Source organism: Mangifera indica, chromosome 6, assembly GCF_011075055.1.
Source record: "Mangifera indica cultivar Alphonso chromosome 6, CATAS_Mindica_2.1, whole genome shotgun sequence".
NCBI lineage: Eukaryota > Viridiplantae > Streptophyta > Magnoliopsida > Sapindales > Anacardiaceae > Mangifera > Mangifera indica.
Window position 1 is genome coordinate 16,939,472 of NC_058142.1, and position 144,179 is coordinate 17,083,650.

The window sequence follows — 144,179 nt, forward strand, 5'->3', positions numbered from 1 at the left end:
TCAATTTTGAGTTGAATCAAGATTCAATTCGGCTTGAGATTGCTCGTTTACCGATTTAATGATATTGTTCATCCTGTGAATAAGATTATTCATCATGCTAGCAATACTCTAAACCTAACAGAGCGAAAATTAAATGGTGTTTAACCTACCTTAACATCACATCAATGCATCAATTCCAAGCTGAAATATGAGGTGCTTGATCTCAGTTAGCTCAATCGAATAGCAATCCAAGCCTAAATTGGCTTCAATCATGTTCACCCAGAATATCACAAATTCATGTTGACTGCCTGCAACTTCATGTAACATTTACCCAGAAAAATGTAACAACAAATTTACATAAGCTACTCTATCAAAGACAAATTCAATCTTGGGACCAATGAGTTAAGGAACCACCATGCTTATACTCCATCACTCTGATTGCCCATACTGTTATCCATCAAAAGTATTAGTATACCCTTATATCATGGAGATTGTTAAAAAATGTGACTCATTCAAAGATTACTTATCACTTAAAGATCTTAAAACAATAGAACAGGCATTTCATGATCGAGGATTGGATATTTCAAACAATGTAATATAGAACAAGATCGTTTGAAGCTAGGAACAAGTGTTTCAAATGTCATAATAGATTATAACAAGAACGTTCCACCAAATTATTATAGGTCATACCAAAAGGTCCATAGTCTTTCTTTAATGAAATAAGTCATTCCAATAATCATTCCAAGCATGTATATAGCATTCGAATTGTAGGAACCAGAAGAGGAAGACAAACAGGGCAATTCACTTACAATAACCATGATTAAATAGTAGAAAGGGTTCCAGAGAAGGAACGACTATTCTAATCAGGGTTGGAGAATTTTAGTTGAGGCATTGTTGTATTTTGGGTTACTTAGGTTACCAATTGTATAAGGAAAACCCTAATATGTATAATGTGCATATCTTTTACAGATTTCCTTCAGAATAAAAACATGAATGGCTGCTATGTTGACGTAGGCATATCGCCAAACTATGTAAATTTGTATGTCTTATGTGATTACTTTCTGGTTTTGATTTTCTCTTTGCTTACTGTGCAATTCAATTCAATATTTTGCAAAACAACAAGGTTCATCCTCTAAGATAAGAATATCCGAGATGCTTATAATGGGTTGTGGATCCTCTTTATAGAAGGAATAAAGAAATAATGTTATTCTTATTTTAGAATAACAATAAAAAATATTTGTACAGATTTTTTATACATAATTTTGATACACAAATAATATATCATCATTTAATTTAATAATTTTGAATTTAAGAGAAAGTAACATCAAGTCACATGATGACACATTCTCTGAATATTTTATTTGTATACAAAAAATGTATACATATAGCATTACTCTGTATAATAATTTATGATACAGACAACTACTTTTGGTATAGATAATAAAATAATAATTTTCGTGATAAAATAAAAACTACTTTTGTTACTCTGGATTCCGATATTTCATTCTAAAATTCCAAATAGACAACTTAGTAGCACAGAATTTTAATTCATGTCATGAATATAGATTATTGGCATAATGTCATAATACTTTCTTCCTTAAGAATTTTCGTACATCTATACAGAGGCAATATTAATTGGACGGTGTATAGATTATGTTATCTAGAGGTGGGAGATAAGATAATTTCAATTATATATCCAGTGAACTTTGAACTCGTCATTCCCAATTACCATGAGACTATTGAACGCAAGGAGGATTTGAGTAAATTGCCAAAAAACCAAATGGACAGAGGTCCAAGTTGGTGAGTTCGTTATGTCTTGCCATATAAGTGGCGACGTGGAAATTTTGATGTTTGAACAAGGTTCCCGATGGAAGAGTGGGATTATTGTCAATAAGATCATCATCCACCCAGAGTATCGGCCTCTCAAGTGAGGAGGAGGAGAATCAACAATGAAACGTTTGTGAAACTAAAAGTTTCTACATACTAAATAAGATATCTCATGTTGTACTTGTAGCTTCTCATCATAAGTTCTATTGTAATAAATAAAATTGTGGGAGCTTACATATGCTATAATAAATCAAATCAATAATATGAGATTGCTGCACAAAATGTCCAGCATTCTATTTTCTCCATTCTACTTTGAAATGTCCAAACATAGGAAGGTTCAAGCTCAATTCGAATCCATAATAGCTAATTTGAGTCAACCAGAGATATTGTCAAAAGGGTTGCTGATGGGAGGAATATTGTCATCACCAAAATGAATAGTATCATCAGTAAAATGAATAGGATTACAAAGGGTATAAAAAATATCATCGAAGACGAATTTGAGTTGATTTATTGAGCTGAATTTCCAGCCCAAATTCAACTCACATTAAGTTGAACAATCCTAATCTAAGCTAACTTGAAAACACATCATCCATTATCATTTTCATATATTTGATGTAGGTTTGTTTCATCCCTTACCGTGATAAATTTGAAGAAGCAATTCTCACAAACAATGTTTATGTGCATTCAGTTTTGAACATCTAAATAGGTATTTGGATGATGTGTCATTCTATAAATGAGTATTATTTTATTCTTAATTTAAAATTATCTAAATAGATTGACAACATATTATTTGGAGATCCAATCAGATACTTAAAATTGAACGCACATGGCTTTTTTTTAATTTTGGACAGGTAATCATACTTAGCTAACATGTATTGTTGTGTCCATATGTAGCGCTACAAGTCCAAAATGTTTACATGCCTAGCCAGACAGATGGCTTAAAGCCTCTATGTGACTACAAATGCCTTCCAAAACAAAACTGGATCCCGCTAGTAGGGTTACGAGTATGGTAGATTGACAACCAATCAAATATTCTTTTCTCGAGAAATCAAATTTAAATTAAATATTTTTTTTGGGTAAAAAATATACTTTCTATAATAATAGTCACGAAAATTTGTGAATGATTCTTTTTATAGGCAACCTAGTTGATGTATTTTCAAGAATCTAATTCATCCATTATGATAAAAGGTTGTTGAAGCTAGTCATTAACATCAAGAGTATACCAGAGTAATCAGTTGATGTGAAGATTCAACCAGTTAACTTTGGAGGTTGTTGGGTTAAGTTGTCTCATGTCCTTTGGAAAAGTGGCGAGGTGTTAGTACATAAGTGTAAGAATAATGAACCTTAGTCTTGATTTATACATGCTCCAGTATAAATTTAGCACAAATCTTTGTTTATGTAGTGTTCATGCCAAAAGTCTATATAAACTTCTCATCATGTAAATGGAGTGTGCAATGGATAGAATAGTAGAGATTTGCAGTAAAGCGTGTGCAACCTGCACACAAAAAAGTTGTGAACTATTATGGCCATGCTATCGGCATATTCATTTTTTTATTTCCTGACTCTTGTCCTTCCAGTGCACTGATTGTTGTGCTTGCTTGTGTGAACAGTCACTCCACTATATTTCTACAACTGTTTTTTGTTCTCGGTATATGTTGTCACTGTACTTTATCCTTGGTTATTTTGTTGTTTCTCTTGAATTTTTTGTTTGTTTTGTTGTCTTTGCTTTGATTTCTTTGTAATTACTTTCCTGCTTATTCTCTGTATTTTGGCTTATCGTTTTTCTTTGTATTCCTCTTACTGATGTGCTCACATTCTACCTTGGGCGCAAATTCTCACAATTTTTTTGGCATTACTTTCTTGCTTGATGCCTGTCTTCTGGTTTTCTGTTTTTCTTTTGTTATTCACACTGCAATTATAGGTGTTGATTTTTCTTATTGTCTATACTATACTCAATTTTTTTTTGTCCAGGTTTTTCTTTCTGTTGCACTGACAAGCTATCTTTTGTACAGGTTCTCCCTTCCTTTGTTCCTTCTGACCTTTCATTTATCATAATCTTTTTTTTCTCAAGTGTCTCCCAGGCTTTATATTATGCGTTTCTTTGGTGTCTGGTGTTGTTAATGTTCTTTTTTCTCATTGTCTATCTCATTGCCCACTGGTGAGAGTGCTTATTGTTACTTTGTTTTGTTATGCTTAATTTTGTTTGCTGACTTAATGTCCCTTCTCAAAGTCTCCTCTCTAGTTGTTTAACCTTTTTTTTTTTTTTTTTTTGGAGTGTTGCATGTTTTTTTTGCCCTCACATTCCTCTCAGTTTCTTTTATATGGCCTAGAACTCAGAGTCTCAACTACTACGTGCTCCAGTTAAAATTTATCAGGAATCTTTCTTTTGGAAACATGATATCCATGCATATATTCAAGGTATAAATGTTTTTGTCCACTCAAGAATAGTAATTGTTCTTTCTTGATAAGTAAATATTTTATATTATTACATATATAATAATGATTGATCAACAATAGTACTATATACAATAATTATTCTGCACCACTCTGATGGTTCATATTGTTGTTCTTCAAAAGTGTTAGTATACCCATGTATCATGGAGATCGTTAAAAATGTTCGCTGAGTTGTATTTCCTATGTAGGAATGATTGTGTAGCATGAGTTGTATTCCTTGTATAGGAATAATTAGTTGTATTTTGTATAGGAATAATTAGCTACCATATAGGTAGTTTAACTACCACACTAAGATAAAACTTTTTTCTTGATTTAGTTAGCGTCTTTTATATACAGTGTAATGCTTGTGTAAAGAATATATGATTGAAAATTGTTCCAGAACTTCCTATGTGCCTTCAAAAAATGTAACTCATACTCTGAGATTTCTTATTACTTAAAGATCCTAAAACAATATAGAATAGGTATTCCATATTCAAGGAACAAACATTCTAGATGATATATAATACAAAATAAGATCGTTTGAAATTAGAAAAAGGTGTTTTAGGCACTGTAACATATTAGAACAAGAACATTATGTAAAATTAGCGTAGGTCATATCAAAAGGTTTATGGTCTTTCTTTAACAAAATAAGTCATTTCATTGATTGTTCCAAGAGTGTTTATAACATCTAAATTGTGGGAAACAAAACAAGAAGACAAACGGGACAATTCACTTACAATGACCTAGATTAAAGAGCAAAAAAGGTGTTCCATCGAAGGAACGACTATTCAGTTTTATTGAACCCAATCCTACACTTTTATTGAATTATTCAGTTTTACTAAACCAAAATATAATTAATGTTAACACATATAAGAAAATTTTCCTTTTTATCCTCCTCCGAAACAAATTATTATTTTCAAATTCTGATTCAAAGAAAGGCATTCAAGTCAGTCAATATACAGAAAAAAAATAACCTTAGTCTTGATTTATATACACATGCTCCAGAGTAAATTTTAGTACAAATCTGTATTTACGTAACATGATATCAATGCATATATTCAAGATTTTTTCTCTTTTATCCTGGAGAATATTATTTATTATTTTACAATAAGTAAATATTTTACAAAGCAATTATAGGTGCTGATTTTTCTTATTGTCTATTCTATACTCAATTTTTTTTGTCCAGGTTTTTCTTTCTGTGGTACTCGCAAGCTATCTTTTGTACAGGTTCTCCCTGCCTTTGTTCCTTGTGACCATTCTTTTATCATAATCTTTTTTTTCTCAAGTGTCTCCCAGGCTTTATATTATGCGTTTCTTTGGTGTCTGGTGTTGTTAATGTTCTTTTTTCTCATTGCCCTCTGGTGAGAGTGCTCATTGTGACTTTGTTTTGTTATGCTTAATTTTGTTTACTGACTTAATGTCCCTTCTCAGAGTCTCCTCTCTAGTTGTTTATGTTGAAGAATAATTTGAAGATTTTTAGGTGCATCTCATGTGACACAAGTTCATGAACATATTTCTAGGTGCATCTCATGTGACACAAGTTCATGAACGCATTTCTAGGTACATCTTATGTGATACAAGTTAAATGTTTGTGCAACTCAAAGTTCAATGTTCATAACATAAGTTCATGTTCATACATAATTCATATACAAGTTCAAGTTCATGTTCGTACACAAATTCAATGTTAGTAGCATAAGTTCAATGTTAAGGTATTAATAACTAATGTACAAGTTTAACGTTAGGTTCATATATTTAGGATTTTAAAATTCATCCTTGTACCTATAAATACTCTAGTTGTTTTGTATTTTGAGTATGAAAGAAAATTATAAGTCTTCCTCTCAAATAATTCTCTCACACAAAACCTTTCCCTTATATAAAGTTAACTCTCCTCTCTAACAGTTTAAACTTTTCTATTTTTTTTTTTTTTGAGTGTTGCAGGTTTTTTTTGTCCCTCACAGTCCTCTCAGTTTCTTTTATATGGCCTGGAACTCACAGTCTCAACAACTACGTGCTCCAGTTTAAATTTTTCAGGAATCTTTCTTTTGGACACATGATATCCATGCATATATTCAAGGTATAAATGTTTTTGTCCCCTCAAGAATAGTAATTATTCTTTCTTGATAAGTAAATTTTTTATATTATTACATATATAATAATGACTGATCAGCAATATTATTATATACAATAATTATTCGTATTGTAAAAATAAATAAAGATGTATGGGACTTTTGTAAAATAATCTATGGAAGAAATCAAGTGTCAGCTCTTGATATATGCTGTATTTTCTCATTCTCCTTTTAAAATCTTAGTTTGCTAGAACTGAAGACTATAAATTCGAGGTACTCGAGCTTAGCTTGTTCAATGGAACAATAATTCAAACCCAAACTGGCTCTGATCATGTTCACCCTGTAAGTGAGATCTTAATATTAGTAAGAACATCACAAATTTATATTGATTGCCTGCAACTTAATATGTTGTTCAAGGGTTAACATTAACACTCAACAACCCAGAAAAAAGTAACAAAAAATTCACGTAAACCACTCTTGTCAGAGATACATTTAATCTTGGGACCTATGGGTTAAGGAACCACCATGCTTATGCTGCACCACTCTGATTGTTCATATTGCTATTCTTCAAAAGTATTAGTATACCCAAGTATCATGGAGATTGTTAAAAATGTTCACTGAGTTGTATTTCCTATATAGGAATGATAGTGTAGCTTGAGTTGTATTCCTTGTGTAGGAATAATTAGTTGTATTTTGTATAGGAATAATTAGCTACCATATAGGTAGTTTAACTACCACACTAAGATAAAAAAATTTTCTTGATTTAGTTAGCGTCTTTTATATAGTGTAATGCTTGTGTAAAGAATATATGAATGAAAATTGTTCCAGAACTTCCTATGTGACTTCAAAAAATGTGACTTATACTCTGAGATTTCTTATCACTTAAAGATCCAGAAACAATACAGAATAGATATTCCATTATCAAGGAATGAACATTCCAGATAATGTATAATATAAAATAAGATCGTTTAAAGTTAGAAACAAGTGTTTTAGGCATCGTAACATATTAAAACAAGAATGTTCTATAAAATTAGCATAGGTCATACCAAAAGGTTTATGGTCTTTTTTTAACAAAATCAGTCATTTTATTAATTGTTCCAAGCATGTTTATAACATCTAAATTGTGGGAAGCAAAACCGGAAACAATGACCAAGATTAAAGAGCAAAAAGGGCATTCCATTGAAGGAACGGCTATTCCTTCAAGACTAGAGAAATTTTGTTGGAGCATTATTATATTTTGGGTTATTAGGTTATCAGTTGTATAAAGGAAATCCTAATATGCTTAATGTAGACTTAGATGCATTACCAAACCACGTAAATTTATGTGTCTTGTGTGATTACTTTCTTGTTTTAACCTAAGGACCTGGGGAATATAGGCCTAGACTCTACTCAAATCCACCCCTACCATCAAACGACGTATCCAATGATTACCAACCAAAGTGACATGATATGTTCACATGGTTCGACAAATCTGTAACATATACACAATTTAAACCTAACCAAATAGAAATGCATGGAGTTTAACTTAACTTTACAATCACATTTACGTGTCGATTCCAAGCTAAAATCCGGGGTGCTTGAGCTCAGCTAATTTAATCGAATAACGATCCAAACCTGAACTCAGGTCAGATCAGGTTCACCCAAAAATAAGATCTTAAAATTAGTAAGAATAGCACAAATTTATGTTGTTCAACCCAGGAAAATGTAACAAAAAACTTCCAGAAGCCACTATTAGAGACAGGTTCCCACCTCAGGACCTATGGGATACGGGCCCACCTCGTTTCCACTGTGCCACTCTGATAATTAACTTTTCTTACAAATAATCAATTTATATAGTAGCATTTTTAACTGTTACAAATTGTTTCATAGTGTTGCGCTTAAAAGGATTAGTATGCGCCTGAAAGCTATTTTCATGCTTGAGGGTATTTTTGCTAGGTAAAAGGAAAAAATAGCACATCAATGCTTACTCCGATGAGTTTTTGCCCTCGAATGGCTTTTTACCGCATCTCATTTATCATAGCGATAAAAAAATGTCCCAACAAACCTGCAACTTCCTCGGCTACCCCAAAGCTGGAAAGCAAAAACAAAAAAATGTTCGGCAAAACTGAAACCAGAGACTGGCGTGGAGATCCCACTTCCTGCAACGTCCATATATAGAATTGTCTATGTACGAATTCAGTCCCCATTCGAAGGCAGGACTTGTCATGCTGGGAGACTCATTAAACTAGCTTCGAAGGTTGCAGGTCAAGGAATAATTAATTTCGTTCACATGGCGCCATCTCACAGAGGTTTATTAGTACTTTCTGAGAACACCAGACATGGTTGAAATATGTGAAATGATTTCATCACCTAACTTCTGAAAGAACATTAAGTTAAATCAATCGCTGAGTTTACCGGATAGTAATTTTCCTCTGACTGTAAGTTCTTACGCAGTGATGTTTTTATGGATGTGGCTGAACTTTTAAATGTGAGCTGGCTGGAGACAAATGTGAAATTCAACAGAACGAAGCTCAATCCAAGGACTTTGCTTGAGGTTGCATTTGTCATAATGTTGAAGGAAGAAGGTCATGCACGGATGGTGAACAAACTAGAAAATATGTGAACTCAATAATCCTGGGACTCTTCCTACCAAATGGAATTAACATAAAGCACAAAGAAAATTTGAAGATGAAGCCAAGAATTCAATGGAAAAAGATCCAGGTTGGCAAGTTTACAACTTCGCCAGAGTAGGCTGGGGAGTTGGAAATCCTAATGTCTAAAATTGAGGATGGGAAATGGAAGAAAGGACTTATCATCAACAGGGTTGTCTTTCGGCGGACATACCAAGTCTGCAAATAATCAAATATTCAACGTTTGCACAAGTAAGTTTCAAATCAATCAATAAATTCATTTGCATGTTTAGAATAAGTTAAAATAATTACTTACCAAAAAAATCAGTAGCATTACTGTAAGAATCATCCAGCACTGTCTCCTAACTAATCTCTAGCTTCTCAATTCTTCTTTAAAAAAAAAAAAAATGAAACCAAAGCTTGTTTCCCAAGTATTCTAGTATGCATGTGGAATCAAAATCCTCCCTAATCTGAGTTCTCCAAAACTTAATGAGCATTTGTGGTTAAAACTTACTTCTTGTCATTAACTTCTTTATAAATCACAATCTTGTATTTTGTTCATGTAAAGCTCGGATCAAGAAGAAATCATAAACCTCATGCCCCTGTGTGTGTGAGAGAGTGAGAGAAAGAGAGAGAGAGGTGAACTTTATCTATTTAAATAACTTCTTGGTTATCATTATAGAATGATGATAAAATTCATGGTTCAGGAAATCCAACCCACTTTTGACTCATATAGGTCTAGAAGACCAGCAAGTTTTTTATTCACGGTTTGGAATGTACAAATGTCCAGCCTGCTTGGTAATTCCTTGGCAATTATCAGCACCATTTATTTAAGAATTTATTTTTAAAAAAAAGAAAGGATAAATAACAATTTAAAGCACAATTTAGAGCACCTGATGGCTGCAAAGAGCCTTCTAATCAAGCTGGCAGAAGAAAAAGGAAATCTTGCACCTTTGAAATGTCTGTGTGGTAATTATCAGCCTTATACCAGAGCGAGAAATCAATTCCCTTAGCCTTCAATTTCTCAGTTGGTGGTGCAATCCTCTGCAAAAGCTGCACATTCATGGAAAGTAAGACGTTTCAGATAACCTCAACATACTTAACGAAATTGCATTCAAACACACTATTGGAAATATATGTTTCCACAACTTCTCACAGACTCTGTTCGTTATTTGTCAAACATTTGACAGTGGAGAAAGAAGCAAATACAGCTCTCAGTTTTGGCTTTTTGTTTCGACTGAATATAATCATATATAACATTTTAAAGTATGTCACTATAGTATAAAGCATAAATCATAGTATTTCAACTTAAGGACGGAGAGTTGTTATGATATGAACCACATTAAAACTAGGGAGACAAAAAGAAAGTAAGTTAATATGATTCTAACAGGAACCTACACAAATCAATCCAAACACTCTAATGATAACAATGTTGACAACAAAAGATGTCAACTCCTCCAAGGTTGTGGCCTTCTAATATCTTAATCAATGTTATTAATTATTGTTATTATTATCCTAACTCTAGAAAATTCATTTTTAGAAAAAAAAAATGACAACAAAATCAAACCTTAGCATGTAGTACACCATTGGATACCAAAACAGATCTATCAAACACACAAAACTTTCCACCATCCATGCAAGCAACTGCCCCGCCAACCTCTTCAACAATCTGCTCACAGGGGAGTAAAAAAAATGCCATTAATAAATTAATCTGAAATCAGAAAACCTTGGTCTCTCAAATAATGATCTTTTGTTGTTTAAGTGGGCATCATATATCTTTAAATAAAATTATGCATACTTATTTTGAGTAGACAAATAGACACACTTTTTATGTAGTTGGTGTTTATGGTTATGAAAAAGTACATACCTAGTGGAAACCATAATTTAAATTTTTCATATAAACTAAATGTATCATATATATATATATACCATAAACACCTCCTAGGATCCGTTTAATAGGAAATGTTTTACAATAGACTACTAACAAACTGTTATGTGGTTTAAGATTTCATACTAGCATTGGTGACTTCTTCGTCTTTTACAATGCCAAAATGATAATGAATAATGCTCTCAATCGAGGAAGAGGATAGTGCCTTAGTATCCATACAAGGCACAAGCAAAAGGGAAGTAAAACGTGCATAACTTAGTTTGCTAGAATAGTTATGCATGAGTGCAAGTGTGTATGAATGGGTGTCAGTATATATGTTTTTCAAAAAGTCCCAAAAGATTGAAAATTCGTCTTCTTTTATAGAAGACAATGAATGGTCATTCACTACAATGCACGATTGTGCATCCAATTCTTACCATATCCCATTGAATAAGTGATTATCTGAATTTTTAGATATGTGATAAGATTGATGGATAAGGTCAAAAAAAGATAATATTCGAACATTCATTCAACAAAGCATGATTGTTCACTTTGTTCTGGAATTTGTGTTTTCCACTATAATTCTACTTGAAACCTACTAAGTTTCTATCAGTTTCAAGTAAAAACCAAAATTGAAAGCCTAACCCTGTCATGCATGTATTGAAGAATAAATGTCTATATGATTAAGACAGAGAATCATTTTGGTTTAGGCATTAGAATCAGAGCTTCTATGATAATGGGAAAAAAAAAAACTTTCATGATTCTGAGAAAATAAAGGGGCTGAAAATTATACAAAATTGAATAATGGTTTAGTTTGGCATTGGTAAATTAATTACAGCTACATATACCAATCTCACCTTCTAGCATTGGCCATGACGTCTCAGCATATATACAAGTTTCCTATAGTGCATAATGGTTGACAAACAATCTCATTTATCCTTAGTTTGGATTAGCAAAGCAAATTAGGATTCTAGTAATTATAGAAAATCATAAGTAAGAGGTACATCATTTAGACAATCTAGTATGTCGTAAATATATATTAGGGTTGCAAGTGTGAACACTCAAACTCATATTACACAAAACCAATTAGCTTATGTTAAGGTCCAATCTCCAACACTTATATACCACTCTCTTATTTTCTATTTATTAGATGTGAGACTTTTAGTCTACAACACCCCCACTCAAGTGCAACCCTATAGACTATTAGACTCCTCGTTTCATTCAGTTGGCTTTTGGTTAGGTGCATTGTCACTTGTGCCTAATAACACTTTAGGTTGCTAGGCTCGTAGTTTGGCTCATGTTTTGATACTATATCAAAAATATATATTGGGCTTATAAGTGTTAAAATTGAAACTTATATTACATAAAACCAATTGGCTTATATTAAGGTTTAATCTCCAACACTTATATACCACTCTCTTATATTCTATTTATTAGATATGAGACTTTAGTCTTCAACATAGTCGAGACATGTAAGATAACGTAAATAAACAAAACATAATGCAATTCAATTCGCAAGATCTTTGCTCATGTTATAAGATATTGAATTAGAGATAGAGTTTATAGCAATATATGATTAAGTCATATCACTTGATCCATTAAGCTCTTGAAATCTATTTGTCCATTTAATTTAATCAACAAAACATAATTCAATTTAATTCACAAGATTTTTGATCATGTTATAAAAATACTTGTTTAAGTCATATCACTTGAATCCATAAGCTCTTGAAATTTGTCTGGATTGCAATGATCGATATTCCTCTCTTGATATATGATTGTTTCCAAACAATAAAATTGTTGTGTTCAGGTTTTAAAGATAAAGACTTAGCCAATATAGAAGATTATTGGATCATCCCACAAAAAGGTTTAATAACTCAAAAGTTCACGCTAAATTGTCTATCCAAATCCTAACTTCTACACGCTTCAGTTTAGATTTATCAGGAATCTTTCTTTTATAACATGATATCCATGCATATATTCAAGATAGATGTTTTTATCCTCTCAAGAACATTAATTATTCTTTTTTTGTAAGTAAATATTTTATATTAGATCATTGATAATGATGATCAGTAATATTATTATATATAAAAACGATTCATATTGTAAAAATAAATAAAAATGTATGAGACTTTTGTAAAATAATCTACGAAAGAAATCAAGTGTCTTATATGCTATACTTTCTCATTCTCCTTTTAAAATCTTAGCTTGTCAAAATTGTAGTGTAACACCCCTCCCCAGAAGTACTACCCACCGAAGGAGAAATGTTACGAATTAATATTAGTAGCGTCTATTTTTTTTTAAATACTTTAAAATAAACGCATCATTAAAAGTGTTTAGGAAATATTCTAAGAAAACTGAAAATCTGGAAGCAAACAAAAGATGTATATACTCATATGAAAACTCATCTGAAAGCATCTGAAATCAGAAAGTAATCATATGCAACTGTACCATAATCTTAAAAGTCAAAAGTCGACAAGAACATGCCATTGTATGCATGTAATATAAACCAGAGATAACCTGCTCCAGCCAGATCTACCTACGCTGACCTGACCTTGCCTCGTAGCTACCTCGATCACCTGTACCTGTAATCAGGAAAGTAAAGGAAGTGAGTGATAAGAACACTCAGTAAGGGGAAAGAATCAAATAAACTATCTCCTTTCCTATTCTGTCTCACTCTCGGGACTCAACCTCACATGATAACCTCTATAAGAGATTGAAGGGGTATTATAGTTCATTCTTTACTATTTGGGTCATGCTTTGTCCCATATGGTGTCTATTTGATACTTTTTAGAAGCTAACTATAGGTATTTGGCACTTTTCTAAGCTCGAGCTCTTTTCCTTTCTCTCACTACACCAATTGTGATTTGAATTATGCTCTACTACGAGCATACTCTACTGCGAGCAGACCCTACTATGGGTATATGTCCTACTACGGACGTGCCCTACTACGGGCGGTGTAATGTAAAGTGCCCTCTCATAGTTTATAGCATGCATGCGGGTCGTATATCTTACTAATTTTGCTTCCATTTAAATTTATTCATAACTCACTAGACATTACTCTTGGAACGACCCCTAAATCTTGAGCCCCAAATTCTTTTTCTTGCTTTTCTTTCTTTTTCTTTTCTTCTTTTCTTTTCTTTCCTTTCCTTCCCTTTCTTTCTTTCTTTCTTTCTTCCCTAAATTACGAAATACTGTTCACAGAACAGTCATTTAGCAGGGCAGCCTTCGTTTTCATACAATTTAATAGCCCAAACGGTTTCTAATTCATACAAGCTATATATCTTTGAATCCTCATTGAAAAGAGGATTCAAAGATATTTCCAACGAGCTATAATAGCACTCATATTTCAATAGATAAGGCAGTCAAAACGTGAGCTAAACTCAGTAATAAAATTATGAAATACTGTTCACAGAACAGACATTTAGTAGGGCAGCCTTCTTTTCATACAATTTAACAGCCTAAACAGTTTCTAATTCATACAAGCTATATATCATTGGAAAGAGGATTCAAAGAGCTTTCCAACAAGATATACTAGCACTCATAATTCATCAGATAAGGCAGCCAAAACATGGGACGAACTCAGTGGCAAAAACTATAAATATCATACAACTTTCTGCTCTGAACAAAATAACACACATAGACATCTCAGATGACAAAACAACATTCCTCAACTTCAAAATCATCATTATAACATAGATCCAAGGAACCAAAAGCCTAAAACATGCAACATATCAATAATGATTCCCCTTACCTTGTTTCAAGTCAAATCTTTGCAAATTGGCTTCCTTCTCTTTGTTTTGCTTCCTTTATCACCAAGACCACTTTAAATTAATACCAAAACACACTAACATATTCACATAACATGCATATAAACATAGATAAAAGGGAAAAGAAGGAGATTTTTGGTTACCAAAGCCTTCAAGTGCAATTTTTTTAATTTCATATATATATTTATATAAACACACCCATACATAACATAACTTCTTTATAAATCACAATCTTGTATTTTGTTCATGTAAAGCTCGGATCAAGAAGAAATCATAAACCTCATGCCCCTGTGTGTGTGAGAGAGTGAGAGAAAGAGAGAGAGAGGTGAACTTTATCTATTTAAATAACTTCTTGGTTATCATTATAGAATGATGATAAAATTCATGGTTCAGGAAATCCAACCCACTTTTGACTCATATAGGTCTAGAAGACCAGCAAGTTTTTTATTCACGGTTTGGAATGTACAAATGTCCAGCCTGCTTGGTAATTCCTTGGCAATTATCAGCACCATTTATTTAAGAATTTATTTTTAAAAAAAAGAAAGGATAAATAACAATTTAAAGCACAATTTAGAGCACCTGATGGCTGCAAAGAGCCTTCTAATCAAGCTGGCAGAAGAAAAAGGAAATCTTGCACCTTTGAAATGTCTGTGTGGTAATTATCAGCCTTATACCAGAGCGAGAAATCAATTCCCTTAGCCTTCAATTTCTCAGTTGGTGGTGCAATCCTCTGCAAAAGCTGCACATTCATGGAAAGTAAGACGTTTCAGATAACCTCAACATACTTAACGAAATTGCATTCAAACACACTATTGGAAATATATGTTTCCACAACTTCTCACAGACTCTGTTCGTTATTTGTCAAACATTTGACAGTGGAGAAAGAAGCAAATACAGCTCTCAGTTTTGGCTTTTTGTTTCGACTGAATATAATCATATATAACATTTTAAAGTATGTCACTATAGTATAAAGCATAAATCATAGTATTTCAACTTAAGGACGGAGAGTTGTTATGATATGAACCACATTAAAACTAGGGAGACAAAAAGAAAGTAAGTCATATGATTCTGACAGGAACCTACACAAATCAATCCAAACACTCTAATGATAACAATGTTGACAACAAAAGATGTCAACTCCTCCAAGGTTGTGGCCTTCTAATATCTTAATCAATGTTATTAATTATAGTTATTATTATCCTAACTCTAAAAAATTCATTTTTAGAAAAAAAAAAATGACAACAAAATCAAACCTTAGCATGTAGTACACCATTGGATACCAAAACAGATCTATCAAACGCATAAAACTTTCCACCATCCATGCAAGCAACTGCCCCGCCAACCTCTTCAACAATCTGCTTACAGGGGAGTAAAAAAAATGCCATTAATAAATTAATCTGAAATCAGAAAACCTTGGTCTCTCAAATAATGATCTTTTGTTGTTTAAGTGGGCATCATATATCTTTAAATAAAATTATGCGTACTTATTTTGAGTAGACAAATAGACACACTTTTTATGTAGTTGGTGTTTATGGTTATGAAAAAGTACATACCTAGTGGAAACCATAATTTAAATTTTTCATATAAACTAAATGTACCATATATATATATATATATATACCATAAACACCTCCTAGGATCCGTTTAATAGGAAATGTTTTACAATAGACTACTAACAAACTGTTAGGTGGTTTAAGATTTCATACTAGCATTGGTGACTTCTTCGTCTTTTACAATGCCAAAATGATAATGAATAATGCTCTCAATCGAGGAAGAGGATAGTGCCTTAGTATCCATACGAGGCACAAGCAAAAGGGAAGTAAAACGTGCATAACTTAGTCTGCTAGAATAGTTATGCATGAGTGCAAGTGTGTATGAATGGGTGTCAGTATATATGTTTTTCAAAAAGTCCCAAAAGATTGAAAATTCGTCTTCTTTTATAGAAGACAATGAATGGTCATTCACTACAATGCACGATTGTGCATCCAATTCTTATCATATCCCATTGAATAAGTGATTATCTGAATTTTTAGATATGTGATAAGATTGATGGATAAGGTCAAAAAAAGATAATATCCGAACATTCATTCAACAAAGCATGATTGTTCACCTTGTTCTGGAATTTGTGTTTTCCACTATAATTCTACTTGAAACCTACTAAGTTTCTATCAGTTTCAAGTAAAAACCAAAATTGAAAGCCTAACCCTGTCATGCATGTATTGAAGAATAAATGTCTATATGATTAAGACAGAGAATCACTTTGGTTTAGGCATTAGAATCAAAGCTTCTATGATAATGGGAAAAAAAAAAAAACTTTCATGATTCTGAGAAAATAAAGGGGCTGAAAATTATACAAAATCGAATAATGGTTTAGTTTGGCATTGGTAAATTAATTACAGCTACATATACCAATCTCACCTTCTAGCATTGGCCATGATGTCTCAGCATATATACAAGTTTCCTATAGTGCATAGTGGTTGATAAACAATCTCATTTATCCTTAGTTTGGATTAGCAAAGCAAATTAGGATTCTAGTAATTATAGAAAATCATAAGTAAGAGGTACAACATTTAGACAATCTAGTCTGTCGTAAATATATATTAGGGTTGCAAGTGTGAACATTCAAACTCATATTACATAAAACCAATTAGCTTTTGTTAAGGTCCAATCTCCAACACTTATATACCACTATCTTATTTTCTATTTATTAGATGTGAGACTTTTAGTCTCCAACACCCCCACTCAAGGGCAACCCTATAGACTATTAGACTCCTCGTTTCGCTCAGTTGGTTTTTGGTTAGGTGCATTGTCACTTGTGCCTAATAACACTTTAGGTTGCTAGGCTCGTAGTTTGTCTCATGTTTTGATACTATGTCAAAAATATATATTGGGCTTACAAGTGTGAAAATTGAAACTCATATTACATAAAACCAATTGGCTTATGTTAAGGTTTAATCTCCAATACTTATATACCACTCTCTTATATTCTATTTATTAGATATGAGACTTTTAGTCTCCAACATAGTCGAGACATGTAAGATAACAAAAATAAACAAAACATAATGCAATTCAATTTGCATGATCTTTGCTCATGGTATAAGATATTGAATTAGAGATAGAGTTTATAGAAATATATGATTAAGTCATATCACTTGATCCATTAAGCTCTTGAAATCTATTTGTACATTTAATTTAATCAACAAAACATAATTCAATTTAATTCACAAGATTTTTGATCATGTTATAAAAATACTTGTTTAAGTCATATCACTTGAATCCATAAGCTCTTGAAATTTGCCTGGATTGCAATGATCGGTATTCCTCTCTTGATATATGATTGTTTCCAAACAATAAAATTGTTGTGTTCAAGTTTTAAAGATAAAGACTTAGCCAATATAGAAGATTATTGGATCATCCCACAAAAAGGTTTAATAACTCAAAAGTTCACGCTAAATTGTCTATCCAAATCCTAACTTCTACACGCTTCAATTTAAATTTATCAGGAATCTTTCTTTTATAACATGATATCCATGCATATATTCAAGATAGATGTTTTTATCCTCTCAAGAACATTAATTATTCTTTTTTGTAAGTAAATATTTTATATTAGATCATTGATAATGATGATCAGCAATATTATTATATATAAAAAAGATTCATATTGTAAAAATAAATAAAAATGTATGAGACTTTTGTAAAATAATCTATGAAAGAAATCAAGTGTCTTATATGCTATACTTTCTCATTCTCCTTTTAAAATCTTAGCTTGTCAAAATTGTAGTGTAACACCCCTCCCCAAAAGTACTACCTACCGAAGGAGAAATGTTACGAATTAATATTCGTAGCGTCTATTTTTTTTTTAAATACTTTAAAATAAACGCATCATTAAAAGTGTTTAGGAAATATTCCAAGAAAACTGAAAATCTAGAAGCAAACAAAAGATGTATATACTCATATGAAAACTCATCTGAAAGCATATGAAATCAGAGAGTAATCATATGCAACTGTACCATAATCTCAAAAGTCAAAAGTCGACAAGAACATGCCATTGTATGCATGTAATATAAACCAGAGATAACCTGCTCCAGTCGGATCTACCTACGCTGACCTAACCCTGCCTCGCAGCTACCTCGATCACCTGTACCTATAATCAGGAAAGTAAAGGAAGTGAGTGATAAGAACACTCAGTAAGGGGAAAGAATCAAATAAACTATCTCCTTTCCTGTTCTGTCTCACTCTCGGGACTCAACCTCACATCATAACCTCTATAAGAGATTGAAGGGGTATTATAGTTCATTCTTTACTATTTGGGTCATACTTTGTCCCATCTGGTGTCTATTTGATACTTTCTAGAAGCTAACTATAGGGATTTGACACTTTTCTAAGCTCGAGCTCTTTTCCTTTCTCTCATTACACCAATTGTGATCTGAATTATGCTCTACTACGAGCATGCTCTACTGCGAGCGGACCCTATTGTGGGTCTATGTCCTACTACGGACGTGCCCTACTACGGGCGATGTAGTGTAAAGTGCCCCCTCATTATTTTGCTTACTAATTTACTCTTGGGACGACCCCTAAATCTTGAGCCCTAAATTCTTTTTCTTGCTTTTCTTTCTTTTTCTTTTCTTCTTTTCTTTCCTTTCCTTTCCTTTCCTTTCCTTTCTTTCTTTCTTTCTTTCTTGCCCAAAATTACGAAACACTGTTCACAGAACAGTCATTTAGCAGGGCAGCCTTCGTTTTCATACAATTTAATAGCCTAAACGGTTTCTAATTCATACAAGCTATATATCATTGCAAAGAGGATTCAAAGAGATTTCGAACAAGATATAATAGCACTCATAATGCATCAGATAAGGAAGCCAAAACATGGGACGAACTCAGTGGCAAAAACTGTAAATATCTCGCAACTTTCTGCTCTGAACAAAATAACACACATAGACATCCCATATGGCAAAACAACATTCCTCAACTTCAAAATCATCATTTATAACATAGATCCAAGGAACCAAAAGCCTAAAACATGCAACATATCAATAATGATTCCCCTTACCTTGTTTCAAGCCAAATCTTTGCAAATTGGCGTCTTTCTCTTTGTTTTGCTTCCTTTACCACCAAGACCACTTTAAATCAATACCAAAACACACTAACATATTCACATAACATGCATATAAATATAGATAAAAGGGAAAGAAGGAGATCTTTGGTTACCAAAGCTTCCAAGTGCTTCCTTTTCTTTTTTTTTCCTTATTTATCTTCCAAAAGCCTTCCAAATTACTTACTTTCCTTCAAAAACACAGCAAAGAAGGAAGAAGCTGCCTCCTCTGGAAGAAATGGGAAAATGATGGAGAAAGCCAAAAGGTAAAGTTTTCTTTTTATTTCTTTTCTTGACTTTTCTTTCCACCAAACATATATATTGACTTTCCTTTCTTTCTTTTTTTTTATTTCATATATATATTTATATAAACACACCCATACATAACATATATATATATATATATATATATATATATATTTAAAAACAATGGGAAATATCTCAAGACAGGGTTAAAAGACGTAATTACCCCTGGAATATAACTAAGGGTATTACATGTAGAGTCTGAATTTTATATTTCATCAATCTGACTAAATATATATTATCCCATTATGAGTCAATCTTGAGTTGGATCAAGAACCAACTTAGCTGGAGAATGACTTATTTACCTATTTAATGATATTGTTCATCCTACCAATAATATTGTTCACCATGTTGGCAAAACTTTGATAATAATATTGTTCATCATGTTAGCAAAACTTTGATAACACTATACACTAGCTTGAATGAGTCAATCTTGAGTTAGAGGTCTAACTTAGGTTGATACCGGCTTGTTTATCCATCCTAAGCTTGTTGCGTACCACAGATGGAGTTTTTGGGAGATTGATAATAATATAAAGTATAAGTTACCCTCTAAAGAGAAATAATATTTGATGCAGCTTGGCATAACCTACCTATATATGAGGATGAAAGAGAAATCTACTATAGTAACGTTCATAATACATACTTTAAATCTAACAGAGTGGAAATTACATGGTGTTTAACCTACCTCTACATCACATCGATGCGCTAATTAATCCAAGCTGAAATGTGAGGTGCTTGATCTTAAACTAGTTCAATCAAATAACAATCCAAACTTGAACAAATGTAAAGTAAAATTCAAAGAAGCCATCCTGTCAAGGACAAGTTTCTATCGTGGGACCTTTGGCGCCTCCACTGCACCTCTTTAATTGTTAATACTATTATTCTTCAAAAGTAATAGAATACCCATTTAAGGTGGAGATTGTTAAAAGTGTAAATCATATATTCTAAGATTACATAATCACCTAAAGATCCCAAAACAATAGAAGAAACATTGCATGATGAAGGAGCGAAAATTCCATATCATGTAATACAGAATGAGATCATTTAAGGCTAAAAAATGGATGTTTCAAGTGTCATAATAGATCAAGACAAGAACATTCCACAAAATTATCGTAGGTCATATCAGAAGGTCTGTAGTCGTTCTTTAACAAAACAAGTTATTTCAATTATCAATCCAAGCGTGTCTATAACATCTAAATTGTAGGAAGCTGAACCGGAAGACAAATAGGTTAATTCACTAGGAAAATGACCAAGATTAAAGAGTAGAAAGGGTGATCCATCGAAGGAATGATTGTTCTTTTGGGGCTGAAGAATTTTAGTTGGGACATTATTGTATTTTGGGTTACTTAAGTTACCAGTTATTTAAGGAAAACCTTAATATATAATGTGCATATTTTTTTACATATTTCCTTCATAATAAAAATAAGAATAGCTGTTTCGTATATGTAGGCATATTGTCAAACTACGTAAATTTATGTCTTGGGTGAGTACTTTATTGTTTTGATTTTCTCTTTGCTTGTTGTGCAATTCAATTCAATATCTTTGCTAAAACAAAAAAAAAAGAAGGGAAAAAACAATATTTATCCCCTGATATAAGAGCATTCGAGATGCTTATAATGGACTGTGAATCCCTTTTTCGAAAGGAATAAAGAAATAATGTTTGTCTTATTATAGAATAAATTATGATATAGGCAATCACTTTAGGTCTAGACGATAACATAATAGCTTTTGTGATAAAATAAAACTACTTTTGTGACTCTGAAATCAGATATTTCATTCTAAAATTCCAAATAGACATCTCAGTAGCATAAAATTATAATACATATAAAGAATTTGGATTAGTGACATATTGTCATAATACTTTCTTTTCTTCTCTAAGAATTTTCATACATGTGTATGTTGGAAGCTATGGTGAGTTACAAGTATGGATTCTTAACACAGATGAGGAAGAAGGAAAAGGTTAACTTTAAAGCTTTTATTTCTATATTTTCACTTCATATATCCTCACACATAACAACTGATTATAAGCCTTTTTATGTACCTAAACACCAGCTATTAACCATTAAAAAAACGTGCAAAATAGAATTCTAAACAGCAAACATTATTTCTATGCAACCTTTAATAAAATAGCTATAACTTTCTTTAGAAAACTTCAATGAACCTGAAACTTGCGCCATTTAAAACTAGACTTAATAAGCTTTAAATCCATGTTTGGTTCACCAAAAATGACATCCATTTGCCTTCCCAAAATGTCCCTTACATTCACCACACGTTTCTACCCACTGCTGAAGACGAGAAGTCAAGTTTTTTTTTTTTTGAAAAATTCTCAACACCCCCCTGTAAACTTGACTTCTTCACAACTCCAATCATCTGTCTAAGCTGCTGAAATCTATCTTTCTTGAGGGGTTTTGTAAAAATATCGGCTATTTGATCAAAAGTTTTGATATACTCTACCTCAACCTCCTTGTTGGTAATGCAATCCCGAATAAAATGAAACCTTGCATCTATATGCTTGCTTCAATCATGAAACACCGGATTTTTCGCAAGAGCAATGGCCGATTTGTTGTCCCCCATAATTTTAGTTGCTTCTTTTTGAGCAAAATGAAGTTCATCCAACAATCTTCTTAGCCATATCGCATGACATGCACCGACAGTTGTAGCAACATACTCCGATTCACATGTTGAGAGTGTTACAACTGATTGTTTCTTTGAACGCCATGAAATTGCATTTTCTCCAAAGAAAAATATAAACCCGGTAGTACTCTTCTGGTCATCAATATCACCAGCATAATCACTATCACAATATCCTTTTAAGTGAGCCTCATTCGAAGAAGTATAAAAAATGCCATAATCAAGAGTACCTTTTAAATATCGAAGAATTCTCTTTGTAGCTCGCATGTGTTCTTCACTTGGATTCTCCATAAACCAACTCACTAATCCCACGGCAAATAATATATTGGGTCTAGTACATGTCAAGTACCTTAAGCTTCCCATAAGGCTTTGAAATGTGGTTAAATCAATTTTCCTTACTCCATCCTTCTTGGAGAGTTTTACTCTGCACTCCATCGGGGTATTCATGAGATTGTAATCTATCATCATAAACTTTTTATAATCTCTCTTGCATATGCCTCTGGAGAGATAAATATCCCATCACTCCATTGTTTTACTTCTATCCCCAAATAATATAACATAAGCCCTATATCACTCATCTCAAATTCTCGTGCCATCGCCTTCCTAAAATCATCATACACTTGTGGATTATTTCCTGTAAGAATAAGGTCATCCACATAAATGTATACAAACAAAATATCATCTTTCTCTTTTTTAACATAAAGTGCATATTCATGAACGCATCTTGAGAAACCATTCTCATGAAGATAAATTTGTCGAGGTGACTATACCAAGCCCGTGGTGCTTGTTTAAAGCCGTACAATGCCTTCTTCAATCTTAACACCTTATTTTGATGACCTTCAATCGTAAATCCTTTCGGATGTTCCATATATACTTCTTCTTTAAGAACACCATTTAGAAAGGATGACTTCACATCCATTTGATGAATTGTTCATCGGTTTTGGGCATTAAGAGCGACCAATAATCGTATTGTCTCTAAGCGAGCAACAGGAGCGAATACTTCTTCATAATCCATGCCATGCTTTTGTTTATACCCCTTTGCAACTAGTTTGGCCTTATACCTCTCAATTTCTCCTTGCGCATTTTTCTTCAGCTTATAAACCCATTTAACCTCAATTACTTGATGACCACTTAGTAGTGTGACAAACTCCCAAGTGTCATTTTTCTCAATGGAATGAATTTCTTTCTCCATAGCTTGTACCCATTTCTTGTCTTTAATAGCCTTTTCAAAACTCAAAGGTTCATCATTTACAAATAGACAAAAAAGATTCTCACCGTCTATTGTTTCAGTAGCATCATAGAGATCTCTTATGCTTCATATTCTTTGAGGTTATTCGTTTGAGCTTATTGAGGAAAAACTGGGTGTGGAAGAAGTTGAACTTTCACCTTTAGTCTCTTGGTCCTCATTCTCGTCTTCTCCCAAATATGGAAGAAAACTATATGTTTCTTCTTCTTGAACACTCCAATCCCATGAGGCATCTTCCTTAAATTCCACATCTCTACTAATCACAACTTTCCTGGAAACGGGTTCGAAACATTTGTACCCTTTAGAGTTCTCGGCATAGCCAATAAACACCATCTTCTTGCTCCTATCATTAAGTTTTGTCCTTTCTTGTTTGGATACATGAACATAGCCAATATATCCAAAAACTCTTAAGTGTCTCACACTTGGCTTCCATTCACTCCATGCTTCTTGAGGGGTTATTTTCTCCAAACTCCTCGTAGGTGAACAATTTGAGAGATAAACTGTACATGCAACAGCCTTGGCCCAAAACTCCTTAGGCATATTCTTACTTTTTAGCATCGTCCTTGCCATGTTAAGAATTGTCCTATTTTTTCTCTCTGCGACCCCATTTTGTTGTGATGCTCTTGAGACCGTCATACGCTGTCGAATACCATTTTCCTCACAAAAGACCTTGAATTCATTAGAAGTGAACTCTCCACCTCTATCAGTTCTTAGAGCTTTAATTTTGTATCCGTTTTCCTTTTCAACAAGAAGTTTGAATTTTTTGAATATCTCAAAAACTTCACTCTTGTTCTTCAAAAAATAAACCCACGTCTTCCTTGTGTAATCATCGATGAAGAGCACAAAATATGAAATCTTACTAAAAGATTGTGGCTTGATAGGACCACACATATCCGCACGCACAAGTTGTAGAGGCTCGGTTGCTCTCAAAAGTGACGTCTTTGGAAAACTCTTTCTCGCATGTTTTCCGAGTAGATATGCCTCACACAATTGATTTGGATGATTGATTTTGGGAACTCCTTTCACCATATTCTTTTCTCCTAGCATTTTAAGCCCTTCAAAGTTGAAATGCCCGAATCTCATGTGCCAAATCCATGAAGGATCCTTGACACAAGCTTGTAAACACTTCGTTTTCGCCATTTTCACATTTAACATGAACATTCAATTTTTTGTCACGGCAACTTTAGCAACAAGTCTATCATCTAGATTTCGAAGCCACAAATAATTGTTCTCCATCTTCACTTTGTGCCCACTCTCTAAAAGTTGGTCGATGCTCAAAATATTGCTCTTCATTTTTGGGATGTAGTAGACATTATGGGAATTTCATGGTCTCTATCCTTTGTAGCCAAAATCACTGAGCCTTTTCCCTTAATCTCTACCTTTGTATTATCTCCAAAATGAACATTCCCGGTCATTTTTGTATTCAACTCTACAAATTTACTTCTATCTCCTATCATGTGGTTGCTTGTGCCGTTGTTGAGATACCACGTGACATTTTTTTCTACAGAGTCTTCCTTTTGAGAAAGCAAAAGAGTATCACCTTCCACCTCCTTATGCTCGATAAAGTTTGTCTCCTCATCACAACTCTTAGTTTAACATTCCCAAGAATAGTGGCCTTTCTTCCCATATGCATAGCACTCTACTTGGCTTTTATCTTTTCTCCAATTATTATTTCTCCCTCATCCACAACCTCTTTGAGAACTCTTATTTTCACCTTCTTGAAATGAATTTTGCTTGCCTTTTCTTTGACCACGCCTATGGCCTCGTCCACAACCTCGGCTTCTACCACGACCTCGACCTCTTCCTCCTCTGTCATTTCCCTAGGATTAAAAGAAAATTTTGCTTGCAAAACTTGCTCCATTGGTTCTTGTTGGGTCCTCTTCATTCTCTCTTCATGGGCTAACAATGATCCATGTAACTTGTCGATGGTCATGGACTCTATGTCCTTCGATTCTTCAATTGCTACCACCACATGAGTGAATTTCGCATTGAGAGAGCGCAAAATCATCTCTACTACTCTTGCATCTTCCATCTTTTCATTAAGCCGCTTCATTTGATTCACCACCGCCAATACTCGAGTAAAATAATCTGTTATAGACTCATTCTCCTTCATCAAAATCGATTCAAACTCAATCCTTAGACTATAGAGCCCCACCTTCTTCACTCTATCAACTCCGACCACGAAATTCTTTAGAATTTCCCATGCATCCTTGGCTCTTGTCGCATTGGCTATCTTCTCAAACATGTCATCATCTAACCCTTGATGAATAATTGAGAGTGCACTTTGATCTTTCTTCTTTGTTCGCTGCCAAGCTTCTAGTGCAACCACGGTGGCAGTATTCTCATCTGCGGGATCTTCATATCCTTTCTTGACAATGTCACATAATCCATGAGATCCAATTATGGCCTTCATGCGTAGCGCCCATCAATCATAATTTTTTTTGGTTAGTTGTGGGTATCGGAAAGTCATACTAGTTTTGGTTGTCATTTTAACAAATGCTCTGATACGAATTTGTTGGAAGCTATGGTAAGTTACAAGTATGGATTCTTAACACAGACGAGGAAGAAGGAAAGGGTTAACTTCAAAGCTTTTATTTCTATATTTTCACTTCATATATCCTCACACATAACAACTGATTACAAGTCTTTTTATATACCTAAACATCAGCTATTAACCATTAAAAAAACGTGCAGAATAGAATTTTAAACAACAGACGTTATTTCTGCGCAACCTTTAAAAAAATAACTATAACTTTCTTTAGAAAACTTCAATGAACCTGAAACTTGCGTCATTTAAAACTAGACTTAATAAGCTTTAAATCCATATTTGATTCACCAAAAACGACATCCATTTGCCTTCCCAAAACGTCCCTTACATTCACCACACGTTTCTGCCCACTGCTGAAGACGAGAAGTCAAGTTTAATTTTTTTTTTTTTAAAATTCTCAACAGTGTACAGAGGCAATATTGGACGGTGCATAGGTTATGTTATCTGGAGGTAGGAGATAAGAGAATCTCAATTATCCTTTTGAAAAGTAAAGCGAACAGATTCTCATGAAAAAAAAAAAAAGGAAAAATGTAATTAATTTGATCATCTCAGCCTATAAATTCTAGGTCTGCATGGCAAACGAACATCATCAGTAAGATTTACTTGGAATTTTGAAGAGAAAAGTGATCAGGAGATGGCTTCAGCTCAAGTTCAGCTCCCACACAACCTCCATGCCATTCTGAAAGAGGGAGACTCCCAGACTGACGCCTCCTGCGACAATCTGATTGAAAACCTCCAGGCTGGAATCTTCTTGAACCAAAACAAACTGGCAAGTAACATCTTCAATATCATTTATATATATATTTGTACCAATTAATTTCAATGCTAATAATCAAATAATTGATGTTTTTACTGCAGAAGTTTTGGGTTGACAGGCTTTTGTGGGCTAACGCCTTCGACATTCATGCAAGGGGTCTCGCAATCACTTGGGGAGACGATACACGCTACTGGAATTGGACTTCTAAGCCAGACACACAAGGGTATTTATATATCTTATATGTAACTATTGGTTATCTACTTTATTTTAGTTAAAGGAAAATTAATTAATGAAATAAATTATATTTTAGCAGTTGTACATGTGTTCAAGTTGAGGTGGCTGAATTATTGAATGTCTGTTGGCTTGACGTAAGAGGGAAATTCCCTGCCAAAAACCTCACTCCAGGGATGGTTTACCAAGTTTCGTTTGTGTTAATGATGAAGGACGGAGAATATGGATTTGCAAATCATCCAGTGAACTTTAAACTCGCCATTCCCAGTTACCATGAGAATATTGAACGCAAAGAGGATCTGAGTACGTTGCCTAAAAACAAATGGACAAAGGTCCGAGTTGGCGAGTTCATTACATCTTGCAATATGACTGGGAATTTGGAAATCTCAATGTTTGAACACAAATCCCAGTGGAAGAGTGGGATGATTGTCAATAAGATCGAAATCCGCCCAGTGCGTAGGCAGTGCCAGAACTGAGAAGGGGGATAATCAACGATGAGACATTTGCGAGACTAAAAGTTACTAGATATTAAATAATTTAGTTGGCCTATGTCTCATCGTGTCCTTTCTCTTTATGACTTATATTGTAATAAATAAAACTATGAGACTGCACGTTTCCAATAATAATATGTGAGAGATAATAAAATTATTAAGTTTAATAAAATCAAGATAACGCAGCTTCCTAATCGTGGAATTTTTCTCAACTTAGGAAGAACATACAGAAGCCAAAATTTTTATTTTAATAAGCTGCATAATCTTCATTTCCAGTTTACTTGCCTAGATAAATACATGCCTCAAAGCCTCTTTATAAGTGCCTTCAAATACGTGAACCCAACCCTACACTTTTATTGAATTATTGAATTATTCAGTTTTACTAAACTAAAATATAATTAATGTTAACACATATAAGAAAATTTTCCTTTTTATCCTCCTCCGAAACAAATTATTATTTTCAAATTCTGATTCAAAGAAAGACATTCAAGTCAGTCAATATACAGAAAAAAAATAATCTTAGTCTTGATTTATATATACATGCTCCAGAGTAAATTTTAGTACAAATCTGTATTTACGTAACATGATATCAATGCATATATTCAAGATTTTTTCTCTTTTTATCCTGGAGAATATTATTTATTATTTTACAATAAGTAAATATTTTAATTTGCATATATGATAACGATGATCAACAATGTTATTTCCCAAATGAACTGGGACTCTCAGTCTCATCTTCTATGTACATGCTCCAGTTTAAACTTATCAAGAATCTTTCTTTTGGTGACATGATATCAATGCATATATTCAAGATAGATGTTTTTGTCCCCCTCAAGAATAGTAATTATTCTTTCTTGATAAGTAAATATTTTATATTGCATATATAACAATCATGATCAGCAATATTATTATATATAAAAATTGTTCATTTTGTATATAAACAAAAATGTATGGGACTTTTGTAAAATAATCTATGCAATAACCAAGAGCCACTCTTTATATATGCTATACTTTTTCATTCTCCTTTTAAAATCTTAGCTTGTCAAAATTGTAGATTGTAAATTTGCTATTACATTTGATTGAATATATATCATCCCATCAAGTAGGGGAAGATCTGACCCTAGTTGGTGCAGCTCAAACAAGTCAATTTTGATTTGAATCAAGATCCAATTTGGTTTGAGATTGCTCGTTTACCTATTCAATGATATTGTTAATCCTGTGAATAACATTATTTATCATGCTAGCAATACTTTAAACCTAACAGAGCGAAAATTAAATGGTGTTTAACCTACCTTAACATCACATCAATGCATCAATTCCAAGCTGAAATACAAGGTGCTCGATCTCAGCTAGCTCAATCGAATAGCAATCCAAGCCTAAATTGGCTTCAATCATGTTCACCCAGTAACTGAGATCTTAATATTAGTAAGAATATCACAAATTCATGTTGACTGCCTGCAACTTCATATAACATTTACCCTCAAAAACCCAGAAAAATGTAACAAAAATTTTACATAAGCTACTCTATCAAAGACAAATTCAATCTTGGGACCAATGAGTTAAGGAACCACCATGCTTATACTCCATCACTCTAATTGTTCATACTGTTATCCATCAAAAGTATTAGTATACCCTTATATCATGGAGGTTGTTAAAAATGTGACTCATTCAAAGATTACTTATCACTTAAAGATCTTGAAACAATAGAACAGGCATTCCATGATCAAGGATTGGATATTTCAAACAATGTAATATAGAACAAGATCGTTTGAAGCTAGGAACAAGTGTTTCAAATGTCATAATAGATTATAACAAGAACGTTCCACCAAATTATTATAGGTCATACCAAAAGGTCCATAGTCTTTCTAATAATCGTTCAAAGCATGCATATAGCATTCGAATTGTAGGAACCAGAAGAGGAAGAGAAACAGGGCAATTCACTTACAATAACCATGATTAAATAGTAGAAAGGGTTCCAGAGAAGGAACGACTATTCTAATCAGGGTTGGAGAATTTTAGTTGAGGCATTGTTGTATTTTGGGTTACTTAGGTTACCAATTGTATAAGGGAAACCCTAATATGTATAATTTACATAACTTTTACAGATTTCCTTCAGAATAAAAACATGAATGGCTGATATGTGGACGTAGGCATATCGCCAAACTATGTAAATTTGTATGTCTTATGTGATTACTTTCTGGTTTTGATTTTCTCTTTGCTTACTGTGCAATTCAATTCAATATTTTGCAAAACAACAAGGTTCATCCTCTAAGATAAGAATATCCGAGATGCTTACAATGGGTTGTGGATCCTCTTTATAGAAGGAATAAAGAAATAATGTTATTCTTATTTTAGAATAACAATAAAAAATATTTGTACAGACTTTTGATACATAATTTGGATATACAGATAATATATCATCATATAATTTAATGATTTTGAATTTAAGAAAAAGTAACATCAAGTCAAATGATGACACATTCTCTGAATATTTGATTTGTATACAAAAAATGTATACATATAACATTACTCTTTAGAATAATTTATGATACAGACAATTACTTTTGGTATAGATAATAAAATAATAGTTTTCGTGATAAAATAAAAACTACTGTTGTTACTCTGGATTCCGATATTTCATTCTAAAATTCCAAATAGGCAACTCAGTAGCACAGAATTTTAATTCATGTCACGAATATAGATTATTGGCATAATGTCATAATACTTTCTTCCCTAAGAATTTTCGTACATCTATACAGAGGCAATATTAATTGGACGGTGTATAGATTATGTTATCTAGAGGTGGGAGATAAGATAATTTCAATTATATATCCAGTGAACTTTGAACTCGTCGTTCCCAATTGCCATGAGACTATTAAACGCAAGGAGGATTTGAGTAAATTGCCAAAAAAACAAATGGACAGAGGTCCAAGTTGGTGAGTTCGTTACGTCTTGCCATATAAGTGGCGACGTGGAAATCTTCATGTTTGAACAGGGTTCCCAATGGAAGAGTGGGATGATTGTCAATAAGATCATCATCCACCCAGAGTATCGGCCTCTCAAGTGAGAAGGAGGAGAATCAACAATGAAACGTTTGTGAAACTAAAAGTTTCTACATACTAAATAAGATATCTCATGTTGTACTTGTAGCTTCTCATCATAAGTTCTATTGTAATAAATAAAATTGTGGGAGCTTACATATGCTATAATAAATCAAATCAATAATATGAGATTGCTGCACAAAAATTTCCAGCATTCTATTTTCTCCATTCTACTTTGAAATGTCCAAACATAGGCAGGTTCAAGCTCAATTCGAATCCATAATAGCTAATTGGAGTCAGCCAGAGATATTGTCAAAAGGGTTGCTGATGGGAGGAATATTGTCATCACCAAAATGAATAGTATCATCAATAAATTGAATAGGATTACAAAGGGTATAAACAATATCATCGAAGACGAATTTGAGTTGATTTATTGAGCTGAATTTCCAGCCCAAATTCAACTCACATTAAGTTGAACAACCCTAATCTAAGCTAACTTGAATTCTCACAAACAATGTTTATGTGCATTCAGTTTTGAACGTCTAAATAGATATTTTGATGATGTGTCATTCTATAAATGAGTATTATTTTATTCTTAATTTAAAATTACCTAAATAGATTGACAACACATTATTTGGATATTCAATTAGATACTTAAAATTGAACGCACATGGTTTTTTTTTTTTTTTGGGAAAGGTAATCATACTTAGCTAAAATGTATTGTTGTGTCCATATGTAGCGCTACAAGTCCAAAATGTTTACATGCCTAGCCAGACACATGGCTTAAAGCCTCTATGTGACTACAAATGCCTTCCAAAACAAAATTGGATCCCGCTAGTAGGGTTACGAGTATGGTAGATTGACAACCAATCAAATATTTATTCTTTTCTCCAGAAATCAAATTTAAATTAAATATTTTTTTTGGGTAAAAAATATACTTTCTATAATAATAGTCACGAAAATTTGTGAATGATTCTTTTTATAGACAACCTAGTTGATGTATTTTCGAGAATCTAATTCATCCATTATTATAAAAGGATGTTGAAACTAGTCATTAACATCAAGAGTATACCAGAGTAATCAGTTGATGTGAAGATTCAACCAGTTAACTTTGGAGGTTGTTGGGTTAAGCTGTCTCATGTCCTTCGGAAAAGTGGCGAGGTGTTAGTACATAAGTGTAAGAATAATGAACCTTAGTCTTGATTTATACATGCTCCAGTATAAATTTAGCGCGAATCTTTGTTTATGTAGAGTTCATGCCAAAATTCTATATAAACTTCTCATCATGTAAATGGAGTGTGCAATGGATAGAATAGTAGAGATTTGCAGTAAAGCGTGTGCAACCTGCAGACAAAAAAGTTGTGAACTATTATGGCCATGCTTTCGGCATATTCATTTTTTTATTTCCTGACTCTTGTCCTTCTAGTGCACTGATTGTTGTGCTTGCTTGTGTGAACAGTCACTCCACTATATTTCTACAACTGTTTTTTGTTCTCGGTATATGTTGTCACTGTACTGTATCCTTGGTTATTTTGTTGTCTTTGCTTTGATTTCTTTGTAATTACTTTCCTGCTTATTCTCTGTATTTTGGCTTATCGTTTTTCTTTGTATTCCTCTTACTTTTCTCTCTGCAATTGCAGAATCAGTTGTCTTGTTTCGTTCTTTTTTTAAATACTAAATTTTGCTTTTGTTTCTTTTTTTTTGGTGTTCTTACTGATGTGCTCACATTCTACCTTGGGTGCAAATTCTCACAATTTTTTTGGCATTACTTTCTTGCTTGATGCCTGTCTTCTGGTTTTCTGGTTTTCTTTTGTTATTCACACTGCAATTATAGGTGTTGATTTTTCTTATTGTCTATACTATACTATACTCAATTTTTTTTTGTCCAGGTTTTTCTTTCTGTTACACTGACAAGCTATCTTTTGTGCAGGTTCTCCCTTCCTTTGTTCCTTCTGACCTTTCATTTATCATAATCTTTTTTTTCTCAAGTGTCTCCCAGGCTTTATATTATGCGTTTCTTTGGTGTCTGGTGTTATTAATGTTCTTTTTTCTTATTGTCTATCTCATTGCCCTCTGGTGAGAGTGCTTATTGTTACTTTGTTTTGTTATGCTTCATTTTGTTTACTGACTTAATGTCCCTTCTCAAAGTCTCCTCTCTAGTTGTTTAACCTTTTTTTTTTTTTTTTTTTGAGTGTTGCATGCTTTTTTTGCCCTCACATTCCTCTCAGTTTCTTTTATATGGCCTGGAACTCAGAAGTCTCAACTACTACGTGCTCCAGTTTAAATTTATCAGGGATCTTTCTTTTGGAAACATGATATCCATGCATATATTCAAGATATAAATGTTTTTGTCCACTCAAGAATAGTAATTGTTCTTTCTTGATAAGTAAATATTTTATATTATTACATATATAATAATGATTGATCTGCAATATTATTATATACAATAATTATTCGTATTGTAAAAATAAATAAAAATGTATGAGACTTTTGAAAAATAATCTATGGAAGAAATCAAGTGTCACTCTTTATATATGTTATATTTTTTCGTTCTCCTTTTAAAATCTTAGTTTGTCATAGCAGGAGACTACAAATTTGAGGTGCTCGAGCTTAGCTTGCTCAATCGAACAATAATTCGAACCCAAACTAGCTCTGATCATGTTCACCCAATAAGTGAGATCTTAATATTAGTTAGAATATCACAAATTTATGTTGATTGCCTGCAACTTAATATGTTGTTCAAGGGTTAACATTAACACTCAACAACCCAGAAAAAAGTAACAAAAAATTCATGTAAGCCACTCTTATCAGAGATAGATTCAATTTTGGGACCTACGCCTTAAGGAACCACCATGCTTATGCTGCACCACTCTGATTGTTCATATTGTTATTCTTCAAAAGTGTTAGTATACCCATGTATCATGGAGATTGTTAAAAATGTTCACTGAGTTGTATTTCCTGTATAAGAATGATAGTGTAGCATGAGTTGTATAGGAATAATTAGTTGTATTTTGTATAGGAATAATTAGCTACCATGTAGGTAGTTTAATTACCAGACTAAGATAAAAAAAATTTCTTGATTTAGTTAGCCCCTTTTATACATAGTGTAATGCTTGTGTAAAGAATATATGAATGAAAATTGTTCCAGAACTTCCTATGTGCCTTCAAAAAATGTGACTTTAAGATTTCTTATCACTTAAAGATCCTAAAACAATATAGAATAGGTATTCCATAATCAAGGAACAAACATTCCAGATGATGTATAATACAAAATAAGGTCGTTTGAAGTTAGGAACAGGTCTTTTAGGCACTGTAACATATTAGAACAAGAACATTATGTAAAATTAGTATAGGTAATATCAAAAGGTTTATATCGTTATGTAAAATTAGCGTAGTTCATATCAAAAGGTTTATAGTCTTTCTTTAACAAAACGAGTCATTTCATTGATTGTTCCATGCGTGTTTATAGCATCTAAATTGTGGCAAGCAAAACGAGAAGACAAACGGGACAATTCACTTACAATGACCAAGATTAAAGAGCACGAGTGAGTTTACCCACAGAAATTAAATTAAAGGAAAACTGTGATAAACTCAAAACAGATGACAATAAAATTGATGGAGTTGGATTAATAGTTACAGAATCAAGAACAGATAACATTGATCCATCTACTAAAATAACATTAGAAGGGGATGCAAATGACTAAAAGGTTGAAAAGAGATTAGGATTACCTGTCCTATGATCTGTAGCACCAAAATCAATGACCCATTTGGATGAGGAGAAAACAAGACATGTATTTGATTTACCTGACTTAGCACTAGTAGAGATAGGAGTTGATGAAGACTTTAGTGATTTTTGGTACTAACGGAACTTGGCATAATCATTTGCATAAATCATAATAGTCTCTCCAGATGATGAATTGATAGCAATGTTAGCCGTTGCAACATATGCTGACTGGGATTTTGGAGTCCGATTCTACAACTTCCTACAAATGCGCTTTGTATGGTCTGGCTCGTGGCAGTAATAGCACACAATCCCTCCGAACTCATGATTATGATCAATAACTTTGTCACGATTGTTGTTGCTCCCTCCTCTATTTTTATTATATGAACGTCCAGTTTCAGGTGCACCACTTCAACTAATAAGAGCGTTGTTACTCTGAAATGATGGGATGCTTTCCGTACGAAGTACCCTAGTAAATGTGTCATGCAAAGATAAAATTTCAGGACTAACAAGTATTTGAGATTTGGCAGTTTTGAACTCAGATAGAAGACTAGCTAGAAAGCTCACGATGGCCATTTTTATCGTTAGGCTTGCTAAACCTTTATATCAAGACTAAATGGTAACAATATATTAAATTCTTCATAAGTTCTTTTGAAATCCATAAAATGAGATGTGATGGTCCTATCCTATTTTTCTGCATGATAGAAAGTTTTGCACACCTCATATATATGAGAAAGGTTACCTCTTCTAAAATACAAAAAATCTAAATATTCTATTAGTTCTTTAACCAATTCATAATGATTAATTAAACTAACTACCTCACTTTCAATAGAATTCCGAATCTGCAAGAATAATCGAGCATCATCTCTTAGCCATGCTTGTCTAGTACCATCCATAAGAGGAGCTTGCGTGAGATGATCATCTTTCTCAAGGCTTAACAGATATAGTCGAACAGTTTTACTCCACTCTAAATAATTAGACCCATTAAGTTTGTGTTCAGTGATCTTTGACATTACTGGAACCATTTCAGCCATAGTTATCGGTTTAATATCTGTCATAATAACGCTCAAAACAACCGAATAGACTAAATAGCAAGAAACCCTTGCACAAATTGATTTCTACAACAACTAAGACCCGAATACACTGCACAGATGACAAAGAACAGTGAAAAAGAAGCGAAAATCTGGTCAGAAAGAAAGATTTAGTGACGGCAATATTCCGGCAACAGCGACAGCGAACTGCGACGACTGTATGGGGATCTGAATGGTCAACGTCGTCTAAGTCTAATTGTGTCGGCCGTGAGAACCAACGCGCCACAGAATAAGAGATCTAAAGTGTTTATTTTCAAAAGAAACAGTGGCGCGTGTGGGTCACACGCTGAACTTCTGTTGGCTGGATTCTAGAAAACTGGCGATCGACGAAGCATGTTCTTTTTTAGAGTGGCGGTGAGAACTACTGGTCACTCTACAATCGGCGATTGGCGATTCTGGGAAATTGCTCACTGGGGCTAGAAAAAAAAATTTCGAATTTGCACACTAGGGCAAACCGTGCTCTAATACCATGAAGAAACTGAAATTCAGAGTATAAATTTTATTTATGCTTTTACTATTTTAGAGATACGTTTATATATATACATTAGATATTCTAGATTAAGAAAATGAATATTTGATTCCTATAATTGAGATCCTATAATCAGCTTCTACCATAATTAAATTCTTATAATTAAACTCTATATACTAATACACATATTTACAGATTCTGAAGACTCTACAACAGTTATCATCATAGAATGATGATAAAATTCATAGTTAAAGAAATCCAACCCACTTTTGACTCATATAGGTCTAAAAGACCAGCAAGTTTTTTATTCATGGTTTGGAATGTACAAATGTCCAGCCTGCTTGGTAATTTCTTGGCAATTATCAGCACCATTTATTTAAGAATTTATTTAAAAAAAAAAAGGATAAAGAACAATTGAGAGCACCTGATGGCTGCAAAGAGCCTTCTAATCAAGCTGGCAGACGAAAAAAGAAATCTTGCACCTTTCAAATGTCTGTGTGGTAATTATCAGGCTTATACCAGTGCGAGAAATCAATTCATTTAGTCTTCAATTTCTCAGTTGGAGGTGCAATCCTCTCCAAAAGCTGCACATTCATGGAAAGTAAGACGTTTCAGATAACCTCAACATACTTAATGAAATTGCATTCAAACACACAATTGGAAATATATGTTTCCACAACTTCTCACAGACTCTGTTCATTATATGTCAAACATTTGACAGTGGAGAAAAAAGCAAATACAACTCTCAGTTTCAGCTTTTCGTTTCGACTGAACATAATCATATATAACATTTTAAAGTATGTCACTATAGTATAAAGCATAAATCATAGTATTTCAACTTAAGGATGGAGAGTTCTTATGATATGAGCCACATCAAAACGAGGGAGACAAAAAGAAAGTAAGTTAATATGATTCTGACAGGAACCTACACAAATCAATCCAAACACTCCAATGAGAACAATGTTGACAACAAAAGATGTCAACTCCTCCAAGGTTGTAGCCTTCTAATATCTTAATTAATATTATTAATTATTGTTATTATTATCCTAATTCTAAAAAATTCATTTTTAGAAAAAAAAAAAATGACAACAAAATCAAACCTTAGCATGTAGTACACCATTGGATACCAAAACAGATCTATCAAACACACAAAACTTTCCACCATCCATGCGAGTAACTGCCCCGCCAGCCTCTTCAACAATCTGTTTACAGGGGAGTAAAAAAAATGCCATTAATAAATTAAATTGAAATCAGAAAACCTTGGTCTCTCAAAGAATGATCTTTTGTTGTTTAAGTGGGCATCATATATCTTTACAATAAAACTATGCGTACTGTTACAGACCTGGAAGGATGGCCAAACTTTCCAGTTGACTGAAGGTTCCAGCAGCTCCACAGCAGCTCCCCCAGCAAGATTTCCAGAAACAGCCTCCTCCTGCAGTCTCAATGTTCTAGGATTCTCTCCAACAACTCAACACAACAATCTCCCAATCATTTATCCACAGCTAAGCAAAGGAAAAATTAATTGTACTCTGTTGTCATTCTCATTGGCATGTAAATTGATTGTACTGGAAGGATTTCTATTCAATAAAGTTTACTGTTCACTACATATCCATGTTGACAGAAAATTACATTAACTTGCTCAAGCTTCATTATAATGTTCATCAACACAAATACAAGTTCTCCACAAATCCACCAACAAGAACACTAACCGAAATCAAACAATAACAGCAACAGCAAAATAACAGCAACAGTAAAAATAACAGCAACAGCAAAATAACAATAAACTCCAGGAATGCTGGGTTTTGAGAGCCAGCCCTCTCCACTTCTACTCAGCAGCTCAAAATAACATCCATAATCCTCTGCAGCTCTTCCCTGCTTTTTCCTATTTTATGTGCCGCCTCCTAACTGTCTATGGTCCCCACCACTGCAGGCTCTTCTCTGATTTCTGGAAAAGGGCCTTCAATTAATTTCAGCTGCCTAGGTGCTTTGTCCAGACTGCCCTCCTTCATTTGGTCTTCCCTTTTGCTCTCAGCTGGGCCATTATCCATGCTCCCTGGGCTGCCTTCTGTATTAACTCCTTTGGGCCTGCGGTGATAAACCCTTGTAATTAGGTTCCCAACACGTACTTATTTTGAGTAGACAAATAGTACACTTTTTATATGTGTCATCAAATGATTAGTGATATTGAATTAAAAATAAAATAACACCCAATTACATAATGACACACATTAAGTATGTATTCATTTGTGTACTCAAAATAGGTACACATAACATTGCTCATATCTTTATGCACCATGTTCATTATTGTAGTTTTCACTAATGATTCTTCTTCAGGAAAAACATAGCAAATGGCTTGCTGTAAAAAGTAAGCAATCTCTGTGTTGATTGAGGAAAAATACGTAAAAAAGAGAAAGTAAAAAGATTAACTTGATCTTTAAGCATTCATGATTAAGTTAAAAGGAAGAATAACAAGAAAAATTAAATCTAAGGACCTTATGAAGCTCTCATGATCAAATATGATGCTACCAAAGATGAAATGTGGTGCATGAGCAAGTAATAGCCCACTTTCCAAACATGCATAATCAATTTCACAGCAAAAGTACACCACACTTATCTAGCAAAAGCATTAATAAAGATAAAGAAAATTACCAAAACACCTGCAGCCATATCCCATGGCTTTAGACGATATTCCCAATAGCTTCCTACAATCCCAAGAGCTACATGGCACATGTCCACGGCAGCAGCTCCAAGTCTTCTCACACCCTTAATTGAGGAAAAGTGAACAGACAGAAGAAGGGAGCAAATATGAGTTTCTACAACTTAGGCAAAAACAGCATCTGTTTAGGGAGGGGTAGAAAGCAAATAAACACTCAGTACCCGGCTGACATCAGTAAATTCCTTGAATAATTCTATATTAGTTGCCCATGCATCATCATGCTCATATCCAAAGCCAGTCACTAAAAGAGATCGCTCCACCTAGAGGCAAGGAAAAGATAAGTTGTTGAAATTCAAAAAGCTCAACTTCTAAAAATCATAAAACATAAATCAACATACTTTTGACAATTTCTATAACAATACGATAAAACATCTACACATAGATACAACCTCTGTAACCAGTTTTCAAGACTTCAGCCTTGGAAGTCCACATGCCTGTAGATGATGTAGTAAGGCACATGCTCATTGAGTCACAGAACCATGCATCATCCATAGAAAGCATATGAATGAATGTGGCTATTCATTCTCCAACATCACATGATAATGGAAAATGGATAAGTATATACTTATACTAAAGCTATTTGGTGCACATATTACGTGTGAAGATCATGAATTTGCCACTAATTGCTCACCTGATCAGTTTGACTGACGTAAATTTTTTGACCATTACAGAATGATCCTCCACCTGTAATAATGAGATCAAATCCATTCATATATATAAATTTAAATTACACAATGCCGTTAAGAATACTGAACAATGAACATTTTCATACCAGCAGTTGCAGAAAATATACGGGTATTCCAACACATAGGGCCACCCACAAACTCTACCTGAAAACAGAACAAACATTGTCATTTTACCTTCCATATGGCAACTGAAGAAACCATTCACACCTTTTCTTCAATTGGGAAATATTATAATTCACCAAAAGGCTGAAACTAGACCTCTCAATGCTTTAGTACACATTGTCATGTTAGTATACACAGATTTCATCAATTACCCATTGATCTTAAGATCTTAAATGTTCATATATATCATATACAAATCTCATTGTTTTCTTCCTTTGATAGTCTCATCCATAAGATGCCTCAGGTTGAGTACAGTCAAGTCATTTAGAACAACAGAATTGAGCTGCAAATTCAAGATTGTCCTATTTTAACAAAAGGGGTTTCTAAAATGTTACCTTTCATAAATTTCTAGTAAATAATATATAGCATGTCAAGTATAAAATTGCAATACCACAAAATGGAACAATTAATCATCTATGATTGTTCATAGCTGTACTCTGGATCCTGGGCTCTCCTCCCAAAAGTTGCTGCTCTAAAAGCATGTCTTATTTTTCTTAGTAAGAGACTATAATGTTACAATATCCATAAACTGAGATGCCAGGGAATTTTAGCCAAAAAGTTTTAGACAGCTAAACTTGACATTATTAACAAAACCACAAGTTGGATACAAAAGCACACGGATATCATGTCAAAGAGCAATCTGAGGAATCATTACCACAGCAGCAGCAGCAGGATTTCCTTGAACTAGAACTCCAACAGAAACAGCAAAGCTAGGATAACCATGTGCAAAGTTTGTTGTTCCATCTAAACAATAGAAAAGGATTGCCAAGTTAAAGTCAGTTCTATATAGTCCATTTGCAACAAAAGATAACTGTACAAATGCATGATCCAGCAAAAATAATTAATGAGCACATGCACACAATCACTCCAACATTAACAGTTATTAAACAGATCAATTACAAGAAAATTTGCCAAAAAATTACTCATTTTACGTTGATCTGCTAGTATCCAACTTATGTTAGTTATGGAAAATGACTCTTACAGCGAAAACAAATTATCACTATCAAATTTTCTTTTGTAAGAAATAAGTAAAACTAGTATTAAAGCACTTATTCATTACATTAAAATCTTAAGCATTATCAAAATGATGAAAAATAATAAATACACTGATAAGATAGATTTCATATCAATTACTCATGTTGAATCAGGATAACTTGTTCTATTTATATAGCCTGTCTCATGCTATTTTTCAGTAAATAGTTCATTTTAAGGTTGAACACAATGAATTAAATGGTCACATTTAGGTTGATACATGTGTTTGATTATAGCTCTCTTCAAAAGAATTTATACCCATTTGGTTGACCTAAGTCTTTACCCCTAGGGTCAAGCATTGCTGCTAGGGCTGGATTCGAGCCGAGCTGAGCTCGAGCTCGGTTTACATATAACTGAGCTCAAGTTCGAGCTCGAGCTCGTGAAAGTCAAGCTCGAACTCGGCTCGAATTCAGCTCGGCTCTTTTTTCGTTATTAAAACAACATCGTTTTAATACATATTGGTCAAAACGACATCGTTTTGTATCAAAATTTTTAATTAGAAAACTTGACGAATAGCTCGAGCTCAGCCGAGCTCATTTCGGGCTCGCTCGAGCTCGAGCTCGTTTCAGGCTCGTTTGAGCCGAGCTCGAGCGGGCTCGGTTAGAGTCCAGCCCTAATTGTTGCGGTACTTTAGTACTTGCAAAGAAGTAGTAAATTATAACAGCTTTTGTGACCATATAGAAAAATTATGAAATATCATTCTGAAGTTCCAAACAGCATCTCAAATAAAAATTGTATGAAGCTTATGTCACTCGTCCTGTAGAAGAGGTCAATGGTTTTAGAGAGACAAACCTAAAGGATCAATACACCAGAGATAATCAGATGTTGTGTCTCTGATGATTCCACCCTCTTCTCCAAGAATGAGGTGTTCTCCAAAATTCTTTTTCACAACTTCTAATATAGCCGCCTCACTATTTTTATCTGTGCTGCAAGTAATTTATTATAAATAAGGTAAATAATGCCTGAGCTAAGTTCCATATTTTATAAATCCAGAAATGCGATAAAGGCAGAGTAATATAAGTAAATAATTAAACATCTACACTACTAATGGTAGTGAGAAGAAAGAGAGACTCCTACTCGGTCACCAAGTCAGTGAGTCCTTTATATGTAATTTTACGAGGCCTATTCACAGCATCCATCACAACCTGGAAAAAGAAATTGTATAAAGTCACTTTCAACAAACAACTGCCATACACTGAGAATATGATCCAAAAAGATAATGACATAGCTCCATAAGAATGTGTTTTGATAAAGCTAAATTTGTTAAAAAGCAGTATGCATAACAAATTAGCTGCAGCCCTCAATCATACTCGTATCATATAGGGCTAATATTCTCTTTACAAAGAAGCACAAAACATAACTTTTGAAAGATGAATTTCACAAGGGAATTTTTTGTATGCCTAAAAAAAAAAAAAAACATTTCATGAAGAACCTAGTAAACAGAGCATTTTAAAATGTAAATAATGTCTTCTAAAACTCACCAAAATCTATATATATAAAGTGTTTCACTTCAAAGCAGTGAAATATATAGCCTCAATAGACAATGTAAACTAATGACACTAAAATTATAACCTTCTTATCATAAAGACAGACTCTAAACTTCACAATCAAAGTATTAAAGACTTCAAAAACCAAACCACATTACAACTTCCCTATGAAATTTACCAATCAAAAAAGTAAAATCCAAAACACCAACTAGGCATTCATGAAATTGAAGAATGACAAGCAAACAAACCTCAGCACCAGTTTTAGCAGCAGTCTCAACAACTTGAATGAGCTGGCTAGGAGGAATAGGTCCGGTGGATTTAGCACCAATTTTAGGGTAGTCTTTCTGATAAGAAGTCTCAGACAACACAGCCGTTGTAGAAACTTTTCTCCCCAGTTTTGTACTCAAAGTCGAAACTTTTTTATACCCAGATGAGAAATTGTTACTGGGTTTGAGAAATGGGCACTGGTTTGAGTGATTGAGAGGTGGAAATGATTTGAGTATGTAAGAAAATTTCAGAGAAATGTTTGAGAAGGAAATTAGAGACCTACCCATCTCAATTAGAAGCAAATGAAAGAGTCAAATAGTTGATTTTGAGTATGTTTTTGAAGTCTGATCAAGTTTGAGACACAGATTTTTGTGTTCAAAATCTGAAATTTGTTAGCTCGCTACAAGAATCTAGTATGCACTCTGGATGAGTAGTAGCTTCTGTTCTCTTAAAATAAAAATAATAAATAAATGAAATTCGAGAAAAACAAGAAACAATTGTTTTTTGAAAATAAGAAAAACGGTTGAAATGTTTTCAAAAATTGCAGAGTACACTTCACTGCGCATATATTTGTCAAAATAATTCAAAAATCGATCGAATTTAAATAAGAGTCTTTTATTTAAAAAGAAAAAAAAAGTTTTACTTACTCATTTCTTTTACACTAAAGCTCGAGAACATTTTGGCATAAAACTATATTTACAAGAAGCAATGCGGTTGTGATGGATCTAGATTTAGAAACATACATTTTAAATAAAAAATCAAGAGTTTTAGTAACAAAATAGAGGTTACTATAAGGTGAATGGATGCTTCAAGCATTGGAACAAATTAAAACGAGACCATTTCACTAATTATTCATTAGCCATTGAAAAAGCTTTCTAGTTGTTCTATTCTCATTCTGTTGCGGATATAAATATATGTCATTTGCATATTCAATTAGAAAGAGAGGAGCTTAATTAAGTGGCAAAGGTTTTACAATTTCTATACTATTTTCGAGAGCAATAAAATTGTATGTACACACTTTACACTTTAATACATAATTTGTTACATATTGACGTATAATCATATAATTAAATAATTTTTAAATTAAAGATAAAAATTAATATCTAATCACATGATGATATATTATCTGTGTATTCAAATTGTATATGAAAAATATGTAGTTATAATATTATTAGTTCAAAAGAGCTATCAATCTCTTGCATTCTTCTTGAAATTAAACTTTAGTTTAGGGAATTTTTATCATCTTGTTCTTGTGGTTTTTCTCTAATTGGGTTTCTACATAAATTTTTGTTTGCGCTTTCCTTTCTTGTTTTGTGATTTAATTGCTTTCATTATTAAATTTCTTGGATTTCCGCATAAATGTAGCAGCTACAAGCTTTCCATTGAGTGTAGACATGTCCACGGGTTAGGTCAGCCGGTGGCACATCCAAACCCCCTCTAAAAAGGCACGGCCAATGGGGCATGATCAGCATCTTTTTAGGAAAAATTAAAATAATTTAAGATATTAAAAAATAATTAAAATTTTTAAAAAGTAAACATATAATATGGCAAACTACCTACTAAGAACCAAAGGAGGCATGGCCTAATAGACCCTGGGCATGCGTTGGGCCTTGTCATGCCATAGGCCGTCACAGTCTGTAAGATCCGCCCTTTGATGTGCTCTGACCATCTCCACTGCCACCAGGTTAAATCTGAGTTAATTTATTAAAATTAGTGAAATTATTCACAGAATCAACCAAAGTAGCAGATTTACGAGATAATGGGTTGGTATGATCCATATTCTTGACACCGGAAACAGTATCAAGCATATAAACGGAGAAACCAGCAGATAGAGGTCCATCCACTTTCTTAGACTCATTTGAACGAATGCACTCACACAAAGAAGTATCATCACATGATTCGTTGCTGGTATAGGAAGCAAAGAATCCAGAGAATGAATTATAAGAACATTTACAAGTGGAACTAAGTCCTTCCCCATCCGCATGAAAGCTCGACTTTTACTTCAGCATCCTTCCCCCATATATGGAACTTCAGGAGAGGCACTGGTATAAGCCAATGCAGATTCCTCAGATGTTCATCCTCCCAACGTTGTCTCCGGTGAATGATTTGGCTCTTACCAGAACTAAAACATGAAAGACATAAATATGTGTTTCTATCTATGCACAATCACAAATACACAAGATAAAAACCAAAATATTTATAATTGCGAAATATAAAAACTGATCTCCTGCCATTGCTAGATAATTTGTTGCAGAATATACCCTTGGAACATGTTGTCTTCTAGGTGATTTGATTTTTACAGAATATGGTGTATGTATGCTTTTCAAAATCCCTCACCTAGGGAACTTGAAGGTAGCTTAAATACATTTTACCATAAAGTATGAAAAGAACTGAAGCTTTTGTGGATGAATTATGACATGGGAGTTACAAACCATTAAGCATGGGAGTTACAGATCATCAATATTCATAACAGTTTCTTCATTTATTGTATGAAGCAGTTACTAAGAAGAAGAAATTAACAAAACACTTTAATTTCCCAGGTATATACTGTGAAAAGGCAATACCATATGAATTACTAGAGCAGACTAAAAGGGTGGGAGAATTATGGTCACCTATGTAATACAGAAACGGAAAAACGAAAACAAAAACATTGAAATGTATTTTCTCAAAAACATACAAAATAAAAATGTGGAGAAACGTATAAATATGAAAATTGCCACCAGAATTTTCATGAATTAGAGTTTCTATGGGTGTCATATCTATTGTCATACAAATCAATGGCTCTGATACCATTTAGGCATTTTACAATGGTTCAATATGATGTCTATATGGAATTGTATGGACTACAACTGTATTTCTGTAAAACTATAGTAAAATACAGTAATTTTTTAATTACAATAAGATATGCATTTAACCAACTTAGTTTATCAAACCAAATGAACAATATATATCACACTCGATGAAGCCAATTTTTCGAGCATTAACTGACAATTGGAGAAGCTGGAGATAGAGAAGAGATAAGTTTAAATATACTAGAGATAAGAGAAATTTTAAATATCATAAAGAAGAGAAGACGAAATCAGAATTAGAACTCAAAATTGTAAAAGAGAGTGAAATATAAATCAATTTATAATTGATTAAGGAGTAAGAAAACGAAAAATGTGTTTCAAATTTTTTTTATAAATCCAAAATGTTCCGAACTAGTTTCAGGGCGTTTGGGAAGGGTGCACTTATGTGCTTCCTGGACAGTCACTGACACCACACATCTTGGTTCATTTCATGGTGGGAGCATGTAACTAAAATAGCGGCAGCAAACTAACACTTAAGGCTTTGTGCTTCAACAGAGAATCATTGAAATTTTTGTCATGTAGTTCTTTTGAATATATGCTTTCTATAGTGGGGGATTTAGAATCCGAATAATTGATCACTTTTAAAAAGGAGATTCAAGATGCAAAATACTCTGTCATATTAGTTAATCTGTTTATGATCTATAAATAAACTCAAAACAATTATATCCTTGGTGTCTTTAATAAATTAGGCCAGCCTCTCTCCTAGTATAAAAAACTATGATGCCATGGACATGGAGACAATCGATCATTGATAGCGGGGAGAAATAGTTCTGGTCAAGAGATGGCTGCTGCTGAAGAAACTCAGATTTCTCAAACAAAATTGCAGCTTCCAAAAAGCTATGAAGCCATACTTGAAGAAGCAGACTCACAAATTGATAAATCCTCCTCAGACAAGCTCTGTGAACAACTCTACTCCGGACTTTTCTTGAACCAAAAGAAAAAGGTAACTCTCACCCTTCAAACTAGGGAATTCAATATGAGGTAAATTGAGTCTAAGGTCAACTCAACTTCTCAAAACAATAACATATATGTAGTTCAAGCCCATTAGAGTTGGTGCATAGTATTACCATCGGGCCACTAATAAGGTAAACAGTGTCATTAATTAGATAAACAATATCATAAGAACAAAAAAATTGATCTTAAAATGAATTATTGAATTGGAGCTTCAACAAAAAATCGACTCTTTGGAGCAAGACCACTAACTCAATAGCTCTAATTGGATCCACCCCTACCTGAAATTGTGTGAATTCAAGATTATGTCTGGCTATTGGGTTTGATTAAAAAGTTAGTAAACGTAATATTATTTAAATTTTTAAATATGAATATTTTAAAATTTCTAACCCAAATACCAATTGTTAACTTTCCTTTTTGCCAATATTTATGAAAGCAATCAACCAAGATTTAAAATAAGTAATACTATATGTATTAACAAAATTGATATTAAAAGTGTTAATATTGATATATTATAATTATGTGATTAAATAATTTAATTATTTATTTTGCTTTTAATTCACATCCGTCTTGATTCATGCAAAGCCAAAAAAAAAAAAGTAATTGGCAGAAGAAAATGATCATGTACTGGGCTATAATTTGATCTTCATGGTTATTGTTAATCATTCTATATATTATTGTAGAAATTTTGGGTTGACAAGTTGACCCAGAAAATTTTCTTTGTGTTGTTCGCAAAATCTCTCTCATACCTGAAACCAAACTGGATTGTGCAACCTATCTCAACCGCCTCTACCAGCAGGCTTGAGGAGTTCAAATTACAAGAATCACACATATTAATGATCGAGGAGGTTATTCTACAAGAATCAAATAGTTTTGAGGTGAAAGGGAAATTCAACACGTGCAATCTCAGTCCTCTAACATTTTACAAAGTTTCATTTCTGATAAGGATGGAGAAGCAGGCTCAGGGATGGGAAGATCCTGTGAACCTGAGACTCGTCCACCCGGATGGAAGAGAGGAAGAACGTCGAGAGATGTTGCAGGAAAGCTAGAAAATAAATGGATGGATGTTTTAGTTGGTACGTTTACAACGTTCATCGATGTTGGGGAGATGGAGTTTTCTATGTATGAATTCGGTAAAAGGAAGAAGAAAGGACTTGTCACCTTTGTATAGAAGCTTAATTGGCAGCCAGCAAGCAGACCTAATATACTATTTGTTATGAGTGTTCTTTCAAGATTCATGCATTCACCAAAGGAGACTCACTTTGCAGCTGCAAAACGTGTACTTAGGTACATCAAAGGTACCATTGCTCTTGGCAATTTCTTTCCAAAACACCAGGATAGGCTTTGAAATTGGTTGGCTACACTGACAGTGATTAGGGAGGTTGTGTTGATGATTCAAGAAGCACATCAAGGTACTTATTTTCTCTAAGTTCTGGTTTTTTCACTTGGAGCTCAAAGAAGCAGGAGACAACAGCTCAGTCTACTACAAAAGCTGAGTACATTGCTGCTTCCTCGGTTATCAACTAGGCTATCTGGTTGAGGAAGATGTTGAAGAATTTGGAACATGAGCAAGTTAAAGCAACCAGGATTATGTGTGATAACATTTCTGCGGTCTCAATTTCAAAGAATCCAATCTTTCATGGACAAACCAAACATATCAAGATTAAGTTTCACTTTATTAGAGAAGCCCAACAATCAAATGAAGTGGTGCTTGTTTATTGTTCATCTGAAGAACAGCTTGCAAACATTTTTATCAAGCTACTACCTAAAGAAAGGTTTGAAGCTTTAAGACAAAAGATTGGAATTTGTCATCAAAATGCCAAGGAGGAGTGTTAGACAGTTGGCATTTTAATTTCAAGATATTGTTTTTTTCAGTTCCTATTCCCTTCATTTTCTCTCTTGACTTTATCAAGGTTTAGTTGCTACTTTTTCTGAAGTTAGTGGCTAAGTATGGCTTAATCTAAGAAACACAGAAACGCATAGTAGTGTGCATTTCCATGAATCTGAAGCAGCCCAAAACTGGTATGAAACGTTTCGGGGCCGTTTCGGTAATTTTAAATAAAAGGAAAACTCGTTTCTTTAACTGAAACAATTTTCTATGCATACAAGGATTCTAAAAGTGTATCATAAAAAGATTCTGAAAGGATTTTGAAAATAAAGAACAAAAATAGTTTTCAATGCGTAATAGTCTTCTGGGCGTCTTCTCTTCTTTGCTGTCAATCTCCTGGGCGTCTTCTTCTTCTCTGAACAGTGGTTGGAAGAAAGAAAACTCTAAAAAAAGTGTGCATTTTATTGCCCTCCCATGATACAAATTAGTTTATATGTATTTTAATTTAATGCATCCCTATTCCCAAGTCCAGATTTGTTAGCTTTCCAAGATTTGTTAGTTTTCCAAGATTTTTATTTTATTATAAAATATATATTAAATTATTATATATATACTCCATTAGCCTATCTTTTGCTCAAAGATTTTATATATCTCAGTCAATGCATGCTTTCTTCCATATGTGTCAATGTTTGAATTTTAATTTATTATAAAATATATTTTAAAACATTAAATTATTTTATATGCTCTATTCCCCCTAATATATATATATATATATATATATATATATATATATATATATATATTATGTCAATGCAATTTGGTTAATTTTTGCAATATATATATATCATAAATATAATTTATAATTATAATCCATAATTTATTTTATTAGTAATTATTGAATATTTGATTTTATATAATTTAATCGCATAATTAGTCTGTAATTTAGTTATTCTTGTTTGATTTGAATATTACTTATAGATAAAAGTTTTCCTATAATTAAATTGATTTATTTATGTTTTCAATTTGTGATTTTATTTCAATTGTGTAGTAAGCTGCCAAGAAGAATAGTCGGTGATTTATGTGATTTGGTTTATTTTTTTGATAAATTTTAGCAAATTGTTGGTGATACTAAGGTGATACTAAATTTGGGTTAATCATTAATGAATTCTGCTACTAGTAAGGAAAATTTTAATTCTAAAAATAGTAGTAGTAGTGTGGGTTCTGCAAAAAAGAATAATGATGAAGACCAAAATCCATTGTGGAAATATGTCACAAAAATTGAGAAACCGGGAGAGTCAGGGGGTACATGCAAATGGGTTTGTAATTTTTGTCATAAAGAAAGGCAAGGGACTTACACTAGAGCTAAAGCTCACCTATTAAAAATTACAGGGAAAGGAATCGGTGTTTATTTTAATGTGAAATTTAAAGATTTAGTAAAAAAGAGAAAATTAGATGATGAAACTACCAATAAGATTTATAATTCTCAACCTAAGGAAGTGTCATTGTCTAGTAGTACTACTAATGTAAATCAATCATTGTCTTTATCCTTACCGTCACTGAGTGGGTCAACTCTTTTTTCAAAGAAGAGAAAAATTGATGATTCTCCTATTGCTAAATCTTTTGACATACAAACTAGAGCTCAATTAGATGAGAAAATTGCTAGAATGTTTTACACTGGTGGTTTTCCTTTTAATTTTGCTAGGAATCCAAACTATATTAGTGCCTTTTCATTTGCAGCTAATCAATTACTGGGTGGTTATGTGCCTCTTGGGTACAATAAATTAAGAACTATACTACTTCAGCAAGAGAAAACAAATGTGGAAAGGTTATTGGAACCTATTAAAAGCATTTGGATAGAAAAAAGGGTTAGTATTGTTAGTGATGGATGGAGTGACCCACAAAAGAGACCTTTAATTAACTTCATGATTGTTTGTGAATCAGGCCCGATATTTATTAAAACTGTTAATTGTGCAGGTGAAGTTAAAGATAAATATTTTATTGCTAATTTATTGAAAGAGATAATTGATGAGGTTGGTCATCAAAAAGTAGTTCAAGTAATAACTGATAATGCTAAAAATTGTAAAAGTGCTACGGAAATCATTGAAGGTATGTTTTCACATATTTATTGGACTCCATGTGTTGTGCATACTTTGAATCTAGCTTTGAAAAATATATGTGCAGCTAAAAATGTGGAATCTAATCAAGAGACATATGATGAATGTCATTGGATAACTGATGTTTATGATGATGTTATGGTAATTAAAAACTTCATAATGAACCATTCAATGCGATTGGCTATGTTTAATCGATTTAGTCCTTTGAAATTACTTTCAGTTGCAGACACTCATTTTGCCTCTGTTGTTGTTATGCTCAAAAGATTTAAATTAATTAAGGGTGCTCTAGAATTAATGATTGTAAGTGAACAATGGGGACAATATAGAGAAGACGATCAAGGCAAAGCAAGATTTGTTCGTGATAAGGTGTTGGATGAAAATTGATGAGCGAAGGTCAATTACATTCTTGCTTTTATTGCACTGATTTATGATATGATTCGAATGTGTGATACAAATAAGTCATATCTTCATTTGATTTATGAGAATTGAGATTCTATGATTGAAAATGTTAAATCGATTATTTATGAACATAAAGGAAAGTTTTCTACCCAAGATTCTCCTTTATATTCAGTGATCTATAGTATTTTTTATGATCGTTGGGCAAAAAGTAATACTTCACTCCATTGTCTAGCTGATTCATTGAATCCAAGGTAAATATCTAATTGAATTATATATTTCTTTCATACTTATTTATTAAATTGGGTATTAATTTGTTAACTATTTAATATATCTATTATTTGTAAAGGTTTTATAGTGAACAATGGCTTGAAGGAGGTGAAGGTAGAGTGTCTCCTCATACGGATGGGGAAATATCTATTGAGAGGAACAAATGTTTTAAAAAGATCTTTTCTGAAGATGAGCGTGTTAAAACATTGGATGAGTATGCTAACTTCTCCCTCAAAAGTGGACCATTTGAAGATCCTGACTCAATTAGTGCTAGATTTAATACAGACGCGATGAAGTGGTACGCATGTTTTGGTTCGAATGCTCCATTGCTTCAAAAGTTTGCATTCAGAGTACTTGGACAACCTAGTTCCTCCTCTTGTTGTGAAAGAAATTGGAGTACTTATTCTTTCATTCATTCAATTAGAAGGAATAAATTAATTCCAAAATGTGTAAAAGATTTGGTTTTTGTTCATAACAATCTTCGTTTATTGTCAAGGGTTAACTTTAAGTATTATGATGGTAAGGAGAAGATGTGGGGTGTTGGTGGAGATGACTTTGGGAGTATGGAAGATGTGGGAGTTCTTCAATTAGCCAACCTGTCATTAGATGAACCAGAATTAGAGTCTGTTTTTTTCGATGAAGATGCAAATGACATAGTGGATAAGGAGAATGATCAAATAGAGAAAATACAATAAATATTTTACTATATTTTTAATTTTTTTCATTATATTTTATTTGATGACTTTGATATTGACCCTTGGAAATTATTATTTTGATGAAATAATATTGAGTTTGTAGGTTGATTTATTTACATTTTGATAAAATATATTGATTTATATACATGTTTATTTTCCATTTTAAAAAATGAATATATAAGTATTAATTTAATTTATACATACATGTTTCAAGAACTTGAATTTGTAATTTATTTTTTGTATAAAATTATTTTGATATATGTTATTTTAAATTGGTTGGAAAAAATCTATTGTTATATTTTTTTAATTAAAATATAGATTACTGTATTTTTTATAAAAATTTCATATTTATAAAAAAAAACCCTATATTTTTTATATTACATGTTTTCCCACGTTTCCGTTTTAATGTTTCCATTTCTATGCTACCTAAGGCTTAATTAATGGCAACATTTTCTCATCAGTTTTATCCACTATGTTTAGTGGCAAGTCTTTAGGGAAGTTTGTTATTTTCTTTGTATATAAACTCTGCAATCAATGAAATAAAAGAACGCTGGTATTTTCAATCACTTTGTATTCCTGTTTTTCAATTACTACTGCTCTGTTTTTTTCAAAAGTTATGGTGTGTACTTTGGAGGGAATTTTGTGGAGTGGAGTTCAAGGAAGCAGAAGGTAGTATCATTGTCTTCAACTCAGTCAGAATACAGGGCTTTGAGTCAAGTGTCGACTGAGATAGTGTGGCTGGAAAATTTATTGAATGAGTTGGGTGTGATCTATGTAAATATAGCAATTGTTTGGTATGACAATGTAAGCGCAGGTCTGCTTGCATCAAATTCTGTTTTGCATAGCCGAATAAAGCATATAGAACTGAATATTCATTTTGTTAGAAGTCAGGTTGCTGTCAATGTACTTGCAGTGCAATATGTGCCTTCAGAGTTTCAAGCTGCTGATGTGCTTACTAAAGCAATATCTGTATCAAGGTTCCGTGAACTGAGGAAGAGGTTGAATGTACTGAAGTTAGAAAAAGGAAATGAGAAAGGAAAGGAGGTTGCAACAGAAGAAGGGAGAGTTTGAAGTCCTGGTTTTTTATTTTCAGGGAGGAGTATATGAGTTTGAAGTTTGGCATGAGTATGTGATTGCAGAGCTGATAGTTAGAAGAAGGAAGAGTTCAAAGTACTAGTGTTGTGCTGCAGGGAGAAGTATATGAGTTCAAAGTATGGCATGAGTGTGTGATGATTAGAGGTGATTAAAAATGGTCTAAGGTGGTATAATAAAGTCAGCATGCTTAAATCATGACAGAATTCTGAAGAATTTGTCCTGAGGGAGGATGTTAAGCATACTGACTGAATGGAAGCAGGTTACGGCTGAAAGAAAAGGCGATAACAGAAGGAGAGTGACTTAACGGAGTATTAAGTAGAAGTTGACAAAACGGTGCATAGAGAATAAGCAGAGCGACGTCGTTTTTGCAAACAAAAGAATTGAAACAGGAAGAAAGTTCATTTACTCGACTTAAGGGTCTTGTTCATCGTCTGTTTCTGGAGAGTTCTGAGCTTCTTTGATTTCTTTGTGTACTTTTGAGAATTAATACTTTCTTTTCCTCTCTAAGAATTTTCATACATGTGTACAGAGGCAATATTGGACGGTGTACAGGTTATGTTATCTGGAGGTAGGAGATAAGGGAATCTCAATTATCCTATCGAAAAATAAAGCAAACAGATTGATGGCTTCAGCTCAAGTTCAGCTCCCACACAACCTCCATGCCATTCTGAAAGAGGGAGACTCCCAGATTGACGCCTCCTGCGACAATCTGATTGAAAACCTCCAGGCTGGAATCTTCTTGAACCAAAACAAACTGGCAAGTAACATCTTCAATATCATTTTTATATATATTTGTACCAATTAATTTCAATACTAATAATCAAATAATTGATGTTTTTACTGCAGAAGTTTTGGGTTGACAGGCTTTTGTGGGCTAACGCCTTCGATATTCATGCAAGGGGTCTCACAATCACTTGGGGAGACGATACACGCTACTGGAATTGGACTTCTAAGCCAGACACACAAGGGTATTTATATATCTTATATGTAACTATTGGTTATCTACTTTATTTTAGTTAAAGGAAGATTAATTAATGAAATAAATTATATTTTAGCAGTTGTAATTGTGTTCAAGTTGAGGTGGCTGAATTATTGAATGTCTGCTGGCTTGACGTAAGCAAGAAATTCCCCGCCAAAAACCTCACTCCAGGGATGGTTTACCAAGTTTCGTTTGTGTTAATGATGAAGGACGGAGAATGTGGATTTGCAGATCATCCAGTGAACTTTAAACTCGCCATTCCCAGTTACCATGAGACTATTGAACGCAAAGAGGATCTGAGTACGTTGCCTAAAAACAAATGGACAAAGGTCCGAGTTGGCGAGTTCATTACATCTTGCAATATGACTGGGAATTTGGAAATCTCAATGTTTGAACACAATTCCCAGTGGAAGAGTGGGATGATAGTCAATAAGATCGAAATCCGCCCAGTGCGTAGGCAGTGCCAGAACTGAGAAGGGGGATAATCAACGATGAGACATTTGCGAGACTAAAAGTTACTAGATATTAAATAATTTAGTTGGCCGGTGTCTCATCGTGTACTCTCTCTTTATGACTTATATTGTAATAAATAAAACTATGAGACTTCACGTTTCCGATAATAATAAATAAAAGCAATAGTATCAGATTGCTTCATAAAAATGTCAGCGTTCTTTTTCTCCAGTCAACTTTGAAATTTGATTTAAGTTAACTTGAAAATTCATTAATTTAAAGGTGGAGTCAATCCAAGTTGAATCAAATTAAACCTGAAGTTAGTTTGAGTTTGAACTGCAGCCATAATACTCACTTCAAACTCAAGTTTGAGTTCATTCGAGTTACTATATAATATCACCACAAGACGGCCAATAAAGAAAACAATATTGTCAGTAGAGGTGTTCAAAATTTTTCAATAATTGAATTGATTTTGAAATTATAAATAAACCAAAAAATAAGTTTTTTAAAAATTTAATTCGGATACTGATTAAAAGATATAGAAAAACTGATTTTTTAGTTTGGTTACTGATTTGTTTATTTTTTAAATTCGTTTTGTTAAAATATCCTTGTTTGTAGTGTGGATTAATTGTTGAACCCCATATATATATATATATATATCGGAAGAAAGTGGAAGAAAGCCAAGTGTGAAAATATCATTCATGAAGAGGAGAAAGGGGCCCTTGTGCAAAAACAAAAGGAAATGTTGGAAACCAAAAACCGGAAATGAATATTGCAGCTTATTAAAATCAAAATTTTGGCTTATGCTTCCTAAGTTTAGAAAAATTCCCTCTTTTTTCATCATCCACGATTAGGAAGATGCATTATCTTGATTTTATTAAACTTGCAATCGTGTAGACATTTATTCTTAAATACATGCATCACAGGATCAATGTTGTTCCATATAATGACTAATTTTAACGTCCTTTTATCATAAAGGATGAGTCAGATTCTTAATAGACTAAATTAGATTCTCCAATATGCATGAACCAGGTTGTCTTATAGGAGAATCATTCACAAATTTTCTTTAATAATATGCATTACACAAAAAGAAAATTTAAAGAATCAAAGGCTAACAAAACTAGTAGAGTGTTAGAATTTTTAAGAAAAATGCTTGAATTGGAGTCTTTGTTATGCTTGTGAAATTAAAATTAAAGTGATAGTAAAAACAGAATATATATTATTTTCTCTGGTTTTCAATCTACCATACTTGTACCTTTTCTGGTAGGATCCAAATTCTCTCATCTGGAAAACTCATGTTTAAATTTTTTTTATGATTGTTCCTTTTTTTGTTTTTTTTTTCAATTCCCGTACTAGATATCAATGCATATATTTGAGATAGATGCTTTTTGTCCCCTCAAGAATATTAATTATTCTTTCTTGATATGTAAATATTTTATATTACATATATGATAATGATGGTCTGCAATATTATTATATATATAAATTATTCATATTGTAAATAAACAAAAATGAATGGACTCCTGTAAACTAATATATGGAATAATCAAGAGTTTCCCTTTATAAAATCTTAGCTTGTCAAAACGCCAGCCCGTAAAATTGTTATTGCATCTAAGCTAATAGATATCATCCCATCAAGTGGGGGTAGATTTCGTCTAAGCTAATTTAGTTCAAATTTTTTTATTCTCTAATATTGTTCATCTTATTAATCATACTATTTTTACTCCTTTAACATTGGTGTTCACATTGTACATCAATTTGAATAAACTTGAGTTGAATGTTATAGATTCAATTTGAGCTCGAACTAGTCCAGACTCTGTTTCGATCCACCTCTACCATCAAGCAATTTATCCAAAGTAATATGATATTTCACGTGTAATTTGACAAATGTGTAACAATACACACTCTAAACCCAACAGAGTGGAAATTACATATAGAGTTTAACCTAACTTAACCATCATATTAACATATCGATTCTAAGCTGAAATGTGAGGTGCTTAAGCTCAGTTAGTTCAACCAAACAGTGTCCAAGCCTAAACCTAGGTGAGATCATGCCCACCCAAAAAGCTTATCCAACTATTACTATCAAAGCGACATGATATTTCACGTGGTTCGACAAATGAGTAACAATACACACTCTAAACCTATTAAGAGTGATAATTACATGGGTTTAACCTAACTTCACCATCATATCGAGGTAACGATTTTAATCTGAAATGTGAGGTGCTCAAGCTCAGCCAGTTTAATCAAACAACTATCCAAGTCTTAACCAGGTCAGATCACACCCACCCAAGAAGTTCTTAAAATTATATTGTTCAAGGGTTAACATTAACCCTCAACAACCCATAAAATTAAATGTAACAAAAGGATTAACATTAACAACGTAGAAAAATGAACAAAACTATTTGGAAGCCACTCTGTTAGAGCTAGGTTTCGATCGTGGCTCATGGGCCCACCACGCTTCCGCTGCGCCACTCTAATTGTTGCTCTTTGATTTATAAAGTAAATCCATGCAGTAATCCTAAACTATTATTAAATTGTTTAATATTATGATTCTACAAAGTATTAGTATGTGCGCATAAGGTGTTTTCATGCTTGAAGTTTCTCTTTTTTCTTTTGGTAAAAGGAAAAAATAGGATATCAATGCTCACTCCAATGAATTTTCGCCGCCCTCAAATGGCTTTTTACCGCATCTCGTTCATCATAAAAAAGAAGAAATGTGCTTTCGGATGGGAAGTTTCCGGCAAACCTGCAACTCCTCAGGCTACCCCAAAGCTAGAAAGCAAAGCAAAAAAATGTTTGGCAAAACTGAAACTAGAGTCTGGTGTGAAGATGCCAGTCATTGCAGCGTCCACACGGAATTCTCTATGTATGATTACAGTCCCCATTTGAAGGCAGGACTTGTCATCCTAGGAGACTCATTAAACCAGTTTTGAAGGTTGCAGGTGAAGGAATAATTTACTTCACATGGCGCCATCTCAAAGAGGTTTGTAGTGCATTCTGAAAATACCAGATATGGATGAAATATGTCTAAAGATTTCATATCACTCAACTTCTCCAAGAACATTTGTTAAATCAATGGCGGAGTTTACTGGATAGTAATTTATCTTCTGACTGTAAGTTCTTACACAGTAATTTTTTTATGGATGTGGCTGAACTTTCAAATTTAAGATGACTAGAGATAAATGTGAAATTCCACAGGACGAAGCTCACTCCAAGGACTTTGTTCGAAGTTGTGTTTCTCATAATGCCAAAGGAAGAAGGTCACGATGAACGAAGTAAAAAATGTTTAAAATCAACAAAACAGACAATCATGTTAAATATTAAAAAGAAAGAACATGCGTGATTTATCATAATTTATTCAAAATAGGGTTATATCAAACAAAGTCAATTTTATTCTAATATCTTCTCACATCTCATTATAATGAATTTATTTGCCAATATATTTTATATGACTTATACAAAGTAACAATGTGCTCTATATACTAGGATTCTTATTCCTTAAACAACATATACTCGTATTCTTATTCCTTAAACAACACATACTTGTAATCTTATTCCTAAGAAAAATTCTAAAATGACTTGCCATAGGTTAAACACAAACCTATTACGAGCTCTTTAGAGAGACTCTAAATGCATTTATGTAAAATATTATAAAAAAGTGGTCACCAATTCCAATAGAGGCCATGCTCTAGTGAACCTGAGACTCTTACTAGCAAATGGAATCAAGATACAACAAAGAAAATTTGAAGCTGAAGGCTAGAAATCAATGGGAAAAATTGCGGGTTGGCGAGTTTAGAACTTCACCAGAAAAGGTTGGGGAGATGGAAATCTCAATGTTTAAAATTGAGGATGAGAAATGGAAGAAAGGACTTATCATCAACAGGGTTGTTGATCAATAAACTCATTTACATTTTTAGTATAAGTGAAAATAATCAGCAATATTACTGTCAGAATCCTTCATAGTTGTCTGATAACTTAATCTCTAGCTTCCCAGTTCTGCTTAAAAAAAAAAAAAGTAAAATTAAAACCTGAGCTTGTTTCCTAAGTATAATCAAACCTGAGTTCTTCACAAATTTATGAGCATTTGTGGTTAAAATTCATTTCTTGTTAATTTCTTTATAAACCACCAATCACAATATTGTATTTGTCCACGTAAAGTTCGGATCATAACTTGTGTGAGTGTGAGCGTGAGTGTGTGAGAGGCCCAGAGAGAGGTGATCTTTATCTATAGAAGTAACTTCTTGGTTAACATCATAGAATGATGATCAAATTCACAATTCAAGAAATCCAACCTACATTTGACTCATATAGGCCTAAACAAGACCAGCAAATTATTTATTCGTAATTTGGAAAGTACAAATGTCCAGCCTGCTTGGTAATTTCTTGGCAACTATCAGCAACATTTGTTTAAGAATTTATAATTAAAAAAGAAAAAGAAAGATAAATAATATGATTCTAAGGGCCTTCTAATCAAGCTGGCAGAAGAAAAAAGAAATCTTCTGCCTTTCAAATGTCTGTGTGGTAAATATCAGGCTTATACCAGGGTGAGAAATCAATTCCTTTAGCCTTCAATTTATCTGTTGCAGGTACAGTCCTCTCCAAAAGCTGCATATTCATGGCGATTGAGATGTTTCAGATAACCTCGGCGTACTTAACCAGATTGTATCCAAACTCAATTGGAAATATATTTTTTATAACATCTCAGACTCTGTTCACTAATTGTCAAACATTTGACAATTAGTTTTATAACATATATGAAATCTCTTTCCATTGGAAAAGAAATTCACAAAAATAATGCAGTACAGGATGGACCATAAACATATACAAGGGAGACCGGTCCTTGTTTATTTTATTTGAGTTTTATTATAGTATTAATTGTAACGTTAAAACTAGGTATACATATAAAAGATACACAAAGTTTATATCCATTTATTTACTCAAAATTGATCTTCATAGTATTAATTTAATTATAAGCGCTCATCCTTGAAAAAGAAAGGCAAAAGTGTTATTTTCATTGATATATGACATATTCATAAATATGTATAGAGATGTGCAGGCACATCGTCTAAATATGGAGATCTTTATTCAACGTGTATTGAACTCAAAGCCAATAAAGGTTTGTGAATCCACAAAAATTCTCCCACGATTTCTTGTGGCAATTTAAGTAGTGGGAAAATTAACTTCTACCAAACTTCTAATTACACATTTATTCTAATTGCATTATGTATAATGTACTAGGAAAAAATAAAAAAAGCAAATACAACACTTAGTTTTAGCTTTTTGCTTCGACTATAGTATTTTAAAGCAACGACATTTTAAATTACGTCACTATTGTATAGACTATAAAGCATAAATCATAGTATTTCAACTTATGCACGGAGAGTTGTTATGATATGAACCACATCAAAATTAGGGAGAAGAAGGAAAATAAATTAATATGATTCTAAGAGGAACTTATGCAAATCAACCCAAACACTCTATTGTGAACAATGTTGGCAATAAGAGGTGTCTACTCCTCCCAAAATCATAGATCCCTGATATCTTAATTTATAATAGTAATAATTTTTATTATTATTATTAACAAATTCATTTTCAAAAAAAAGAATGACAACCAAATCAATCTTTAGCATGTAATACACCATCGGAAAACAACCAAAAAAAAATGCAATTAATAAATGAAACAGAAATCAGAGAACCTTGGTCTCTCAAAGAATGATCTTTTGTTATTTAAGTGAGTGTCGTATATCTTTATCCATCATGTTTATTATTCTAGTATTTACCAATGATTCTTCTTAACAAAGAACATAGCAAATGGCTTCTTGTAAAATGTGAGCAATCTCTGTTTTGTTTGAAGAAAGATAAGTTAATATAAGAATATAAACTTGATATTTAAGCATATGTGATTAGGTTCACAGGAAGAAGAATAACAACAAGATTTAAATCCACGGACGTAATAGAGCTCTCATGATCAACTATGAAGCTAACAAAAAGATGAACAGTGGTGCATGAGCTAATAATAGTTCACTTTCCAAGCATGCATTATCAATTTCACGGCAAAAGTACGCCACACTTATCTAGCAAAAGCATTGATAAAGATAAAGAAAATTTCTAAAACACCAGCAGCCATATCCAATGGCTTTAGACGATATTCTCAGTAGCTTTCTACAATCCCAAGAGCTACATGCCACATTTCCACGGCAGCAGCACCAAGTCCTCTCACACCCTAAATTGAGGAAAAAGTGAACAGAAGAGAGAAGAGAGCAGATATGAGTTCCTACTAAGGGTGGATTCGAGTCAAACCTATTCAAGCTCAACATTGAACTCGGCTCAAACGAGCCTAAAACGAGCCAAGAATTAATGAGCTTAAGTCCAAGCCCGAGCCCGAGTCTAAGCTTTAAGCCAAGCAGCTTGGCTCAGCTCACGAGCCATGTCTTTCTCATGCTCAAGCGGTGTCATTTTTAATTAAATGAAAAGAAAATGAAAATTTGTGGCTTTTTTCACTTATTTTAGTCGCATTTCTCTCCAAGTATCTGGTTTCCAGTTCTAGATTACAGCCCTCAATCTTCAGTTCTGGCCTCTCTTCTCCGTCGACAAGGATTTCTCATGGTGGAACGGTTCGTCAGTTCAAGTGTAATCACATGCCAATAGAAGATTTTGGCGTTGGAATGGAACACTTGTGTCTTTTATTTGTCTAGCGGGCAGGAATTCAATGGCAACAAGTTTGGTGAAGACGACAACAACGATGACACAAGAACATTTTAGGATAGTGTTTTTCCATTTTTTTACTTTGAATTTGTTAATTTTTGCTTAAATTTATTGAACCCTAACTTTAGAATTAGGGTTTTTGAATTTGGGGTTTTATCATACTTGCTTTTTTGTGTTGTTGTCTTACTATTGTGGATTCGTTTTATATGTTTGCATTTTAAAATTGGTTTGTTTCAGTTTTTTTTTGTTGGAGATGTGCTTAGTTTTTCCAGTTATTAGATTTGTTTTATCTTGTATCTTCCCTATGCAAAGCAACTGCTTAAAGTAAGACATTATTTATTACGGTTAACTAGGATAGAGTTAAGGCCATGAAAGTATACATCCAAATGTGTACTTGATACTTCGTAATATAAAGTTTCAAATGTTACAACATGAATGTCGTATAAATAATACTAGTGTGTTGGATAAAAAATGTTTTTTATGTCCGAATACTTTAAGTAGTAAAAGAAGAAAATTTTTAAGTGTGAGAGTATAAATTCAAGACTCATTAATAAAATATTAACATCAAATTTTTAACTTATATGTTGTTGTAAGATGATAATTGAAAGGAGATTCATTTACTCAGTGTATTGGTTCAATTCTAAATAATAATTTGATTCAAATAAAGTTATTTTGGTTTAAAAAAAACTATTTTACTTGTTAAAATAATTAAGGAGACTAGTGTTATGATTCTCTGAATTTTTATCGAAATGGTAAAATTTTGGTACTTTGTATGATATGGGAAATGGAATCTCAATGACCAAGAAGCAACACTACAAACAACTACTCTCGTGCTTCAAAACAACAATAATGTAGATGAGGCTGTGGGGTATTTTATTCAATCATTCAAATTTTATATCATATAAAAAAACCCAGAAATATATATATATATATATATATATATATATATATATATATATATATATATATATATATATATATATATGAAAACCACATTGGAAATCGAATAGAGATCCTGAAACCAACATTCCACATACCAATAAGGATTGAAAACACAGAGATTCTTCAGCCATGCAGCAATGGGTAGCAGTTTTACCCCTTTTTGTGCTATGTTACCGAACAAACGAGGTAATTTCATTTTAAAATGTTCACAGCTTTTAAGGAAAATATCATAAATCTCTTTACATATTATTATATGATTAGGTTTGTTGATTGAAATGCAAACACAAATTGCAACACTAATGCCTCCCTGTGACAATACTTTTGAATCGAATAAAGATAACAATTAGAAGGAAAAATAAACAAGAGTAATGCAACACTACCATTTTTCATATCAAGTTTTTATAAGAATGCTCGTAAAGCTCATTTGACTATCCAAGTTATGTTTTTACTATCTATCCTTGATTATTGTAATTTCTATATTCTATATATATTTTATTTATTTTAATTACATTTACAACTAACCATCTAATTTTGACTATAATGTAAGATATGACATCAAGAAGATGCTTATGTGTGGAGTCAATTGGATGAGAACACGTTATAATATTAAGAAATAAGATGAGGCAGTCAATTACTTACCACAACTGCATGCTTTTTAAATTAATTTTTCATTTAATTATTAGCAGTATGATTAATAACTTTCATTTATTTTCAATTTTATGAAGATGAAAGATGAAAATGAGATTGTTGAGTTTATCTTGCTAGATAAATAAATATATAAGGTAACATAATGTTTAATAGCATTTAATTCTTAATTGTTGTTATCTTTATAATGTTTAATAGTTGAGTAACTTCGAGGGTATATTTGACATTGTTTTTTCTTCTTAATAGAATTTGGTTAGGTTTTCCTCAAATGCCATCTGATTGATGTTTTTTGATCAATCCATTAGAGCATTTTGGGTTGCAAAAGTTGTCATTGGAAAGCCATATACAATAGACTTTATAGCTATTGGGGGCAAAACCATCTGTATTCAATTTCATTTTCTCCCTGTTACAAATTTTGTTCTGTAGTTTTGATGAGGCATTATGGGATTTAGTCAGCTTTAATATGTTACTGTAAAAGCTCCAGCCGTTGAATTGAGCACTGTTGATATGAAGCTTTGTGTTTTGATGGCAATATTTCTGTTTGTTTTTGCTGGAAAGAAAACTACGTTTCCCTTTCTCTTTGATGGGAATCTTTAATAGTTATCAATCATGCAATTTATTTACACCATCTTAGAACATTTTTGTTCTTGCTTTTCTTTCTGGTGGAAATTGGCTTTGATCAATCATTCAAGAATGTAATAGTTTAGGAGCAAAAAATATATTTTGTAACTGAAAAAAATATTTTAAATTGATTTGGTAATCTGTTTGGCTTATTTTTCTATTTTAGGAGCCGTGAATTTCTCTGGTAGGAAGGGCATACTGCCTTTGCAACAAAGGAGGAAGCAGATGCAGAGGTATTTGAACTAAAAAATTGTCTTGCAGGCACTAAGTTTTGCAAAATATATCTCTTTAATAAGCTCTCACATATGTGTGAAAACAAAGCATTTTTGTTTTTCATAAGGATGTTACTTTCTTTTTGCCAAGTTGGATTTTAGCTCGACTTCTCATGTCAGTTGTTTAATTTTGAAATTGAATATAATACTTCTAATTTATTTGAATGAGTGAAAAGCACGCTTAGGAATGAATGCCAATAAGAAGTCTTTCCACATTTGGGGTTTGACTTTGTTTGGAAACATAGCCATTTTTCAAAGATGTAATGGGGAAACATTTGGTTTTGAAGCTATACTATGAAGATTATATGTATTCTTTGAGGGTGGACTCTTTTGTAAATGTTTTGCCTACGTTCATAACAATGATCACAATGGATAAGCTGCACTTGAAGGTGCATTATATGTTGAATAGCATGGCTGATTCTCTGGCCTTTCTTTCTTTTCTTGGGTCAAAGAGTCCAGATTTATGTATATTTTTGTTTGATGGTGCTTAACTATTGCCATTTTCAGGTCCTTGATATATTGGAGCTCTATAGACGTATTAATGTGGAATTCTTGGCCATTCTTGTTATAAAAGGCAAGAAGAGTGAACTAGAGAAGTTTGTTGTTGGACTTTACACAAGAAATGTTGAGGTAATTAACTGATTTCCTTCCTTTGACTATCTCACTCTGCAAGATTTGACACGTTCAATTTTCTTTGCGTGGACAATGTTCTATCTGAATGTAGGCTATTGTGTGTTTTTGTGTTGCAGGCATTTATTCCAAATACTCGTCATGGTGTACAGGGTGCAACTTCACATTGTTTGGGTCAAAACTCTTGGGCTTATAGCAATCGCACGGTAAACTTTTGATGTCTTATATTCATTTGAGTTAAATAATTGTCACTCAATCTCAATTCACTTCTTTGCAGTAGAAACTAATGAGATATTAAGGTTTCTATCAAATAATCAAGGTTTTTTTAAATCATATTTTAGTTTTTGTTTTCTTTTTTTGGGTGGCTTGATTCATTTTTTGGGGTGTTGGAGCAGAGCGGTATGGGGGGTGGGGTGGTGTGTGGGGACGACTCATACGTCTTCATTAGCAATATGAAAAAAGGAGTTGATGTAATTTCTGTAGCTAAAAGACTTTACAGAGCCCACATATGAGTGCAATTCCTTGTAGATTTATGCACACCCTTATGAAGTTGGGATGCTGGCAGAAGCCACAGGTGGAGGCCATTTATATGTGTGGACGTCAAGCCAGGAATCTGCGGAAGAGTAATTTTGATTGTCTCTAAATAACATACAACTATTTTTGCCAAGCCATTATACTTTCAGTTTTGAAACTGCACTTTTGAATGGAATGTAATCTACAAATTTGGGACTTGATACATTGCAATGGAAATCAAAGAAAATGAAGTGCTTCATTTCATGATTTCCTGTGAGTGTGTTTTGAATTTTTATGATTGATGCTAATGTTGGAGCTATCAAATATATGAAAAATGAAGAAAAACATCGTGATGAAGCTTTTGAAATTCTCAACTCACTGAAGGTAGCATTTTTTTTTTTTTTTTTTTTTTTTTTTGCATTTGACAACCTTCAACAACTTGGACATTTATCAAGAAGAAATATTAAAAGATACGGCTTGGTCATAGTAGACACAATGAGCGTTATTCGTGAATGAGAAACCTGGTACAAAAATGATAAGAAAGCAGTGAATAATAAAATATGAAGAAAGCAATAAATTTGGAGCTGAGCTCATGAATAGCTCGTTAGTCTCAACTCATTAAGCATATTCAAACCGAGCTCTTGAACAGCTCGCTAGCCTCGGATTGTCAAGCATATTTAAGCTAAGCTCATGAACAGCTCACGAGTAGCTCAACTTGTTAAGCATATTTGATCCTAGCTCATGAACAGCTCATGAGTTAGCAAGCTCGAGTACGAGCTGTCATTCAGCTCGGCTCGGCGAGCTTGAGCCGTGGCATGAATAGTCACCAAACTGAGCTGGAGCTCGGCTTGGCTCGAATCCACCCCTGGTTCCTACAACTCAAGCAATAATAGCATCTGTCTAGGGAGGAGAAGAAAGCAAAAACACCCGATACCCGGCAGACATCTGTACATTTCTTGAACAATTCTATATCAGTTGCCGATGCATCATCGTGTTCATTTCCAAGGCCAGTCACTAGAAGAGATCGCTCCACCTAGAGACAAGGAAAAGATAAGCTGTTGAAATTCAAAAAGGGTCAACTTCTAAAAATCATAAAGCATAAATCAGCATACTTTTGTCAATTTCTATAACAATATGGTAAAACATTTACGCATAGATAGAAAATCTGTATCCAGTTTTCACAACTTGTGTCTCGGAACATGCCTGAGATGATGTAGTAAGGCACAAGCTCATTGCATCATCCAAAAAAACATATGAATGTATATGGCTATTCAATCTCCAAAATTACATGATGATGGAAAATGGATAAGTATATACAACGTTTGACTCAGGCGAATTTATTGGCCATAACAGAATGATCCTCCACCTGTAATTATGACATTGAATCCATTTATATATAAATTTAAATTACTCGATGCCATTAAGAATAATAAAAAATGAACATTTTCACACCAGCAGTTGCAGAAAAAAATAAGGGTATTCCCACAAACTCTACCGAAAACAGAACCAACATTGTCATTTGACCTTCTATAAGACAAATGAAGTAATCTTTTACAAAATACGGGTGGAAGAGATTAACGGTTTGAGATAGACAAACCTAAAGGATCAATACACCAGAGATTATCAGATGCTGTGTCCCCAGTGCTTCCACCCTCTTCTCCAGGAATGAGGTGATCTCCAAAATTCTTTTTCACACCTTCTAATATAGCTGCAAGTAATTTGTTACAAAAATACGGTAAGCAATGTCTGAGTTAATGTCCGGATTCTTTAAAATTAGGAAAAGAAAGAGAGGCAGATTAAAATAAGTAAATTATTAAAGATCTATACCAAGTTAGTAAGTCCTTTATATGTAATATTACGAGGCCTACTCAAAGCATCCAGTGCTTCAAGTAAGGCGGTGGAAGCTGCTTACTGCTTGTAAGATCGAAGTTGAGAAGGTCAACTAGAATTTTCTCTTAAGGGTAGTCAAACAGTCAACTGAAACTCTGACTTCGTGAATTTTTAATTCTAGAGAATGTGAGAGTATGAATAGATTTGAACCTACATTACGAATAGGTGATCTTACACGACAACGAGTTGGATCCAAGAACACCTCCTTTCCTGATCTTGAACAAATAAAAAGACATTGTTTTAATGGAGTTTTGCACTAGTAATTGATGACATTAGTAGATATTAAGTTCAAATTCACCAACTTGATTGACTGATCTCAACTTTAAGAATTAAAGAAAAGATATATATTGAGCTTGCATAACAGATTAAAAATTCCGCTTTGTAGGTCAATAAGCTACCCAAATCTAGAGATGAAAGTTGAATTGAATAAAAAAATATTTGTGTTAGTGTGAGAAATCCAACAAGTTAAGGTTATTTGCCATAAAAAGATTCGTTGTTGGCTACCTCAATAGAATAAATAATTAATGTCCATTTTTTATAGAATAATTTATGATATAGACAATCACTTTAGGTCTAGAAATTAAAATAATAATTTTTTTTTTTTTTTTATAAAGTATAACTACTTTTGTGACTATAGATTCGGATATTTTATTCTAAAAAGATAGCTCAATAGAACACAATTATATTATGTACAAGTACAAATCCATCCTTTACAGGAAATTAATCCATGATTAATTTAATATTGCTACATTAAAGATAAAAAATTAAAACCAGGCGTTTGATACATAAGAAAAGTAGAGGCATATACTGCTATTATCTCCTGGAGAATAAGATTTATGCTTCCGCCAGAAGGATTACGACTTGAGAATTTTCATACACATATGTATATAGGGGCAGGCAACAATATTGGACGTACGGTGAATAGATGATGTTATCTAGAGGTACGTTGCAGATAACAGATTCTCAATTATCCTTTTGAATTATTAAAGCGAAACAAGATTCTCATGAAAAATAAAGAGAAAATTTTAATTATTTTGATCATCTCCTCCTATAAATTCTAGGTGTGCATTGCCAACGAACATCATCAGTAAGAGTTGCTTGGAATTTGAAAGAGAAGAGTGATCAGGAGATGGCTTCAGCTCAAGTTCAGCTCCCACACAACCTCCAGGCCATTCTGAAGGAAGAAGACTCCCAGATTTACGCCTGCTCTGAACGGCCCAAGGATAGTATCGTATTTCATGCAAGGAAGCTCATAATCTATAGGGGAAATGATCCAACTTGCTGGAAATGGGTTCACATGCCAGATACACAGTATTTATCTATTATATAGATATATATTGGTTTTCTACCTAATTTTTAGTTAAATGAAGACTAGTTAATCAAATAAAATATGTTTTTGCAGTGGTGCTCCGGTTGAGGTGGCTAAATTATTGGGCATCGATTGTCTTTACGTGGGCAAGGTATTCTCTGCTAAAAGCCTCACTCAAGAGAAGCATTACCGTGTTTACTTTGTGTTAATGATGACGGATGAAGAAAAAGGATTTAAAGATCATCCAGTGAACTTTCAACTCGTCGCTCCTAACCAGCCAACTGTTGAACACCAAAAGGATTTGAGTGAGTTGCCGAAAAACAAATGGGTAGATGTTCCAGTTGGTGGGTTCTATAGAGATCCCAAAATGACTGGGCATCTGAAAATCTCGATGTTTGAACTTGGTCCCCAGTCGAAGCGTGGGCTGATTGTCAATAAGCTCGTCATTCAATCAGTGGATAAGCCCGAGTGAGAACGAGGATAATCAACGATGAGACGTTTGTGAAACAAAAAGTTTCTAGCTAGATACTAAATAAAATCGTCTCATGTTAATTCTACTTGTACCTCCTCTTCTATTGTAATAAATAATATGTGAGAGATAATAAAATTACTAAGTTTAATAAAATCAAGATAACGCAGCTTCATAATCGTGGAATTTTTCTGAACTTAGGAAGAATATATAGAAGCCAAAATTTTTATTTTAGTTGCATATTCTTCATTTCCAGTTTACTTGCCTAGATAAATACATGCCTCAAAGCCTCTGTATAAGTGCCTTCAAATACATGAACCCAATCCTACACTTTTATTGAATTATTCAGTTTTACTAAACCAAAATATAATTAATGTTAACACATATAAGAAAATTTTCCTTTTTATCCTCCTCCAAAACAAATTATTATTTTCAAATTCTGCTTCAAAGAAAGACATTCAAGTCAGTCAATACACAGAAAAAAAAAATACCTTAGTCTTGATTTATATATACATGCTCCAGAGTAAATTTTAGTACAAATCTGTATTTATGTAACATGATATCAATGCATATATTCAAGATTTTTTCTCTTTTTATCCTGGCGAATATTATTTATTATTTAACAATAAGTAAATATTTGAATTTGCATATATGATAACGATGATCAACAACGTTATTTCCCAAATGGCCTGGAACTCTCAGTCTCATCTTCTATGTACATGCTCCAGTTTAAACTTATCAAGAATCTTTCTTTTGGTGACATGATATCAATGCATATATTCAAGATAGATGTTTTTGTCTCCCTCAAGAATAGTAATTATTCTTTCTTGATAAGTAAATATTTTATATTGCATATATAACAATCATGATCAGCAATATTATTATATATAAAAATTATTCATTTTGTAAATAAATAAAAATGTATGGGACTTTTCTAAAATAATCTATGGAATAACCAAGAGTCACTCTTTATATATGCTATACTTTTTCATTCTCCTTTTAAAATCTTAGCTTGTCAAAATTGTAGATTGTAAATTTGCTATTACATTTGACCGAATATATATCATCCCATCAAGTAGGGGAGGATCCGACCCTAGTTGGTGCAAACAAGTCAAGCCTGAGGTGAATCAAGATCCAATTCGGTTTGACATTGCTCGTTTACCTATTCAGTGACATTGTTCATCTCGTGAATAATATTATTCACCATGCTAGCAATACTCTAAACCTAACAAGAGTAAAAATTACATCGTGTTTAACCCACCTTAACATCACATCAGTGCACCATTTCCAAGCTGAAATATGAGGTGTTGGATTCGATTAGCAATTCAAGCCTAAATTGGCTTCGATCATGTTCACCCAATAAGTGAGATCTTAATATTAGTAAGAATATCACAAATTCATGTTGACTGCCTGCAACTTCATATAACATTAACCTCCAAAAACCAGAAAATGTAACAAAAAATTTACATAAGCTACTTTATCAAAGACAAATTCAATCTTGGGACCAATGAGTTAAGGAACCACCGTGCTTATACTGCACCACTCTGATTGTTCATACTTTTATTCTTCAAAAGTATTAGTATACCCTTATATCATGGAGATTGTTAAAAATATGACTCATATTCTAAGATTACTTATCACTTAAAGATCCTGAAACAATAAAACAGGCATTCCATGATCGAGGATTCGATATTTCAAACAATGTAATACAGAACAAGATCATTCAAAGCTAGGAACAAGTGTTTCAGGCATCATAATAGAATAGCACAAGAACGTTCCACCAAATTATTATAGGCCATACCAAAAGGTCTATAGTCTTTCTTTAACAAAACAAGTCGTTTCAATAATCGTTCCAAGCATGTATATAGCATTCAAATTGTAGGAACCAAAACGGGAAGACAAACAGGGCAATTCACTTACAATAACCAAGATTAAAGAGTAGAAAGGGTGCTCCATAGAAGGAACAACCATTCTATTGGGGTTGGAGAATTTTAGTTGAGGCATTGTTGTATTTTGGGTTACTTAGGTTATCCATTGTATAAGGGAAACCCTAATATGTATAATGTACATATTTTTTACAGATTTCCTTCAGAATAAAAACATGAATGGCTGCTATGTGGACGTAGGCATATCGCCAAACCATGTAAATTTGTATGTCTTATGTGATTACTTTCTGGTTTTGATTTTCTCTTTGCTTACTGTGCAATTCAATTCAATATTTTGCAAAACAACAAGGTTTATCCTCTAAGATAAGAATATCCGAGATGCCTGTCATGGATTGTGGATCCTCTTTATGGAAGGAATAAAGAAATAATGTTATTCTTATTTTAGAATAACAATAAAAAAAATATTTGTACAGATTTTTGGTACATAATTTGGATATATAAATAATATATCCTCCAAATATTTGATTTGTATATAAAAAATATATATACATAGTATTGCTCTTTAAAATAATTTATGATACAGACAATTACTTTTGGTATAAATAATAAAATAATAGTTTTCGTGATAAAATAAAAACTACTTTTGTTACTCTGGATTCGGATATTTCATTCTAAAATTCCAAATGGACAGCTCAGTAGCACAGAATTTTAATTCATGTCACAAATATAGATTATTGGCATAATGTCATAATGCTTTCTTCTCTAAGAATTTTCGTACATCGATACAGAGGCAATATTAATTAGACGGTGTATAGATTATTGTTATCTAGAGGTGGGAGATAAGAGAATTTCAATTATATATCCAGTGAACTTTGAACTCGTCATTCCCAATTACCAGGAGACTATTGAACGCAAGGAGGATTTGAGTAAATTGCCAAAAAAACAAATGGACAGAGGTCCAAGTTGGTGAGTTCGTTAGGTCTTGCCATATGAGTGGGGACATGGAAATCTTGACGTTTGAACAGGGTTCCCAATGGAAGAGTGGGATGATTGTCAATAAGATCATCATCCACCCAGAGTATCGGCCCCTCAAGTGAGAAGGAGGAGAATCGACTATGAAACGTTTGTGAAACTAAAAGTTTCTACATACTAAATAAGATTTCTCATGTTGTACTTGTAGCTTCTCATCATGAGTTCTACTGTCATAAATAAAAATGTGGGAGCTTACATATGCTATAATAAATCAAATCAATAATATGAGGTTGCTGCATAAAAATTTCCAGCATTCTACTTTCTCCATTCTACTTTCAAATGTCCAAACATAGGCAGGTTCAAGCTCAGCTTGAATCCATAATAGCCAGTTGGAGTCAACCAGAGATTTTTTCAAAGAGGTTGCTGATGAGAGGAATATTATCATCACTAGAATTAATAGTATCATCAGTAAGATGAATATTATCACTAAGAGTATAAACAATATCTTTGGAGATGAATTCGAGTCGATTTATTAAGCTGAAGTCCCAGCTCAAATTCTACTCATATTAAGTTGAACAACCCTAATCTAAGCTAACTTGGAAACACATCATTCATTATCATTGTCATATATTTGATGTAGGTTTGTTGCATCCCTTATCGTGATAAATTTGAAGAAGTAATTTTCACAAGCAATGTTTATGTGTATTCAGTTTTGAGCATCCAAATAAGTACTTAAATGATGTGTCATTCTATAATTGAGTATTACTTTATTCTTAATTTAAAATCACCTAAATAAATTAACAACACATTATTTGGATATCCAATTGGATACTCAAAACTGAATGCACATGATTCCTTTGTTTTTTTTAGAAAGGTAAGCAGACTTAACTAACATGTATTGTTGTGTACATATGCAGCGCTACAAGTCCAAAATGTTTACATGCCTAGATAGATACATGGCTTAAAGCCTCTATGTGACTACAAATGCCTTCCCAAACAATATTGGATCCCACTAGTAGGGTTACGAGTATGGTAGATTGACTACCAATCAAATATTTATTCTTTTCTCTAGAAATCAAATTTAAATTAAATCTTTTTTTTTTGGGGTAAAAATTATACTTTCTATAATAATAGTTACAAAAATTTGTGAATGATTCTTTTTATAGACAACCTAGTTGATGTATTTTTAAGAATCTAATTCATCCATTATGATAAAAGGACGTTGAAGCTAGTCATTAACATCACCAGAGTAACCGGTTGATGTGAAGATTCAACCAGTAAACTTTGGAGGTTGTTGGGTTAAGTTGTCTCATGTCCTTTGGAAAAGTGGCGAGGTGTTAGTACATAAGTGTAAGAATAATGAACCTCAGTCTTGACTTATACATGCTCCAGTATAAACTTAGCGCAAATCTTTGTTTATGTAGTGTTAATGCCAAAATTCTATATAAACTTCTCATCATGTAAATAGAGTGTGCAACGGATAGAATAGTAGAGATTTGCAGTAAAGCGTGTGCAACCAGCAGACAAAACAGTTGTGAACTATTATGGCCATGCCATCGGCATATTCCTTTTTTTTATGTCCTAGCTCTTGTCCTTCTAGTGCACTGATTGTTGTGCTTGCTTGTGTGAACAGTAACTCCACTGTGTTTCTACAGCTGTTTTTTGTTCTCTCTGCAATTGCAGAAACTGTTGTCTTGTTTCTTTTTTTTTTTTTAAATACTAAATTTTGCTTTTGTTTCTTTTGTTTTGGTGTTCTTACTGATGTGCTCACATTCTACCTTGGGTGCAAATTCTCACAATTTTTTTGGCATTACTTTCTTGCTTGATGCCTGTCTTCTGGTTTTCTGTTTTTCTTTTGTTATTCACACTGCAATTATAGGTGCTGATTTTTCTTATTGTCTATAGTATACTCAGTTTTTTTTGTCCAGGTTTTTCTTTCTGTTGCATTCACAAGCTATCTTTTGTATAGGTTCTCCCTTCGTTTGTTCCTTCTGACCTTTCATTTATCATAATCTTTTTTTTCTCTAGTGTCTCCCAGGCTTTCTATTATGCGTTTCTTTGGTGTCTGGTGTTATTAATGTTCTTTTTTGTCATTGTCTATCTCATTGCCCTCTGGTGAGAATGCTTATTGTTACTTTATTTTGTTATGCTTAATTTTATTTACTGACTTAATGTCCCTTCTAAAAGTCTCCTCTCTAGTCGTTTAACCTTTTTTTTTTTTTTTTTTGAGTGTTGCATGTTTTTTTTGCCCTCACATTCCTCTCAGTTTCTTTTATATGGCCTCGAACTCACAGTCTCAACTACTACGTGCTCCAGTTTAAATTTATCAGGAATCTTTCTTTTGGAAACATGATATCCATGCATATATTCAAGGTATAAATGTTTTTGTCCACTCAAGAATAGTAATTGTTCTTTCTTGATAAGTAAATATTTTATATTATTACATATATAATAATGATTGATCAACAATATTATTATACACAATAATTATTCATATTGTAAAAATAAATAAAAATGTATGGGACTTTTGTAAAATAATCTATGGAAGAAATCCGGTGTCGCTCTTTATATATGCTATATTTTCTCATTCTCCTTTTAAAATCTTAGTTTGTCAAAACAGGAGACTACAAATTTGAGGTGCTTGAGCTTAGTTTGTTTAATCGAACAATAATCCAAACCCAAACTGGCTCTGATTATGTTCACCCAATAAGTGAGATCTTAATATTAGTAAGAATATCACAAATTTATGTTAATTGCCTACAACTTAAATGTGTTGTTCAAGGTTCAACATTAACCCTCAACAACCCAGAAAAAAGTAACAAAAAATTCACGTAAGCCACTCTTATCAGAGATTGATTCAATTTTGGGACCTATGCGTTAAGGAGCCACCATGCTTATGCTGCACCACTCTGATTGTTCATATTGTTATTCTTCAAAAGTTTTAGCATACCCATGTATCTTGGAGATTGTTAAAAATGTTCACTGAGTTGTATTTCCTATATAGGAATGATTGTGTAGCATGAGTTGTATTCCCTGTATAGGAACAATTAGTTGTATTTTGTAAAGGAATAATTAGCTACCATATATGATGTGGTAACGGGCCTGAATCGAGAAAAGCGGCAGAAATCTATCTTGAGACAGCTGGATTGAAACTGAACCACAAAAAATATTAGAGTTTTCAGAAAAACCACAAATGATAGTTCATTGATAAAAAAAAATAATATCCTCTTACATTAGCCTTAAGAGGCTATTTATACTAAAATTACATCACTTATTAAAATAAACCCTAACTTAAAAAAAGTCACATGCCAATCACATGACTGTTTATTTAAAAAATAAATAAGTAAATAAATTAGGAAAGGAATGCTCCTGCATCAATCTCCTCGGGTTGGAAAAGAATCTAGCTCGGATGAAGAAACTTGAACAATCTCAGCATACAACTCTGGATCGACCCTTTTAGAGTCATCTTCAGTAATCCATGTGCTTTCACTAGCAGATTTACCTAACCACTTCACCAAAAATCTTCTATATTTATTGCCCCTTCTTGATGTCACTTCTTTGACGTCCAACACATCTTCAATCACATGGCAACTCAATCACATATGCGTTAGAGCTAATTTTCTTTAGCACTTTACAAGGTCCAAATTTCCTGGACTTAAGCTTGCCATAAGTGCCTCTGGGAAATCTTTCTCGCCTTAAGTGCACTAACACCAAGTCACCTTCCTTAAATTCTTGCAACCGTCGATGTTTATTTGCAGCAACAGAATAAGCCTCATTGCTGGCTTTCAATGCTGATTTCACCTCTTGATGAACCCATTGGATATGGTCAGCAAAAGCCTATCCATCATCACTCACCCTAGCCTTTTGTGGCGATGGTACGAAGTCAAGAACATGTTGTGGTTTCAACCTGTAGGCAGCTTCAAATGACGTCTTCTTTATAGTTCTATTTATTGAATTATTATAAGCAAATTCAACTTATGGTATTACGGAATCCCAAGTCTTCATATTGTTTCAAACAAGACATCTCAACATATTACTCAAGCTTTGATTTACGACCTCCGTTTGGGGATGACATGTACTAGAATACTTCAATTCAATCCCAAGTTTCCTCCACAGAGCCCTCCAAAAATGCCCCACAAATCTAACATCTGTATCCAATACAATAGAAGTAGGAACACCATGCAATCTCACTACTTCTTTAAAAAATAATTCAGCAATATGTGTTGCATCTGAAGTTTTGGAACATGGGATAAAATGGGCCATTTTCAAAAATCGATCCACCACAACAAAAATGGAATCATACCCCTTAGAGGTGATTCATTACAATGAACAGTCATTCATTATAATGCATAATAAGTGATTATCTGAATTTTTAGATATGTGATAAGATTGATGGATAAGGTCAAAGAAAGATAATATCCGAACATTCATTCAACAAAGCATGATTGTTCGCCTTGTTCTAGAATTTGTTGTTTTCACTATAATTCTACTTGAAACCTATTAAGTTTCTATCAGTTTCAAGTAAAAACCAAAATTGAAAGCCTAACCCTGTCATGCATGTATTGAAGAATAAATGTCTATATGATTAAGATAGAGAATCACTTTGGTTTAGGCATTAGAATCAGAGCTTCTATGATAATGGGGAAAAAAAAAACTTTCATGATTCTGAGAAAATAAAAGGGTTGAAAATTATACAAAATCGAATAATGGTTTAGTTTGGCATTGGTAAGTTAATTACAACTACATATACCAATCTCAGCTTCTAGCATTGGCCATGATGTCTCAGCATATATACAAGTTTCCTATAATGCATAGTGGTTGACAAACAATCTTATTTATCCTTAGTTTGGATTAGCAAAACAAATTAGGATTCTCGTAATAATAGAAAATCATAAGTAAGAGGTACATCATTTAGACAATTTAGTCTATCATAAATATATATTGGGCTTACGAGTATGAAGATTGAAACTCATATTACACAATACCAATTGACTTATGTTAAAGTTCAATCTTCAACACTTATATACCATTCTCTTATATTATATTTATTAGATATGATACTTTTAGCCTCCAACATAATTTGTTGAATCATTATTGATGGAAATAGATCTCTCTCCATAAAGCATTTAATCCAATTCATCTGCATTAAGTTCACTGAACTCCTCTTCCTCGTCTACTATCCAGAAGTCTGTTTTATCGATACTTTCATAATCAGTTGGATCAAAATTTGATTTCTTGTAACATAATCTAAATAGCCAAAATGATAAAAAGTAAAGATTAAAGAGCACTAAGTAGGGTACATGTAAAGTTGTAAATAATTATTAAACATGATAAAATAGTTTAAATAAAAATATTTCTAAATGTAATGATGCATAATTGATAATTGTGTTTACCTATTTTGCAACCGTAAATTGGGAGTACTGTATCCATATGTTCTCCACCATTCATCTAATACAAAATAACATGTAAATAATAATGTAATAGAATTTTATAAATTAGAAAAAGAATCGAGACATAAGAAACATATAAATTAAATTTATACCGGGTTGTGTGGTTTTGCATGTTTCAATAGCAAGTTGACGTGAGAAACTTTCCTCATAATCACGAAACATTTTACTCTCTCCTACTAACTTCGCCTTACTAACATTAAACATATATGTTTTACTCTCAACAACATCCAGAAAACCTTGTAATACCTCTGGTTTTGTGCAAAAAGATTTACGATCATATTGAAATGCAGGATTCAAGTAATACGCAGCTGCATGAATACCTCGACGCAATGTCCCATCCCACCTCAACTTGATTATTTGAGCATAAGGCTTGTAGAATTTCTTTTTATTCTTAAACAACTTATTTATCCCCAACCTAGCTCTATACATTCCATCATAAACATATCCCAATGAAGGTCTTTCATCTGAATTTACAATATGAAGCAAGTGCATCAATAGTCCTACAACTTTTACAATTATACCTATTTCGTTCCAAAAATCATTATTTAAAATTATGATCATAACCTCTTTGCCTTGATTACTCTTTGCATATCTAGAATCAATAAATAACCTGTCAGTGACCATCGCTTGTAAGTCATGCTTATACTAAAAAAGACTTTGCAATGCGATAAAAGTCATAACTAATTGGGTTGCACCAGGCCATATAATTTCTCTACATCCTTCTCTCTTCCTCAACCAAATTATCAATAATATATGATTATAAATAAACTTTGCCACAAGAGATGCACATTTGGAAATTCTAATAATGTGATCCATTTCATCAATATCTTTCAAAATCAAATTGATACAATGTGCTGCACAAGGTGACCATGTAATATTTTTATATTTTTCAGACAATAATCCTCCAGTTACTTTATAATTAGCTCCATTATCAAACATAAAATGGACAATGCTCTTAGGCCCAACCTATAATACTATTTCCTTTAACAACCTAAATAATGTGTCAACCCTCTTTACAACACCAGATGTATCCACTGATTTGATCAAACAAATCCCTTTTGGATGATATACTAAAAAATTTATCAGCGACCTACTAGAAATGTCTGTCTAACCATCAACCATAAGTGTACAACCAACTTCTTCCCAATTTTTTCTGTAACTATTAATATGTAATTGCACTTCCTTCTTTGAATCGTTCAACAAATTCACTCGTGCTTCATAATATGTCGGCTGCTTATATCTAGGCCTAATTGCAGTAATGACATCTAATATAGGTTGAAAATAAATAGAATTTAATGTATTAAGAAGGATGCAAGCATTATATAAGAACCTCATAATAGCCATGTCAATTCTCCATTTGGCTTCTTTTCCAGCCAAAACACTTTTTATTAAAGGTTGAGCCCCATTAGTAGTCCTTGGAGCAAAAAAATCCCCAACCCCAGTTGGTCTTTTTTTTTTTTGAATAATTTGTAAGTCTAATTTGTTTTCTAGAAGACCCAATACTAGTATTGCCTTCAGTCATGTTCATAGGAGGAGATAACCCTTCAAATTCTTCAACTGCAATATCACCCTCAAATGGAGATATAATAGCACCAAAAGGAGTTGCATGCCTACGAAATTCTTGTCTTTCTTTATTTTTTGTTGCAATCTCATCTAATGCATTCACCATTTGATATCTAACATCATAAGGAACTTTAGTGCATGGACCAACATCGCTTTTTTTTCCACCCAAATGTTGTTTCATTCTATATATACCACCTCCTCTAGTTGTCTTACCACAATATAAACACTACAACATCTTCCTTCCATTATCATCTACACTCTCAGAAACATGTACCCAAGTAATATGACATTTCACTCGATATGGTGTTGAAGAAACCCCAGATCCAGATAAAGACATACTTCCACTTTATTTATCTGTTGCATATAAGAATAACAATAAAATCAGAATACCAATTAATATATATATATATATATATATATATATATATATATATATATATATATATATATATATATATATATATATATATTGAGCATTAAAAATAAAAACGTTTATAATTAGGTTTTTAAAGTATAACTTTTAATTTTAAAATTTAATATCATCAATATTTGTTATGTGAAAGTCAAAGACTCAAAACTCATAATCAATTTTATTATTTAATTCAACTATGAAATTTCAACATGCATAACTCTATACATTCATTATAAATAACAATATTCGTAATTTGGTCACAATACATAACTTCATACATTCATAATTTGAATTTCAATATTCGTTATTTACATCAATATTCGTTATAAATTGTCATATATTGAGTTATTATATGTACATAGGGTATCACAGAAAACTGATATTCAACTTTCAAATTCTTAGAAGCTAACCACGTTACGAATGAAATACATTCAATCCAGACATTCAATATAAATATATAATAAAATTACAAATTCGTAAAATAAAATTATAAATTAATAATAAATCAATTAATATTTACTAATTTATATATTTTCAAATTAAGAATTGTTATTTGTTTATATAAATTGACATATTATTTATATATTTTCTAATTTTTTTAAACTTTGAAGTTTCTAATTCAAGCGATAATATATTGTTTCAATATTGTTAATTCAGACAAACGAAACATTGTTTTCTCCAAGGATTTTAGGGTTTTTTCCAAACATTGGTGAATAGTAATTCAAAAAATAGAGAATAGTTAATTTGAATTGTTTCTTCCAAGCATGGTTTATTTATTATAATATATGGTACTGTTTCAGTATTATTTATATATATTGTTTTTTCAATACTATTTCAAAGCCTTGGATACACACCAGCTTCCCGTCGTTGCCTGAGAAGTCGTTGATCACAACAACAACGAAACCTCGTTGTTGTCAGCCGCCGTCTGAGCCTGAGAAGTCGTCGTGAAAGGTTGCAATATAACCGTGAAACTGTTATCTTGTAAGCCTGCAAACCAACACCCCTCGGCAGTGTCGTCATCATCAACAGGCGTCTTTAAACGGTCGTTGACAAGAGATGAATCAACGATCATTTCAACTTGTGACGTCGGAGCAATTTGTCGGCTACAACAAATCCCTTTTGCGTCTATATGCACTGCAAGGAACAGGAAAGAAATAAACTTGTTACTTTTATATACAGCTTCTGAACCGGGGACCACCTTGATCGGGTTGAACCGCTGTTCAAATGCAAACTGACGGTTCAACCGCGGTCCAACCCGATTTTAACCTTATAATGGTTTTGTGTTTAACAACAACCGGTTACAGTATTGGTTCATGGTCCGGTCGGTCTGGTCTGATTTTTAAATCCTTGCTTCTACATGCTCTAGTTTAAATTTATCAAGAATCTTTCTTGAAGTAACATGATATCCATGCATATATCCAAGATAGATGTTTTTATCCTTTCAAGAATATTAATTATTCTTTCTTTGTAAGTAATTATTTTATATTAGATAATAGATAATGATGCTCAGCAATATTATTATATATAAAAAAGATTCATATTGTAAAAATAAACAAAACTGTATGAGACTTCTGTAAAATAATCTACGGAAGAAATCAAGTGTCTTATATGCTATACTTTCTCATTTTCCTTTTAAAATCTTAGCTTGTCAAAATTGTAGAGTCTAAATTTTCTATTTCATCAATCTGTCTAAATATATATCTTCCCATTATGAGTCAATGTTGAGTTGAATCAAGAACCAACTTAGCTGGAGATCGACTCATTTACCTATTCAATGACATTATTCATCCTACCAATGATATTGTTCACCGTGTTGGCAAAACTTTGATAATGATATTATTCATCATGTTGGCAAAATGTTGATAACACTATACACTAGCTCAAATGAGCCAATCTCGAGTTGGAGGTCTAACTTAGGTTGATACCGGCTTGTTTATCCATTCTAAGCTTCTTGAGTACCACAGATGGAGTTTTTGGGAGATTGATAATAATATAAAGTATAAGTTACCCGCTAAAGAGAAATAATATTTGATGCGGCTTAGCATAACCTACCTATATATGAGGATGAAAGAGAAATCTACTATAGTAACGTTCACAATACATACTTAAAATCTAACATAGTGGAAATTACATGGTGTTTAACCTACCTCTACATCACATCAATGTGTTGATTAATCTAAGTTGAAATGTGATGTGCTCGATCTTAACTTGTTCAATCCAAACCTGAACAAATGTAAGGTCAAATTCAAAGAAGCCACCTTGTCAAGGGCACGTTTCTATCTTGGGACCTTTAGAGCCTCCACTGCACCTCTTTAATTGTTAATACTATTATTCTTCAAAAGTATTAGAACACCCATTTAAGGTGGAGATTGTTAAAAGTGTAACTCAAATATTCTAGGATTACTTAATCACCTAAAGATCCCAAAACAATAGAAGAAACATTGCATGATGAAGGAGCGAACATTCCATATCAAGTAATACAGAATGAGATCATTTAAAGCTCAGAATGGATGTTTCAAGTGTCATAACAGATCAAGACAAGAACATTTCACAAAATTACCGTAGGTCATACAAGAAGGTTTGTAATCGTTCTTTAGCAAAACAAGTTATTTCAATTATCGTTCCAAGCATGTCTATAGCATCTGAATTGTAGGAAGCAGAACCAGAAGACAAATAGGGCAATTCACTTGGAAAATGACCAAGATTAAAGAGTAGAAAGGGTGATCCATCGAAGGAATGATTATTCCATTGGAGCTGAAGAATTTTAGTTGGGACATTATTGTATTTTGGGTTACTTAAGTTACCAGTTCTATAAGGAAAACCTTAATATATAATGTGCATATTTTCTACATATTTCCTTCATAATAAAAATAAGAATGGCTGCTCCATATATGTAGGCATATTATCGAACTACATAAATTTATGTCTTGGGTGATTACTTTATTGTTTGATTTTCTCTTTGCTTGCTGTGCAATTCAATTCAATATCTTTGCGAAAAAAGAAAAAAGAAAGAAAAAAACAATATTTATCCCCTGATATAAGAACATTCGAGATGCTTATAATGGACTGTGAATCCCTTTTTCAGAAGGAATAAAGAAATAATGCTTGTCTTATTATAGAATAATCACTTTAGGTCTAGACGATAACATAATAGCTTTCGTGATAAAATAAAACTACTTTTGTGACTCTGAAATTCTAAATAGACATCTCAGTAGCACAAAATTATAATTCATATAAAGAATTTGGGTTAGTGACATATTGTCATAATACTTTCTTTTCTTCTCTAAGAATTTTCATACATGTGTATAGAGGCAACATTGGACGGTGCATAGGTTATGTTATCTGGAGGTAGGAGATAAGAGAATCTCAATTATCCTTTTGATAAATAAAGCGAACAGATTCTCATGAAAGAAAAAAAAAAGGAAAAATGTAGTTAATTTGATCATCTCAGCCCATAAATTCTAGGTCTGCATGGCCAACGAACATCATCAGTAAGATTTACTTGGAATTTTGACGAGATTAGTGATCTGGAGATGGCTTCAGCTCAAGTTCAGCTCCTACACAACCTCCATGCCATTCTGAAAGAGGGAGACTCCCAGATTGACGCCTCCTGCGACAATCTGATTGAAAACCTCCAGGGTGGAATCTTCTTGAACCAAAACAAACTGGCAAGTAACATCTTCAATATCATTTATATATATATTTGTACCAATTAAATTCAATACTAATAATCAATTAATTAATGTTTTACCGCAGAAGTTTTGGGTTGACAGGCTTTTGTGGGCTAACGCCTTCGACATTCATGCAAGGGATCTCACAATCGCTTGGGGAGACGATCCACGCTACTGGAATTGGACTTATATGCCAGACACACAAGGGTATTTATATATCTTATATATAACTGTTGGATATCTACTTTATTTTAGTTAAAGGAAGATTAATTAATGAAATAAAATATATTTTAGCAGTTGTACATGTGTTCAAGTTGAGGTGGCTGAATTATTGAAGGTCTGTTGGCTTGACGTAAGAGGGAAATTCCCTGCCAAAAACCTCACTCCAGGGATGGTTTACCAAGTTTCGTTTGTGTTAATGATGAAGGACGGAGAATATGGATTTGCAAATCATCCAGTGAATTTTAAACTCGCCATTCCCAATTACCATGAGACTATTGAACGCAAAGAGGATCTGAGTAAGTTGCCTAAAAACAAATGGACGAAGGTCCGAGTTGGTGAGTTCATTACATCCTGCAATGTGACTGGGGATTTGGAAATCTCAATGTTTGAACACAATTCCCAGTGGAAGAGTGGGATGATTGGTGGGTGTCGAATCCACCAAAAATAAAATTTTCTACTCTCTCAATGAAAACTTGTAGATAGGGCAAGTAAAGTCGTATCCACAAAGATTGGGTTATTTATCTGAAATATAACAAAATAAAGCAAGAGGGATTTTGTTGTTTCGAATCGTACGGATAATCAAAAATAAATTAATTCAGAATTAAATAGTCAAAGTAATCAGAAAACTAGATTGAAACAATAATAAGATGAGTTCTAGCCAAGTAATTCAGGTATGGTTCAATTCAATTGATCATCGATAAAAAGATTAATTTTTCCTTTTAAATAAACCGGTTATGAAACATCGAGACGCTCGTTGTTCTGCTTTTCCTTAGGTGTTGGTAATTAAGAAACGTTCTTTAATTACTTATCTTGTTTTTCAATCAGTTCTAGATACGATCTTAGAATTTAAATTGAAAACAAAATTAAGAATTAGAAAAGCCACCGATTATAATCAACAAAACACAGACGCTGTTTTTGTTTAAATTAGATTAACCTATTCCACTAACATACAATAATCATTCTACTTCACCAAGCATGCTAGCCAGCCACTTATGATTAAATCATCAAACAATTATGGATTCAATAATTTAATCTAGCAAAGTTGTTTTTAATCCAAAATAAATAAGACGTCTCCTATTTAATTGAACAAGACAACAATAAATAAAATCAGGAACAAATTAAATATTTAAAAGAAAAGAACGGGTAAAGAAGATCTCACAATCGTCGTAGAACCATGATCCTAATTACTCGACTAAAGAAAAGAGTTAGCCACTCATGTTTATGTTCATGGCTTCACAGAAAATTAAAATAAAAATCCTATCCTAATTGAAGAAGAACCAGCGAAAGGTTGCGGCTGTGTTTCTTTCTGAAAGAAAAGGATGCTAAAAACTAAAAAAACCCTAAAAGAGAAAGCAATTGTCCTTTTTATAGTGCCAAGTCTGCTTTAGTCATTGAGAGATATTTTTGTGCCAAATATCATCCAAAAGACCTGAACTTCCTCCAATTGTTAATTAAGTCTTCAACTGTGAATTTTTCAGTAAATAGCGCGATTCTCTCCTTTCCACAATCAGTCATCTCCTATGTATTTTGCTGTCATTCTGTCTTGATACGTGACAACTCTAAATTCCTTTTATTTTGTATATTTTCTCAGAATAATGCAATTAACGCCCAATTTCCTAAAACAAGCAATTAATCAAATAATTAACGAATTAAATATCATAAATCAAGAAAATTAAATGCTGAAAAATATGAAATTTCACACACTAACAATGATTGTCAATAAGATCGAAATCCGCCCAGTGCGTAGGCAGTGCCAGAACTGAGAAGAGTGATAATCAACGATGAGACATTTGCGAGACTAAAAGTTACTAGATAATAAATAATTTAGTTGGCCTGTGTCTCATCGTGCACTTTCTCTTTATGACTTATATTGTAATAAATAAAACTATGAGACTTCACGTTTCCGATAATAACAATTTAACAAATAAAAGCAATAGTATCAGATTGCTTCATAAAAATTTCAGCATTCTTTTTCTCCATTCGAGTTTGAAATTTGATTTAAGTTAAGGTGGCGTTGATCCAAGTTGAACCAAATTAAACCGGAGGTTAGTCTAAGTTTGAACTAAAGCCATAATACTCACTTCGAACTCAAGTTTGAGTTCGTTCGAGTTAATATATAATGTCACCACAAGGCTGCCGACAAAGAAGACAAAGAAAACAATATCGTTGGTAAAGTTGTTCAAAATTATCCAACAACTGAATTGATTTTTAAACCAAAAAATGAACCCAAAAATAGGACATCAATGCTCACTCCAATGAATTTTTGCCGCCCTCAAATGGCTTTTTACCGCATCTCGTTCATCATAAAGAAGAAGAAATGTGCTTTCGGATGGGAAGTTTCCGGCAAACTTGCAACTCCTCAGGCTACCCCAAAGCTAGAAAGCAAAGCTAAAAAATGCTTGGCAAAACTGAAACTAGAGACTGGTGTGAAGATGCCAGTCATTGCAGCGTCCACACAGAATTTTCCATGTATGATTACAGTCCCCATTTGAAGGCAGGACTTGTCATCCTAGGAGACTCATTAAACCAGCTTTGAAGGTAGCAGGTGAAGGAATAATTTAGTTCACATGGCGCCATCTCAAAGAGGTTTGTAGTGCATTCTGAAAATACCAGACATGGATGAAATATGCCTAAGATTTCATATCACTCAACTTCTCCAAGAACATTTGTTAAATCAATGGCGGAGTTTACTGGATAGTAATTTATCTTCTGACTGTAAGTTCTTAGGCAGTAATGTTTTTATGGATGTGGCTGAACTTTTAAATGTGAGATGGCTGGAGATAAATGTGAAATTCCACAGGACGAAGCTCACTCCAAGGACTTTGTTCGAAGTTGTGTTTGTCATAATGTCAAAGGAACAAGGTCATGATGAACGAAGTAAAAAAGGTTTAAAATCAACAAAACAAACAATCATATTAAATATTAAAAAGAAAGAACATGTGTGATTTATCATAATTTATTCAAAATAGGGTTATGTCAAACAAAGTCAGTTTTACTCTAATATCTTCTCACATCTCATTATAATGAATGTATTTGCTAATGAATTTTATCTCACTTATACAAAGTAACAATGTGCTCTATATACTAGGATTCTTATTCCTTAAACAACACATACTTGTATTCTTATTCCCAAGAAAAATTCTAAAGTGACTTGCCATAGGTTAAACACAAACCTATTACGAGCTCTTTAGAGAGGCTCTATATGCATTTATGTAACACATTATAAAAAAGTGGTCACCAATTCCAATAGAGGGCATGCTCTAGTGAACTGAGACTCTTACTAGCAAATGGAATCAAGATACAACAAAGAAAATTTGAGGCTGAAGGCTAGAAATCAATGGAAAAAATGCGGTTGGCGAGTTTAGAACTTCACCAGAGAAGGTTGGGGAGATGGAAATCTCAATGTTTAAAATTGAGGATGAGAAATGGAAGAAAGGACTTATCATCAACAGGGTTGTTGATCAATAAACTCATTTACATGTTTAGTGTAAGTGAAAATAATCAGCAATATTACTGTCAGAATCCTTCATAGTTGTCTGATAACTTAATCTCTAGCTTCCCAGTTCTGCTTAAAAAAAAAAAAAAAAGTAAAATTAAAACCTAAGCTTGTTTCCTAAGTATAATCAAATCTGAGTTCTTCACAACTTCATGAGCATTTGTGGTTAAAATTCATTTCTTGTTAATTTCTTTACAAACCGCCGATCACAATATTGTATTTGTCCGCGTAAAGTTCGGATCATAACTTGTGTGAGTGTGAATGTGAGTGTGTGAGAGGCCCAGAGAGAGGTGATCTTTATCTATAGAAATAACTTCTCGGTTAACATCATAGAAAGATGATCAAATTCACGGTTCAAGAAATCCAACCTACATTTGACTCATATAGGCCTAAACAAGGCCAGCAAATTATTTATTCGTAATTTGGAATGTACAAATGTCCAGCCTGCTTGGTAATTTCTTGGCAACTATCAGCAACATTTATTTAAGAATTTTTAATAAAAATAAAAGAAAGATAAATAATATGATTCTAAGAGCCTTCTAATCAAGCTGGAAGAAGAAAAAAGAAATCTTGTGCCTTTCAAATGTCTGTGCGGTAATTATCAGGCTTATACCAGAGTGAGAAATCAATTCCTTTAGCCTTCAATTTCTCTGTTGCCGGTGCAGTCCTCTCCAAAAGCTGCATATTCATGGCGAGTGAGATGTTTCAAATAACCTCGGCGTACTTAACGAGATTGTATCCAAACTCAATTGGAAATATATGTTTTACAACATCTCAGACTCTGTTCACTAATTGTCAAACATTTGACAGTTAGTTTTATAACATATATGAAATCTCTTTCCATTGGAAAAGAAATTCACGAAAATAATGCAGTACAGGATGGACCATAAACATATACAAGGGAGACCGGTCCTTGTTTATTTTATTTTAGTTTTATTATAGTATTAATTATAACATTAAAACTATGTATACATGTAAATGAATAGATTTTTTATATATATTATTAAGTAATTGAATTATTTTGAATTAAGGATAAAGTAACATTTAATTACATAATGATACACAAAGTTTATATCCATTGATTTACTCAAATTTGATACTTATAGTATTGATTTAATTATAAACGCTCATCTTTTGAAAAAGAAAGGCAATAATGTTATTTTCATTAATATATAACATATCCATAAATACGTATAGAGATGTGCAGGGACATCGTCTACATATGGAGATCTTCATTCAACGTGTATTAAACTCAAAGCCAATAAAGCTTTGTGAATCCACAAGAATTCTCCCATGATTTCTTGTGGCAATTTAAGTAGTGGGAAAATTAACTTCTGCCAAACTTATAGTTATACATTTCTTCTTACTTAGCTGCATTGCATTATGCATAATGTACTAGGAAAAATAACAAAAAAAAAAAATTCATTTAATAAATGAAACAGAAATCAGAGAACCTTGGTCTCTCAAAGAATGATCTTTTGTTATTTAAGTGAGTGTCGTTTATCTTTATCCATCATGTTCATTATTCTAGTTTTTACCAATGATTCTTCTTCACAAAGAGCATAGCAAATGGCTTGATGTAAAATGTGAGCAATCTCTGTTTTGTTTGAGGAAAGATAAGTTAATATAAGAATATAAACTTGATATTTAAGCATATGCGATTAGGTCCACAGGAAGAAGAATAACAAAAAGAATTAAATCCACGGACGTAATAAGTCTCTTATGATCAACTATGAAGCTAACAAAAAGATGAATCATGAGCTAATAATAGTTCACTTTCCAAACATGCATTATCAATTTCACGGCAAAAGCATGCCACACTTATCTAGCAAAAGCATTGATAAAGATAAAGAAAATTACTAAAATATCCGCAGCCATATCCAATGGCTTTAGACGATATTCCCAGTAGCTTTCTACAATCCCAAGAGCTACATGTCACATATCCACAGCAGCAGCACCAAGTCTTCTCACACCCTAAATTGAGGAAAAAGTGAACAGAAGAGAGAAGAGAGCAGATATGAGTTCCTCCTAAGGATGGATTTGAGTCTAAGCCTATTCGAGCTCGGCATTGAAGTCGGCTCAAACGAGCCCAAAACAAGTCAAGAATTAATGAGCTCAAGTCCGAGCCCGAGTCTGAGCTTTAAGCCAAGCAACTTGGCTCGGCTCACAAGCCGTGCCTTTCTCATGCTCAAACGGTGTCGTTTTTAATTAAATGAAAAGAAAACGAAAATTTGTCACTTTTTCACTTATTTTAGTCGCGTTTCTCTCCAAGTATCTGGTTACCAGTTCTAGACTACAGCCCTCAATCTTTAGTTCTAGACAAGGATTTCTCATAGTGGAACGGTTCATCGGTTCAAGTGTAGTCACGTGCCAATAGAAGATTTTGGCATTGGAATGGAACACTTGTGTCTTTTATTTGTCCAGCGAGCAGGAATTCAATGGCAATAAGTTTGGCGACGATGGCAACGACGATGACACAAAAACATTTTAGGTTCGTGTTTTTCCATTTTTTAACTTTAAATTTGTTAATTTTTGGCTTAAATTTATTGAATCCTAACTTTGGAATTAGGGTTTCTGAATTGGGGGTTTAATCATACTTGCTTTTTTGTGTTGTTGTCTTGCTATTGTGAATTTCGTTTTATATCTTTGTATTTTAAAATTGGTTTGTTTCGATTTTTTTTGTTGGAGATGTGCTCAGTCTTTCCAGTTATTAGATATGTTTTATCTTGTATTTTCCTTATGCAAAGCAGCTGCATAAAGTAAGAAGTTATTTATTACGGTTGACTAGGATAGAGTTGAGGCCATGAAAGTATACATCCAAATGTGTACTTGATATTCATTATATAAAGTTTCAAAAGTTACAAAATGAATGTCGTACAAATAATACTAGTGTGTTGGATAAAAAATGTTTTTTATGTCCGAATAGTTTAAGTAGTAAAAGAAGAAAATCTTTAAGTGTGAGAATATAAATTCAAGACTCATTAATAAAATATTAAAATCAAATTTTTAACTTATATGTTGTTGTAAGATGATGATTGAAAGGAGATTCATTTACTTTGTGTATTGGTTCAATTCTAAATAATAATTTGATTCAAATAAAGTTGTTTTGGTTAAAAAAGAAAACTATTTTATTTATTAAAATAATTAAGGAGAATAGTGTTATGATTCTCTGAATTTTTATTGAAATGGTAAAATTTTGGTACTTTGAATGATATGGGAAATGGAATCTCAATGACCAAGAAGCAACAATACAAACAATTACTTTTGTGCTTCAAAACAACAATAATGTAGGTGAGGCTGTGGGGTATTTTATTCAATCATTCAAATTTTATATCATATAAAAAACCCAAAAATATATATACATATATATATATATATATATATATATATATATGAAAACCACATTGGAAATCGAATAGAGATCCCAAAACCAACATTCCACATACCAATAAGGATTGAAAACATAGAGATTCTTCGGCCATGCAGCAATGGGTAGCAGTTTTAAGGAAAATATCATCAATGTTCACAACTTTTAAGGAAAATATCATCAATCTCTTTACATATTATTATATGATTAGGTTTGTTGGTTGAAATGCAAACACAAATTGCAACACTAATGCCTCCTTGTGACAATACCTTTGAATCAAATAAAGATAACAATTAGAAGGAAAAATAAACAATAGTAATGCAACACTGCCATTTTTCATATCAAGTTCTTATAAGAATGCTAGTAAAGCTCATTTAACTATCCAAGTAATGCTTTTACTATTTATCCTTGATTATTGTAATTTCTATACTCTATATATATTTTACTTATTTTAATTACATTTACAGCTAACCATCTAATTTTGACTGTAATGTAGGATAAGACATCAAGAAGAGTAGAACCATCTAGAGCAAGTCAAATTTCATCGCAAGCATCTACAGCTAGCACGATGGCTCTTTCTGCAAGTACATCCATTAAGAGAAAATCAGTACAAATTAAAGCACCTATACCTACTAAAACGATTGGAATTGATGATGTGGATAATAATTTGGCTAAAATAGATGATTTTGATGTCTCATCTTCAGTTGAAGAAGATGAAACAATTGAACGTACTGAAAGACAAACAAAAGTACCACCTTCTATTATTCTATCTAATAAGTGGAGGAAAAACATTAGCTATTTGGGAGTGTTTTCCAACATATATGTTTATTACTATTGGAGATGCTACATATGTGGTATGCAAGTGTTGCAAAAAAGAGTTGAAATTGCAAAAAACCAAGGCTACTTCTCATTTGATATGACATATGGGTTAATGTGTTGATAAGAAGAAAGCAATGGAGAAGGATTTAATCATGAGGAGACAAACTATCTTAGGTTTTGAGCGCTTAACCTTAGGGTTACCTATTCCAACTATGGTAAAAATAAAGACGAATTATGAGCATCTCAAGGTCAGTTTGAGTTCAATTAATAATGTTTATTGTTACTATGAAATTGTTATAAAATTAATTGTATTAACAAATGCAATGATTATGGTGTTGGTGTTTCAAGTTTGAGAGACTTGGGTCACTTGGTTATGATATTTGAATTGTTGTTTAATACAGTTGAGCATCCCGACTTCATTAATTTTTGTCATGTTTTGCAACCTTTTTATGAAAAAGTTGGAAAAAAACAAGTAAAAGTTGATTGCATTAGGGTTTATCAAATAGAATGTATGACATTGAAGAAGACTTTTGAGGAGATTAGAAGGATTAGTGTTATTACTGATCTTTGGAAGTTAAATCATTAAAATATTGAGTATATGGTTATCACGACACATTGGGTGGACCAGTCGCAGTCCTTAAATAAACGAATTATAAACTTTGTGCACCTACCTCTGCCTAAGAGAGGAATAGACATTGCAGCAACAATTTTTAACTGTTTAAAGGGTTTGGGGATTAAAAATAAGGTAAAATCAACCTTGCAAATTGTTTTTAAGAATACATATATAATTATATTGTATCTAATTTTATTAATATTCATTAATTTTGTTTGTAGGTGGAAATTCTCACAGTTAGGGCTAGATTCGAGCCAAGTCAAGCTCAAGTTGAGCTCGAGCTCGGTCGGTTCACATATAGTTGAGCTCGAGCTCATCGAACTCGTGAAAGCTAAGCTTGAACTTGGTTGGAATTCGGCTTAACTTATTTTTTGTTATTAAAATGACGTCTTATTAATACATATCAGTTAAAACGACATCGTTTTGTATCAAAAATTTTAATTGAAAAATCTGACAAGTAGCTCGAGCTCAGCTAGGGCTGGCTCGTTTCGGGCTTGTTTGAGCCGAGCTCGATTCGAGTCCAACCCTAGTCACAGTAAACAATGCTATTGCAAATGTAGTTGCATTAAAATATTGAAGGAAGATTTTCAAATATAGAGACCTTTGTTGTGTGATAGAAAAATTTTCCATATTAGGTGCATTGCCCATATTGTAAATTTGTTAGTTCAAGATAGGGTGATTGTAATTAAACCCATCATAGACAATATTCAGGAGATTGTGAAGTTTATAAAAGCTAGTGAGGCAAGAAAAAAAAAAATTTGCAAAAATTTTTATGCAGTATGGAATAAAAGAGGGGAAACTAGTTTTGGATTATGCTACACAATGGAATAGTACATACAAAATGCTAATGATAGCACTGCAATTTAGAGAGGCCTTTCTTCATTTTATAGTTGTTGAGTCAAGTTATATATATTGCTCAACAAGGGAAGAGTGGGAGAGATTAGAGGTTATCTGTGACTTTTTTGAAATATTTGATGATATAGCAAAATTAATTTCTAAGTCGCAGTATACAACTGCAAATAGGTATTTTTAGGAAGTGTTTAGGATAAAAGAGAACCTTAAAGAGTGAGAATTTGATGAAGATTATGCTATATCAACGATGGTGCAAGCAATGTCAACAAAATTTAACAAATGTTGGGGTGAGATGAATTTTCTTATGGTGATTGCTAGCATCATGGATCCTAGGTAATTAAGTTATAATTGATTGTGTTTATTATAATATATATGTATATAAAAAACATTTTTGTAATGATTTGTTTGGCTTGTGATGATTTCAGGATAAAATTTTTTATGATTACTTTGGCATTTCTCATTTTATATGGTGAAGAAAATGCCTCTGTAGAGATAGAAAATATCAAAAGAACATTAGAAAAATCATACAATGAATACATTAACATGTTATTATCAAAAAATCCATCCATTGCATCCACACATCCACAACATTAGCTTAGGACCCAACAAACACCATCAAGTGCATCAAGTACCTTAGATCATTGTCATTAATTGAAACTTTATAACATATCATAAGTTTTAATATTTAATTTGTAGGTAAATCATCAAGCTCTCGATATTCTAAGAGTAGACATTATCGTCCTAGATATAGTGGGCTACATTTGAAGGATACAAAGAGAAAACATACCTGGAAGAAACCATGAAGTTTGAATTAGAAATGTATCTTGAAGAATGTGGTGTTGAGCTACTTGATGATATCTACTCAGGCAACTTTAACATACGTCACTGGTGGAGGGACAATCAATATAAGTATAAAGTACTTTCACAAGTGGCAGTCGATATCTTAGTGATTCATATTACAACAGTGGCCTCCGAAAGCACATTTAGTATAAGTAGTAGAGTGATTGACACGTACAAGTCATCCTTATTGCTAGAAACAATCAATATACTTATGTGTGGAGCTGATTAGATGAGAACACATTATAATATTAAGAAACAAGATGAGGTAGTCAATTACTTACCACAATTGCATGATCTTTAAATTGATTTTTCATTTAATTGTTAGCAGTATGATTAATAGCTTTCATTTATTTTCAATTTCATGAAGATGAAAGATGAAAATGAGACTACGGAGCTTATCTTGTTAGATAAATAAATATATAAGGTAACATAATGTTTAATAACATTTAATTCTTAATTGTTGTTGTCTTTATAATGTTTAATAGTTGAGTAACTTTAAGGGTGTATTTGACATTGTTTTTTCTTATTAATAGAATTTGGTTGGGTTTTCCTCAAATGCCATCTGGTTGATGTTTTCTGATCAATCCATTAGAGCATTTTGGGTTGCAAAAGTTGTCATTGGAAAGCCATAGACAATAGACTTTATAGCTATTGGGGGTAAAACCATCTGTATTCAATTTCATTTTTTCCCTGTTACAAATTTTGTTCTGTAGTTAAGATCAGGCATTATGGGATTTAGTCAGCTTTAATATGTTACTGTAAAAGCTCCCGCCGTTGAATTTAGCACTGTTGATATGAAGCTTTGTGTTGTGATCGCAATATTTTCTGTTTGTTTTTGCTGGAAAGAAAACTACGTTTCCTTTTCTTTTTGATGGGAAGCTTTAATAGTTATCAATCATGCAATTTATTTACACCATCTTAGAACATTTTTGTTCTTTCTTTTCTTTCTGGTGGAAATTGGCTTTGATCAAACATTCAAGAATGTAATAGTTCAGGGGCAAAAAATATATTTTTTTACTGAAAAAAATATTTTAAATTGATTTGGTAATCTGTTTGGCTTATTTTTCTATTTTAGGAGCCGTGAATTTCTCTGGTAGGAAGGGGATACTGCCTTTGCAACAAAGGAGGAAGCAGATGCAGAGGTATTTGAACTAAAAAATTGTCTTGCGGGCACTAAGTTTTGCTAAATATCTCTCTTCAATAAGCTCTCACATATGTGTGAAAAAAATGCATTTTTGTTTTTCATAATGATGTTACTTTCTTTTTGCCAGGTTGGATTTTAGCTCGACTTCTCATGTCAATTGTTTAATTTTGAAATTGAATATAATACTTCTAATTTTTTTGAATGAGTGAAGAAGCACGCTTAGGAATGAATGCCAATAAGAAGTCCTTCCACATTTGGGGTTTGACTTTGTTTGGAAACATAGCCATTTTTTAAAGATGCAGTGGGGGAAACATTTGGTTTTGAAGCTATACTATGAAGATTATATGTATTCTTTGAGGGTGGATTCTTTTGTAAATGTTTTGCCTACGTTCATAACAATGATCACAATGGATAAGCTGCACTTAAAAGTGCATTATATGTTGAATAGCATGGCTGATTCTCTGGCCTTTCTTTCTTTTCTTGGGTCAAAGAGTCCAGATTTATGTATATTTTTGTTTGATGGTGCTTAACTATTGCCATTTTCAGGTCCTTGATATATTGGAGCTCTATAGACGTATTTCTGAGGAATTCTTAGCCATTCTTGTTATAAAAGGCAAGAAGAGTGAACTAGAGAAGTTTGTTGTTGGACTTTACACAAGAAGTGTCGAGGTATTTAACTGATTTCCGTCCTTTGACTATCTCACTCTGCAAGATTTGACACGTTCAATTTGCTATGCATGGACCAATGTTCTATCTGAATGTAGGCTATTGTGCGTTTTTTTGTGACAGGCATTTATTCCAAATACTGGTCATGGTGTACAGGGTGCATCCTCACACTGTTTGGCTCAAAACTGTTCAAAAATGTTTGAAATAAACTTTGAAAATGAGAAGGGAGAGAAGGCTACGGTCTGGCAAAACTCTTGGGCTTATAGCAATCGCACGGTAAGCTTTTGATGTCTTGGTCTTCTTTGCAGTAGAAACTTATGAAATATTAAGGTTTCTATCAAATAATCTTTTTATCATATTTTAGTTTTTGTTTTATTTTTTTGGGTGGCTTGATTCATTTTTTGGGGTGCTGGAGCAGAGCGGTATGGGGGGGAGGGGAAGAGGACGACTCATATGTCTTCATTAGCAATATGAAAAGAGGAGTTGATGTAATTTCTGTACCTAAAAGACTTTACAGAGCCCACATATGAGTGCAATTCCTTGCAGATTTCATGCACACCCTTAGGAAGTTGGGATGCTGGCAGGAGCCACAGGTGGAGGCCATTTATATGTGTGGACATCAAGCCAGGAATCTGCGGAAGAGTAATTTTGATTGTCTCTAAATAACATACAACTATTTTTGCCAACCCATTATACTTTCAGTTTTGAAACTGCACTTTTGAATGGAATGTAATCTGTAAATTTGGGACTTGATATATTGCAATGGAAATCAAAGAAAAAGAAGTTCTTCATTTCATGATTTCCTGTGAGTGTGTTTTGAATTTTTATGATTTATCTAGGATGCTAATGTTGGAGCTATCAAATATAAGGAAAATGAAGAAAAACATCATGATGAAGCTTTTGAAATTCTCAACTCACTGAAGGTAGCAATTTTTATTTTCTTTTTGCTTTTGATAATCTTCAACAACACTCAATCAAGAAGAAATATTAAAAGATACGGCTTGGTCATAGTAGACACAATGAGCGTTATTCGTGAATGAGAAACCTGGCACAAAAATGATAAGAAAGTAGTGAATAATAAATATGAAGAAAGCAATAAATATGAAGCCGAGCTCGTGAATAGCTCGCTAGGCTCGGCTCGTTAAGCATATTCAAACCGAGCTCGTAAACAGCTCGCTAGGCTCGGATCGTTAAGCATATTCGAGCTAAGCTCATGAACAGCTCACGAATAGCTCGACTCGTTAAGCATATTTGAGCCTAGCTCATAAATAGCTCGTGAGTTAACGAGCTCGAGTATGAGCTGTCATTCCGCTCAGCTCGGCTAGCTCGAGCCATGACATGAACAGTCACCGAACTGAGCTGGAGCTCGACTCGGCTCGAATCCACCCCTGCTTCCTACAACTCAAGCAATAATAGCATCTGTCTAGGGGGGAGAAGAAAGCAAACAAACACTTTATACCTGGCAGACATCTGTAAATTTCTTGAACAATTCTATATCAATTGCTGATGCATCATCGTGTTCATTTCCAAAGCCAGTCACTAGAAGAGATCGCTCCACCTAGAGACAAGGAAAATATAAGCTGTTGAAATTCAAAAAGGGTATCATAAAGCATAAATCAGCATACTTTTGTCAATTTCTATAACAATATGGTAAAACATTTACGCATAGATAGAAAATCTGTATCCAGTTCTCACAACTTGTGTCTTGGAACATGCCTGTAGATGTAGTAAGGCACAAGCTCATTGCATCATCCAAAAAAACATATGAATGTATATGGCTATAAAATCTCCAAAATTACATGATGATGAAAAATGGATAAGTATATACTTATACTAAAGCAATTTGGGGCACATATAACGTTTTGACTCACGTGAATTTATTGGCCATTACAGAATGATCCTCCTGTTAGCAAACTAGAATATTGAAGTTGTAACTTTCTTACTGTTTTTTGGTTAAGCATTTTGTATTTGATAAAGTCACTTTAGTTGGAGTAAGTAAAATGTGTGGCTTTGTAACACCCCAGGTCCAATAGCCCGGCCCACTGTTAAGATATTGTCCACTTTGGACAAACAGTCCATCATGGGTTTGCTTCTGGGCTTTGCAACCCAAAACGTGTCTTAACAGTTAAGGAGCTCACAGGTTATTTAACCAATTCAATTCTCCCACCACTAACCAATGTGGGATCCAAAGACAGAGCACACACAGACCCAGCATCTCTCCCGTGCTTTGTCGATGTGGGATTCGCTTAGGGGTATCACATACACCCCCCTTTATGGGACTCAGCGTCCTCGCTGAGGTTTGCCCCACCATCATTCAAGAGGACACGCGGAGTTGCTCTGATACCATTTGTAACACCCCAGGTCCAATAACCCGGCCCACTGTTAAGATATTGTCCACTTTGGACACACAGTCCATCATGGGTTTGCTTCTGGGCTTTGCAACCCAAAACGCGTCTTAACAGTTAAGGAGCTCACAGGCTATTTAACCAATCCAATTCTCCCACCACTAACCAATGTGGGATCCATAGACAGAGCACACACAGACCCAACATCTCTCCTGTGCTTTGTCGATGTGGGATTCGCCTAAGGGTATCACATACACCCCCCCTTATGGGACTCAGCGTCCTCGCTGAGGTTTACCCCACCATCGTTCAAGAGGACACGCAGAGCTGCTCTGATACCATTTGTAACACCCCAGGTCCAATAACCCGACCCACCATTAAGATATTGTCCACTTTGGACACACAGTTCATCATGGGTTTGCTTCTGGGCTTTGCAACCCAAAACGCGTCTTAACAGTTAAGGAGCTCATAGGCTATTTAACCAATCCAATTCTCCCACCACTAACCAATGTGGGATCCAAAGACAGAGCACACACAGACCCAACATCTCTCTCGTGCTTTGTCGATGTGGGATTCGCCTAAGGGTATCACAGGCTTACCTTAAACTAAGGAACTTTGGTATATAATGTATGGTCATTGGTATGGCTTGTTTGTACTTGTCTTCTTGTATAAGTATCCTGAATTAATGAAGGAAAAATACTTTCGAAAATTTTTTTATCTTTTCTTCAGCTCTTTTTCTTTCATCTTGATGTTGTTACCTTGCTGCCCTGCTTTCTAAATTTTTGCTATAACTTTGCAAATTCAAAAACTCTGTAAGGTATGTTATTTTATTGGCTTCAAATCTAACATGGTATCAGAGCTTTAAGATCTTAAGGGGTGTATGAACTTGTCCTAAAAAAAAAAAACCAGTCTTAAAACCATTTACTCAGTTATTACTCCATGGCATCCATGTCTTCTTCTATGTCACCACCAATATACAATGGTGAGAATCATCACATATGGGCAATAAAAATGAAGGCATGCTTGAGGGGTTTAAGATTGTGGCAGTATGTTGAAGAGGAGAAACAACCCTCTCCATTGGGGCCAAATCCAACTTTGAAGCAAATTAGAATGCATGAAGAAGAGATGACTAAGAGTTCTGGAACCTTGTCTATGATCCATCAAGCAGTAACTGATGTTGTTTTCACAAAAATTGTCTCATGTGAAACAACCAAAGAAGCTTGGGACAGGTTGAAGGAAGACTCCTTAGGAAATGAGAGGTTAAGACAAATGAATGTCTTGAACCTAAGGAGAGAGTTTGAAGTGCTGAAGATGAAGGAAGTGGAAACTGTTAAAGAATATGCAGATCGAGTGCTCAAAGTCATGAATCAAATTAGGCTAATAGGAGAGACCCTTTCTGATCAAAGGGTTGTGGAAAAAATACTTGTCACTATTCCAGAGAGATATGAAGCTAAGATCTCTTCACTAGAAGACTCCAAAGACTTCTCTGAACTCACCTTATCTGAGGTGTTGAATGCCTTGAAAGCTTAAGACCAAAGAAGGGCATTAAGGCAGGAAGATTCAACTGAGCAAGCCTTGAGTATGAGAGTTCAAGATAAAAACTGGACTGATTATGACAGTAAGAAATAATCTTTTGGCAAAAGAGATGAAAAAAGAGATAAGAACAAGTCACAAAGTGATAAGAAAGGAAAGCTTATTTTGTGCCCTCACTGTAAAAGAAAAGGTCATTCTCCTAACAATTGCTGGTTTAGGCCAAATGTAAGATGCAAGCTGTGTAATCAGCAAGGACACATTGATAAAGTGTGTAGAAACAAGCCATCAAGCCAAGGTCAGAATACTCAGCAAGCTCAAATTGCTGAAAATCAAGAAGTCTCAAATAAAAGTTTGTTTGTGGCTTCATCTCATGTCATGTTTTACAGAAGAATCAAGCACTTACAGCCTGGTTGATTGACAGTGGTTGTTCAAGCCATATGACACATGATGCTTCACTTTTCACCAATCTTAACTCTGTTTTCTGCTCTAAAGTCAGAATAAGAAATGAAGACTTGCTGGAGGTCAAAGGCAAAGGATCAGTCCTAGTCAAGACACCAAAAGGTACTAAACTCATATATGATGTATTTTATGTTCCAAATATAAGTCACAATTTGTTGAGTGTTGGTCAAATGATGCAAAATGGATATTCTCTCAACTTTGAGAATAATACATGCTTTATTTTTGATAAGAATGGTCTTGAGGTCATGTCAGTGGGTATGAAAGATAATAATTTTGCTGTCAAATGGCAATTTCCAGAAGCTAATTTAGCAAACATAGTTGTTGATGAATCCAAATTGTGGCACAGTAGACTAGGACACTTCAATTTTTCTGCTTTGAAAAGTATGCATGATGATGAACTAGTTCTGAATTTACCTGTTATAATTGACCCCAAAGAGTTGTGTGAAGTATGTCAATTTGGGAAGCAAGCTAGGTTGCCTTTTACAAAAAGTAGTAGGAGAGCAAATGAAAAACTTCAGCTGTTACATTCTGACTTATGTGGTCCTATAGATACCTTATCATTGAATGAAAACCAATACATGCTAATCTTCATTGATGACCTAACTAGATATTGTTGGGGTTACTTTCTTAAGCTAAAAAGTGAAGTCCTAGACACTTTCAAAAGATTCAAATTGGAAGTGGAAAAACAATCAGCAACTAAAATTAAAATTCTGAGAACTGATAATAGAGATGAGTACACCTCTCATGCATTTGCTGATTATTGTAGAAATGAAGGAATTATCCATCAACTTACCACTCTTTATACCCCTCAACAAAATAGGGTTAATGAAGGAAGAATAGATCAATAATGGAAATGTCAAGATGCTTGTCATTTGAAAAAGGGCTGCCAAAAAGGTTTTGGGCAGAAGCTGCCAATACTGCCATATACCTACTGAATATGTTGCCTTCCAAAGCATTAGATAATGCTACTCCTTTTGAAAAATGGCATGGAAGAAAAACATCAGTGGATCATCTAAAAACCTTTGGTTGTATCTGCTATGTTCTTGTTCCACAAGAGAAAAGATCAAAGCTGGATTCCAAGGCTGACATTGGAATTTTTATTGGCTATAGTTCTGTCTCAAAAGGGTATAGAATATTCCTTCCTCAAACTTCAAGTGTTGTGGTTAGTAGAAATGTTAAATTTGATGAGGCAAAGTCTTGGAACTGGGAAAATAATTTAGATGACCATTCTCAACCCATAATTTCTTTAGAATCAGTTTCCAAGGCTGAAAGTTTATTGCATGAAAGTAACAATGATAAGATAGTTCCTGCTTCAAGAATGAGATCACTTGATGACATTTATAGGAGGTGTAATTTAGTTCTGAAAGAACCAGAGAACTTTGAAGAAGCATCCTCAAATAATGAATGGTTAAATGCCATGAAGGAGGAATTGAATATGATCACAAAAAATGGAACCTAGAGCTTAGTGGAAAAACCAGCAGGCCACAAACCAATTGGGGTTAAATGGATATTCAGAACAAAACTAAAACCTGATGGTTCAGTCAACAAACTCAAGGCCAGATTAGTGGTTAAAGGGTATATGCAACAACCTGGGACTGATTTCTCTGAAACCTTTGCTCCTGTAGCAAGGCATGACACAATTAGGCTTTTAATAGCCTTATCAACTAAAGTAGGCTGGAAGATACATCATTTTGATGTCAAATTAGCCTTCTTGAATGGAATTCTGGATGAGGAAATTTATGTTCATCAACCTGAAGGCTTTGTAATTCCAGGAAAAGAAGAGTGTGTCTATAGGTTACATAAGGCTCTTTATAGGCTTAAGCAAGCTCCTAAGGCTTGGTATAGTAGAATACATGGTCACTTGCTAAGCCTAGGATTTGTATGCAATCAAAGTGAACCTACTTTGTACATCAAGAGACAAAATGATGAAGTTAAACTCATTGTATCCTTGTATGTTGATGACTTATTGGTGACAGGAGGAGATGCCGCTCAATTGTTGGAGTTTAAACTCAGTATGGAAAAGGAATTTGAGATGTTTGATCTTGGCCTGATGAAGTACTTTCTTGGCTTAGAAATTCTCCAACTTCCTAATGGAATTTTCATTTCGCAAGAAAGATATGCCAAAGACTTATTGAGCAGGTTCCATATGACAAATTGCAAGTTAGCTTCCACTCCACTTGTTGTTAAAATAAAGCCTATGAAAAATGATGGAGCTGGAAAAGTAGATACCACTCAATATAGAATATTAGTGGGATGTTTGCTTTACTTGTGCTCTAGCAGACCTGATTTAATGTTTGTTGTCCAGATTTATGCAAGAACCAAGCATCTTCCACTGGTCAATTGCCAAAAGAATTTTAAGGTATGTCAAGGGCACCTATGACTATGGTTTGTGGTTCTCTTGTCAACAAAAGGATAAGCTGATAGGGTTCTCAGATAGTGATTGGGCAGGATGCCAAGATGATTATAAAAGCACCTCTGGATATTGCTTCTGTTTTGGAGGAGCTATGTTTTGCTGGAATTTAAGAAAATAAGAGGTTGCTGCTCAATCCACTGCTGAATCAAAGTATATAGCTGCTGCTAATGCTGCAAACCAAGCTGTTTGGTTAAAGAAGTTGCTCACAGATTTGGACTGCCATTTCTCCAAGAGTGTTAATATATATGTTGACAATAAATCAGCCATCTCAATAGCTAAAAATCCCATTCAACATGGAAGAACCAAGCATATAAGTGTAAAGTTTCATGCAATCCGAGAGGCTGAAAAATCAGGAGAAATAACTTTAAAGCACTGCAACTCCACTGATCAAGTTGCTGATATTCTAACCAAGCCTCTTCCTAAATCTCAATTTGAAAAATTGAGACGCTTGGTGTAACAACTTCAATTTCTAAGGAGGAGTGTTAGCAAACTAGAATATTGAAGTTGTAACTTGCTTACTGTTTTTTGGTTAAGAATTTTGTATTTGATTAAGTCACTTTAGTTGGAGTAAGTAAAATGTGTGGCTTACCTTAAACTAAGGAACTTTGGTATATAAAGTATGGTCATTGGTATGGCTTGTTTGTACTTGTCTTCTTGTATAAGTATCCTTAATTAATGAAGGAAAAATACATCCAAAAAAAATTTTATCTTTTCTACAGCTCTCTTTCTTTCATCTTGATGCTGTTACCTTGCTGCCCTGCTTTCTGAATTTTTGCTGTAACTTTGCAGATTCAAAAACTCTGTAAGGTATGTTATTTTATTGGCTTCAAATCTAACACCTCCACCTGTAATTATGACATTAAATCCATTTATGTATAAATTTAAATTACTCGATGCCATTAACGGTTTGAGATAGACAAACCTAAAGGATCAATACACCAGAGATTATCAGATGCTGTGTCCCCAGTGATTCCATCCTCTTCTCCAGGAATGAGGTGATCTCCAAAATTCTTTTTCACAACTTCTAATATAGCTGCAAGTAATTTGTTACAAAAATACGGTGAGCAATGTCTGAGTTAATGTCCAGATTCTTAAAAATTAGGAAAAGAAAGAAAGGCAGATTAAAATAAGTAAATTATTAAAGATCTATACTAGTGATGGTAGTGGGAAGAAAGAGAAACTCCTATTCGGTCGCCAAGTCAGTAAGTCCTTTATATGTAATATTACGAGGCCTACTCAAAGCATCCAGTGCTTCAAGTAAGGCAGTGGAAGCTGCTTACTGCTTGTAAGATCGAAGTTGAGAAGGCTAACTAGAATTTTCTCTGAAGGGGAGTCAAACAGTCAACTGAGACTCTGACTTCGTGAATTTTTAATTCTAGAGAATGTGAGAGTATGAATAGATTTGAACCTACATTACGAATAGGTGATCGTACACGGCAACGAGTTGGATCCAAGAACACCTGCTTTCCCGATCTTGAACAAATAAAAAGACATTGCTTTAATGGAGTTTTGCACTAATAATTGATGATGTTAGTAGATATTAAGTTCAAATTCACCAAATTGACTGACCGGTATCAATTTTAAGAATTAGAGATAAGATACATATTGAGCTTGCATTACAAATTGAAAATTCGGCTTTGTAGGATAGTGAACCACCCAAACCTAAAGATGAAAGTTGAATTGAATAAAAAAAAATATTTGTGCTAGTGTGAGAAATCCAACAAGTTAAGGTTATTTGCCATAAAAAGATTCGTTGTTGGCTACCTCAATAGAATAAATAATTAATGTCCATTTTTTATAGAATAATTTATGATATAGACAATCACTTTAGGTCTAGAAATTAAAATAATAATATATATTTTTTTTTTATAAAGTATAACTACTTTTGTGACTATAGATTCGGATATTTTATTCTAAAAAGATAGCTCAATAGAACACAATTATATTATTTACAAGTACAAATCCATCCTTCACAGGAAATTAGTCCATGATTAATTTAATATTGCTACATTAAAGATAAAAAATTAAAACCAGCCGTTTGATACATAAGAAAGTGGAGGCATATACTGCTATTATCTCCTGGAGAATAAGATTTATGCATCCGCCAGAAGGATTACGACTTGAGAATTTTCATACACATATGTATATAGGGGCAGGCAACAATATTGGACGTACGGTGAATAGATGATGTTATCTAGAGGTACGTTGCAGATAACAGATTCTCAATTATCCTTTTGAATTATTAAAGCGAAACAAGATTCTCATGAAAAATAAAAAGAAAAATTTAATTATTTTGATCATCTCCTCCTATAAATTCTAGGTGTGCATTGCCAACGAACATCATCAGTAAGAGTTGCTTGGAATTTGAAAGAGAAGAGTGATCAGGAGATGGCTTCAGCTCAAGTTCAGCTCCCACACGACCTCCAGGCCATTGTGAAGGAAGAAGACTCCCAGATTGACGCCTCCTCTGAACGGCCCAAGGATAGAATCGTATTTCCTGCAAGGGAGCTCAAAATCTATAGGGGAAATGATCCAACTTGCTGGAAATGGGTTTACATGCCAGACACACAGTATTTATATATTATATAGATAAATATTGGTTTTCTACCTAATTTTTAGTTAAATGAAGAATAATTAATTAAATAAAATATTTTTTTGTAGTGGTGCTCTGGTTGAGGTGGCTTTATTATTGCGCATCGATCGGCTTGACGTGAGCAAGGAATTCTCCGCTAGAAGGCTCACTCCAGGGAACTATTACGGTGTTTACTTTGTGTTAATGATGACGGATGGAGAATATGGATTTAAAGATCATCCAGTGAACTTTCAACTCGTCGCTCCTAACCAACCAACTGTTCAACACCAAAAGGATTTGAGTGAGTTGCCAAAAAACAAATGGGTAGATGTTCCAGTTGGTGGGTTCTATAGAGATCCCAAAATGACTGGGCATTTGAAAATCTCGATGTTTGAACATGGTCCCCAGTTGAAGGGTGGGCTGATTGTCAATAAGCTGGTCATTCAACCAGTGAATAAGCCCGAGTGAGAATGAGAATAATCAACGATGAGACGTTTGTGAAACAAAAAGTTTCTAGCTTGATACTAAATAAAATCGTCTCATGTTAATTCTACTTGTACCTCCTCTTCTATTGTAATAAATAATATGTGAGAGATAATAAAATTACTAAGTTTAATAAAATCAAGATAACGCAGCTTCCTAATCGGGGAATTTTTCTGAACTTAGGTAGAATATATAGAAGCCAAAATTTTTATTTTAGTTGCATAGTCTTCATTTCCAGTTTACTTGCCTAGATAAATACATGCCTCAAAGCCTCTGTATAAGTGCCTTCAAATACATGAACCCAATCCTGCACTTTTATTGAATTATTCAGTTTTACTAAACCAAAATATAATTAATGTTAACACATATAAGAAAATTTTCCTTTTTATCCTCCTCCAAAACAAATTATTATTTTCAAATTCTGCTTCAAAGAAAGACATTCAAGTCAGTCAATATATAGAAAAAAAAATACCTTAGTCTTGATTTATATATACATGCTCCAGAGTAAATTTTAGTACAAATCTGTATTTATGTAACATGATATCAATGCATATATTCAAGATTTTTTCTCTTTTTATCCTGGAGAATATTATTTATTATTTAACAATAAGTAAATATTTGAATTTGCATATATGATAACGATGATCAACAACGTTACTTCCCGAATGGCCTGGAACTCTCAGTCTCATCTTCTATGTGCATGCTCCAGTTTAAACTTATCAAGAATCTTTCTTTTGGTGACATGATATCAATGCATATATTCAAGATAGATGTTTTTGTCTCCCTCAAGAATAGTAATTATTCTTTCTTGATAAGTAAATATTTATATTGCATATATAACAATCATAATCATCAATATTATTATATATAAAAATTATTCATTTTGTAAATAAATAAAAATGTATGGGACTTTTCTAAAATAATCTACGGAATAACCAAGAGTCACTCTTTATATATGCTATACTTTTTCATTCTCCATTTAAAATCTTAGCTTGTCAAAATTGTAAATTGTAAATTTGCTATTACATTTGACCGAATATATATCATCCCGTCAAGTAGGGGAGGATCTGACCCTAGTTGGTGCAAACAAGTTAAGCTTGAGGTGAATCAAGTTAAACAGGTTTGAGATTGCTTGTTTACCTATTCAGTGACATTGTTCATCCTGTGAATGATATTATTCACCATGCTAGCAATACTCTAAACCTAACAAGAGTAAAAATTACATGGTGTTTAACCTACCTTAACATCACATCAGTGCACCAATTCCAAGCTGAAATATGAGGTGCTGGATTCGATTAGCAATTCAAGCCTAAATTGGCTTCGATCATGTTCACCCAATAAGTGAGATCTTAATATTAGTAAGAATATCACAAATTCATGTTGACTGCCGGCAACTTCATATAACATTAACCTCCAAAAACCAGAAAATGTAACAAAAATTTTACATAAGCTACTTTATCAAAGACAAATTCAATCTTGGGACCAATGAGTTAAGGAACCACCATGCTTATACTGCACCACTCTGAGTGTTCATATTGTTATTCTTCAAAAGTATTAGTATACCCTTATATCATGGAGATTGTTAAAAATATGACTCATATTCTAAGATTACTTATCACTTAAAGATCCTAAAACAATAAAACAGGCATTCCATGATCGAGGATTGGATATTTCAAACAATGTAATACAGAACAAGATCGTTCAAAGCTAGGAACAAGTGTTTCAGGCATTCCATGAACAGTAACTTCACTGTGTTTCTACAGCTGTTTTTTGTTCTCTCTGCAATTGCAGAAACTGTTGTCTTCTTTCTTTTTTTTTTTTAAATACTAAATTTTGCTTTTGTTTCTTTTGTTTTGGTGTTCTTACTGATGTGCTCACATTCTACCTTGGGTGCAAATTCTCACAATTTTTTTGGCATTACTTTCTTGTTTGATGCCTGTCTTCTGGTTTTCTGTTTTTCTTTTGTTATTCACACTGCAATTATAGGTGCTGATTTTTCTTATTGTCTATAGTATACTCAGTTTTTTTTGTCCAGGTTTTTCTTTCTGTTGCACTCACAAGCTATCTTTTGTATAGGTTCTCCCTTCCTTTGTTCCTTCTGACCTTTCATTTATCATAATCTTTTTTTTCTCTAGTGTCTCCCAGGCTTTATATTATGCGTTTCTTTGGTGTCTGGTGTTATTAATGTTCTTTTTTGTCATTGTCTATCTCATTGTCCTCAGGTGAGAATGTTTATTGTTACTTTGTTTTGTTATGCTTAATTTTGTTTACTGACTTAATGTCCCTTCTCAAAGTCTCCTCTCTAGTCGTTTAACCTTTTCTTTTTTTAATTTTTTTTGAGTGCTGGATGTTTTTTTTGCCCTCACATTCCACTCAGTTTCTTTTATATGGCCTGGAACTCACAGTCTCAACTACTACGTGCTCCAGTTTAAATTTATCAGGAATCTTTCTTTTGGAAACATGTTATCCATGCATATATTCAAGGTATAAATGTTTTTGTCCACTCAAGAATAGTAATTGTTCTTTCTTGATAAGTAAATATTTTATATTATTACATATATAATAATGATTGATCAACAATATTATTATATACAATAATTATTCATATCGTAAAAATAAATAAAAATGTATGGGACTTTTGTAAAATAATCTATGGAAGAAATCCGGTGTCGCTCTTTATATATGCTATATTTTCTCATTCTCCTTTCAAAATCTTAGTTTGTCAAAACAGGAGACTACAAATTTGAGGAGCTTGAGCTTAGTTTGTTTAATCGAACAATAATCCAAACCCAAACTGGCTCTGATTATGTTCACCCAATAAGTGAGATCTTAACATTAGTAAGAATATCACAAATTTATGTTGATTGCCTACAACTTAAATATGTTGTTCAAGGTTCAACATTAACCCTCAACAACCCAGAAAAAAGTAACAAAAAATTCACGTAAGCCAATCTTATCAGAGATTGATTCAATTTTGGGACCTATGCGTTAAGGAGCCACCATGCTTATGCTGCACCACTCTGATTGTTCATATTGTTGTTCTTCAAATGTGTTAGCATACCCATGTATCTTGGAGATTGTTAAAAATGTTCACTTGAGTTGTATTTCCTATATAGGAATGATTGTGTAGCATGAGTTGTATTCCTTGTATAGGAATAATTAGTTGTATTTTGTAAAGGAATAATTAGCTACCATATATGATGTGGTAACGGGTCTGAATTGAGAAAAGCGGCAGAAATCTATCTTGAGACGGCTGGATTGAAACTGAACCATAAAAAAGATTAGGGTTTTCAGAAAAACCACAAATGATAGTTCATTGATAAAAAAAATAAGATCCTCTTACATTAGCCTTAAGAGGCTATTTATACTAAAATTACATCACTTATTAAAATAAACCCTAACTTAAAAAAAGTCACATACCAATCACATGACTGTTTATTTAAAAAATAAATAAGTAAATAAATTAGGAAAGGAATGCTCCTGCATCAATCTCCTCGGGTTGGAAAAGAATCTGGCTCAGATGAAGAAACTTGAACAATCTGAGCATACAACTCTGGATCAACCCTTTTAAAGTCATCTTCAGTAATCCATGTGCTTTCACTAGCTGATTTACCTAACCACTTCACCAAAAATCTGCTATATTGATTGCCCCTTCTTGATGTCACTTCTTTGACGTCCAACACATCTTCAATAACATCCGCTTGCATTTTGGGCAATTCACCAACTTGCTTAGAAATAGAATCTAACTCCCCATCAAGCCTATCAAAAGAATACAAATTAGAAACATTGAAGATAGGGCTGATATTTAAATCAGATGGTAGCTCAATCACATATGCGTTAGAGCTAATTTTCTTTAGCACTTTACAAGGTCCAAATTTCCTGGACTTAAGCTTGCCATAAGTGCCTCTGGGAAATCTTTCTCGCCTTAAGTGCACTAACACCAAGTCACCTTCCTTAAATTCTTGCAACCATCGATGTTTATTTGCAGCAACAGAATAAGCTTCATTGCTGGCTTTCAAAGCTGATTTCACCTCTTGATGAACCCGTTGGATATGGTCAGCAAAAGCCTCTCCATCATCACTCACCCTAGCCTTTTGTGGCAATGGTACGGAGTCAAGAACATGTTGTGGTTTCAACCTGTAGGCAGCTTCAAATGGCGTCTTATTTATAGTTCTATTTACTGAATTATTATATGCAAATTCAGCTTATGGTATTACGGAATCCCAAGTCTTCACATTGTTTCGAACAAGACATCTCAACATATTACTCAAGCTTCGATTTACGACCTCCATTTGTCCATCCGTTTGGGGATGACACGTACTAGAATACTTCAATTCAATCCCAAGTTTCCTCCACAGAGTCCTCCAAAAATGCCCTACAAATCTAACATCTGTATTCGATAAAATAGAAGTAGGAACACCATGCAATCTCACTACTTCTTTAAAAAACAATTCAGCAATATGTGTTGCATTTGAAGTTTTGGAACATGGGATAAAATGGGTCATTTTCGAAAATCGATCCACCACAACAAAAATGGAATCATACCCTTTAGAGGTGATTCATTACAATGAACAGTCATTCATTATAATGCACAATAAGTGATTATCTGAATTTTTAGATATGTGATAAGATTGATGGATAAGGTCAAAGAAAGATAATATCTGAACATTCATTCAACAAAGCATGATTGTTCGCCTTGTTCTGGAATTTGTTGTTTTCACTATAATTCTACTTGAAACCTATTAAGTTTCTATCAGTTTCAAGTAAAAACCAAAATTGAAAGCCTAACCCTGTCATGCATGTATTGAAGAATAAATGTCTATATGACTAAGACAGATAATCACTTTGGTTTAGGTATTAGAATCAGAGCTTCTATGATAATGTGGAAAAAAAAACCTTTCATGATTCTGAGAAAATAGAGGGGCTGAAAATTACACAAAATCGAATAATGGTTTAGTTTGGCATTGGTAAATTAATTACAACTACATATACCAATCTCAGCTTCTAGCAGTGGCCATGATGTCTCAGCATATATACAAGTTTCCTATAATGCATAGTGGTTGACAAACAATCTCATTTATCCTTAGTTTGGATTAGCAAAACAAATTAGGATTCTCGCAATAATAGAAAATCATAAGTAAGAGGTACATAATTAGACAATTTAGTCTATCATAAATATATATTGGGCTTACGAGTACGAAGATTGAAACTCATATTACACAATACCAATTGACTTATGTTAAAGTTCAATCTTCAACACTTATATATCATTATCTTGTATTCTATTTATTAGATATGAGACTTTTAGCCTCCAACATAATTTGTTGAATAATTATTGATGGGAATAGATCCCTCTCCATAAAACATTTAATCCAATTCATCTGCATTAAGTTCACTAAACTCCTCTTCCTCGTCTACTATCCAGAAGTCTGTTTTATCGATACTTTCATTATCAGTTGGATCAAAATTTGATTTCTTGTAACATAATCTAAATAGCCAAAATGATAAAAAGTAAAGATTAAAGAGCACTAAGTAGGGTACATGTAAAGTTGTAAATAATCATTAAACATGATAAAATAGTTTAAATAAAAATATTTATAAATGTAATGATGCATAATTGATAATTGTGTTTACCTATTTTGCAACCGTAAATTGGGAGTACTATATCCATATGTTCTACACCATTCATCTAATACAAAATAACATGTAAATAATAATATAATAGAATTTTATAAATTAGAAAAAGAATCAAGACATAAGAAACATATAAATTTAATTTATACTGGGTCGTGTGGTTTTGCATGTTTCAATAGCAAGCTGACATGAGAAACTTCCCTGACAATCACGAAACATTCTACTCTCTTCTACTAACTCCGCTTTACTAACATTAAACATACATGTTTTTACTCTTAACAACATCCAGAAAACCTTGTAATACCTCTGGTTTTGTGCAAAAAGATTTACGATCATACTGAAATGCAGGATTCAAGTAATACGCAGCTGCATGAATACCTCGACGCAATGTCCTATCCCACCTCAACTTGATTATTTGAGCATAAGGCTTGTAGAATTTCTTTTTATTCTTAAACAACTTATTTATCCCCAACCTAGCTCTATACATTCCATCATAGACATATCCCAATGAAGGCCTTTCATCTGAATCTACAATATGAAGCAAATGCATCAATGGTCCCACAACTTTTAGAATTATACATATTTCGTTCCAAAAATCATTATTTAGGATTATGATCATAACCTCTTTGCCTTGATTACTCTTTGCATATCTAGAATCAATAAAAAACCTGTCAGTGACCATCGCTTGTAAGTCATGTTTATGCTCAAAAAGACTTTGTAATGCAATAAAAGTCGTAACTAATTGGGTTGCACCAGGCCATATAATTTCTCTACATCCTTCCCTCTTCCTTAGCCAAGCTATCAATAATGTATGATTATAAATGAACTTTGTCACAAGAGATGCACATTCGAAAATTCTAATAATGTGATCCATTTCATCAATATCTTTCAAAATCAAATTGATACAATGTGCTGCACAAGGTGACCAAGTAATATTTTTATATTTTTATATTTTTCAGACAATAATCCTCTAACTACTTTATAATTAGCTTTATTATCAGACACAAAATGGACAATGCTTTTAGGCCTAACCCATAATACTATTTCCTTTAACAACCTAAATAATGTGTCCACCCCCTTTATAACACTAGATGCATCCACTGATTTCATAAAACAAATCCCTTTTGGACGATATATTAAAAAATTTATCAGTGACCTAGTAGAAATGTCTGTTCAACCATTAGACATAAGTGTACAACCAACTTCTTCTCAATTTTTTCTGTAACTATTAATAAGTAATTGCACTTCCTTTTTTGAATCGTTCAACAAATTCACTCGTGCTTCATAATATGTCGACTGCTTATATCCAGGCCTAATTGTAGTAATGGCATCTAACATAGGTTGGAAATAAATAGAATTTAATGTATTAAGAGGGATGCAAACATCATATAAGAACCTCACAATAGTCATGTCAATTCTCCATTTGGCTTCTTTTCCAGCCAAAACACTTTTTATTAAAGGTTGAGCCTCATTAGTAGTCCTTGGAGCAAAAAAATCCCCAACCCCAGTTGGTCTTTTTCTGTTTGAATCATTTGTAAGTCTAATTTGTTTTCTAGAAGACCCAATACTAGTATTGCCTTCAGTCATGTTCATAGGAGGAGATAACCCTTCAAATTCTTCAACTGCAATATCACCCTCAAATGGAGATATAGTAGCACCAAAAGGAGTTGCATGCCTACGAAATTCTTGTCTTTCTTTATTTTTTGCTGTAATCTCATCTAATGCGTTCACCATTTGATATCTAACATCATAAGGAACTTTAGTGCATGGACCAACATCCCTTTTCTTCCCAGCCAAATGTTGTTTCATTCTATATATACCACCTCCTCTAGTTGTCTTACCACAATATAAACACTACAACATCTTCCTTCCATTATCATCTACACTCTCAGAAATATGTGTCAAGTAATATGACCTTTCACTCGATATGGTGTTGAAGAAACCCCAGATTCAGATGAAGACATACTTCTACTTTATTTATCTGTTGCATATAAGAATAATAATAAAATCAGAATATCAATTAATATATATATATATATATTCATTAAATATATACTGAGCATTAAAAATAAAAACGTTTATAATTAGGTTTTTAAAGTATAACTTTTAATTTTAAAATTTAATATCATCAATATTTGTTATGTGAAAGTCAAAGACTCAAAACTCATAATCAATTTTATTATTTAATTCAACTATGAAATTTCAACATGCATAACTCTATACATTCATTATAAATAACAATATTCGTAATTTGGTCACAATACATAACTTTATACATTCATAATCTAAATTTCAATATTCATTATTTACATCAATATTCGTTATAAATTGTCATATATTGAGTTATTATATGTACATAGGGTATCACAGAAAACTAATATTCAATTTTCAAATTCTTAGAAACTAACCACGTTACGAAAGAAATACATTCAATCCAGACATTCAATATAAATACATAATAAAATTACAAATTCGTAAAATAAAATTATAAATTAATAATAAAATCAATTAATATTTACTAATTTATATATTTTCAAATTAAGAATTGTTATTTGTTTATATATATTGACATATTATTTATATATTTTCTAATTTTTTTAAACTTTGAAGTTTCAAATTCAAGCAATAATATACTGTTTCAATATTGTTAATTCAAACAAACGAAACATTGTTTTTTCCAAGGATTTTAGGGTTTTTTCCAAACATTGGTGAATAGTAATTCAAAAAACAGAGAATAGTTAATTTGAAATGTTTCTTCCAAGCATGGTTTATTTATTATAATATATTGTACTATTTCAGTATTATTTATATATATTGTTTTTTCAACACTGTTTCAAAGCCTTGGATACACACTAGCTTCCTGTTGTTGCCTGAGAAGTCGTCAATCACAACAACAACGAAACCAACACCCCTCGGTAGCATCTTCATCATCGACAGGCGTCTTTAAACGGTCATCGACAAGAGATGAATCAATGATCATTTCAACTTGTGACGTCGGAGCAATTTGTCAGCTACAACAAATCCCTTTTGCGTCCGTGTGCACTGCAAGGAACAGGAAAGAAATAAACCTGTTACTTTTATATGCAGCTTCTGAACTAGGGACCACCTTGATTGGGTTGAACCGCGGTTCAGATGCAAACTGGCGGTTTGACCGTGGTCTAACCCGATTTTAACCTTATAATGGTTTTGTGTTTAACAGCAACCGGCTACAGTATCGGTTCACGACCCGATCAGTCCGGTCCTATTTTTAAATCCTTGCTTCTACATGCTCTAGTTTAAATTTATCGAGAATCTTTCTTTAAGTAACATGATATCCACGCATATATCCAAGATAGATGTTTTTATCCTCTCAAGAATATTAATTATTCTTTCTTCGAAAGTAATTATTTTATATTAGATAATTGATAATGATGCTCAGCAATATTATTATATATAAAAAAAATTCATATTGTAAAAATAAACAAAAGTGTATGAGACTTCTATAAAATAATCTACGGAAGAAATCAAGTGTCTTATATGCTATACTTTCTCATTTTCCTTTTAAAATCTTAGCTTGTCAAAATTGTAGAGTCTAAATTTTCTATTTCATCAATCTGTCTAAATATATATTTTCCCATTATGAGTCAATGTTACGTTGAATCCAGAACCAACTTAGCTAGAGATCGACTCATTTACCTATTCAATGACATTATTCATCCTACCAATGATATTGTTCACCGTGTTGGCAAAACTTTGATAATGATATTATTCATCATGTTTGCAAAATGTTGATAACACTATACACTAGCTCAAATGAGCCAATCTCGAGTTAGAGGTCTAACTTAGGTTAATATCGGCTTGTTTATCCACTCTAAGCTTCTTGAGTACCATAGATGGAGTTTTTGGGAGATTGATAATAATATAAAGTATAAGTTACCCGCTAAAGAGAAATAATATTTGATGTGGCTTAGCATAACCTACCTATATATGAGGATGAAAGAGAAATCTACTATAGTAACGTTCACAATACATACTTAAAATCTAACATAGTTGAAATTACATGGTGTTTAACCTACCTCTACATCACATCAACGTGCTGATTAATCCAAGTTGAAATGTGAGGTGCTCGATCTTAACTAGTTCAATCCAAACCTGAACAAATGTAAGGTAAAATTCAAAGAAGCCACCTTGTCAAGGGCACATTTCTATCTTGGGACCTTTAGAGCCTCCACTGCACCTCTTTAATTGTTAATACTATTATTCTTCAAAAGTATTAGAACACCCATTTAAGGTGGAGATTGTTAAAAGTGTAACTCATATATTCTAGGATTACTTAATCACCTAAAGATCCCAAAACAATAGAAGAAACATTGCATGATGAAGAAGCGAACATTCCATATCATGTAATACAGAATGAGATCATTTAAAGCTCAGAATGGATGTTTCAAGTGTCATAACAGATCAAGACAAGAACATTTCACAAAATTATCGTAGGTCATACAAGAAGGTCTGTAATCGTTCTTTAGCAAAACAAGTTATTTCAATTATCGTTCCAAGCATGTCTATAGCATCTGAATTGTAGGAAGCAGAACCAGAAGACAAATAGGGAAATTCACTCGGAAAATGACCAAGATTAAAGAGTAGAAAGGGTGATCCATCGAAGGAATGATTATTCCATTGGAGCTGAAGAATTTTAGTTGGGACATTATTGTATTTTGGGTTACTTAAGTTACCAGTTATATAAGGAAAACCTTAATATAGAATGTGCATATTTTCTACATATTTCCTTCATAATAAAAATAAGAATGGCTGCTCCATATATGTAGGCATATTATCGAACTACATAAATTTATGTCTTGGGTGATTACTTTATTGTTTGATTTTCTCTTTGCTTGCTGTGCAATTCAATTCAATATCTTTGCGAAAAAGGAAAAAAGAAAGAAAAAAAACAATATTTATCCCCTGATATAAGAACATTCGAGATGCTTATGATGGACTGTGAATCCCTTTTTCAGAAGGAATAAAGAAATAATGTTTGTCTTATTATAGAATAATTTATGATATAGGCAATCACTTTAGGTCTAGATGATAACATAATAGCTTTCGTGATAAAATAAAACTACTTTTGTGACTCTGAAATTCCAAATAGACATCTCAGTAGCACAAAATTATAATTCATATAAAGAATTTGGGTTAGTGACATATTGTCATAATACTTTCTTTTCTTCTCTAATAATTTTCATACATGTGTATAGAGGCAACATTGGACGGTGCATAGGTTATGTTATCTGGAGGTAGGAGATAAGAGAATCTCAATTATCCTTTTGATAAATAAAGCGAACAGATTCTCATGAAAGAATAAAAAAAGGAAAAATGTAGTTAATTTGATCATCTCAGCCCATAAATTCTAGGTCTGCGTGGCCAACGAACATCATCAGTAACATTTACTTGGAATTTTGACGAGATTAGTGATCTGGAGATGGCTTCAGCTCAAGTTCAGCTCCTACACAACCTCCATGCCATTCTGAAAGAGGGAGACTCCCAGATTGACGCCTCCTGCGACAATCTGATTGAAAACCTCCAGGGTGGAATCTTCTTGAACCAAAACAAACTGGCAAGTAACATCTTCAATATCATTTTTATATATATATTTGTACCAATTAAATTCAATACTAATAATCAATTAATTAATGTTTTACCGCAGAAGTTTTGGGTTGACAGGCTTTTGTGGGCTAACGCCTTCGACATTCATGGAAGGGATCTCACAATCGCTTGGGGAGACGATCCACGCTACTGGAATTGGACTTATATGCCAGACACACAAGGGTATTTATATATCTTATATATAACTGTTGGTTATCTACTTTATTTTAGTTAAAGGAAGATTAATTAATGAAATAAAATATATTTTAGCAGTTGTACTTGTGTTCAAGTTGAGCTGGCTGAATTATTGAAGGTCTGTTGGCTTGACGTAAGAGGGAAATTCCATGCCAAAAACCTCACTCCAGGGATGGTTTACCAAGTTTCGTTTGTGTTAATGATGAAGGACGGAGAATATGGATTTGCAAATCATCCAGTAAATTTTAAACTCGCCATTCCCAATTACCATGAGACTATTGAACGCAAAGAGGATCTGAGTAAGTTGCCTAAAAACAAATGGACAAAGGTCCGAGTTGGTGAGTTCATTACATCTTGCAATGTGACTGGGGATTTGGAAATCTCAATGTTTGAACACAATTCCCAGTGGAAGAGTGGGATGATTGTCAATAAGATCGAAATCCGCGCAGTGCGTAGGCAGTGCCAGAACTGAGAAGAGTGATAATCAAGGATGAGACATTTGCGAGAGTAAAAGTTACTAGATATTAAATAATTTAGTTGGCCTGTGTCTCATCGTGTACTTTAACTTTATGACTTATATTGTAATAAATAAAACTATGAGACTTCACGTTTCCGATAATAGCAATTTAACAAATAAAAGCAATAGTATCAGATTGCTTCATAAAAATGTCAGCATTCTTTTTCTCCGACTTTGAAATTTGATTTAAGTTAAGGTGGCGTTGATCCAAGTTGAACCAAATTAAACCTGAGGTTAGTCTAAGTTTGAACTAAAGCCATAATACTCACTTCGAACTCAAGTTTGAGTTCATTCGAGTTAATATATAATGTCACCACAAGGCTGCCGACAAAGAAGACAAAGAAAACAATATCGTTGGTAAAGTTGTTCAAAATTATCCAACAACTGAATTGATTTTTAAACCAAAAAATGAACCGAAAAATAGGACATCAATGCTCACTCCAATGAATTTTTGCCGCCCTCAAATGGCTTTTTACCGCATCTCGTTCATCATAAAGAAGAAGAAATGTGCTTTCGGATGGGAAGTTTCCGGCGAACTTGCAACTCCTCAGGCTACCCCAAAGCTAGAAAGCAAAGCTAAAAAATGCTTGGCAAAACTGAAACTACAGACTGGTGCGAAGATGCCAGTCATTGCAGCGTCCACACAGAATTTTCCATGTATGATTACAGTCCCCATTTGAAGGCGGGACTTGTCATCCTAGGAGACTCATTAAACCAGCTTTGAAGGTAGCAGGTGAAGGAATAATTTAGTTCACATGGCGCCATCTCAAAGAGGTTTGTAGTGCATTCTGAAAATACCAGACATGGATGAAATATGCCTAAGATTTCATATCACTCAACTTCTCCAAAAACGTTTGTTAAATCAATGGCGGAGTTTACTGGACAGTAATTTATCTTCTGACTGTAAGTTCTTAGGCAGTAATGTTTTTATGGATGTGGCTGAACTTTTAAATGTGAGATGGCTGGAGATAAATGTGAAATTCCACAGGACGAAGCTCACTCCAAGGACTTTGTTCGAAGTTGTGTTTGTCATAATGTCAAAGGAAGAAGGTCATGATGAACAAAGTAAAAAAGGTTTAAAATCAACAAAACAAACAATCATATTAAATATTAAAAAGAAAGAACATGTGTGATTTAACATAATTTATTCAAAATAGGGTTTTGTCAAACAAAGTCAATTTTACTCTAATATCTTCTCACATCTCATTATAATGAATGTATTTGCTAATGAATTTTATCTCACTTATACAAAGTAACAGTGTGCTCTATATACTAGGATTCTTATTCCTTAAACAACACATACTTGTATTCTTATTCCTAAGAAAAATTCTAAAGTGACTTGCCATAGGTTAAACACAAACCTATTACGAGCTCTTTAGAGAGGCTCTATATGCATTTATGTAACACATTATAAAAAAGTGGTCACCAATTCCAATAGAGGGCATGCTCTAGTGAACTGAGACTCTTACTAGCAAATGGAATCAAGATACAACAAAGAAAATTTGAAGCTAAAGTCTAGAAATCAGTGGAAAAAATGCGGTTGGCGAGTTTAGAACTTCACCAGAGAAGGTTGGGGAGATGGAAATCTCAATGTTTAAAATTGAGGATGAGAAATGGAAGAAAGGACTTATCATCAACAGGGTTGTTGATCAATAAACTCATTTACATGTTTAGTGTAAGTGAAAATAATCAGCAATATTACTGTCAGAATCCTTCATAGTTGTCTGATAACTTAATCTCTAGCTTCCCAGTTCTGCTTAAAAAAAAAAAAAGTAAAATTAAAACCTGAGCTTGTTTCCTAAGTATAATCAAACCTGAGTTCTTCACAAATTTATGAGCATTTGTGGTTAAAATTCATTTCTTGTTAATTTCTTTATAAACCACCAATCACAATATTGTATTTGTCCACGTAAAGTTCGGATCATAACTTGTGTGAGTGTGAGCGTGAGTGTGTGAGAGGCCCAGAGAGAGGTGATCTTTATCTATAGAAGTAACTTCTTGGTTAACATCATAGAATGATGATCAAATTCACAATTCAAGAAATCCAACCTACATTTGACTCATATAGGCCTAAACAAGACCAGCAAATTATTTATTCGTAATTTGGAAAGTACAAATGTCCAGCCTGCTTGGTAATTTCTTGGCAACTATCAGCAACATTTGTTTAAGAATTTATAATTAAAAAAGAAAAAGAAAGATAAATAATATGATTCTAAGGGCCTTCTAATCAAGCTGGCAGAAGAAAAAAGAAATCTTCTGCCTTTCAAATGTCTGTGTGGTAAATATCAGGCTTATACCAGGGTGAGAAATCAATTCCTTTAGCCTTCAATTTATCTGTTGCAGGTACAGTCCTCTCCAAAAGCTGCATATTCATGGCGATTGAGATGTTTCAGATAACCTCGGCGTACTTAACCAGATTGTATCCAAACTCAATTGGAAATATATTTTTTATAACATCTCAGACTCTGTTCACTAATTGTCAAACATTTGACAATTAGTTTTATAACATATATGAAATCTCTTTCCATTGGAAAAGAAATTCACAAAAATAATGCAGTACAGGATGGACCATAAACATATACAAGGGAGACCGGTCCTTGTTTATTTTATTTTAGTTTTATTATAGTATTAATTATAACATTAAAACTATGTATACATGTAAATGAATAGATTTTTTATATATATTATTAAGTAACTGAATTATTTTGAATTAAGGATAAAGTAACATTTAATTACATAATGATACACAAAGTTTATATCCATTGATTTACTCAAATTTGAAACTTATAGTATTGATTTAATTATAAACGCTCGTCTTTTGAAAAAGAAAGGCAATAATGTTATTTTCATTAATATATAACATATCCATAAATACGTATAGAGATATGCAGGGACATCGTGTACATATGGAGATCTTCATTCAACGTGTATTAAACTCAAAGCCAATAAAGCTTTGTGAATCCACAAGAATTCTCCCATGATTTCTTGTGGCAATTTAAGTAGTGGGAAAATTAACTTCTGCCAAACTTATAGTTATACATTTCTTCTTACTTAGCTGCATTGCATTATGCATAATGTACTAGGAAAAATAACCAAAAAAAAAAAATTCATTTAATAAATGAAACAGAAATCAGAGAACCTTGGTCTCTCAAAGAATGATCTTTTGTTATTTAAGTGAGTGTCGTTTATCTTTATCCATCATGTTCATTATTCTAGTTTTTACCAATGATTCTTCTTCACAAAGAGCATAGCAAATGGCTTGATGTAAAATGTGAGCAATCTCTGTTTTGTTTGAGGAAAGATAAGTTAATATAAGAATATAAACTTGATATTTAAGCATATGCGATTAGGTCCACAGGAAGAAGAATAACAAAAAGAATTAAATCCACGGACGTAATAAGTCTCTTATGATCAACTATGAAGCTAACAAAAAGATGAACAGTGGTGCATGAGCTAATAATAGTTCACTTTCCAAACATGCATTATCAATTTCACGGCAAAAGCATTCCACACTTACCTAGCAAAAGCATTGATAAAGATAAAGAAAATTACTAAAACATCCGCAGCCATATCCAATGGCTTTAGACGATATTCCCAGTAGCTTTCTACAATCCCAAGAGCTACATGTCACATATCCACAGCAGCAGCACCAAGTCTTCTCACACCCTAAATTGAGGAAAAAGTGAACAGAAGAGAGAAGAGAGCAGATATGAGTTCCTCCTAAGGATGGATTTGAGTCTAAGCCTATTCGAGCTCGGCATTGAAGTCGGCTCAAACGAGCCCAAAACAAGTCAAGAATTAATGAGCTCAAGTCCGAGCCCGAGTCTGAGCTTTAAGCCAAGCAACTTGGCTCGGCTCACAAGCCGTGCCTTTCTCATGCTCAAACGGTGTCGTTTTTAATTAAATGAAAAGAAAACGAAAATTTGTCACTTTTTTCACTTATTTTAGTCGCGTTTCTCTCCAAGTATCTGGTTACCAGTTCTAGACTACAGCCCTCAATCTTTAGTTCTAGACAAGGATTTCTCATAGTGGAACGGTTCATCGGTTCAAGTGTAGTCACGTGCCAATAGAAGATTTTGGCATTGGAATGGAACACTTGTGTCTTTTATTTGTCCAGCGAGCAGGAATTCAATGGCAATAAGTTTGGCGACGATGGCAACGACGATGACACAAAAACATTTTAGGTTCGTGTTTTTCCATTTTTTAACTTTAAATTTGTTAATTTTTGGCTTAAATTTATTGAATCCTAACTTTGGAATTATGGTTTCTGAATTGGGGGTTTAATCATACTTGCTTTTTTGTGTTGTTGTCTTGCTATTGTGAATTTTGTTTTATATCTTTGTATTTTAAAATTGGTTTGTTTCGATTTTTTTTGTTGGAGATGTGCTCAGTCTTTCCAGTTATTAGATATGTTTTATCTTGTATTTTCCTTATGCAGAGCAGCTGCATAAAGTAAGAAGTTATTTATTACGGTTGACTAGGATAGAGTTGAGGCCATGAAAGTATACATCCAAATGTGTACTTGATACTTCATAATATAAAGTTTCAAAAGTTACAAAATGAATGTCGTACAAATAATACTAGTGTGTTAGATAAAAAATGTTTTTTATGTCCGAATAGTTTAAGTAGTAAAAGAAGAAAATCTTTAAGTGTGAGAGTATAAATTCAAGACTCATTAATAAAATATTAAAATCAAATTTTTAACTTATATGTTGTTGTAAGATGATGATTGAAAGGAGATTCATTTACTTTGTGTATTGGTTCAATTCTAAATAATAATTTGATTCAAATAAAGTTGTTTTGGTTAAAAAAGAAAACTATTTTATTTATTAAAATAATCAAGGAGAATAGTGTTATGATTCTCTGAATTTTTATTGAAATGGTAAAATTCTGGTACTTTGAATGATATGGGAAATGGAATCTCAATGACCAAGAAGCAACACTACAAACAACCACTTTTGTGCTTCAAAACAACAATAATGTAGGTGAGGCTGTGGGGTATTTTATTCAACCATTCAAATTTTATATCATATAAAAAAACCCAAAAATATATATACATATATATATATATATGTCTGAAAACCACATTGGAAATCGAATAGAGATCTGTAAATTTCTTGAACAATTCTATATCAGTTGCCGATGCATCATCGTGTTCATTTCCAAAGCCAGTCACTAGAAGAGATCGCTCCACCTAGAGACAAGGAAAAGATAAGCTGTTGCAATTCAAAAAGGGTCAACTTCTAAAAATCATAAAGCATAAATCAGCATACTTTTGTCAATTTCTATAACAATATGGTAAAACATTTACGCATAGATAGAAAATCTGTATCCAGTTTTCACAACTTGTGTCTCGGAACATGCCTGTAGATGTAGTAAGGCACAAGCTCATTGCATCATCCAAAAAAACATATGAATGTATATGGCTATAAATTCTCCAAAATTACATGATGATGAAAAATGGATAAGTATATACTTATACTAAAGCAATTTGGCGCACATATAAACGTTTTGACTCACGTGAATTTATTGGCCATTACAGAATGATCCTCCACCTGTAATTATGACATTAAATCCATTTATATATAAATTTAAATTACTCGATGCCATTAAGAAAAATAAAAAATGAACATTTTCACACCAGCAGTTGCAGAGAAAAAAGAGTATTCCAACATCTAGGACCACCCATAAACTCTACTGAAAACAGAACCAACATTGTCATTTGACCTTCTATAAGACAAAGGAAGTAATCTTTTACAAAATACGGGTGGAAGAGATTAACGGTTTGAGATAGACAAACCTAAAGGATCAATACACCAGAGATTATCAGATGCTGTGTCCCCAGTGATTCCACCCTCTTCTCCAGGAATGAGGTGATCTCCAAAATTCTTTTTCACAACTTCTAATATAGCTGCAAGTAATTTGTTCCAAAAATACGGTGAGCAATGTCTGAGTTAATGTCCAGATTCTTAAAAATTAGGAAAAGAAAGAAAGGCAGATTAAAATAAGGAAATTATTAAAGATCTATACCAAGTCAGTAAGTCCTTTATATGTAATATTACGAGGCCTACTCAAAGCATCCAGTGCTTCAAGTAAGGCAGTGGAAGCTGCTTACTGCTTGTACGATCGAAGTTGAGAAGGTCAACTAGAATTTTCTCTTAAGGGGAGTCAAACAGTCAACTGAGACTCTGACTTCGTGAATTTTTAATTCTAGAGAATGTGAGAGTATGAATAGATTTGAACCTACATTACGAGTAGGTGATCTTACACGACAACGAGTTGGATCCAAGAACACCTACTTTCCTGATCTTGAACAAATAAAAAGACATTGTTTTAATGGAGTTTTGCACTAATAATTGATGACGTTAGTAGATATTAAGTTCAAATTCACCAACTTGACTGACTGATATCAATTTTAAGAATTAGAGATAAGATACATATTGAGTACCATTAAAGATGTTCACTGAGTTGTATTTTCTATATAGGAATGATAGTGTAGCCTGAGTTGTATTCCTTGTGTAGGAATAATTAGTTGTATTTTGTATAGGAATAATTAGCTACCATATAGGTAGTTTAACTACCACACAAAGATAAAAAAATTTTCTTGATTTAGTTAGCGTCTTTTATATATAGTGTAATGCTTGTGTAAAGAAAATATGAATGAAAATTGTTCCAGAACTTCCTATGTGCCTTCAAAAAATGTGACTCATACTCTAAGATTTCTTATCACTTAAAGACCCTGAAACAATACAGAATAGATATTCCATTATCAAGGAATGAACATTCCAAATAATGTATAATATAAAATAAGATCTTTTAAAGTTATAAACAGGTGTTTTGGGCATCGCAACATATTAAAACAAGAACATTCTATAAAATTAGCATAGGTTATACCAAAAGGTTTATGGTATTTTTTTTAACAGAACCAATCATTTCATTAATTGTTCCAAGCATGTTTATAGCATCTAAATTGTGGGAAGCAAAACCGGAAGACAAACGGGACAATTCACTTACAATGACCAAGATTAAAGAGCAAAAGGGCATTCCATTGAAGGAACGGCTATTCCTTCAAGACTAGAGAATTTTTGTTGGAGCATTTTTATATTTTGGGTTATTAGGTTATCAGTTGTATAAAGGAAATCCTAATATGCTTAACGTACATATTTTCTGCAAATTTCCTTCAGAATAAAAACATGAATGGCTCCTCTGTTGACTTAGATGCATCACCAAACCACGTAAATTTATGTGTCTTGTGTGATTACTTTCTTGTTTTAATCTAAGGACCTGTGGAATATAGGCCTAGACTCTACTCAAATCCATCCATACCATCAAACAACGTATCCATCCATACCAAATCCTAATATGTTCGCATGGTTCGACAAATCTGTAACATATACACAATTTAAACCTAACCGAATAGAAATGTATGGAGTTTAACTTAACTTTACAATCACATTAACATGTCGATTCCAAGCTAAAATCCGTGGTGTTTGAGCTCAGCTAATTTAATCGAATAACGATCCAAACCTGAACTCAGGTCAGATCAGGTTCACCCAAAAATAAGATCTTAAAATTAGTAAGAATAGCACAAATTTATGTTGTTCAACCCAGCAAAATGTAACAAAAAACTTCCAGAAGCCACTATTAGAGACAGGTTCCCACCTAAGGACCTGTGGGATACGGGCCCACCTCGTTTCCACTGTGCCACTCTGATAATTAATTTATCTTACAAATAATCAATTTATATAGTAGCATTTTTAACTGTTACAAATTGTTTCATAGTGTTGCGCTTAAAAGGATTAGTATGCGCCTGAAAGCTATTTTCATGCTTGAGGGTATTTTTGCTAGGTAAAAGGAAAAAATAGCACATCAATGCTTACTCCGATGAGTTTTTGCCCTCGAATGGCTTTTTACCGCATCTCATTTATCATAGCGATAAAAAAATGTCCCAACAAACCTGCAACTTCCTCGGCTACCCCAAAGCTGGAAAGCAAAAACAAAAAAATGTTCGGCAAAACTGAAACCAGAGACTGTCGTGGAGATCCCACCTCTTGCAACGTCCACATATAGAATTGTCTATGTACGAATTCAGTCCCCATTCGAAGGCAGGACTTGTCATGCTGGGAGACTCATTAAACTAGCTTGGAAGGTTGCAGGTCAAGGAATAATTAATTTAGTTCGCATGGCGCCATCTCACAGAGGTTTGTTAGTACTTTCTGAGAACACCAGACATGGTTGAAATATGTGAAAAGATTTCATCACCTAACTTCTGCAAGAACATTAAGTTAAATCAATCGCTGAGTTTACCGGATAGTAATTCTCCTCTGACTGTAAGTTCTTAGGCAGTGATGTTTTTCCGGATGTGGCTGAACTTTTAAATGTGAGCTGGCTGGAGACAAATGTGAAATTCAACAGAACGAAGCTCAATCCAAGGACTTTGCTTGAGGTTGCATTTGTCATAATGTTGACGGAAGAAGGCCATGCACGGATGGTGAACAAACTAGAAAATATGTGAAATCAATAAACCTGGGACTCTTCCTACCAATGGAATTAACATAAAGCACAAAGAAAATTTGAAGATGAAGCCAAGAATTCAATGGATAAAGATCCAGGTTGGCAAGTTTACAACTTCGCCAGAGTAGGCTGGGGAGTTGGAAATCCTAATGTCTAAAATTGAGGATGGGAAATGGAAGAAAGGACTTATCATCAACAGGGTTGCCTTTCGGCGGGCATACCAAGTCTGCAAATAATCAAATATTCAACGTTTGCACAAGTAAGTTTCAAATCAATCAATAAATTCATTTACATGTTTAGTATAAGTTAAAATAATTACTTACCAAAAAAATCAGTAGCATTACTGTAAGAATCATCCAGCACTGTCTCCTAACTAATCTCTAGCTTCTCAATTCTTCTTTAAAAAAAAAAAAAAATGAAACCTAAGCTTGTTTCCCAAGTATTCTAGTATGCATGTGGAATCAAAATCCTCCCTAATCTGAGTTCTCCAAAACTTAATGAGCATTTGTGGTTAAAACTTACTTCTTGTCATTAACTTCTTTATAAATCACAATCTTGTATTTTGTTCATGTAAAGCTCGGATCAAGAAGAAATCTTAAACCTCGTGCCCCTGTGTGTGTGAGAGAGTGAGAGAAAGAGAGAGAGAGGTGAACTTTATCTATTTAAATAACTTCTTGGTTATCATTATAGAATGATGATAAAATTCATGGTTCAGGAAATCCAACCCACTTTTGACTGATATAGGTCTAGAAGACCAGCAAGTTTTTTATTCACGGTTTGGAATGTACAAATGTCCAGCCTGCTTGGTAATTCCTTGGCAATTATCAGCACCATTTATTTAAGAATTTATTTTTAAAAAAAAGAAAGGATAAATAACAATTTAAAGCACAATTTAGAGCACCTGTTGGCTGCAAAGAACCTTCTAATCAAGCTGGCAGAAGAACAAAGAAATCTTGCACCTTTGAAATGTCTGTGTGGTAATTATCAGGCTTATACCAGAGTGAGAAATCAATTCCGTTCGTATTCAATTTCTCAGTTGGTGGTGCAATCCTCTGCAAAAGCTGCACATTCATGGAAAGTAAGACATTTCAGATAACCTCAACATACTTAACGAAATTGCATTCAAACACACAATTGGAAATATATGTTTCCACAACTTCTCACAGACTCTGTTCGTTATTTGTCAAACATTTGACAGTGGAGAAAGAAGCAAATACAGCTCCCAGTTTTGGCTTTTTGTTTCGACTGAATATAATCATATATAACATTTTAAAGTATGTCACTATAGTATAAAGCATAAATCATAGTATTTCAACTTAAGGACGGAGAGTTGTTATGATATGAACCACATTAAAACTAGGGAGACAAAAAGAAAGTAAGTTAATATGATTCTGACAGGAACCTACACAAATCAATCCAAACACTCTAATGATAACAATGTTGACAACAAAAGATGTCAACTCCTCCAAGGTTGTGGCCTTCTAATATCTTAATCAATGTTATTAATTATTGTTATTATTATCCTAACTCCAGAAAATTCATTTTTAGGAAAAAAAAAATGACAACAAAATCAAACCTTAGCATGTAGTACACCATTGGATACCAAACAGATCTATCAAACACACAAAACTTTCCACCATCCATGCAAGCAACTGCCCCGCCAACCTCTTCAACAATCTGCTTACAGGGGAGTAAAAAAAATGCCATTAATAAATTAATCTGAAATCAGAAAACCTTGGTCTCTCAAATAATGATCTTTTGTTGTTCATCATATATCTTTAAATAAAACTATGCATACTTATTTTGAGTAGACAAATAGATACACTTTTTATGTAGTTGGTGTTTATGGTTATGAAAAAGTACATACCTAGTGGAAACCATAATTTAAAATTTTCATATAAAATAAATGTATCATATATATATATATATATATACCATAAACACCTCCTAGGATCCGTTTAATAGGAAATGTTTTACAATAGACTACTAACAAACTGTTAGGTGGTTTAAGATTTCATACTAGCATTGGTGACTTCTTCGTCTTTTACAATGCCAAAATGATAATGAGTAATGCTCTCAATTGAGGAAGAGGATAGTGTCTTAGTATCCATACAAGGCACAAGCAAAAGGGAAGTAAAACGTGCATAACTTAGTCTGCTAGGATAGTTATGCATGAGTACAAGTGTGTATGAATGGGTGTCAGTATATATGTTTTTCAAAAACTCCCAAAAGATTGAAAATTCGTCTTCTTTTATAGAAGACAATGAATGGTCATTCATTACAATGCACGATTTTGCACCCAATTCTTATCATATCCCATTGAATAAGTGATTATCTGAATTTTTAGATATGTGATAAGATTGATGGATAAGGTCAAAAAAAGATAATATCCGAACATTCATTCAACAAAGTATGATTGTTCGCCTTGTTCTGGAATTTGTTGTTTCCATTATAATTCTACTTGAAACCTACTAAGTTTCTATCAGTTTCAAGTAAAAATCAAAATTGAAAGCCTAACCCTGTCATGCATGTATTGAAGAATAAATGTCTATATGATTAAGACAGAGAATCACTTTAGTTTAGGCATTAGAATCAGAGCTTCTATGATAATGGGAAAAAAAAAAACTTTCATGATTCTGAGAAAATAAAGGGGCTGAAAATTATACAAAATCGAATAATGGTTTAGTTTTGCATTGGTAAATTAATTACAACTACATATACCAATCTCACCTTCTAGCATTAGCCATGACGTCTCAGCATATATACAAGTTTCCTATAGTGCATAGTGGTTGACAAACAATCTCATTTATCCTTAGTTTGGATTAGCAAAGCAAATTAGGATTCTAGTAATTATAGAAAATCATAAGTAAGAGGTACATCGTTTAGACAATCTAGTCTATCGTAAATATATATTAGGGTTGCAAGTGTGAAGATTGAAACTCATATTACACAAAACCAATTAGCTTATGTTAAAGTCCAATCTCCAACACTTATATACCACTCTCTTATTTTTTATTTATTAGATGTGAGACTTTTAGTCTCCAACACCCTCACTCAAGTGCAACCCTATAGACTATTAGACTCCTCATTTCGCTCAGTTGGTTTTTGGTTAGGTGCATTGTCACTTGTGCCTAATAACACTTTAGGCTGTTAGGCTCGTTGTTTGGCTTATGTTCTGATACTATATCAAAAATATATATTGGGCTTACAAGTGTAAAAATTGAAACTCATATTACATAAAACCAATTGGCTTATGTTAAGGTTCAATCTCCAACAATTACATACCACTCTCTTATATTCTATTTATTAGATATGAGACTTTTAGTCTCCAACATAGTCGAGACATGTAAGATAACTTAAATAAACAAAACATAATGCAATTCATTTCGCAAGATCTTTGCTCATGTTATAAGATATTGAATTGGAGATAGAGTTTATAGAAATATATTATTAAATCATATCACTTGATCCATTAAGCTCTTGAAATCTATCTGTACATATAATTTAATCAACAAAACATAATTCAATTTAATTCACAAGATTTTTGATCATGTTATAAAAATACTTGTTTAAGTCATATCACTTGAATCCATAAGCTCTTGAAATTTGTCTGGATTGCAATGATCGGTATTCCTCTCCTGATATATGATTGTTTCCAAACAATAAAATTATTGTGTTCAGGTTTTAAAGAGAAAGACTTAGCCAATATAGAAGATTATTGGATCATCCCACAAAAAGGTTTAATAACTCAAAAGTCCATGCTAAATCGTCTATCCAAATCTTAACTTCTACACGCTCTAGTTTAAATTTATCAGGAATCTTTCTTTTATAACATGATATCCATGCATATATTCAAGATAGATGTCTTTATCCTCTCAAGAACATTAATTATTCTTTTTTTGTAAGTAAATATTTTATATTAGATCATTGATAATGATGATTAGCAATATTATTATATATAAAAAAGATTCATACTGTAAAAATAAATAAAAATGTATGAGACTTTTGTAAAATAATCTACGAAAGAAATCAAGTGTCTTATATGCTATACTTTCTCATTCTCCTTTTAAAATCTTAGCTTGTCAAAATTGTAGAGTCTAAATTTTCTATTTCATCAGTCTGACTAAATTTATATTATCCCATTATGAGTCAATCTTGAGTTGGATCAAGAACCAACTTAGCTAGAGATTGACTCATTTACATATTTAATGATATTGTTCATCTTACCAATAATATTGTTCACCATGTTGGCAAAACTTTGATGATGATAGTGTTCATCATGTTGGCAAAACTTTGATAACACTATACACTAGCTTGAATGAGTCAATCTCGAGTTAGAGGTCTAACTTAGGTTGATACCGGCTTGTTTATCCATCCTAAGCTTGTTGCGTACCATAGATGGAGTTTTTGGGAGATTGATAATAATATAAAGTATAAGTTACCCCTAAAGAGAAATAATATTTGATGCAGCTTGGCATAACCTACCTATATATGAGGATGAAAGAGAAATCTACTATAGTAACATTCACAATACATACTTTAAACTAACAGAGTGGAAATTACATGGTGTTTAACCTACCTCTACATCACATTGACGCACTAATTAATCCAAGTTGAAATGTGAGGTACTTGATCTTAAACTAGTTCAATCAAATAACAATCCAAACTTGAACAAATGTAAAGTAAAATTCAAAGAAGCCAACCTGTCAAGGACACGTTTCTATCGTGGGACCTTTGGTGCCTCCACTGCACCTCTTTAATTGTTAATACTATTATTCTTCAAACGTAATAGAATACCCATTTAAGGTGGAGATTGTTAAAAGTGTAAATCATATATTCTAAGATTACTTAATCACCTAAAGATCCCAAAACAATAGAAGAAACACTGCATGATGAAGGAGCGAACATTTCATATCATGTAATACAGAATGAGATCGTTTAAGGCTAAAAAATGGATGTTTCAAGTGTCATAATAGATCAAGACAAGAACATTCCACAAAATTATCGTAGGTCATATCAGAAGGTCTGTAGTCGTTCTTTAACAAAACAAGTTATTTCAATTATCGATCCAAGCATGTCTATGGCATCTAAATTGTAAGAAGCTGAACCGGAAGACAAATAGGGCAATTCACTAGGAAAATGACCAAGATTAAAGAGTAGAAAGGGTGATCCATCGAAGGAATGATTATTCTTTTAGGGCTGAAGAATTTTAGTTGGGACATTATTGTATTTTGGGTTACTTAAGTTACCAGTTATTTAAGTAAAACCTTAATATATAATGTGCATATTTTTTACATATTTCGTTCATAATAAAAATAAGAATGGTTGCTCCGTATATGTAGGCATATTGTCAAACTACGTAAATTTATGTCTTGGGTGAGTACTTTATTGTTTTGATTTTCTCTTTGCTTGTTGTGCAATCAATTCAACATCTTTGCCAAAAAAAAACAAAAAAAAAGGAAAAAACAATATTTATCCCCTGATATAAGAGCATTCGAGATGCTTTATAATGGACTGTGAATCCCTTTTTCAAGAGTAAAGAAATATTGTTTGTCTTATTATAGAATAAATTATGATATAGGCAATCACTTTAGGTCTAGACGATAACATAATAGCTTTCGTGATAAAATAAGACTACTTTTATGACTCTGAAATCGGATATTTCATTCTAAAATTCCAAATAGACATCTCAGTAGCACAAAATTATAATACATATAAAGAATTTGGGTCAGTGACATATTGTCATAATACTTTCTTTTTTTCTCTAAGAATTTTCATACATGTGTATGTTGGAAGCTATGGTGAGTGACAAGTATAGATTCTTAACACAGATGAGGAAGAAGGAAAAAGTTAACTTTAAAGCTTTTATTTCTATATTTTCACTTCATATATCCTCACACATAACAACTGATTACAAGTTTTTTTATATACCTAAACATCAGCTATTAACCATTAAAAAAACGTGCAGAATAGAATTCTAAAAAGCAGACGTTATTTCTACATAACCTTTAATAAAATAGCTATAACTTTTTTTAGAAAACTTCAATGAGCCTGAAACTTGCGCTATTTAAAACTAGACTTAATAAGCTTTAAATCCATATTTGGTTCACCAAAAATGACATTCGTTTGCCTTCCCAAAACATCCCTTACATTCACCACACGTTTTTGCCCACTATTGAAGACGAGAAATCAAGTTTTTTTTTTTTTGAAAAATTCTCAATAGCCCCCTGTAAGCTTGACTTCTTCACAACTCCAATCATCTCTCTAAGCTGCTGAAATCTATCTTTCTTGGGGGGTTTTGTAAAAATATCGGCTATTTGATCAAAAGTTTTGATATAATCTACCTCAGCCTCCTTGTTGGTAATGCAATCCCGAATAAAATGAAACCTTGTATCTATATGCTTGCTTCAATCATAAAACACCGGATTTTTCACAAAAGCAATGGCCGATTTGTTGTCCACCATAATTTTAGTTGCTTCTTTCTGAGCAAAATGAAGTTCATCCAGCAATCTTCTTAGCCATATCGCATGACATGCACCGACAGTTGTAGCAACATACTCCGATTCACATGTTGAGAGTGTTACAACTAATTGTTTCTTTGAACACCATGAAATTGCATTTTCTCCAAAGAAAAATATAAACCTAGTAGTACTCTTCTGGTCATCAATATCACCGGCATAATCACTATCACAATATCCTTTTAAGTGAGCCTCATTCGAATAAGTATAAAAAATGTCATAATCAAGAGTACCTTTTAAATATCAAAGAATTCTCTTTGCAGCTCGCATGTGTTCTTCACTTGGATTCTCCATAAACCGACTCACTAATCCCACGGCAAATAATATATCGGGTCTAGTACGTGTCAAGTACCTTAGGCTTCCCACAAGGCTTCGAAATGTGGTTGAATCAATTTTTCTTACTCTATCGGGGTATTCACGGGATTGCAATCTATCATCTTAAACTTCTTTATAATCTCTCTTGCATATGCCTCTGGAGAGATAAATATCCCATCACTCCAATGTTTTACTTCTATCCCCAAATAATATGACATAAGCTCCATATCACTCATCTCAAATTCTCGTGCCATCGCCTTCTTAAAATCATCATACACTTGTGGATTATTTCCTGTAAGAATATGGTCATCCACATAAATGCACACAAATAAAATATCATTTTTCTCTTTTTTAACATAAAGTGCATATTCATGAACGCATCTTGAGAAACCATTCTCATGAAGATATTTGTCAAGGTGACTATACCAAGCCTGTGGTGCTTGTTTAAGGTAGTACAATGCTTTCTTCAATCTTAACACCTTATCTTGATGAGCTTCAACCGTAAATCATTTTGGTTGTTCCACATATACTTCTTCTTCAAGAACACCATTTAGAAAGGCTGACTTCACATCCATTTGATGAATTATCCACCAGCGTTGGGCATCAAGAGCGACCAATAATCGTATTATCTCTAAGTGAGCAACGGGAGTGAATACTTCTTCATAATCCATGTCATCCTTTTGTTTATACCCTTTTGCAACTAGTCTCGCTTGTATCTCTCAATTTCTCCTTGCGCATTTTTCTTTAGCTTATAAACCCATTTAACCCCAATTGCTTGATGACCACTTGGTAGTGTGACAAACTCCCAAGTGTCGTTTTTCTCAATGGAATGAATTTCTTCCTTTATAGCTTGTACCCATTTCGTGTCTTCAATAGCCTCTTCAAAACTCAAAGGTTCATCATTTACAAATAGACAAAAAAGATTCTCACTATCTATTGTTTCAGTAGCATCATAGAGATCTCTTATGCTTCGTATTCTTTCAAGTTGTTCGCTTAAGCTTGTTGAGGAAAAAGCGGGTGTGGAAGAAGTTGAACTTTCGCCTTTAATCTCTTGGTCCTCATTTTCGTCTTCTCCCAAATATGGAAGAAAACTATATGTTTCTTCTTCTTGAACACTCCAATCCCATAAGGCATCTTCCTCAATTTCCATATCTCTACTAATCACAACTTTCTTGGAAATAGGTTCGAAATATTTGTACCATTTAGAGTTCTTGTTATAGCCAATAAACACCATTTTCTTGCTCATATTATCAAGTTTTGTCCTTTCTTGTTCGGATACATGAACATAGACAATAGATCCAAAAACTCTTAAGTGTTTCACACTTGCCTTCCATCCACTTCATGCTTCTTGAGGGGTTATTTTCTCTAAACTCCTCGTAGGTGAACGATTTGAGAGACAAACTGCACATGCAACCACCTCAACCCAAAACTCCTTAGACATATTCTTACTTTTTAGCATCGTCCTTGCCATGTTAAGAATTGTCCTATTTTTTCTCTCGGCAAACCTATTTTGTTATGGTGCTCTTGGGACCGTCATAGGATGTCGAATACCATTTTCTTCACAAAAGACCTTGAATTCATTCGAAGTGAACTTTCCACCTCTATCAGTTCTTAGAGCTTTAATTTTGTATCTGTTTTCCTTTTCAATAAGAAGCTTGAATTTTTTAAATGTCTTAAAAACTTCACTCTCGTTCTTCAAAAAATAAACCCACATCTTCCTTGTGTAATCATCAATGAAGAGCATAAAATATGAGCTCTTACTGAAAGATTATGGCTTGATAGGACCACACACATCCGCATGTACAAGTTGTAGAGGCTCAGTTGCTCTCGAAAGTGACACCTTTGAAAAACTCTTTCTTGCATGTTTTCCAAGTAGATACGCCTCGCATAATTGATTTGGATGATTGATTTTGGGAACTCCTTTCACCATATTCTTTTCTCCTAGCATTTTAAGCCCTTCAAAGTTGAAATGCCCGAATCTCATGTGCCAAATCCATGAAGGATCCTTGACACAAGCTTATAAACACTTCGCCTCTGCCATTTTCACATTTAACATGAACATTGAATTCTTTGTCATGGCAACTTTAGCAACATATCTATCATCTAGATTTCGAAGCCACAAATAATTGTTCTCCATCTTCACTTTGTGCCCACTCTCTAAAAGTTGGTCGATGCTCAAAATATTGCTCTTCATTTTTGGGATGTAATAGACATTGTGAAGAATTTTATGGTCTCCATCCTTTGTAGCCAAAATTACTGAGCCTTTTCCCTTAATCTCTACCTTTGTATCATCTCAAAAATGAACATTCCCAATCACTTTTGTATTCAACTCTACAAATTTACTTCTATCTCCTATCATGTGGTTACTTGCGCTATTATCGAGATACCACGTGACATTTTTTTCTACAAAGCCTTCTTTTTTAGAAAACAAAAGAGTATCACCTTCCACCTCTTTATGCTCAATAAAGTTTGTCTCCTCATCACAACTCTTAGTTTGACATTCCCAAGAATAGTGACCTTGCTTCCCACATGCATAGCACTCTACTTGGCTTTTATCCTTTCTCCAATTATTATTTCTCCCTCATCCATGACCTCTTTGAGAACTCCTATTTTCACCTTTTTGAAATGAATTTTGCTCACCTTTTCTTTGACCATGCCCAAGGCCTCGTCCACAACCTCAACTTCTACCACGACCTCGACCTCTTCCTCCTCTGTCATTTCCCTTAGGATTAAAGGAATTTTGCTTACAAAACTTGCTCCATTGGTTCTTGTGGGGTCCTCTTCATTGTCTCTTCATGGGCTAACAACAATCCATGTAACTTGTCGATGGTCATGGACTCTATGTTCTTCCATTGTTCAATTGCTACCACCACATGAGTGAATTTCGCATTGAGAGAGCACAAAATCTTCTCTACCACTCTTGCATCTTCCATCTTTTCATTGAGCCACTTCATTTGATTCACCACCGCCAATACTAAAGTAAAATAATCCATTATAGACTCATCCTCCTTCATCAAAATCGACTCAAACTCAGCCCTTAGAGTTTGGAGCCGCACCTTCTTCACTCTATCAACTCCGACCACAAAATTCTTTAGAATTTCCCATGCATCCTTGGCTCTTGTAGCATTGGCTATCTTATCAAACATGTCATCATCTAACAATTGATGAATAATTGAGAGTGCACTTTGATCTTTCTTCTTTGTTCACTGCCAAGCTTCTAGTGCAGCCACGGTTGCAATATTCTCGTATGCGGGATCTTCATATCCTTTCTTGACAATGTCCCATAAGCCATGAGATCCAATTATGGCCTTCATGTGTAGCACCAATTGATCATAATTTGTTTTGGTTAGTTGTGGCTATTGGAAAGTGATACTAGTTTTGGTCGTCATTTTAACAAACGCTCTAATACCAATTTGTTGGAAGCTATGGTGAGTTACAAGTATGAATTCTTAACACAGATGAGGAAGAAGGAAAAGGTTAACTTCAAAGGTTTTATTTCTATATTTTCACTTCATATATCCTCGCACATAACAAATGATTACAAGTCTTTTTATATACCTAAATATCAGCTATTAACCATTAAAAAAATTTTATTTATGCACAACATTTAATAAAATAGCTATAACTTTCTTTAGAAAACTTCAATGAACCTGAAACTTGCGTTATTTAAAACTAGACTTAATAAGCTTTAAATCCATATTTGATTCACCAAAAACGACATACATTTGCCTTCCCAAAACGTCCCTTACATTCACCACATGTTTCTGCCCACTGCTGAAGACGAGAAGTCAAGTTTAATTTTTTTATTGAAAAATTCTCAACAGTGTACAGAGGCAATATTGGACGGTGCATAGGTTATGTTATCTGGAGGTAGGAGATAAGAGAATCTCAATTATCCTTTTGAAAAGTAAAGCGAACAGATTCTCACGAAAAAAAAAAAAAGGAAAAATGTAATTATTTTGATCATCTCAGCCTATAAATTCAAGGTCTGCATGGCAAACGAACATCATCAGTAAGATTTACTTGGAATTTTGAAGAGAAAAGTGATCAGGAGATGGCTTCAGCTCAAGTTCAGCCCCCACACAACCTCCATGCCATTCTGAAAGAGGGAGACTCCCAGATTGACGCCTCCTGAATATAATCATATATAACATTTTAAAGTATGTCACTATAGTATAAAGCATAAATCATAGTATTTCATTTTATGATATGAGCCACATCAAAACTAGGGAGACAAAAAGAAAGTAAGTTAATATGATTCTGACAGGAACCTACACAAATCAATCCAATCACTCCAATGAAAACAATGTTGACAACAAAAGATGTCAACTCCAGCCTTCTAATATCTTAATCAATATTATTAATTGTTGTTATTATTATCCTAATTCTAACAAATTCATTTTTAGAAAAAAAAAAATGACAACAAAATCAAACCCTAGCATGTAGTACACCATTGGATACCAAAACAGATCTATCAAACACACAAAACTTTCCACCATCCATGCGAGTAACTGCCCCGCCAGCCTCTTCAACAATCTGCTTACAGCGGAGTAAAAAAAATGCCATTAATAAATCAAACTGAAATCAGAAAACCTTGGTCTCTCAAAGAATGATCTTTTGTTGTTTAAGTGGGCATCATACATCTTTACAATAAACTAGCGTATTTATTTTGAGTAGACAAATAAGTACACTTTTTATGTGTGTCATCAAGTGATTGGTGATGTTGAATTAAAAATAAAATAACACCCAATTAAATAATGACACACATTAAGTATATACTCATTTGTGTACTCAAAGTAGATACAAATAACCTTGTTCATATCTTTATGCATCATGTTCATTATTCTAGTTTTCACCAATGATTCTTCTTCAGGAAAAACATAGCAAATGGCTTGTTGTAAAAAGTGAGCAATCTCTGTGTTGATTGAGGAAAAATATGTTAAAAAGAGAAAGTAAAAAGATTAACTTGATCTTTAAGCATTTGTGATTAAGTTAAAAAGAAGAATAATAAGAAAAATTAAATCTAGGGACCTTATGAAGCTCTCATGATCAACTATGATGCTAACAAAGATGAACCGTGGTGCATGAGCAATAGTCCATAATCAATTTCACAGCAAAAGTACGCCACACTTATCTAGCAAAAGCATTAATAAAGATAAAGAAAATTACCAAAACACCTGCAGCCATATCCCATGGCTTTAGACGATATTCCCAATAGCTTTCTACAATCCCAAGAGCTACATGGCACATGTCCACAGCAGCAGCTCCAAGTCTTCTCACACCCTTAATTGAGGAAAAGTGAACAGACAGGAGAAGGGAGCAGATATGAGTTTCTACAACTTAGGCAAAAACAGCATCTGTTTAGGGAGGGGAAGAAAGCAAATAAACACTCAGTACCCGGCTGACATCAGTAAATTCCTTGAATAATTCTATATTAGTTGCCCATGCATCATCGTGCTCATATCCAAAGCCAGTCACTAGAAGAGACCGCTCCACCTAGAGGCAAGGAAAAAATAAGCTGTTGAAATTCAAAAAGACTCAACTTCTAAAAATAATAAAGCATAAATCAACATACTTTTGTCAATTTCTATAACAATATGATAAAACATCTCCACATAGATACAACCTCTGTAACCAGTTTTCAAGACTTCAGCCTTGGAAGTCCACATGCCTGTAGATGATGTAGTAAGGCACATGCTTATTGAGTCACAGAACCATGCATCATCCATAGAAAGTATATGAATGAATGTGGCTATTCATTCTCCAACATCACATGATAATGGAAAATGGATAAGTATATACTTATACTAAAGCAATTTGGTGCACATATTACATGTGAAGATCATGAATTTGCCACTAATTGCTCACCTGATCGGTTTGACTGACGTAAATTTTTTGACCATTACAGAATGATCCTCCACCTGTAATAATGAGATCAAATCCATTCATATATATAAATTTAAATTACACAATGCCGTTAAGAATACTGAACAATGAACATTTTCATACCAGCAGTTGCAGAAAATAGACGGGTATTCCAACACATAGGGCCACCCACAAACTCTACCTGAAAACAGAACAAACATTGTCATTTTACCTTCCATATGACAACTGAAGAAACCTTTCACACCTTTTTTTCAATTGGGAGGTATTATAATTCACCAAAAGGCTGAAACTAGACCTCTCAATGCTTTAGTTAGTACACAATGCCATTCTAGTATACCCAGATTTCATCAATTACCCATTGATCTTAAGATCTTAAATGTTCAGATATACCATATACAAATCTCATTGTTTTCTTCCTTTGATTGTCTCATCCATAAGATGCCTCAGGTTGAGTACAGTCAAGTCATTTAGAATAATAGAATTGAGCTGCAAATTCAAGATTGTCCTATTTTAACAAAACGGGTTTCTAAAATGTTACCTTGCATAAATTTCTAGTAAATAATATATAGCATGTCAAGTATAAAATTGCAATACCACAAGATGGAACAATTAATTATCTATAATTGTTCATAGCTGTACTCTGGATCCTGTGCTCTCCTCCCAAAAATTGCTGTTCTAAAAGCATGTCTTATTTTTCTTAGTAAGAGACTATAATGTTACAATATCCATAAACAACTGAGATGCCAGGGAAGTTTAGCCAAAAAATTTTAGACAGCTAAACTTGACATTATAAACAAAACTACAAGTTGGATACAAAAGCACATGGATATCATGTCGAAGAGCAATCTGACGAATCATTACCACAGCAGCAGCAGCAGGATTTCCTTGAAATAGAACTCCAACAGAAACAGCAAAGCTAGGATAACCATGTGCAAAGTTTGTTGTTCCATCTAAAACAATAGAAAAGGATTGCCAAGTTAAAGTCGATTCTATATAGTCCATTTGCAACAAAAGATAACTGTACAAATGCATGATCCAGCGAAAAGTAATTAATGAGCACATGCAAAATCACTCCAACATTAACAGTTATTAAACAGATCGATTACAAGAAAATTTGCCAAAAAAATTACTCATTTTATGTTGATCTGCTAGTATCCAACTTATGTTAGTTATGGAAAATGACTCTTACAGCGAAAACAAATTATCACTATCAAATTTTCTTTTGTAAGAGACAAGCAAAACTAGTATTAAAGCACTTATTCATTACATTAAAATCTTAAGCATTATCAAAACAATGAAAAATAATAAACACACTGATAAGATAGATTTCATATCAATTACTCATGTTGAATCAGGATAACTTGTTCTATTTACATTGCCTGTCTCATGCTATTTTTCAGTAAATAGTTCATGTTAAGGTTGAACACAAATGAATTAAAAGGTCACATTTAGGTTGATACATGTGTTTGATTATAGCTCTCTTCAAAAGAATTTATACCCATTTGGTTGACCCGAGCCATTACCCCTAGGGTCAAGAATTGCTGCAGTACATCGGTACTTGCAAAGAAGTGGTAAATTATAACAGCTTCTGTGACCATATAGAAAAATCATGAAATATCATTCTGAAGGTCCAAGCAGCATCTCAAATAAAAATTACATGAAGCTTATGTCACTTGTCCTATAGAAGAGGTCAACAGTTTTAGAGAGACAAACCTAAAGGATCAATACACCAGAGATAATCAGATGTTGTGTCTCCGATGATTCCACCCTCTTCTCCAAGAATGAGGTGTTCTCCAAAATTCTTTTTCACAACTTCTAATATAGCCGCCTCACTATTTTTATCTGTGCTGCAAGTAATTTATTATAAATAAGGTAAATAATGCCTGAGCTAAGTTCCAAATTTTATAAATCTAGAAATGGAATAAAGGCACAGTAATATAAGTAAATAATTAAACATCTACACTACTAATGGTAGTGAGAAGAAAGAGAGACTCCTACTCAGTCACCAAGTCAGTGAGCCCTTTATATGTAATATTACGAGGCCTATTCACAGCATCCATCACAACCTGTAAAAAGAAATTGTATAAAGTCACTTTCAACAAACAACTGCCATACACTGAAAATATGATCCAAAATGATAATGACATAGCTCCATAAGAATGTGTTTTGATAAAGCTAAATTTGTTAAAAAGCAGTATGCATAACAAATTAGCTGCAGCCCTCAATCATACTTGTATCATATAGGGCTAATATTCTCTTTACAAAGAAGCACAAAACATGACTTTTGACAGATGAATTTCACAAGGGAATTTTTTTGTATGCTTAAAAAAAAAACATTTCATGAAGAACCTAGTAAACAGAGCATTTTAAATGTAAATAATGTCTTCTAAAACTCATCAAAATCTATATATATATATATATATATATATATATATAAAGTGTTTCACTTCAAAGCAGTGAAATATATAGCCTCAATAGAGAATGTAAACTAATGACACTAAAATTATAACCTTCTTATCATGAAGACAGACTCTAAACTTCACAATCAAAGTATTAAAGACTTCAAAAACCAAACCACATTACAACTTCCCTATGAAATTTACCAATCACAAAAGTAAAATCCAAAAAAAGAACTAGGTATTCATAAAATTGAAGAATGACAAGCAAACAAACCTCAGAACCAGTTTTAGCAGCAGTCTCAACAACTTGAATGAGCTGGCTAGGAGGAATAGGTCCGGTGGATTTAGCACCAATTTTAGGGTAGTCTTTCTGATAAGAAGTCTCAGACAACACAGCCGTTGTAGAAACTTTTCTCCCCAGTTTTGTACTCAAAGTCGAAACTTTTTTATACACAGATGAGAAATTGTTACTGGGTTTGAGAAATAGGCACTGGTTTGAGTGATTGAGAGGTGGAAATGATCTGGGTATGTAAGAAAATTTCAGAGGAATGTTTGAGAAGGAAATTAGAGACCTTCCCATCTCAATTAGAAGCAAATGAAAGAGTCAAATAGTTGATTTTGAGTATGTTTTTGAAGTCTGATCGAGTTTGAGACACTGATTTTTGTGTTCAAAATCTGAAATTTGTTACCTCGCTACAAGAATCTAGTATGGACTCTGGATGAGTAGTAGCTTCTGTTCTCTTAAAATAAGAATAATAAATAAATGAAATTCGAGAAAAACAAGAAACAACTGTTTTTTGAAAATAAGAAAAACGACTGAAACGTTTTCAGAAATTGCTGAGTACACTTCACTACGCATATATTTGTCAAAATAGTTTGACGCCACCTCGAGCGAAAACGTGAGTGAAAAAATGTGGGGGTGTCTTTGAAAAACCGTATTAAAATTTTTTTTTATCAGGGAAATTTTAAAAAATGGCCAAAATGCCCTCCCATTAAGCAAAAATACCCAAAATCACTATTTCCAAGCCAAAATGCCCAAAATCACTGTTTCAAAAAAAAAATACCTATGATTTTTTTTAATACCAAAACTACCCTTCCCCTCATATTTATATAACTCTCCCACTTCCTATGGGGTTTTAATGTAATTTTAAATAACTATGAGGGGTTTTTGGACATTTTACATTATAAAGGCATTTTGATATTTATTTATTTATTTCAAACTTTTTCTAAAATATCAAAATTACCCTTCCCTTCATTTATATAACTCCCCCACTCATTATGGGGGTTAAAATAATTTTAGATAAATATGGGAGGTTTTTGGATATTTTACATTGTAAAGGCATTTTTATATTTATTTATTTATTTATTTAATTACTTTTTCTAAAATGTCAAAATTACCCTTTCCCTCATCTATATAAACCCTCCTCACTCATTTTATTTACACACACTTCTCATATCACTCAAACACTCACTCTCACTTTCATTTTTTTTCAACATCAATTAGTAGGGATTCGTTCGGACGGAAGAAGTTCGTATTTATGTATTCAACTGGAAAAAACACTATTTATCAAAAAAAGTATTTATGTCAATCTTAGTCTAAAACTTAATTTCATTTGTTAAGTTTAGTTTTTATGCCATAATATGGGGTTAAATACAATGTTTCACAAGTATAGGGGGTTAAAAAATTTAGGATAAATATGGAGGGTTTTTGGATATTTTACATTATAAAGACATTTTCATATTTATTTATTTATTTAATTATTTTTTCTAAAATGTCAAAATTACCATTTCTCTCATCTATATAAACCCTACTCATTCCCTTTATTTACACACACTTCTCATATCACTCAAACACTTACTCTCACTTTCATTTTTTTTCAACATCAATTAGTAGGGATTCGTTCGGACGAAAGAAGTTCGTATTTCTGTGTTCGACTCGAAAAAATACTATTCATCAAAAAAAGGTATTTATGTCAATCTTAGTCTAAAACTTAATTTCATTTGTTAAGTTTAGTTTTTATGCCATAATATGGGGGTTAAATGTAATGTTTCACAAGTATAGGGGGTTAAATGTAATTTAGGATAAATATGGGGGGTTTTTGGATATTTTACATTATAAAGACATTTTCATATTTATTTATTTATTTATTTAATTACTTTTTCTAAAATGTCAAATGAAATGTTATTAAAATTAGGGCGCATTTTCATATTAAACATGGTAGGCGCATTATAATTGAAATTATAGGTTTTTTCGAGTTTCACTCCTTTAGGATATATCAATTCACATTTTCCAGATTTTTACAGAATTTTTCGATTGTTACCATACTAGGGTATTTCAACTTTTAGATTTCGAATTTCAGTTTCGTTTTTTCGAATTTCATCCTTTTAGGATATATCGATTCGTATTTTTAAGATTTCTGAAGAATTTTTCGATTGATGTTATTCTAGGGTATTTCAACTTTTAGAATTCAAATTTCAATTCTGTTTTTTTGAATTTCACCGTTTTAGGATATATTAACTTGTATTTTTCAGAATTTTGAAGAATTGTTCGATTATTACCATTCTAGGGTATTTCAACTTTTAGAATTTGAATTTCAGTTCTGTTTTTTTGAATTTTATCGTTTTAAGATATATCCACTAGTATTTTCCAGATTTTTGAAGAAATTTTTTATTATTGACATTTTAAAGCATTTCAAAGTATAGAATTTGAATATCTATTTCAAAGTATAGATATTATAAAAACGTTTTAAATAGAACGTTACAAACAGATAGATGCATTTTGAGGGGTAAAATAACATACGAAAGTGTTATATAAATTGTTATATAAATTGTCAAATAATTATAGGGGGATAAATAAATTATTAGAAAAATATTAGGAGTTTCTTTTAATTATTAATAATTGTACGATTGTTTTTCATAGTTATTATTGATTTTTTTATTATAAATGAATAATTATCTTCAAAAACTGGTCATTGCAGGATTCATAATTAAAATGGATGGTTATGCATCAGTTCGTTATCAGGGAGAATGGATTCAAGGTCGCAACAACATAATGAAATATGTTGGAGGAGCCAAACAATTGATTAAAATCCCTTATGGAACAACATTCGAGGGATTTATTGAGTTTTTGACGGAGTCTTGCAGTATTGATCCAATGAAAAACTACATTCAAGTATCAATGAAGCCAAGAAAAATTGAGCTCGACGGCCCCATCCAGATCCAAAATGATGAAGATGTCCAGGGTCTTCTTGATATGTCCCAGTACTTTCAGGAATGTATTCCTGTATTTGTTACATGTACCCCAATTGAAGTGCAGGAGGATGAAGATGAAGATGAAGATGAAAACGAAAGTAGTTGGGTCAAAAAAGAATATGATTTGGAAAAGTTGATTGATTTCAGTAATGACCCGTTGTATATTGCAAACTCATGGGCTCATGGAGAAAAAGATATAGTTCCCTATTGGGGTGACTTTGATGGAAATGATATGCCCGACATTCCTTCAGAAGATGTAGAGCCTGAGTATATGACATCAGTTATCGAGGGTATGGATAGTTTACAGCTTGAAGATCCTATTTCAGGTGGTGGAAATTATTCTGGGCCATTTTTTGACAATGTCCCCACTGATCCATTTAGGTGGCTTCCTGATTTTCCTCCATAGCCATCAGCATCATCAGGTACTCCCAGATCGATTCGAGAGGAGCATGGTGTCAAGATAGGGGATATTTTTCATAATAAAGTCCAATTGAAAGACGCTGTGAAGCAATTCGCCTTACTGAAAGGATTTCAATTTGATGTCAAAAAGTCTGACAAGAAACGGTGGAAAATTAAGTGCACGGTCGAAAATTGTAAGTGGTATATACATGCAACCAAGTCCACTGTTGGTGATGTGTGGGGTATCAACTCTATGAATCCTACCCACACATGTTTAGTTGATCAAATCTTGTCATATCACAGACAAGCTGGCGCCCGAGCTTTAGGTCAATAATTGAGATCAAAGTTTGTGATGATTGATCGAATTTATCGGCCTAAAGAAATAATTGTTGACATCGCCGACCGATATAAAATTGATATTTCCTACTCACAGGCTTGGCGGGCAAGAAATTGGGCTATCAATTCATTGAGGGGTTCACCGGAGGAATCTTTTATGCTGTTACCAGATTATTGTTACAATTTACAACGTACTAATCCGGGCACCGTTACTGCTATTGAAACAGATGATGAGCATCGATTTACAAATTTTTTCATGGCGTTAGGATGTTCCGTTCGTGCGTTTAGTCAATATCTTCGCCCCGTTATTTGCATTGACGCTGCTTTCCTTAAAGGTCGATATCTGGGGCATTTATTTATTGCGGTGGCTCTTGATGGTAATAATCAAATATACCCTATTGGTTTCGGTGTCGGCAAAAAAGAAGATCACGACACGTGGTGTTGGTTTCTTATGAGAATTAAAGAATGCATCCCTGACCTCTCTGAGCTTGCAATAATCTTCGATCGACATCATGCTATCTACTCGGCAATGGCTGAAGTCTTTCCAGATGTCCACCATGGATGTTGTTGTCATCACCTTCTGTGTAACATGCGGGCAAAGTATAAACGAGACTCAAAGGTATATTGTAAACAAGTCATTAAATTTATAACAGTTTATCATTTTCAAACATT

General features: G+C 33.1%; 8 protein-coding genes, 1 long non-coding RNA gene and 1 pseudogene across 17 annotated transcripts; 6 read left to right on the top strand and 4 right to left on the bottom strand.

Annotated features, from left to right (window-relative positions):
• Positions 1-26,947: 26,947 nt before the first annotated feature.
• LOC123219134 (protein PHLOEM PROTEIN 2-LIKE A1-like) lies at positions 26,948-54,356 on the top strand. Of its 4 annotated transcripts, XM_044640888.1 has the most exons (4): positions 26,948-27,056; positions 53,394-53,474; positions 53,564-53,685; positions 53,773-54,356. In XM_044640888.1, the coding sequence occupies exons 1-4, from the start codon at positions 27,003-27,005 to the stop codon at positions 54,167-54,169; spliced, it is 654 nt and encodes a 217-aa protein (XP_044496823.1). In that variant the 5' UTR covers positions 26,948-27,002; the 3' UTR covers positions 54,170-54,356. The 4 variants fall into 4 exon arrangements, with proteins under 4 accessions (XP_044496823.1, XP_044496822.1, XP_044496825.1 ...); XM_044640887.1 differs by lacking the exons at positions 53,394-53,474; positions 53,564-53,685; positions 53,773-54,356 and adding exons at positions 27,227-27,348; positions 27,436-28,041 and having other exon boundaries at positions 26,950-27,137; XM_044640890.1 differs by lacking the exons at positions 53,394-53,474; positions 53,564-53,685; positions 53,773-54,356 and adding exons at positions 27,227-27,348; positions 27,439-28,041 and having other exon boundaries at positions 26,950-27,137.
• LOC123219133 (phosphatase IMPL1, chloroplastic-like) lies at positions 36,437-43,056 on the bottom strand. Of its 2 annotated transcripts, XM_044640885.1 has the most exons (10): positions 42,501-43,050; positions 41,843-41,910; positions 41,558-41,691; positions 40,389-40,477; positions 39,658-39,715; positions 39,517-39,569; positions 39,047-39,145; positions 38,819-38,932; positions 37,270-37,371; positions 36,437-36,753 (listed from the first exon to the last, which is right to left on the bottom strand). In XM_044640885.1, exons 1-10 carry the CDS (start codon positions 42,804-42,806, stop codon positions 36,706-36,708), a joined length of 1,071 nt encoding a protein of 356 aa, XP_044496820.1. In that variant the 5' UTR covers positions 42,807-43,050; the 3' UTR covers positions 36,437-36,705. The 2 variants fall into 2 exon arrangements, with proteins under 2 accessions (XP_044496820.1, XP_044496821.1); XM_044640886.1 differs by lacking the exons at positions 36,437-36,753; positions 37,270-37,371 and adding an exon at positions 37,730-38,254 and having other exon boundaries at positions 42,501-43,056.
• Positions 46,073-48,255, top strand: LOC123219140 (protein PHLOEM PROTEIN 2-LIKE A1-like). The gene is made up of 2 exons (XM_044640897.1): positions 46,073-46,311; positions 47,003-48,255. Exons 1-2 carry the CDS (start codon positions 46,150-46,152, stop codon positions 47,366-47,368), a joined length of 528 nt encoding a protein of 175 aa, XP_044496832.1. The 5' UTR covers positions 46,073-46,149; the 3' UTR covers positions 47,369-48,255.
• Positions 54,357-67,432: 13,076 nt separating the features above from the next.
• LOC123219138 (protein PHLOEM PROTEIN 2-LIKE A1-like) lies at positions 67,433-68,305 on the top strand. Its single transcript, XM_044640895.1, has 2 exons — positions 67,433-67,678; positions 67,770-68,305. The coding sequence occupies exons 1-2, from the start codon at positions 67,497-67,499 to the stop codon at positions 68,146-68,148; spliced, it is 561 nt and encodes a 186-aa protein (XP_044496830.1). The 5' UTR covers positions 67,433-67,496; the 3' UTR covers positions 68,149-68,305.
• Positions 68,306-81,885: 13,580 nt separating this feature from the next.
• Positions 81,886-84,237, top strand: LOC123219135 (protein PHLOEM PROTEIN 2-LIKE A1-like). Of its 2 annotated transcripts, none has more exons than XM_044640891.1 (4): positions 81,886-82,096; positions 82,185-82,306; positions 82,394-82,743; positions 84,038-84,237. In XM_044640891.1, exons 1-4 carry the CDS (start codon positions 81,962-81,964, stop codon positions 84,082-84,084), a joined length of 654 nt encoding a protein of 217 aa, XP_044496826.1. In that variant the 5' UTR covers positions 81,886-81,961; the 3' UTR covers positions 84,085-84,237. The 2 variants fall into 2 exon arrangements, with proteins under 2 accessions (XP_044496826.1, XP_044496827.1); XM_044640892.1 differs by having other exon boundaries at positions 81,887-82,096; positions 82,397-82,743.
• Positions 84,238-103,188: 18,951 nt separating this feature from the next.
• LOC123219141 (protein PHLOEM PROTEIN 2-LIKE A1-like) lies at positions 103,189-104,062 on the top strand. The gene is made up of 2 exons (XM_044640899.1): positions 103,189-103,435; positions 103,527-104,062. The coding sequence occupies exons 1-2, from the start codon at positions 103,254-103,256 to the stop codon at positions 103,903-103,905; spliced, it is 561 nt and encodes a 186-aa protein (XP_044496834.1). The 5' UTR covers positions 103,189-103,253; the 3' UTR covers positions 103,906-104,062.
• Positions 104,063-114,938: 10,876 nt separating this feature from the next.
• Positions 114,939-115,992, top strand: LOC123219142 (protein PHLOEM PROTEIN 2-LIKE A1-like). Of its 2 annotated transcripts, none has more exons than XM_044640900.1 (3): positions 114,939-115,147; positions 115,238-115,359; positions 115,447-115,992. In XM_044640900.1, exons 1-3 carry the CDS (start codon positions 115,013-115,015, stop codon positions 115,841-115,843), a joined length of 654 nt encoding a protein of 217 aa, XP_044496835.1. In that variant the 5' UTR covers positions 114,939-115,012; the 3' UTR covers positions 115,844-115,992. The 2 variants fall into 2 exon arrangements, with proteins under 2 accessions (XP_044496835.1, XP_044496836.1); XM_044640901.1 differs by having other exon boundaries at positions 115,450-115,992.
• A 3,228-nt stretch (positions 115,993-119,220) lies between these two features.
• Positions 119,221-122,217, bottom strand: LOC123219726 (annotated as a pseudogene).
• A 1,263-nt stretch (positions 122,218-123,480) lies between these two features.
• On the bottom strand, positions 123,481-126,155 carry LOC123219144. Its single transcript, XR_006502821.1, has 3 exons — positions 125,979-126,155; positions 124,196-125,463; positions 123,481-124,104 (listed from the first exon to the last, which is right to left on the bottom strand). It is a non-coding gene; the product is annotated as an uncharacterized LOC123219144 (long non-coding RNA).
• Positions 126,156-135,010: 8,855 nt separating this feature from the next.
• LOC123219143 (phosphatase IMPL1, chloroplastic-like) lies at positions 135,011-140,343 on the bottom strand. Of its 3 annotated transcripts, none has more exons than XM_044640903.1 (10): positions 139,795-140,343; positions 139,120-139,187; positions 138,835-138,968; positions 138,620-138,709; positions 137,983-138,071; positions 137,245-137,302; positions 137,104-137,156; positions 136,633-136,731; positions 136,405-136,518; positions 135,011-135,366 (listed from the first exon to the last, which is right to left on the bottom strand). In XM_044640903.1, the coding sequence occupies exons 1-10, from the start codon at positions 140,098-140,100 to the stop codon at positions 135,307-135,309; spliced, it is 1,071 nt and encodes a 356-aa protein (XP_044496838.1). In that variant the 5' UTR covers positions 140,101-140,343; the 3' UTR covers positions 135,011-135,306. The 3 variants fall into 3 exon arrangements, with proteins under 3 accessions (XP_044496838.1, XP_044496837.1, XP_044496839.1); XM_044640902.1 differs by lacking the exon at positions 135,011-135,366 and adding an exon at positions 135,475-135,771 and having other exon boundaries at positions 139,795-140,340; XM_044640904.1 differs by lacking the exons at positions 135,011-135,366; positions 138,620-138,709 and adding an exon at positions 135,544-135,771 and having other exon boundaries at positions 139,795-140,337.
• Positions 140,344-144,179: the final 3,836 nt, after the last annotated feature.

Bases quoted from the DNA above. Each gene is read 5' to 3' on its own strand.
- LOC123219134 (XM_044640888.1), top strand. From the start codon at position 27,003: ATGGCTTCAGCTCAAGTTCAGCTCCCACACAACCTCCATGCCATTCTG. The intron at 27,057-53,393 runs GGAGACTCCCAG...ATTCTGAAAGAG, and splicing joins TCCATGCCATTCTGAAAGAG to GGAGACTCCCAGATTGACGC. The intron at 53,475-53,563 runs GCAAGTAACATC...TTTTTACTGCAG, and splicing joins TCTTGAACCAAAACAAACTG to AAGTTTTGGGTTGACAGGCT.
- LOC123219133 (XM_044640885.1), bottom strand. From the start codon at position 42,806: ATGGGTAGGTCTCTAATTTCCTTCTCAAACATTTCTCTGAAATTTTCT. The intron at 39,146-39,516 runs GTGAGCAATTAG...CCTTGCCTCTAG, and splicing joins ACGTCAGTCAAACTGATCAG to GTGGAGCGATCTCTTTTAGT. The intron at 36,754-37,269 runs GTTTGATTTTGT...ATGAATGTGCAG, and splicing joins ATGGTGTACTACATGCTAAG to CTTTTGGAGAGGATTGCACC.
- LOC123219140 (XM_044640897.1), top strand. From the start codon at position 46,150: ATGGCTGCTGCTGAAGAAACTCAGATTTCTCAAACAAAATTGCAGCTT. The intron at 46,312-47,002 runs GTAACTCTCACC...ATATTATTGTAG, and splicing joins TCTTGAACCAAAAGAAAAAG to AAATTTTGGGTTGACAAGTT.
- LOC123219138 (XM_044640895.1), top strand. From the start codon at position 67,497: ATGGCTTCAGCTCAAGTTCAGCTCCCACACAACCTCCAGGCCATTCTG. The intron at 67,679-67,769 runs GTATTTATCTAT...ATGTTTTTGCAG, and splicing joins GTTCACATGCCAGATACACA to TGGTGCTCCGGTTGAGGTGG.
- LOC123219135 (XM_044640891.1), top strand. From the start codon at position 81,962: ATGGCTTCAGCTCAAGTTCAGCTCCTACACAACCTCCATGCCATTCTG. The intron at 82,307-82,393 runs GTATTTATATAT...AATATATTTTAG, and splicing joins TATATGCCAGACACACAAGG to CAGTTGTACATGTGTTCAAG. The intron at 82,744-84,037 runs GTGGGTGTCGAA...TAACAATGATTG, and splicing joins GTGGAAGAGTGGGATGATTG to TCAATAAGATCGAAATCCGC.
- LOC123219141 (XM_044640899.1), top strand. From the start codon at position 103,254: ATGGCTTCAGCTCAAGTTCAGCTCCCACACGACCTCCAGGCCATTGTG. The intron at 103,436-103,526 runs GTATTTATATAT...ATTTTTTTGTAG, and splicing joins GTTTACATGCCAGACACACA to TGGTGCTCTGGTTGAGGTGG.
- LOC123219142 (XM_044640900.1), top strand. From the start codon at position 115,013: ATGGCTTCAGCTCAAGTTCAGCTCCTACACAACCTCCATGCCATTCTG. The intron at 115,148-115,237 runs GCAAGTAACATC...GTTTTACCGCAG, and splicing joins TCTTGAACCAAAACAAACTG to AAGTTTTGGGTTGACAGGCT. The intron at 115,360-115,446 runs GTATTTATATAT...AATATATTTTAG, and splicing joins TATATGCCAGACACACAAGG to CAGTTGTACTTGTGTTCAAG.
- LOC123219143 (XM_044640902.1), bottom strand. From the start codon at position 140,100: ATGGGAAGGTCTCTAATTTCCTTCTCAAACATTCCTCTGAAATTTTCT. The intron at 138,072-138,619 runs GTATAAATTCTT...CTATTGTTTTAG, and splicing joins GGCTCGGGTCAACCAAATGG to ATGGAACAACAAACTTTGCA. The intron at 136,732-137,103 runs GTGAGCAATTAG...CCTTGCCTCTAG, and splicing joins ACGTCAGTCAAACCGATCAG to GTGGAGCGGTCTCTTCTAGT.